Source organism: Amphiprion ocellaris, chromosome 5 (assembly GCF_022539595.1).
Source record: "Amphiprion ocellaris isolate individual 3 ecotype Okinawa chromosome 5, ASM2253959v1, whole genome shotgun sequence".
Classification (NCBI taxonomy): Eukaryota; Metazoa; Chordata; class Actinopteri; family Pomacentridae; genus Amphiprion; species Amphiprion ocellaris.
In genome coordinates, this window is record NC_072770.1 from 18,786,211 (window position 1) to 18,930,389 (window position 144,179).

The 144,179-nt window shown below is 41.1% G+C and overlaps 1 protein-coding gene across 5 annotated transcripts; it reads right to left on the reverse strand.

Annotated features, from left to right (window-relative positions):
• Positions 1–8,222: 8,222 nt before the first annotated feature.
• Positions 8,223–111,601, reverse strand: LOC111588780 (chemokine-like protein TAFA-1). 5 transcript variants are annotated; one of them, XR_004846542.2, is made up of 6 exons: positions 110,937–111,579; positions 108,540–108,676; positions 29,002–29,142; positions 15,860–15,984; positions 14,587–14,678; positions 8,223–9,582 (listed from the first exon to the last, which is right to left on the reverse strand). XR_004846542.2 is itself a non-coding variant. In XM_023299345.3 (5 exons), exons 2-5 carry the CDS (start codon positions 108,661–108,663, stop codon positions 9,565–9,567), a joined length of 408 nt encoding a protein of 135 aa, XP_023155113.1. In that variant the 5' UTR covers positions 108,664–108,676; positions 110,937–111,583; the 3' UTR covers positions 8,223–9,564. The 5 variants fall into 5 exon arrangements, 1 of the variants encoding a protein (XP_023155113.1); XR_004846543.2 differs by lacking the exon at positions 8,223–9,582 and adding an exon at positions 12,278–13,446 and having other exon boundaries at positions 110,937–111,580; XR_008601804.1 differs by having other exon boundaries at positions 14,587–15,984; positions 110,937–111,601.
• Positions 111,602–144,179: the final 32,578 nt, after the last annotated feature.

Genomic DNA, 144,179 nt, shown 5'->3' on the forward strand with positions numbered 1-144,179 from the left:
ACCATAAAGACGGGTGCTTGTATAGCCCAACAGGTTAGGTGGGTGACCCATGTAGAGGGGCTTGTCCCCCGATGCAGCTGCCCAGGTTCGATTCCTGTTTGCTGCATGTCTTTGACCGACTCTTCTCCCTCCTTGTCTGTCTCCACTCTGCATCTATCAATAAAAGCTAAAAGGCCAAAAAAAGACCATAAAGACTTATACAGCACAGAGCAGCAACAATCCTCTAAAGTCTATTTGATATTAAACACACAGATATGAGAGCATACTGCATAATATTAAGCATAGATGTAGACAAATGAATCATTTTATAAGGGGCAGGTTATGCACTGATCTGCTGAACCATGTTTTAGTTGCATAGATTATTTTCAGGAAGATATTGTGTCACTGAGTCAGCCACATGTTCCAGCACGACGTTTTGTGTAGTCTATCTGGTTGCACTCATCAGTGCGGTGTGACAAATGAAATGCATTGCGCTGATGGCTCAGGCTGTAGCATCTCACTTCCAATGTGGATCAATGGCCATCGCCTTGAGACGCAGACACCATTCTATTTGGGATGATAGCTTGGGGGAAAAACATGGTGGGGAAGGTAATACAAAATAGAAAATACCCTGGACAGTCATACCCAGGCACCGTCGTGGGAATAACATCTAAATTGATTTTTGTTCCATCCTCATGTTAACATTCCAATCTAGTAGCAGGGTTTGCTATACCGGCTACTTAGATAAAGGAATGTGTTCTGCCCTTTTGTGTGCCTGTGTGTTTGTATGCTTGTTGCTAGGTTATGGTGATTTGCTAAACAACGTAGGCTCAGGCTGCTGTGAGTTGGATGCTTTGAGGGCCAAGATAGCACATTATGGTAATTCACACAAAAATTCTGGTTTGCTAGCCTCGACAAAATTTGCAAAATGGCTTCAGGTCACACGCACGATTGTCTCTTCAAGGAGTGTCTGCTCATGTTCTTGATACAGTATAGAGTGCAAGCATGGCACCTGGATTTCACCTGCCTGAGGGAAATGGTCGTGTTGAATTTCAATGAGGCATGCTCGGCCCTCCAGGGTAGCTTTGTCTCCTCCTGGTCCAAAGACTGTGTCCTTCACAATCCTTGCTTGCCCTTGTGTCTCTCATTTACATACCAGAGAAAGAGGCAGCTCATTGGCCAAGAGTGGAATTGGGATAAGCGGTTCCATCCTGCACCCATTAGACAATCACCTTTGCCATTAACCCAGACTAAAGACTCTGCCGAGACTCTGCTCTCTGCCCTTGCAAGTTGTGTCTGACAAAGGTGAGAAAAACAACAACACATTGCACTGTTTATTACTTCAGCTTGCCAAATTTCACCATATTTTTTTATTTAAAACAGTGTTTCTGTTGTTATGCTTTTTGCATTCTATTAATTTTTTTCCATGGGATTGCAGTGTTCTCATGATAATTTGTTGTGGTGATGATTTCATGGCATGTTTTAATGATACAGGACAGTGACTCAGTCAGAAATTGAACAGAATGAAAGCTTTTTCAAGACTTTTTTGAGAAGTCCTTGAGGCATGGTGTAATGTAGAGGAGACTGAGCCAGGTAATAAATGAACTGATATTAATCTTGGCAATTTTTATGTGGAAAAAGATGAGATTAAATTCATTAAGTTGTCCCTTAATAGAATAGTAAGAGCTCAGTGGGTAGTTTTAAATTTTTTCCAAATGTAAGACAGTTTAGAAAGTCTTTCGTTATTAATGAATGTAAAATCTGTTTGTCATTTGCTTTATCATGGCCACTGAACAAAGCCTAACACATGAATTTAGTTGACATTCATGGTGCACCTCTGTGACACAGCTGGAATATTTGTTTTGTTATTTTCTTCACACTCTTTTGTGACTCAACCCAGCTGAAATGGCAGAGGGTTGGTGGCTCATTGGTGCCATCCCATAACAATAGGGGCCTGAGTTTAAACTGGGTCCATTTATAGGTAGAGTTTGGCTGTCCTCCCAGTTTCTGTGTGGGGTTTCTGTCCAAGGTGTCCTCCTGTAGTACACATACATTCAGGTTAGGTGATGTCTAAATTCTAGATTGCCTTTAGAAGTCTTTTTGTTTTTACCCCATAATTCTCGAGCGCCCTGCCCTGCTCTCAGCCTCTTAGCTCCGGCTCCTGAAGTCCCAAAAAGGATAAGCAGTGTATGAACAGAGCTTTTCCTGGCTTAGAACAGGCCACTGGGGGGTGACTATGCACAACAGTAAGCATGATTGGTCCACAGACAGAGAAAGGCAATGAGCCTGTGGTTACTTGTTTGACAGAAATTCATGTCCTGTTGGCTTGACTGGCGGACTACAAACCAATGTTACGGTCGCATGCCTCCACCCACTGTTCTGTTAGTTACGTGGAAACGCTGGAGGAGGCGGCGGCTAAGATGGTTAAACAGCCCAAAGAGCTGAACAGCCTGATCTGGACAGTAAAACTGAGATCTCGTTAGTGCTAGTTTCACGGTGGAGCATTCAAGCCCTGTCAAAACAACAGCTTCTCTGGCTCATCTGTAAAATACACTGGATGAGTGGGACGTTAACAGCTGGAAGTCAAGAACATCATATTTAAGTTTATGTTCTGCTTGTTCAACAGTTGTTTGATGAAACTGCTATCAAACATATTCAGTGAGAATTTGAACTGATCATTTTTTATCTCAATTCTACTCCTTTTGGCCGGTGATTTTCATTTGCCGCTGACTCTCTTTGGGGGTGGCGAAAATTCTTCTTTCATGGACAAATCCTGTATGAAGATTCTCAATAATCAAGAACAAGGGTTCTGATGTTCTGCCTGAAGGGGAAATGGACCTGGTATTTCAGTAGTGAGGATGTCCACGTATCATACATGCTATGACTGTTGATGAGTCACTGAAACTGCTTTGGCTTTGTGAGTTGTGAGGCCACGTGAGCTGTAAGTCATGTGGAAGCCATATGAGTTCTCAGACTCTCATAAAATAGTCCTGAATTGTTGATACAGACCAGTGAAACCTTTTATAATTTACAGCTTGATATTTTTCCATCACGCTATTTATTAGAAATGTACTCGCATTCACAGAATGAAATCAATCGATTAAGGAACTCAGGTAACTCGACGGAAAGTGAGAGAGGAATAGAAATTGAATGAACCCGATGACATGGCAAAACTTTTCAGGCAGTGTGTAGGCAAGACAAGTGCTCTAGTTTTCCTTTCCATCATCCAAACTTTAGATAAGTTCACTGCAGCATACTGTGTGTGTGGGCAGGTTTGGACTGACGGCACAGTGCTTTGTCTCTGGCAGGCAGCCTGAAGGCCAGGCTACTGTTGTGAACTCTCCATACAAGCTTGGACAAACATCATGAAATTGTATCTGACCTCTGCTGCAGAAATGCCAAGGTACAATCTGATCCTAGTTATTATAGGCATTATACACTCACTGACCACACTGTTAAGCACATCTTGCTAGTATCGTGTTAGACTCAGGTTTGTCTTTAGAACGGTTTAATTCTTCATAGTGTGGATCCTTAATGGGTTAGAAACATTCTTTTAACATTTTGGTGTATTTTGACATGATAGCGTCGAGTTTGGATCAGATTTGTAGGCAGCACCTCACTGGTGCAAATCTTCTGATTCCCAACATCCATAAAATACTCTACGGGATTAAGATCTGTAGACTGCAGAGAAATTCAAGTAAGTTGGAGCTATTATAGTGACTGAGTATTCTACAGATTATTCTACTGACTGACTGAGTAACTGGATAAATATCATTATCTTTATTTTACGAACAACTGTAAATATATAATGAACAAATAATAATTTATTTTTTTGGAAAATCTAAAGTTTTGTTTAAATTACATATCACACTAATGTAATTGTCAAAACTAAACACATTTAGTGCATTTAAGTGGCCTAATAGATTCTGAATTCTGAAATGCATAAAACAAATAACTAAACATTACTCACACTTACTATGTACAAGCTAACACTAAAGCATCAATAGTAATAATAATGATACAGAATTATTGCACACTTAAGTTATGTCACTTCACTTTGACAACTAGAACTTTCAGCTTAACTACATTAGCATTTGCTGTCTTCTTGGAAAGCTTTGTAGGAGGCACAAATGAGTGGGCAGGAAGGTTGGAGCAAGAGTCCAGAAATATAATTTCATCACGTTTTTCATCTGAATGCCTTTAGAAAGCCAACATCGGATGAAATCTAGTCATGAGAAACACACCTCTAAATAATGTATTTCTCATGAGGAGTACATGTTACTTGTCTGTGTTACTATAATGATAATAACATAAATGAAACTCAGGCTTTCACAAACTGACAGCTGCATTTTATTTAAATCTTCATTAGTGCTCTTATTTGTCCATCATGATTAATTTACGTTCTTTACTTCACAGCTAGTAGTCATATTGATTCATGTTACATTTTAGCGGTATCTTGAATCTGGTTGCCCCTGTGCACTCATCACATGCATAGACTGAATGTTTTGTGCTGATATGGTGACGCATTGCCATGGGCTGTTGTTTTTGTCTAGGTGAGTTTTATAACAGACACTATACACAGTTTTTCAGTTATATAGTTTCCAGTTTGAAATGATCCTAAACTTTTGAAACTTTGTCATTTTCTGCGGCCTGTCTCCTCTCTGTCTGTTTTGCAATCTGTGCCGTCAATTTAAGTTTTGTTCACGTCACGTATTCACAGCTTGGGCACATTCTGCGACTGTAATAATCATTAGTGCAAAACACTGAGCTCTTTATAATATTATGGATTAATCGAAACTTAATTGCAAAGAATTTGCACTGATGATTTTTAGTAATCAAGTTTTTCGAGGAACTGTTTCAACGCTACAGTTGTATTTCTGTCAGCTTGAACCACACCAGCTGGTCTTCTTTTACCTCTGCCATCAACTAAGCATTATCGCCTGCTCACAGGATGCTTCTGCTTTCACTCATCACTGTCTTTAAACTCTAGTAATGATTGTGTGTAAAAATCCCAGCGGATCAGCTGATTCTGAAACACTCAAACCAGCTAGTGCTGCATTCAAAGTCAGTTAAAACACATTTCCTTCCCAACTCTGATGTTCAGTATGAACTTTAACAGTTTCTCTCAACCATGTTAGCATGCCTAAAGGCAATGTGTTTCTGACATGTTACTGGCTGATAAGGTATTCCAGATGTACCTAATAAAGTGGCCACTGAGTGCATATAACATTTTTTTTATACTAACTGTCCAAATATATCATTTTCTAGTATTTCAAGATTGAACAAGGGCACATTTTACAATTTTTTTTGAAAGAATAAAATCGTACTTATTAATGAATAGAAAAAATAATTTACAAAATACACTCTAACAAGAAAAAACTAAATAGAATGCTTGATATGATGTAATGCAAGGCAACACAAGGACACAATTGTGTTTTTAATAAGCTGAATTGCATTGCACTGAGGTTTCTGCATTCTGGTCAGTCTGTGCAAAAACACACCTGTCTTGGTTTTCACATATGAAACAGAAAATTTCACAGGTGAGTTATTTTGAGCCTTCCAGCTGTGCAGTGTGTCCTCATCCTGTTGGATGATGCTTCCAGTCTGACAACAGCAAACTGTGGTGACCAGAGGCCCCTGCATCCTGTATGCTTCATTAAAAGGTCATGACATTTTCTTATACATTTCTCTGCATTACTGTCCAATTCTGTGCTGTGAAATGCAAAAGTGGAAGCCAGGATAAGTCTGTGTGACTTTATTAATACACATAGTATTCTTGTCTACTCTCACACGTGGAGCACTGTATTACCTTGTCAGTCTTTTTCAAATCCAGCTCTTGGTCATTCACTCCCAAGTGACTAACAATTGAGAAGCCGTGTGTTGACAGCTGTCCGGCCATGTGGAGTCACTGCTATGAAAAATGCTCTCTGTTTAATGGGAAAGTGTGAAGTATAAAATCTCCCGGGAAGGCCGCTGTGTGAACCCGGAGCCCCTGGTGGCGGCGGGCATGTCGTGTTCGACACTCAGCCATTCATGTATAACAAGATGGATTTCAAGTTGCTGTGTTTTGGGTTGCAACCTGAGAGGACAAGAAGTGAACAAAACTGTAAAGCAGCAGAGAAATAAATTATCATTATGGCACCTGCTGACAATCACAGGATGGCAAGTCATTTGGCTGACAAGTGTATTTGTGGTTGGCGGGTATGGCACAGTGGCATGGGACTAGGACGGTGATGAATTGCGTAGCCTTCAGAGCATGTGCTCGTTTGTAACAGACAATGCAGCAGAGCACTGGTGTGTTTCACTCCACAGCGTGATGTTTGTTGTTTCGACTTTGTTTAGCTCCACAAACTTAAACTCTTGCACAGTTGTAACTGCAGGCTGCTCTGTATCACCTCAGAGTTTCACCATCACAGCAAGGTCAGCTGAAAAATAAGATCTTCCTCATTAACTTGTTAGTTATGACGGTGCTGACACGGTTCCCATTTCTTATGTCTAATGATTAAAAGGATTAATTCAACTCCAACATAATACTGTCTGATACTGTATCATTACTTTTCATAGAAAATGGGCCTCCGGTAATAATGCTTGAAGTCACAGAATGGCTATCATCGAGGCCAAGTTTTAGTGTCATGAATGATTTTGGAACGCTCTTAGCTGTCCAGCTCCAGTGGATGTTCATTGTAAAGCTGTTATTCACAGTGACTCATGCCCATAATGACTATAATTATAGGCTGCAAAGCCCCCACAGGTAAGGAGTGTGCCCTTTCCACAAATTATAGGTTGCTATTCAAAATGATTAAAGATTATGAATGTGATAAAGTGCAAAGACAGAGGTGCTGTCAGAGAGGAGTGGGGGCTCCTTTTTTTAAAGCTCCCAGCAGCAACCAAACATTTAACTTCAATGCACGGCAAAATTTGTTTGCCACTTGAGATACCCTTGGAAGTTACTAATGCAACTTTTATAAACAACACTGTCCAGCATCTTGTGCACACGTCTTGGCTGTATGAAAACGGTTGTCCTTGCTGTCAGGCGTTGATTAGCCGTCCAGCGTGATGTGGACATGGCTGTCTCCCCGTCTCAGTGGGAGGTCGGCAGGACTTGATGGATGTCTCTCTTTTGAGATTGCCTCGTACCGCCGAGAGGGAGGAGGACCTGGCTCCTGTTATCTATTCATGCTGTGTTCCTTTCTGCTGGTCTAAAATGGAGCAGGACCTCCCTCCACAGCACGACTCCATCATTTCTGGAGAGAGCTAAGCAGTGCATAAAAGAGACTAAGAAAAAGCACGTCTTCCTTTTCTGATCCCCAAGCACCTTTTAAGCAAAAATCCACTTAGAACTTGCAAAAGCGAGGAGGGGGAAATCTCTTGATTTCCTGCACGAGCAGTGAATTTGAGGATAATCTTCACAGTATGTCGTGGCGGGATGTCTGTCTCACAGTACCCTTTCTAAAAATACACACTGAGGCCTGGTTAAACAGAAAAATGCACACATGCGTTCACATATTCATTACAGCAAAGAAAAAAAGCACCCAGAGACACTTCCATACGCCAATCCCCTCACTGACTCATTTTGTTTAGCACAAGCTCAATAAGACTGCAGGACAGTGAATCCTATTAGATGTGAGAAAACAAAGACGGAAACGACCAGTTCTCTCGCTCCCTCTCCCTTTCCGTATTCCTTCATGATTCTGGCAACACCACAGGGAGATTGATGTGTCTGTCTTTTTCATACCTTCTGTGACTGCTCAGCGAGGCACCAGGCTCCACGAAACTAGCCAAATTCCTAAATGATGAATGTACACTTGTGCGTCCACTGGGACAAGAGACGAATCTAATATCAGCCAAGAGAGGAGGTTGATATTGAAAATCATCTGGAATTTCGCCTGGCCTGATATTGGAAATCTATATTCTAATTGCATGAATGAATTGAATGTTCTGTTCTGATAAATCCACTCTGCCACCAAGGGAATTGTATAAATGAAGCATCTCAGATTCGTTTGTGGTAACTGCATGTGTGTGAGTGTGTTTGTTTGTGTCCCCGTAAGTCATTTTCATACTCGTCTTGTGCCATTGTTGATTGCTTGTTTACTCTAGCAAAAACTCTGTTCACAACGTTAACATATGATATAAATGAAACTCTGACAAGATCTTCCACCCACATATTACAACATATCAAATAGTCAAAAGAGGAACATTTTTCAAAATATCAGTCACCATATGGAGGAATGGGAGACAGCATATCAGTATAGAAAACCATTTTTATTACTCATAAGGCTGTCCTGTAATGTACTTATATCTACTGGGGGATAACTATGTTTCTCCATTTTGACGAATACTTTCTCACTGCCATTTTGAATAAATCCTCTCTCTCTGGTGTGTGAGAGGGAGACCTACATGACAAACATCCCTGCCCATGACCACTCTCCACAGCAGAAAGTGACACTGTCTGATTCTGAGGTTTTCTGTTGCTCTTCTGAGTCCCTACCATATCTGAGTGGAAAGGGCGAGGGTTGGAGTTAGTGCTGCTTTCTTTTGTGAGGCTGTTCTATACAGTGTTTTTCCTCATGTTTACAGAAACTACAAGCATTTTTCTGGCTTAACCAACAACATTGCTGAATGACAAAAGTGACCAGAACTTATTTGAATGACTTTAGTTGTCTTTTTCCAATGCAAGCACACACTGCAAAGCAGTCCTATACACACCGTATTGGGACAACAGCCTCCGGATTGTGCTCAAGGGCTGATCAGTATTCCACCATTGGGCTCCTAGTAGAGTCTTAAATATATCTATCAGCTTCTTGGAGCTGTCATCTTATATGTAATGTATTTATATATGTGTATTTACACAAAGTATCTTACAAAGAAAAGAAGTGCTCATAAATTTACATTGGGCATGCCCACCAAGAAATGCCAAAACGTCCATCATGTGGAGGATGAAGCAGAGGCCACGAGGGCGAAGCCTAGAGCCTCTCAAAGATTCTTCATCATCTTATTATAGGCTGCTGTTGGTTGCAGTTACTGAAAATCCAGTGTTTTTCCGGCTAAATCTCCTCCGTGTAGTCACAGCAAAGCCATTCAGCTCAGGTAGAGAGTCAAATACGAACACCTCCCACACAGAAATAGAAGGATATCAAGGTAATTTCCCTCTGTTGTGCCCTCAGTTCTGTGGGTCCCATGTTCAGGTCTATATAAGCTCCTCAACCGCTTCACCTTCAGGCAGGCTTGGAGAATGTCTTCAAATAATGTTTTAACAACCCCTAAATAACCCCTGCTAAGCTGTTTCAGTTTTTGAGGTGGGAGACGGTGTGAGGGAAACAGAGAGTAGGTCGGAAACTGGCCACAGCTGTGCGGAAGAGGAGAGTCACCAACATGGGGCTCATTGATCAAACAGGGGATTAGTCTGGTTTCAAATCCTCGGCACCACGCAAGCAAAGCTGTTTTATCTGGGTGGATATCCTTTCTGTGGTCCCAGGTAATCCAGTCAGTAGCCGTGGATGTAATAGTTTTAGTCCATTCGGTGGGAAGAGAAAGGGTACATGAGGGGAAGAGCCTGGCGCTCAGCCCTGCAATGGGAGCTCTCTGTTAGGTCCTCGGATGAATCTGCAACACAGAGGAGGAAGAGGAGAGGAGAGAAAACACACATACACTTAGATAGAACAAAAGCATACAAGTGTGCGAGGATTAGACCCCGAGGAATTGCTTCGTTCGCGTGTTTGAAAAAACAAGGGAAGTCTTTTGAACTGCGGAGGCTTTGTACAGCCCCGTCTCACCTCCTGCTTCATGCCGCTACTAAAAACAGACAGCTTATATGTGTGGAAACCTCGCTGAACATGGCGTTTGGCATTTATAGGTGTTCCGGGATATATCAGTAAAAGTCTTCGTACAAAAAAATCTGGTGTGTTTCCATGCTGTGTATGTCTGCTTCATAAATTGAAACTCTGGCATATTTCTGATTTGATCTCAGACTGTTTTAGCAGTTCTCCATGTGAGTCTGGTCCACCACCTTCATTTAGACCTTCACACTCAGCCAGCCAATCACAGCTGAGGATTTTCCTCCAGCCTGATAAAATGACTTGGCTTTACTAAATGGCATCAGGGCCTCCGCTGTGGAGTCTGAGCTGTCTCTCCGTGACTCTGGTCCAGGGACTCTTATTCAGCATCAGTTGCAGACATGGACACATTTCAATAGTGCATTGTACAGCGCTGAGACGACTATTGAATGTCCTGCTTTTCAGCATCCTGCACAACCTGAAACTCAATAAAAACTGTCTGTGATGTCTGCAGCAGTTAAAGCCGTTGAGTTCCTCGCCCTCTTTTAACTGTGTAAGCAACAAAAGCATGTAAGTGTTTCATCACATTTTCCAGATATTATACTACTCTAAGATTTTACGGCGAATAAATCTGAACTTCCTCGCACACTGTGGGGCCAATTAGAAATCCCATAATCCTGCTCAACAAAGAAATACAGCCATGGCATTTGCAGCAGGCTTGGCAGGTGGTAGCCAGGTGTGCAGACTTGATTGCAGAGGGTGCTGCACGGGACTCTGTAAGCTGTAGCACAAAGTCTCAGAGGCCTGGTATGTTGGACATGTTCATAATCATGCCAAAAGATTTTCGATTTAATAATTATGCCTGCTGGTAGAGTGCTGTGCACCTGTATTCGTACTGTGTGTTATTTTGAGATTATGCTTCTAATAATCTACCTTTAACATTGAGTGGGTCTGAAAATGTAACATATAGTATTTGTTTTGACAGAAAAAAAATGCTGCACTGCAAAAGTAATAATTTTCTAATGTCATTTATTTAATTTTAAAGTCATAAACCCATTTCTCTGCCAACACTCGGTTGACAAGAGTTCACCGATTTTTATTGAAAATCAGCTTATTTAAAGAACTCTCGAGAGTCAAATGTCATTTGCAGCTGTCTTCTTCTGTATCTCAGCAACCTGCTTAAGGATTTCAAACACTATTGGTTTTTCTGCAAATGCATGAACAGGTTGTTGGATTTTCATGTATATTTTTTAAGGGTCGTAATTTTAGTTCTATAGGGTTAGTCAGCTTAATCTCCATAATTCAAAAAATAATAATGCTGTAGGGTCTTTCCTTCAATAGTTATTATAGTTGTACTTTATGAGCATTTCATAAAGTTTTGCTAAGTTTTAATCCTTCATATTTAAACTACTCAGGAAAATTCACATCATAAAATGCACTGTCAGGTCTTAACTTCAATATTTAAACTTGCTAGGCTAATTTGTAAAGTCAATCTTATTTTTCTACTGGAAAGCTCTTTGGTGCAGGGGCTATTGCTTTAATTGTACGATATGAATATTAGTGGCCTGACCAGTGAACATACATCAAGGACAGATGTTTGAGCAAACTGGAGTCCAGGGTTTGAGTCTGGAAGTGTACGATTTTCACTATTGTAAAACATCTGTCCTCTATAATACCAATTACACAAGGTAATAACATACAATTTATATTATTAACTTTTTTGGATAAGGGGAAGTGCATGTCACTTCAAGACATAAAATGTATTTTAGGCAGATGCTATGTAAATTCTCTGACAGAGGCTTGTGAAGGAAAACCAGTGCGGATGTACTCACATTACTCACTACATCATAGTGGTTTAAGAAGCTGCAGCTGTTGTTCTGCAGGCTTTAAATAGCTGCTTAGTGTTAACCTTTTTCCTCTAGGTTTGTCACAGCATCTTTCTCTGGGAAGATTTGTTCTTTTCTTCTGTGATCCCTAAACACAGTAATCCTCTGGGCTCATCTGTCCAGCATTTGCATCTGTATCATCTCTACTGTCTGGCGACATATCCAAATTACCTCTGCCAGAACAAGAGCTGTAACAGGTTGGACATTGAGGATCACTCTTTATCTCGGACACAGTTCACCAGAGGTTTGTTAGCGGGAGAAGAGGGGTTGTATGCAAATGTTGTCATTTCAACCCACATATATGTGAGTGTGACAAAAACTGTCCCCTGTTCTTTTTTGTCCGCTTCAAATGAACAGTGTAGCAGGTAGCAGCGAATTGCTCAAGGATTTCCTGTCTCCCTGGAAACTTAGCTGTCTGCATTCTAATTTGTTGGCAGCATTAAATTGCAATTTACTCAGACTTCAGTTAGCAAAAAGACCCAAGGACAATTGCCTTAGCAAAAGAATTTAGTGCAAACATAGCCTAGCCTTTCCCCCTTTCTTGTTTAGTGCTGAACAAATCAATCATGCCTGCTGAGAAACCTCTTCAAACAGCACTAAAGAGCACCCTCTAAAAACAGAAGACTCCAAACAACAAAATACATCAAGATTCATTTAATGTGACATTGACAATGGAAAAAGAAAAGAAAAAGAGTATAAATTAATCAGTGGCACTTGGAATGAACTCCTTCCCCCTAAACCTGTATAAATATGTCATAAGGATGACAATTTGGGCACTTCAGGCAGTCTGGACGGCATCTTTCAGCCTACAGTCTCATGCCTTTATAGAAAGACCTTTAATATTTATCTCAGGTATTACACTGTTTATCATTTGTGGAAACTGTTCAGTTTGTCACCATGATGGCATTATACAGGGTTGGAGGAGAAGGAGAGGTGTTGTTGGTACAGATGTAGACAGATCATTCCAGGTGAAGCTCAGTTGTATGTAAGCTCATGGCGGCCGCTTGGAGTTCATTTTGATCAACTGCAGAGTGTGGTCTCTCGATTTGACAAATTAGATGGTGATAGATCTGCTGGCAGGTCACTTTTGCTCTCAGACTGTCTCACAGATGGGCTACATCCTGTCACAGTGTGTTATTTTGCTTGAAAAAGTGCCCTGTGCCCCTTTTAATAAGGGACATGTGGCTCTCTGAACAGCAAGTAAATCATGTCAGACTAACTGGAGAGGAAACACTGTAGAGTGTGAAAGACGGTGGTGCAAAAGGGCTGATTCACTTAAAGTGAATTCTTTGCACTCGCTAATTTGAAGAATTACACACTCAGTAGTGGCGTTGCTGTGATCGTATACAGCTAAAACAACTACTGTACATGAATAAATGGTTATGCGGCAGTGTGAAATTACTAAAAAGCCATTAATATTCATGGAATACCTGACAAGATTTTGATTAGGTATTTATCACATCCCTGCTTTGATTCTGTCACCATATTAACATTCACTCAAATGCACTAACAGGGAAGTTATCAAATGAACATATTTGTTTCACTATCGTCAAAAGGGGAGGGCAATGAGTAAGAGCAGAGATGTTTTTATTACAGTCTCTCATTCTGCCTGTCTCTCCTAAGGTGTATAATTGTTTGGAGGGAGCAGAAATGGATGGATCTATTTAGCCAGTGGAGCGGGTAATGCAGATATATGGTGGGCGAGTATTTTGGAAGGTGCTCCCCAGCCTCGCTCTCACTGGGAGTTCCACAAACAAAAGGGCCTGCCTTGTCTGCTGATACAGAACAGGCAATGAAGGGCTCCCCCTCTGAAAGACATAAAGAAAGAAAAGAAGAAACACGGGTGTCAGGAACTGGCTTTGCTTGGCTTCTTACTTTTTCATGCCAATTTTTGTCAACGATGCTGATGAAGTCTGTATGTGACTGATCATGTATGCTTGCCTGCCTCATTACATTTCACTGACACTTTTCAGAGCAAAATAAAAACCTGCAGGTGACATAAAATGGCTGACTTTTTTTTTTTTTTTTTTTTTTTTTAAAGTATGTACTGTGTTGTGGGTTTTCTGGCTTGTGACAGAACAAATACAAATGAGGCAATTTGGCCTGAGAGGCAGGTGAATGAGGAATGTTGATTAAAAAGAGAGCATAGTGCAGGATAAAAGGCCTTTCATGTAGCCTGTGGGCTATGCTGTGTGCTGATAGCTGCTTCAACAAGACCCTCAGAGGGGGGATCAGGATATCAAGTGGCCTCTGATAAGAAGCCACACAACGAGTAGGGAAGAGGTCGGCCCAGCAGTCGCACTTGTCCACACATGAGTGTATCCGTACAAACACAGACATATCAAACACGTGCATACACAACTATGAGCACACACAGGCAGGAGCAAGTAGCATGTCACAGATTAGTGCCTAATGGGATTGGCAGACTGGTGCAGGGCACTGTAATCAAACCCACACAGTGGCCGATAGCAAAAAAACAGGACATGGAACAAAGGAGGCAATGAAAGGCAGAGGGACTCATCTTGCCATTACACACTGATCACAGACTGCAGGGTTCTGCTGAGGGGCTTTGTGTGTGTGTTCCTACAGTAGTCCGTGAATGCGCAGCTATCATATGTTTACCCTACACATTTCAGTGATACATGTGCCGCCATTTCTATGAAAAGCTGCAGCAATGTACTGATTATTTATGCGTGCGCTGCCTGTGCGATGTGATAAATATTTACAGTGGGTGGCGGTGCGATCAGTATTTGTGTCACGCCTGCCTAATCATGCACAGCATGTAAACACACACTTGATTATTTCGCACAGAGTATTTGGGTTAATGGGAAGTCATTGAACATGAGTCGGTCCCACTCCTACTGGCCGACACTCAAACGCATACAATGGTGTGTGTGAGAGAGAGACGGGAAAACAAAAAGAAAGAACAGCTTAAGAAAAAGACTAACCTTTACAGAAGCAAGAATGCAGCTCAATTTCTGTTGACGCATCCTCTGCATTTTGCTTCCGGAAGCTAAAAAGGGGAGTATGGCTGGGTGTTCTGCAAAGAGAGGGTCAAGAAAAAAGGACACGTGTGTATTGGGTAGAAAAGCAGCTTCAGGCCAGACCTTTTGGCCCTGTTGGTTTCGATGTTAGACCAAAGTCATTTTACCGTATTGCTTCTTCTCTATTTGTGTGCAGAAATTTACAATCTTGATCTTAAGAGAATAAAAAAGTACCTGAAGCTGCATAAGACAATCATCACTTCAAGTTATTTCAAATTGTGCAAATGGCTGAAGTGAACCAAACACTGCATCTTACCTTGACAGGCTTTGCAACACCCCATTCCATCAGCTTCTTTGGGAAATTTTTTAAGCCTGTGGTGGCTGTGAGGGCCCCAGTGAAAGCTTTATGCCTATCTGCCGGCATATAAATCTACAGAACAACCTTGGGAAGCCCCATGCGGTCTAACCTTCACTGACAGCTCCCTGTTTCCCTGCCATCACATTAGTCTCTGCTTGTATTCAAAGTCATTGTCACCAAGCACTAGAGGCAAAGGAGGGGGTCAATTAAGTGAATACAAATCAGGTGATCAACCTGTCACACAGTGCTGGACTGCAGGCTTCCAGGACTTAACTCCCTTCATTATTTTTGCATGCTGCATTCGGAGTCGGTTTACAGAGCCGAAAGGCAGTGGAGAAACAGAGTGGCCGTTAACTTTATATCTGAGAGGAGTGTGGCCTGAGGCAGAGCCCACCTGTTTGCTTACTGCCGGTCTTATTTTTTTCTTTACCACTATGGGAACCTTACATTGGTTCGCTTACACCGAACAGAATTTGTCAATACAGAGGGCACGCATGGCTTCTGATTAATCTCTGTACAGTGTGGTGTGTGTGCACACCCTTTTTACATACAGGGTTGACAGTGCGTGTGCTTCATTATTCAACGACAGCAGAAGAATTTCTCTTTTGGTATTTGTAGCGATTAACTTACTTCAAGTCAAAGGAAAAATGGTTAAAATGTAGCATGAAGTCTGGTCTGGTATATTGGGAATAAACTGTTGTGGTAGTGCTCATGTGGATATGTATGTGTGAGCATGTCTGAGTTAAAAGGTGCGCAAGCAGTACATACACAACAAGCATATGCACGTGTTGTATATGCACAAGTGCATTTATGTATTGTGGCTGCAGATGTGTGCATGCAGATAAATGCGTTTGCGCTCAAGTGTGTGCAGAGTCTCACCCTTGTGGTCTTGATTTTGTTCCCGGAGGAGCACATCCATCCAGAGTTGTCAGGCAGAGTCTTGCACTCTTCTCCCTCCAGACATGGTTCCATCTCACACCACCATTTCCCAATTACAATGGACGCTGCAGGAAGGCGAGCACAGATTCATAACAAAGCAGATTAGTGTAAAACACACAGCTATATAAGTGTGCACACGCCTCAAATGCCAAGTGGAAGGTGAAGACTGCATTGAAAACCATCAAATTCAGTAGATAAAAATGGAACAAAAAACAATGTTAATGGGCTCAATTAAATGAAACGAATATGTAAAATAAATAATAATGACATACAGTGCAAAAACATAAACAGTAGGGTTTAGAATGTAGGCAGAATGGCACATGCAGAAACCTCCCACACAAACATGTTCTGTCCATATATACTCAGGCACACTTGTGTATGAGCGCACATAGACAAGCACCCACACATTATAATACGAACATCTCCAGAGGGACACCCAGCCACGTCTCTAAATGAATGTTTTTCCTCCTCTTCAGCCCTCAGAGCAACTGTAGCGTTACTGCATGGGTACTTTTGCCGTTGACAATAATGTCTTATACCAACAGAAATTAATCATTATTTTGTTTTGATATAGCTACATTGCATGTAGGGGAGCAATCTCAGTTTTAATCAAAACTAATTGCCTCTCATTAACATCGACTAAATTCTACCTCCAGCTATTTGACAAAAACAAATATGTTCTCATCTTCTCATCAAGGTCTCTCTCTCCCTCCCTCTTCCTCTCATTATTCGTGTCTCTGGGTGTGTGTCTGTATGTGCATGTATGTGTGTTCTTAGAGAAAAGTAAAAAAAAAAAAAATGTTTGAGAGATGTTGAAGGATAGCAGAAAACACCTTTGATGATATGTGAGTTGGCCCTTTAGAAATATTCTCTGCATCATACAGAAGGAAATTAAATAAATATACTTCGTTTTCCCTGAGTATTTTTGTAATTTATTTACCACAGTCCATATGTATTTTACAGAGGAAAATCACTCTCCATTTCTTGTTGTGTGGATCATCGGTCCTTATTTGTCTGGTAATATTCCATTTATACTATGGCCACTTGCCAAAAAAAAAATGCCAAATGGAATAAAAAAAAAAAAAAGCACTTACTGCATAGTTGATTTTCATCCATGTTTTCTATTTTAAACACCGTAAAATGCAGTTTTCTTTGCATCATTCAGAGTCATATAGGTTATTCTCTTCATGTTTAAAACCAAAATAAAATTTTATGTATTCAGTTTTTACACTTTTTGTTGGAAGTTACACAAATAGCTCTTGTTCGAAGCTCTTTAGCTGACTTTATCCAAATTGTAGCACTGATACATTAATTTAAAACATGTTATTGATATCTGGCTACTAAAAGTTAATCAACACATTCCAAACAATCAGAAATTATAAATTTAGTTAATCACATGTGCTTCCCTGAGCTTTTATATTCATACAGTTACAGATGCTATGATATTTTTTAATTGTATTTTTACTACTTGTAACTGTATTTGTTTTGAATTAGTAAAAAACAAATCCTTGTAAAATGTTTTTTTAAAAAAAATAATTTTATGTATTTTTATTTGTTATTATTATTTTTTAAATCCAGATGCCTTGGAGTAAGAACCTCTTTATGGCATGAATCTAAACCATTCCTTCAAGGTCAAGTTCTGATTCATTTATTAGCCATGATGTTTGGAAAACTTTTTGTTTTTTTACTCTCCTCTATTTGAGCTTTCTGACAGCAAACGCACAAAGTTCAAAGCAGTCTTTCAGATCATAAGTCATCTCTTCCCCCAGCTGCAGAGAGTTTTTTTCAGTGTCTAGTACATCCTCTTCTATTTGTTGTTAAAATCTGCAAAGAGCATCTTTCTTTTTATCATACGGATATAAAGAGGAGGTGAAGGTCAAATTAATGTGTGAAGACAATGAGTTAAACTACTATCATTTCATTTTCTGAACCACCTTTTCTGAACCGTTTGGAAAATATTTTTACCCTCCTGCATGTGTTGCCAAGGTTACCGACCAACAACCAATCAGTTGTGAACATGGACAACATGCCGGCTCTTACTGATGGAAGAAGACTGTTAAAGTGCAGTCTGTCACAGCACACAGTGTGCTTCAGTTTGGTGTGAAAAAACACACACAAACGCACACATATATGTATATACACCAGAGGAAGACTGGACCACCGCTAAACCTCATCGCTGTTCAGTGGAGTTGCTGTGTTTCGATACATCCTCCTTCCCTTTCCTCTCCATGAGCCCCAAGGATGCTGAACGCCAGACTAAGAGCTTCCACTAACCAGCTGTGAACCTGCCCTTTGGCCTCCTCCATGGCTGTTTTCCTTATCCCCTAATTACATGTTGGTCCATCTTCCACTGTCTATCCTGCTTTCTCTCCGTGTCCTCATCCGTGGCCTAAATATGCATTTCCCTTCTTTAATCATGCTTACACCGAGCTGTGTCTTAGATGCAACAGCATAACTATGCATGAAGTCCTTGTTAAGTGGAAAATTATGACTAGGCTTGAGGAGATGCGTTTAATCAGCTCTACTGAGTGATGATGTGTTGTGCTGCTGCCATTCTGTTTAGCTCCTTCCTCTGACTATAGAAAGTGAGGCGGGGAACCAAGAAGTTGTTTTTCATTATACCACCAACTAAGCAGGATTTATATCCAACAATGGGAATGCTGAAATCACTTGAAATTGAAAAATGGCAAAGTAGTACCTGCAAAACAAAAATCATTTCCTTCAAATGGAACCAGAAAGAATGGAAGGAAAAGAGAGAAAAGAAAGCAAAAATGAGGCAGAAGATTAAAATGCTGCCTCATATGAGAGGCACTATGTATGAAAGTTGAATGATATTTACTCTACTGAATTCTCCCTAGTCTTTCTGCTCTGAAATATGTGCACATGAAGCAAACGCCATTAATACCAGCGAAGTCTAAATAAAGGCTGTATTAACGGGGCCTGGGAAGTTATGGGCAGAATTATTTATTCTTCACTTTTTATTTCTTTGATGACTAATATTACACGGAGTGTTTATAATTAGGGATGAACTAGAATACCAGCTGGTTCTTCACTGGTCCAGTTCTCGATCTTGATTATTGGATTCTGTTTGTTTTGAGTGATAAAAATCATTCTGCGGTTTGTTTTGGCAGATAAAATGTGTTGAAGTGCATTTTTACCACTGCTAGAAGTGCTCTAATGTCTCTGTCTTTTATATAAAGCAATAGCTCAAGAGGGCAGCATGGTTGCTCAGTGGTTAGTGCTAATAACAGTGTGTTGTTGGATCAAATCAGATAAAAAAAATGCTCATTTGAACAAACGAACACTGAATCACCTCAGGGCTGTGTGTTTCTACACACATACTTTTTTAAAATTCATTTTTTGCCCTCTCTTTCCACCTTCTGTTTGTTTGTGTACGTTTGTTTGTTTCATTGTATGGTATTTCAGAGCTTCCCCCAAGCGTTTTGTTTTTATCCTGAAATTTGAGGTTTTTCATTCAAGCTCTCTGCTGTATTTCAAACCTGTGGAGTAAGTGCCCTCATTCACTTATTCATTTTACAGAAAACTTATTGAGAATTCACATCACACCCCCTGAGTGTGCATATTGAGTGAGGACATCAGATCTATATTGTTGCACTTAAAGCCCCCTTCCATTATGTCTTTGTCATGTTTTTACTTCAAAAGCATCGTTCTGCACAGTAAATGTCCAGTTTAACACTAACTATGCAGAATGATATTTTTGCAGAGGTTTAAAACTTCAGTTTTCATCTGCTGAATGTGATGAGTATGATGTGGAAACCTGAAGCTTTGAGTGCACAACGACTGGATAGTAACTCTTTATAATAAGGTGTGTTCATAAAATATTACCAAATGGTTAGTTGGAGATTTACAGGCCTTTACATAACATTATATAACATCAGTATATACAACTTTATGAGATATATAAAAAAAAACCTACATAAAAACGTACTGGTCATTATTCACAAAGATAATGAATGATGTATAACACAGTAAGATGATGAACTTATTCAGCTTGTATGCCTCTTTCATCAGTTTATTGAGTTTTTTTTAAAGCTTTTCAATATAAAATGAGGACTATTTAATTGTTAAGTTTATAAATGATGAGTACACATCAACTGCTGATGAATATTTACACAGTGCAATGTACAAGATATGCGAATTGAATTTTCTTCATTATCAAATACACTGGATGCAAAACCACACCTTTCTAACATAAGATTTAAAAACACTTTATGATATCATGCCTGTAAACGCATTTTTTGTATATGACGTATAAAATATTTTATTCATTCTACTGAATATCTTTCATCTATAACTGAAATTGAACATCACACAAAACTGCTCCACTGTTAAAAGGAAGAGAAATGCATAAACTACACATTAAAGAGTGAAACAAGTAGCCTATTAAAAACTGACAAAAGAAAAACTAATTCCATTGTTTCATTGTTTAGAGGCATACACGTGTGAAGTAATACCATACTATTGCATAGCTCATTATCACCTGTGAAGTTTTTTCCTCCATCAAAAGAAACTCACACCATGTCACCATTTTAAGAAAATAATATAATATACTTTGTAATGTCAGTGCTATGGCCATAGCTTTCAAGTTGCTACGTAGTGCAGTTCCCTAAGGGTTTGTTTGTATGTTTTAGCAATATTAAGTAGCCTGCCAAGGGGACTGTAGTGGTGCCACTCATTTCATTCAATAATGTAGAGGTACTCATGAAGCAAGCGTTCTTTTTGATCTCCTTGTAGCCTCCAGAGCTGTTTCTCAGAAGTCCACCAGGTCCTCTAAATGCAGTGTGTTGTGACCTGTGTGAGGATCCAGTTTCCACCTGCTGTGGTTGTGACCGATTGCAGGTAGCATACGATACGTACGTCAGTCACCACTAGTTGTGGAGCTAAATTCACATGATGAGCAATCAATGGGATGAGACTCTATCTGATTCATCTCTTGAGTCTGGTGTATTAACACAATTACAAACTATGTGTAAGTAATGTACTATACGTGTATACAAAAGGTGGATGTAGTCTCCCGGAAAACTGCCAGTCTGGAAGAGCCTTATACCCAGCCAGCAGGGGGCGACTCCTCTGGTTGCCAAAAGGCATCAGACTGTATATATCATGATAAATAACCTGAATTGTCCCTTAAATTATCACCTCTGGAAACATTTATCCAGTGAGTTTATGGTCTCAATTGTCAGTATTCGGTATCTATTATTCAATAGGACATGATGTTTTCTTTCTAAATTATAGTCTTGTTTAGAGTAAAATAGATGGTAAAGCAAGCTATGTTTTAGGGCCGGGCTACCGTGTGATTGACAGGTCACTGCTGTAATACTTTACATAGTCTCAGATCCACAGCTCATTTGTTATGTTTTTAAAGACTTGATGGCCAAACACCAAACTTGAGGCTTCTCAAAGATAGTCCACAAAGCCATGGGTGACATCATGGTTGTTACATTTGTCTTTTATAGAAATTCTACCGTGTTTTATAAAAGTTTTGAATGTTGGATTCATGTGGTTGTGCTTAAGTAGTCTTCAAAATTCCTTAGCTTAACCATGAAAGATCCAGCCAGAGAGAGTGTTAACTTCTTATTATCTGCATATTATGCAGATGGGTTACCAGAAATAACTGCAGTGTGTAAGCAAGAAATGTCAGCATTCAGAAATTGTATACTAGAGCATAGCTGCAGGGGTGTGTAAAAAAATATATTTCTGTAGTTCTGCCACAGCACAGACCAGCTGATGTGGAAAATCTTTTCAAAAGGCACTTCATCACAACTCTAATTAATATCTTGACAGCTACACATCTTGTACTAAGAGTAAAACTTTAATGAGCAATGAGTATGAAACACATCTTATTATTATCTCATTAAATATTCATGCTCAAATTTGATCTATGTCTTAAATCTTTTTTTCCATTCTACACAGAAGACATCAGGTTCACTTAAGAAAATCTGACAGTACACTGTGAATGACGTGTCCTTTCTGGTGGTCACAAGGAGAAAAACCAGACAGAGTCGTGCCTAATGGGAACACAGACACTTCATGTCTGTGGCTGTACCCGGGCCAGGACATCTGGCTTTGACCTTGACCACTGGAGAAGAGCCATTTCTGGGCCAGGATCCATGCATCACTCTCTGGTGACCACTGACCTCCAACAGTCATTTTACTTAACTACTCCCTGTGTAATCGTCAGCATAGAGGATGTAACCTTTGTTCCAACATCAGCAAACTTTACTCCTCCTCTGTGCCTGCTGGATGTGAAGGGGGAGGGGGACTTACACTGGACCACTGTCCTAAGTCCCCCTTCAGGCCAACTATTAATTTTCTGATCCATCTGTTTGCAAGATGCAGGCCTTCAGTGTGATTTAAAGCACCAACAACAATTAACAAAATCTGCGCATGTTACCATCAAATAGCTGCTGCAGACTGTCAGATATGACAGATGGGCTTGGAATAATCAGCAAACAAGGACTGGAAGGATGTTTGAATCAGAATGTTAGCCATGCATGTAGCAGGCTGGAGTCTTTAGCTTTGATGGACAAACAACTGAGAGTGGGACTTGAATTGATTGAAAAACACGAAACGATGGACCTTTTTACAAGTGCATCTGTCAGATCAGTGGTGAGCGGCTTCTGTGATGGATTGAACTCGCTGACACGTCCCTGCCAGGTAGCAGAATGTTTGAACACCTTGATGAATGAGGAAGAGAATTGATTTCTGTCTGTGTCAAAATGCGAATACGTTTCTGCGGGCTCAATGAATAGTTAATGTTTTTTAAGGCCGCGCAGGGTTCGGCAGACTTTAAATTAATCACAGTAAGACGATAGCTTTCCAATGATGTCAGCTGTTGTGTCCGCTGATGAGTCACTTAAATCACCTTCAGTCAAGATCCAGAGCAGAAAGCAATCAGGCTTTACATTCTCATACCGTTTTGTTGGCTTAAATTTACAGTATGGGGTGCAGAATCAATAACAGTAAATAACAAGTTTCTCTTTTCTTATACTGACTCTTTCAGGATTTTGTACATTTTTTTCTCCTTTAACTGATCATTTTACATCCATTCCCTACAAGTGTAAAAAATATACAGTTATTGAAAAAACAAATTCCAAGCAGTCATCCATTCCTATAATCATGCAAGTAAGCAAACAGTCTATCGAGTGATCTCCCTCTCACCTTACTGCAAAAGTTACAGTGAAATAGCTGATTTATAAAGAAAACTGTTTCCAACTTAATGAGATGGAGGTGTGAGTGCAAGCACTGTGCAGCAGTGGTAAAGTATTGGAAGGGTCACAGGAGCATGGAGCAAATGAAGCAAGTGTATAATTACAGGAGGATTGAGACTTGGACCCCTGAACCAGGGTCAGCTTCAGAGAGTCATTATTCTGCATTAATCTTTGCCCCTTTTCAGAAAAGAGAGAGCCAGGGTTTGATTAGCTATTCAGAAAATATTGTTTGGCTTTCTAATCACACAGCTTTTTTTCCCCAGGAAATTCAGAATTTGTAATGGACACCCTGACACCTGCAGATGTGCCAGACAGTTCCTGTGTTTTCATTTGATTATTGTCGGTTTGGTTTATGAATTCAAATTAATTCACAAAAATATCACAATAGAGTTACTATATGTGACCTCAGATTCAGTCAGGTACAAGGTGAATACACAGTTATGCATATAAATGTGAGCAAAATGTATCAGGAACAACACAGAAATACTGGTATAGTGGTATTCACTGTTAATATTATTGCAATGCAAACTACACTATCTAAATGTGTCACACCAGACATAGATCTGCTGCATGTTTCTATACTTCTCTCTGAGCTAACTGCTGACTTGTTACTCACATAATAAAAGCAAAAAGGAGATGTGATGTTGCTTAAAACTGCAGAGAGAGGGAGTTATAGGAGAAACAAAACTAAAGAGACCTTTGAACCTCCACTGAGGGTCAGATCTTGTCTCGGTTAAAGACACTCTAACCACATCATCAATGCTGTGAGAGCTCAGTGGAATGTGACAAAGATGGAACAGAAAACCTACTTCACAGTCAGCATCTTCAACTTCTCCAAAGCCACAGTAAAAAAAATTTTTTGACCCAGGAGGATTACAGTGTTTGTCTGTCTCGCCTTATGTCTGGCCCGTATGTGTGTTCATCAGTTAGAGAAAAGAGTTATTGTTTTCCACTGCACAGTATAATTCTCTTCTTCTGTCCATCTCCTCAGGCAGAATTTGCAGCAGGTTTGCATCTTGCTAACCACACACAGTAGCAGACAGACTGTGGGACTGAACTGTGGGGGATTCTGCAAAAAGAAGGATGTGGTGTACACTTGACTGTTCCTAGGTGTCATCAGCTTGTACTTTCAATTAATGTAGGCAAGTACAGTAGTGAGTAAACTTTTACTGATTTGATATGTTCTTATTCACAAAATCTTCCTTTCAGTTTTCAAATATTGCTTTATCAAACTGTGCATGTTCATGATATTCAGACTCCATTCATAACTTCTGATCAGTAAGGTATGTGGAAGAGCTGGAGCGCTCCTTGCACCTCCCCTTGAATACGCTGCGTATCCCCCCGTGGATGTATCTCAAATGTACCATGACAACCTGTCATGCTCTACTATACGCGCCTGCAGCCAAACAGAAGGGTTCATTCCCCATCACTGATCTGGAGTAAGCGGGCATCTGCGTGTCTCTTGTTGAAGGAGTTTACTGCTACAGCCGCTACATGACAACACAAAGTTGTAGCATGTGTGCGTATTAAGGCATCGTCATGCATGTGTTGAGTAAATTAGTGCATATGTATGTGTGTGTGTCCATACTGTGGCCAAGGGCTTACATGGCTCATACACTGGGATAAAGGCAGTGGTGCAGTGATGAGCGCCTAATCTGAGTGTACGTGATTGGTCCGCCGAGGCTAGAGAGATATGAGCGTTTGACTTGTTAAAAGGGATGTTCTTCACTTGGAGCCTCGTTGGCCCTGACATAACTGGGACATAATTCTCCTTGTCAAAGCTAATAATCAATTCCCACTATGAGGATAATCTGACAGCAGACCCCCACTGAGCATGATGCCTCACAACGCAAGCTGTCGTCACATCCCCATATACTAATAACAGCCCAAACTGTTACCACTAGCAACTAAAAAAAAAAAAAAAAAAAAAAAACTCGTGGTCTTCACAAGTCAGTAAACACTTGACAATGGGACTGATCTTCACTGTGCTCTTTGATGTTGGAGTTTGATGCTAATGACCAATAATACAGCATTTCAGGGAGACTGCCTGTGTCTGCAAATTTGGCGAAAGATAAAGGAGAGTTCATTCCTCCCGGCTCTGTGTTTGTGTCCAAACCAAATGACCTCCAAAGAGCCACTTTGATTTGTTACAGTAGAACACCAGCTATTTCATACATACACTGGTAGCTACAATATTAAAACCACCGACAGAAGCAGTAAATAACATTGTATATGTAATAAAAATGGCACATGTTGAGTTGTGGGATATACTTGGCAGTTCTTGAAGTTGTTGTGTTGAAAGTGGGAAAGGTGGAGTGAGAGGACGTGAGTGACTTTTGCACATTGTGATGACTAGATGACTGGCTCAGGGCATCTCCAAAACAGCAGCTCTTGGAGTGTGTTCCTGGAATGAAGTAGTTCGTAGCTAGAAAAGTGGTTCAAGAAAGGACAACTAGCTACAGAGTTATGAACACTCAGGGCTTATTGATGCGTATGGGAAGTGAAGGCTGGAAAGGTGATAGAAAGGTGTCAGAACACACAGGATATCGTTGCTTTCTTAGACAAAAGCACTGGTATTTGGCATGTACGCATAAGAACTGGACCATAGAGCAATGGAAGAAGGTGTCCCGGCCTAATGAATCAGAATTTCTTTCACATTATGTAGATGGCCAGGTATGTGCGTTGTTTACCTGAGGGAGAGATGGTAGAAGGATACACTATGGGAAGAAAGCAAACCAGTGGAGGCAGTGTGATGCTCTGGGCAATGTTCTGCTGGAAAGCTTTGTTTCCTGGCATTTATATCCTTGTTACTTTGACAAGCTAAATATTGTTGCAGATCAAGTGCACCTCATCATGGCAACAATATTCCCTGATCACAGTGACCTCTTTCAGCTGGATAATACTGCTTGCCACACTGCGAACATTGTTGAAGAATATTTTGAAGAAAATGAAAAAGAATTCAAAGTGTTTACTGGGCCTCCAATTTCCCCAGATTTTTATTAAATATATATATATTGAGAATCTCTTGCATATGCATGAAGAACAAGTCTTGTTCCATCAAGGCCATATCTTGCAACTTGCAAGGTTGCTCTGAACATCTTGGTTCCTGACATCAAAAGACACCTTCAGATCTCTTGTGGAGTCCAGGCCTCAATGTGTCGGTGCTGTTTTGGTGACACACGGGGGACCTTAGTGGAAAAGGTCACTGCAAATCAATACAAAGTTGTTTTGAGGGATCACCTTTATCCTGGGATGAAACATTTCTGTCCTGATGGGAATCATATACGCGCTCACACCATAGACCAGATCTCAGGCCAGTGGAACACCTATGGGACATTTTGGACAGTGCATTTTTTTATTGTGGGTACATAACCTGTGTATGGCATCAGGTGTCCCCCAGGGGGTGGTGAGATGAGCTGGGCTGTGGCATCGTTCCTCATCTGGACGGAACATTAATAACGCGGGGACCTGGGGAGAAAGCTCCATCTGGGCCAGGCTCGTGCACTGCTGAGGGTACAGACCACTGACTCCACAAGTCTATAATCCCTCACATCGTGCTATGGCAGCCCGTGGGGGTCAGTTGACAAACATGCAACTTTCAGATGTTGCTTTTTCCTAGACAACCCAAAAACCCTTGAACAAAATGGCCCCTTTCTCTCCTGTGTCCATTTACTCTTGCACTTACAGAAAAGATCCCTTAATTAAATGGTGTGTGTTTGAACACCTGACACTTCTGACTACAAATGAGCTCTTATGAATAATCACATAATTATTTCGTATGCCCTTCAGCCTGTATCCTGTGGTGGGTGTTAAATAAATAACAAACAGCCTGATTCACTTTCAAGCAGGTGAAAATTACCCAAGTAAGGAGGTAAACGGCTCAACTAAGGGCAATAAAATTATTAAGGGGTCAGATCACCATAGTTCAGAAGGAGCAGTGGTGCTCAATATTGTAGTGGTGGTGCTCAGTGACTTGTCATTTCCATTTTTATCACCACCACTTCGATGAGTGCGCGTTAATCAATACACTAACAACTTGGATTCTCTCACTGCAGGAGCTTGAAGCATAGAGGGATGAAGTGTTTACACCAGCCCTTGCTTCTCCACCTCCATGCTGCAGTCTGCAGTTTTGTTGATTTATATATCCTTGTCCAATTTCTTCTTACAACTTCTCTAGATTTCCCTATTTCTTTGTTGAAAAATACATCCAGCTATATTCACCTTTTGTCTTTCAGCTAACATTTTTCATCTGAGGGTTGGTGGCGAAATTTCAAGTTTTGAGCAAGAAAATGTCTCAGTCTGATGTTAAAGTTTTCAGGTGTTTTACAGAGCCTTAGTCATGTACATGAAAAAGGGACAATCTGTGTGAAGAGTCCAAAGTCTCTTGTCTGTTCGGTGCTGCAGAGTAGTGGCTCTAATTCATATTCTAGGATCTTCTTGAGTGTCAGCTGTGGCTAACCAACCTTGTGAAACCCACCGAACAGCCCTGTCTGGCCCCTCACGTAACATGGCTGGTAATGAAGATACTTTGGTGTCATTTCTGTAGGCAGTCAGAGGCGATTTTGATCTTGGTTCGAGGTGGAGGTGAAAAGATCGAGATTGAGGAGCAATAAATGAGCTCTGTAGTGTGAGGGAGCATCACAGTTCTGTCTCAGTAGACTTGTGACTTCCTGTCAGCCTTTTTTCTCTCCCTTTTTTCCCCCTCTGATTGTTTTTCTCAGCTGAGGTAATTCAGGTGCACTAGCCTGGAGCTTCCCTGACTTGTGTTTATTAGTTATTCATTTCCATCAGCCTCAGATGCCTTGGGCGATGTGAACTGCAACGTGCTCCCTGTTCAGGTGTTCAGCAACCCAAATGGATCATCCTCTATCTCCCATGATGCCCAGCAGCAAAGCACCACTGGGTTTTCAATGGTTGAATGTATCTGTGTTGTAAGAAACATCACAGAGATAGTAGGAAGACTTGCTGTAAGATTTGATCTGACGTGTTTATTAAAGCCTGTGAAGAATTTTTGAAATAATTCAGTCTTTTCTTTCAGATATCTAAGTATTGGTATAATGCTTTAATATGTACACCTTTGAAGTGGTTTAATCTATAGCAATGCATCATTTTATATACTCACCGCATGTCTGTCAAAATCAGTAACTAGTGGATAATACATTTTTGTAATGGAGTAGAAAGTACAGTATTTCTCTCTAACGTGGTGTGAGTGGAAACTGGAAATAAATACTGTAAAAGTATCTGAGTGCAGTGATGAGAAGAGGCCTCTCAGCTTTGATTCTTTATTTCCATTTTATAGTTAAAGAGATCCTGCAAAAATCTCAAAAAATAATGTCTGTTTTTTTATTTCAATATTTTAATAGTTATATTGACAAAGTTTTGTAATATCCCAGTTTGACTATGCTATTCTAAAAATAATTTGATATAGATGCCATTCTTTCTCTCCTTTTTTAAAAAATAAGTGAATGTGTAATTACTAAACAGTGGCAGAAGCAAATCATTTGCTTGGAAAAATGTAAACACTGGTTAATTTTGCAAAACCTTGGATTATGTTAAATTGCTCTTAATTTTTCATTTTTATGTCATATGCCAGCATCTTTAATTCAAAATTCTCTCTCAACTACATCTGCACATGGCAACTACAAGCCCCATGCCTTTAGGTCGCTACTCTCTAAATGCAGAGCATATTACTTTGTGCGAAGGCAGTGCATGTTGCCACTTGATGTAATTTGCACATGATTCCAAGGTTAGACCAGGTATCAAAAAGACAGGCATTTTTTCTCTCATAGAAGAATTCAATACTAAACAGTCAGCAGCAGTGCCATGTTAAAACACATTAGATGTACTCACCATCCACACAGGAGGGTTTGTTGCGTGTCGTCCCGGCCACTTTCCCTGGTAAACAGGAGCACTTGACTGTCTGAGAGCGCTCCTCAATACGATTCTTGTTACAGCATCGGTGGGCGGCTATCACCTCACATGTGCCGCCCTCTGCACAGACAGAAATGGACACAGGTCAGGAAATGTGAGAAACAAGTTATGTAGAATTAATTGAAGCAACCCTTGACGTATCCGGTCCTGTAAGTTTTCATTAACCTGCTGGACGCGTTTTTTACAAAAAAATTTAGCAGAGCAACAATACTGTGAATGAAAGATGAGCTTTGGGAACCTCGACTGATGCACATCATGTCATGTGAAGCAAGCTGCAGTAGAATCACTGGGCACTTACACTGTAAGTATGTGTAACAAATTGGCCCTCGAGGCATCTCAATTATATCATCTAATTGCCTCACACTCAGTGCTGACTGTCCTCGCTCCATACCAATCAGCCCATGATGCCTATCATGGAGAACATCACACTCTCAGTATGAACTAATGTGCCTGTTTTTGCATCTTTAAGTCTTCATTATATGTTGTCCGTATGATTAAAAGGGATGATTCTTTTGTCTCGGCTTCTCCAGTGACAACCTGGCAGCCATGAGGGCTTTGATAGCTGACACACTGGGCTCTGCCAATACAATGTTTGGCTATACTACACTAAAGCATTAACTCCAAAGCATAGGTGACATCAGTCAGAGCAAAAGCGGTACAATAGGTCCCTGTGTGACAAAAGAGGATGTCAAAAAAATTCAGTGAAAAGAGAAGCCGACGGCGGCAATGGGTCAAAATAACAATAGGGAGGATTGCCCAGGGGAGGGCGAGGGGGTGATAGAGCTGAGGGACATCCTGAAATGAGTGAGACAGGCAGGGAGAGAGAGCTAGAGGACAAGGTGTGTCTGGCTGCCAGGGACTGGCCATGCCAGTGAGTAATGAGGGAGCCACTGGAAGTGCCCCCTTCACACAATTATAAAGCGTGGGGCTAATGCAGCCAGCGGAGCTGGAGGAGAGAGGCCCTCCATCACTGTTCTCCCCTTTTCTTATGCCCCAGGAAAAACTCTTTATCTTCCCTTGACAGCCACCGCAACAGACACCAGCATCCAACAATTAAACTGGAGCTCATCCCAGGACAGGGGAGAGGAGAGGAAAGGAGAGTTCAACTTGTTCTCTCCAATATACACAATGGATAGAGTGCAAAAAGAAGGGGAGACAACCAAATGCCACCTTTCATCTTGTCTGTGCATTATGTTACTTGGCTGTACCACGTTTTAAAGAGCACATCCTGCTCCGGTGAGAAGATGCATTTGCGTCCACTGGCATGACAACAACCTGTGTGTGTTTCTCTGGCTGAGTTGGTTGTGCAAATGTTTGAAATGGCTCGGGTCATGAATTACGGAACTGAGCTCCCAGCAGCCTAGACAAGTTTGGCAACAGTTTTCTTCTCCCATTGCCATCAATGTCTGCCTTGGCCAGACCAAAGGCCGACGAGTTCTGGATTAAAAGGCAAACATTTGCAGTCCTGCTGGACCGTGCTGTCGTGCAGTATTAATGTCACTCTCTCAGCCCTTGTTGTTAGATATTTGTGGGCAGGAGGAGGCACACTATAAAAGTGAGGAGAAAAATCCCTTGAGTGTGCTAAAACCCGAAACCCCACGATGTGTTGGCTTGTTGAATATTTTACTGACAGCTTCCTGACCTGCAGACTTACTTTCAAGTCAAAACAGATCACTAAATAAGTGAGCACTATGTTGCGTCACAGAATACCGAACATTGAATCCTCTCAGCAAGCCTCAAAGCCTCATCTGGAGGTTAGCACTACAGATCTCTAACCAGTAAACATCTGACAAGGGTCAACAAAAAGCAAACCCTATCATATTCATATTTCTAGTCTGAATATGATGTGACTTGTCCAGATCTGTGACTTTTGGATTTCGTCCCTCAGTGGAGTTAAAGCTAAATATGCAAATGTATGTATTATTAAAATTCTATGTTGCCCTATTTCATTAAATCACGGCAAATAAGTAAAAAAGAAATGGAACACTTATAACAAAAGCCTATAAAGTTTATTTTAGTGAACAAGTCTCTGTTCTTTGAGGGAGTTCTCAAAAATTCTGGGCAGCAACAAGGAGGGATAAACAATCCCCTGAACAGAGTACAGAGTCAAGGATGGCTGTGAACATACAGAAACAGTGCAGCTTAGCAAGTCAGCAGTACCAAAGCTTCAGTCTTATAAGGAGGCTGCAGAGGCCTCTGAGTACACAAATACACTTTTATGTTGCTGGTTCATTGAAAAGATGAAGCATTGAGCCAATAATTTTGGGCAAAGATAAAGCAACTGAGGCTGAATATTTGAATTACATGAAACTTCAGTTTCTGAACTAATACAAATCCAAACTAAATCTTGTCGTAAAAGCTGTTTGACATCATTGAAGACTTGCAGTTGCAATTATTTATCCAAGTCAGCTTTATTATCGTAGACTTTATTTCAACTTATTATCAAAGAAAAGTCCATATTGTATCATTTAGATTGGTACAGATAAGTGTTCGGAAGAATCACCTTCACATTTATTTCACCATAAGGTCAGGCTGTATTTAGAATATTTGCTGAACCTAAATGCTGAATTATTTTAAACTGACAACTGCATAATCACAAATCTACATGCCTTTTAAAGTTATATTAACTCTAAAACCCATACTATGCCATGCGTGTGTTTAGTTTGCCAGTTGATGCACCTTTGCTGAAAGAAAGGCACATTCTGCTACTGTAATTCCTCTGTGAACAAACATGGTACAATAAGCAAAGTTATCATCATGGAAGATAAAGAATGAACAACTTGTCAGAATAAAGCTTGTAAAAACTGATGCTTCAGTGAAATACAGCTGCGTTGCTTGTGTTATATTTTATATTTTTGAGTGAATACAATTAATTTAGATATGGCATATTAAGTTTTTATGATCATTCTAACACTTACCATCCTTATTACCATCAGACTTGAAGAATTTGCCGAACACACACACCAGCACACATTGGTGTCATCAATGGGGTGAGGTCCAGCCATCAGCGAGTTGGACATTAGGTGTGATCACTATAAACCATCTGGTATGTGGAGGAGAGAGCAGTGTAAATGGCTTCATGATGACTCTACTGGGCCAGTCACTAGAGCCACTTAGACGATAAATGGCCACTTGGACTAGACATAATCCTATTCAGGTAGCTTGGAGCTCAGGATGAGGTAAATGACCATCTATTATCTGCATATAAATTTGTTGGTGTGTGTATTTATGCATATGACAATATGTCATGGTATTTCCATAATAGATTTTTTCCACTAAAGTGCACAGTAGCAACTGTGTGTGCAGTCTGGGATCACAACAACTTGAGACATGGCTGCGGTCTTGATGGATGTAGTGCTTGGAGCCTGTCAGGCAGCTAAAGGGGTTAAACCAACCCGCTAAGATGGAGTGGGTGGCTGTGCACTCTAGCCTTTGGTGAGGGAAGGTGAAGGGCATCGATGGGACCATTGACTGGTCATTTTTCTCTCGGCAGCCTACAGTGACAACAGCCATTAAAAGACTGGATGAGGTGATTATGTTTAAGGAAATCGATGCCTCATTGTTTTCAGCTTAGCCCAATGGCCAATTAGGAGCTGTTAATGAGGGCAGGTTGTGAAATGTGGAGATAGATAGGGGGGAGAAGGAATGGGAACGCAAGATAACAAGTCTCAAATTACAGTGTTTTCTGCAGATCATAGAGCTTAGATTTGAGAACATGGGCAAAGTTCCATTAATTTAGAAAAAATGCAAAGTTGCACATACAACTAACTTTTAACACATATATAAATGCACCTCACTGACAAATCAGATTGTCTTTGCACCCAGAACTACAAGAAGCAATGCATGACTATATTATTGCTGGGTATATACTCAAGGTCACAGCATCATGACAGTTTATTCTGCATCCACAACAGACTTCAAGCTCACAGGAATCAAAGTGACAGTTTCTTTTCATCCTCTGAGTGACGAAGAACGCTGGAAACTGATTGCCTTTTGATCTCACTGCATTGGAAATTTTCTGCCGGGGAAAAATGCAGGTGCTCGTGACAATGTCACCACACCATGAAAAAACAAACTCTTTCCACTACACCTTGGCTCAGCTTGAGCGTCAACAACTATAATCTATGCAGAGTGGCCAAGAGCAGTAATCACTGGCTCACCATCAGCAAGCATTTCTGTCACCTCCTCTCTCTCTAACTCCCTTTATCTCTCTCTCTAACACTCTCGCTGCTACAGTTATTAAGTAATGACATATGGTCGAGGGAAGGGACACAGTTGGGAAAACTTAAGCCTCTCAAGGACTCGTCATAACAAGTTAATCAGTGCACACTTGCCTTTTTCCGCCTGCTGAAGGGCCTGTTTTGTTTTGCCAAGCAGGCAGGCTCTGCATCAACCACAGTCCATCTTTCCTAACAATACCTCTTTCTCTGTAGGCTCATTGTTATTTCCCAGTGCTTCTGTGTAACTGACAGGTATCTACTGTATACAACTTCTAATTGTCAATTTACACGGCAGGTTGCAGCAGAAATTATGGTCCCCATTGTCACTAAATAAATATAGACATGTGTAGAGCCAAGAAATGTAAATTTTACACTCGGAGTGAGAGCTGCATTTCAAATTACTGCTGAAAATGATGCACATTTGGAAGACAAACTGAGACTCTCACAGTTGTCAAATGCCTCTTTTTTTTAACAACTGAACAAAGTTACTTTATACTGTGTGCCAGAGAAGTCAGTTTAAACCCTCACAAAGTTTTATTAAGCAGCAGATTGTTTATTGAGCTGATTTCTCTCTGTCAATTTTTCTTTCTGTAAAATCATGCATAATGGAAAACAACCCTTTTTTTATTACTTCTGATACACAGTTTTCAATCAGATGCATTTCATTATTCTAAAAGTTGTCAGATATGTTTAAAATTTTAAAAAGCTCTGCACTGTTTCTTCCGATTAGTTTTATGTTTTTCAGATTGGAGGAAAGGAAGAAAAAAAGAGGATATTAATGATTTGTTTCAAGAGGCAAAGGCATCAAAGTGACTGTGGGCCAGCTGTCCCGCTGCATATATGTTTAATGACGCTCATCAGAATTTAGCTTTTCATTACTTAAACATCAAGTTGGAACTTAATGAACACTCCCCCTGGTAACTTAGGATAATGTTTAAACACGCTACAAAGCACCGTCAAGTGGATTCCAAATGGATGCCTTAGAGGCAGTGCCAGGGAACAACTTTTCATGTCCTTCCTTTTTGGCAGCAGATAAGGTTTACATATTTTATCAAAAATTACACAACCCTCATTTGCTGCCTCTGCCTTTCCAACAGTAACAGTTAAAATGAATAGTGTGTGTGTAAAGAAATCCCTGAGAAGAGTCGGATTAAAAAATCACGGGTATATTTCATGATGAACTATATCATTTCTGTGATGCAAATACTGTCTGAATTACACCTCATGGAGTATGGAAGGGGGCTGCACAGTGGCATAGTGGTTAGCACTTTCGCCCTGCAGCGAGAAGATCCCTGGTTCGCGTCCCGGCTTTCCCGGGATCTTTCTGCATGGAGTTTGCATGTTCTCCCTGTGCATGCGTGGGTTTTCTCCGGGTACTCCGGCTTCCTCCCACAGTCCAAAAATATGCTGAGGTTAATTGATTATTCTAAATTGCCCGTAGGTGTGAATGTGAGAGTGATTGTTTGTCTTTGTATGTGGCCCTGCGACAGACTGGCGACCTGTCTAGGGTGTCCCCTGCCTTTGCCTGAGTCAGCTGGGATAGACTCCAGCCCCCCCGCGACAAAACTCAAAGAGTATTGCTCTCACTCACAACAAAGCCCTGTTCTTCCACCATCCTCATAACACTGACTTTGAGGTTCCTTCAAACTGGAAGTCTTTCCTACTCAGTCTGAAACTCTTTCCCAGAGAGCCAAAGACTCTTGCCAATGAATAATAAAAGGTAGCCTTAAGGTGCAGGCTACCAGATCAGCTTGTACCATTCATCACTAAACACATTTAAAGTGTTGGGAGGAATGCAAGCTTTGGGACCTTCTGTGGCACACAGTTCTTCTAAGAATAACCAATTAATATCAGGCATTGTTAGTCATTGTTTATCCAGTCTAAAAACCTATTGACCCATGTGTCAGTGGCGCATCAAGAACTGGAACTGTTTCACCATTTATCAAGTGCCCATCAGCGTCCCGCTGCAATGATCCGTACGGTTTCTCTGACCTCGGCCAGTGTGAAGGCTCTGGGCTGGTTTCTCACTCAACCATCTGCGGCCTGGATTTCACTTTTCTCCTGAGGCAGCATCACGCACAATAATGGGATAGACAAACAAGTGGACACAGCAGCTATAGTAGCGCCCGGAGCTACCACAAACCTGAGGCAGGGAGGAGGAAAGAGAGGGGAGAAAGACGTTCCAGAGCTCAAGCTGACTGACAGAAACCACTGACCCAGCTATACTGGAGTCACACGAATGAATGTTGTTTTTTCCCCTCTGCTGGTGTGGCTTACTTCTGAATCTAGCAACACTCACAGAATACAGAATACCGCTCTACCACAGGTTCATTTCACACCTACTACTATTGATGGTGTTTGATAAATGAGGAGAAAACCAGCAGAAGGCAGGTATAAAAAGAAAACTCTAAAGCACGGTTGCCAGACATTCCTCTTCGCATGAAGACATGGAAATAAGCTCCAGTTTACTGAATAGGAAAAGCGTAGTGCAGCAATTGCACCATTGGTGGTAATAGTCTTGACATCTTTAACAGGTAATTCCATTAGTACGAATAAGAGGTGCATGCTGGCCACGGCCCTGGTCGATTCTTAATCACCTGTATGGGTTTCCTCTCATGGGCCTGTATGACTCCAATGCTCACATCTTTATGGTTATTAAAGTTAACGATTGCTGCGTGCCTCATTTACCAAGGCTCTATCAATACCAGTTCAGTACCATGAAATTACCCCACTCCAGAGGGAGCAGTGTGACAAACTGGATTAAGAAGGGCTCTGTAATACCCTGGCATATATAACTCCCCGTGTCATGGACCGCCGCAAGAAGACCCACTGCCAAGCCAGAGCCCAGCGAAAGGGAGGGGCACTACAAGGATGACAACCACTGTAGTTTAAATGTCAATTCAGAAAAATGTTGAAATCTAATATGTATATATATATATATATATATATATATATATATATATATATATAAACAAAAGCAAAAAACAGCTTTGAAGAAAACACATTAAAAGTTTTCAGATGTTACAGATTGATGGAAAAAGAGGGAGTGATTATGGTAAATATATGCAGGATGTAACCTACTTCTGTGGTCTTTCAGGTGTGAGCATAACTTTGCTGGATACTCTTTTATAAAGATGGCACTTATATTTTGAATGGAGAAGGGCGTCACTGCATTTTAAATATGGTATCAAAATAAAAGCCTGCAGTAAGGACAGAGATTGCTTGTATCTTTTCACTTAACATCCTCCTTATCTTATTCCTGTGACAGGAGGGTGAAGCCAGAAATAGTGTAGAGCAGTGCCAGAAACACTATTGCACAGAATCTATTGTACACCGTCGCACTACTATAAAGAGATGCATTAGATAAACTCGGCAAACTTCTATTTATCACCTCTTGTTCCTCACTTTATTCCTCTCATCTGCTGTGTGTCTGTGCGTGCCTGAACTTACATCAGTCCAAGCCAATGCAACCTCTGAGTGCAAGCCTGCAGGTGCAGCTGTACCTCTCTGTGTTTTACTGCACCCTGCAGCACTGTTAGCAGAGCCTGACCTCTATTCAGTGTCCATATGACACAGGTCACTGCTCGCTCTAAATGAGAGTCGGATGGTGAAATGAGCAACTAAATTGTCCATTCAAAATCACAAAACTGCCTTTTTGAACAGCACCATAGAGCGGCCTTCAAAAAGTGACATTATGTGGAGAAAACAATTGGACGCTGTGAGCCCTGCAAAACGGCCTGAATACAGACTGTGAGTTTCAGTTCACCTTTCCTAAAACAGGAAAAGAAAAACTGAAAATAGCTAAAAGCAAAGTTACAAAATTCTATGCAGCATTGTTTAGCACAGCACAAAGTGTCTAGTCAGAGGTCTGTTTTGAATATTGTGTGAGAGACAATGACACAGTGGAGGTGGTATGATCCAGAGAGCCTGGTGACTGTCTCTAACGGTGATCACGCCATTCTGGGACTTCTGCGTGTGGGGTCTCAAATGACATGTGGCTCTGGGTTCAGGCAAGGTCTGCCATGAATTACACACAATGCATTATCTAATCTGCATAATGCATCAGCAGGCACTTAACATCGAATTACAGATGCATGCAAAAATTCCCAGAGCAGTGTATGCAGAGAAAGGGCACTTCGCTGTGCAAATAATCTGCCCACTTTCTGTAAAGCCGAGCAATCAGGGCTTTGCATGATTTTGCACATGGAATATATGTTAATAAACTCATAACCCTCTCACTGGCATGTCTGCATGTTTTAATGCTGCCTTTATTTATTTATTTATTTAACTGTAAACACTTGCAGACACAAACAGCCTTGCGAATGCACTAACACGAGAGCTTCACAAACACATGACTCCTGGCTGTTGTGCAAACGAGGCTAGATAACTGTGAAAAGTGACCCTCTGTTGTTGTGCTACTGGTAGATGTTCACTTAAGCCAAAGCAGTCTGGCCTCAATCATTTATGCTTTGTCTCAATGACTACACATTTCCCAGATGTGTCCGTCTATTAACAAACACTCACAGCTCTCGCACATGTTCGATGATTCTGTGCCTGCAGTGTGTGTTCAGGCCTGACTTATACATGACAAAGTGTTTTCCACTATGCGCCTTATTAAAGCTGATATTGGCTTTTAAATTATGCATTCGAGGGATGATAATTGTATGGCAGAGCACTGATCACTTCCAAACGACAAACTTCTACGTGGCAATCAATCTAAGTAAGAATAAAAAAGAAGAAGAAGAAGAAAATCAATGCGCTAACCACTTTTCTCCTGTTTGACAATGCAGAGTAACGATGTCAAATTTAGCATTTAGAGGCATGACCTTGTACTTGGTGGCAGCAAGGACAAGAGGCTGTTACGAACTGCAAACAAAAAATAGGACAGGAGCACGAAGCTGTCAGAAACAGCTATAATCTGTCACGACAGAAGAAATTTTCTTTAAGCTTATTAGGCAACAACCATTTTTTCCCAAACTGCTTGTTTGATGATTGGTCGTCTAAAGATATGCTAGAATCCCATTTGTTATCATTACATTAATCAGTGAAACAAAGGACATAGATTGCATTTGATGATGAATTCACAGCAGTTTGTCATTTGGTTCATGCAATTTTACTGGTGGCTAGAAATCTGCAGCTGTTACATTTTTGTTTCATATACAATATATACGTCTAACTATGGGATTTAGCAGCGTGATTATAAAAACTGTGAGCTCATGTGAATTTGTCAAACAGCAGACATTTTTCTAAAAGGTCTGGGTAGCCATACCTCTGATATCTGTGCTTATAATAGATTATTAGGGGCAATATTGCTATTTCATGGCAATAATTGATTTTTAGATGATAGTATGATCAATATAAGAATCTCAACTTTACTAGATTAAGCAAAAATAGACATCTGACTATGGTATTTGTTAACCTTCCATTGATTTTACATTAATTAGTGCTCTGAAAATTTGGCCTTCAAACTGACTCTTATTTAGAAAAATCATTGCATGTTATTCCCCCACCCCCACCCACCCGCGATGGCAAGCATTTCCCGTCTACCTTTTAGTGTGGTCATTTGTAACACCTATAAAAACCTTTGCCTTCTGACACTGTTAAACAGCACAACACATTTATATTTTTCAGCACCATAAGAACCCAGAAAAAGAGGCATAATAAAGAGAGAGCCCTTTCCATACATTTCCCACAGCACTGAATAAATGTAATTGTGTGGAAATTATCTGGTGAATGGGGTCCTCATTGTTAATACTCTGTGGTGTTTCTTCATGGTAGGAGCTAATTATCCTCCTCATAACAGCTTTCCAGGTATGTTACAGACTTGCTCTCAGTCCCGTCACAGAGCAGAATGGAGACTATTGAAAATGCAGCACAGTATACAACATACAGCGGATTAACTGCAGGCCTAACAGACATCGGACAATGATAATCTATTTTTGTGTCACAGAGCGCTAAAATGGGTTTTCAACCTATTTCTCTACCTGTGGGAAAGAATCATTGCTATGACAAATGACTATAAGCGAGATGAGAGATCGGTGGGGGTTGGGATGGGGGTTAAGAATTACAGGAGAATGGGAGTGTAGTTATTTGCAGACTCTAAAACTGGAACAATATAAAATCTGAAACACAATTTGGTATCAGATTACTCACAGCGATATCCATCAAAACACACAATTCAGTCACTCAATATCATTACTGTCAGCTTGATAAGCTTTTAAGCTGGAGATACCATCTTGATGTGGTAATACAAGGGGGAGAAGAGCCTCAGTGTCATCTATTCCTATTGTTGATGCCACAACAGAGGAAAATAAACCATGTACCAGAGCAATGAGTGAGAAGATTCATTACAAAAATGATTGATGAGTTTATCAGTCACAAACCGCCATCTCTACTTCCCACAGAGATGACGACAAAAACAAACTTTCCCCCACTCTTAACATCTTATTGAATCAATACTTTCATATGCTGGAAGTACTTATTGAGAGAGATTTTTATAGGAATCACGTGTTTTATCTACATGCGGAGATAATATTGCAATCAAATGTTTTCAGCTTCTTGTGGCTCCTTATCAAACATCACGACATTAGGAAGACACTCAATTGACTCGCTGAATGATGGAAGCCAGTAAAAAAAAGGCCCTAACTTTCACGCTCTTCTTTCCTGAGTGAGAGTGATTACTTCATCTTCCGAAGCAATCCTCTGCAGAGAGGAATCAATCATGAATTGAAATATGCTTTGATTCAGTCACAGAAACTATCGCCCATCTACGAGATTAAATATCAGTCGTAATGAATGACACCGGCTCTTGTATCCATTAATTATAAAGATTAGAATCCTGACTTTATTTTGAACTCGGGCCCACGTGGATTCTCAAGGTCATTCACTCTTAAAAGAGGTCTTCTTGTATAACAAACAGTAACAGACGGAATTAAATGTTAAAAAACAGATCTCTGTGCATTGTTTGACCTCTAAACTTGCTTTTGCAAAGTTTTTGTGCCAAATGGTTGAATTTTTAGCGCCTTGTATCAACATTAAGACATAATGTTCACATACAGTGCTTGTACCTTGGGCACTATATTGCATTGTAACTGTGAAAGCCTTAAGTAGAGATGAAATGAAAACCTGAGTCTCCTCATCAGTCTTGCCTCTACATACCTGTAAATTTGATCTGTGCCACCAGGGTGGACTGTGAAATCATGCGGCTGCACATCAAATTGTGACTGAACTCAGTGTGCATACTAATGCCAGCGCAGTGCATGCACTGAGCTCTGTGATGTAGAGCGAGAGTGAGGGAAGAAGAAGAAGGAGAGGGAGAGCAAGAAAGCAAGCAGGGAAAATCGCTCTTCAAAGAAAAAATAAATATATTGGAAAAACTGAATTGTGTTGACATTTAGTGAATATTTTATCCAGGGAGAGAAATAAGGTTAAACATAATTTTCAGGTACATAAAGGTCTACCTTAACTACTTTTCCACACTGGTAGCTACCTTTCATCCCTTGACTGGACAAGTTATTGGAAGAGATATGGCTGGAGTGGTGCCAAAAGCAGCAGTGTGCATCCTCTTTATCCATCATGTCTGCTACATCATTTCCCTGGTCATTGCCTGTGTACTGGTGGTGCTTGAAGTCGTGACTGTGGGATCTGAGCAAGAAGATAAGTGATTGTCTCCCGGCAGACAGACGCTGTCTTGACAGGCAATGAAGAAAGGAGCTTCTGCACTGCACTTCAGCAGAAACTGTCCCTATTTCTCTCTGTTCTGTCTCTTCCCATCCATCCATCCATCCATCCATCCATCCATCCATCCATCCTCCATCCGTCGCTCTCCAAGGTAGGTCAAAAGAAAGATCCCGCTTGGCAGCTCATTCCTCACTCTGATGAAGCCGCTTGTTAGAGACTCATCAGCTCCTCTCCGTCTCTCTCATGGACACACACACATGAAATGCAGTGCTATCTTTCATTGCAATACTTTTCTCAGAATGTCTCCATTTCACTTTATTCACTGCCTTCTCATGTCTCAGGTCTTCTCATTAAAGACACCTCCCACAGTGCGTTGTACAGTTAGGTGTAGCATCTGCCCGGACTGAACTGTGACGTGATGGAAGAGGGGAGATCACACCATGCATGGGCTCTCATAACTCCAGGTCACTGACCGGAGTCATTGAGGTTTATTGGGCTGTCTGGCCAGCCGCAGTTGCAATAAAAAATGCATCATGAGATTAAAAAAAGATGCGCTGGGTAGAGACATAATGGGGAACATTAAGAGAGGGGACAAAACGTGTGTGCGCTATGGGTGCACATCCACGAACACAAGGATTAGACTTTGAAAATTACTCTTAGATGTGGTAATTATTGCAATTAAAGCTCGAGCCTGTCATACAAAAGAGGCATTCAGTACAACATAAGTAAATGTCCTTAGATGGCAACTAATGGAATCGTGCAGGTTGTCTTTGTGCTTGACACTGTTGCAAAGAAGTGTGTCTTTGATTAATTTCATCATCGGGTAATTTGTACATTAATTTTCGCATTATTGCTCTGATCTGTCAACACCTACCCACTCTAAATGGAAGAAAATGCAATAACGATATTTGCCAGCTGTTTCTTGCACACAAATCAAATTAGAGTGCAGCTCTCAAGGCTCAGCAACAGATGGTTGATCACAACAAGAGGCGAGTAAATCCCCAATAGTTACTGTACTATGACACTTCTCCGTTTATCTCCATGGACACTCTGGAAGAGCTTTATTATTTACTCATTTCCTCAACTGATGGGATTTTGTAACAGTAAACTGCTATACATTTTTAAAAAAGGCAGATTCATTCGGCTGCTTGGCTCCATACAACAGCAGCTTGTTTAAAGCTGTGTTTAAAATGCCTGCTATCTTTCTTTCTCAGAGTTGCTGCAGCTGGAGCAGTTGCCAATTCTTTTCAAAATACAAATGTCTTCAGACCCGCCTGCTCTCTTTGGAATTTAATTAATCACCTTCAAAATTGGCGTGTGGCCTTCTAAGAATGGTGCCGCTTCTTTGCTGACGTCACAAATGGAACTTGGCACGCCCTGTCTGGCCTGCACACCTCTGTTGGCATCAGCTGGAGCGTTATGATAAGAAGAAATAACAGGGTGAGACATAGACTGTGGTGTATTCTTCATTTCTAACACCCACACTGGATGTACAGCACGCAATCTCAAAGCACATCTTACAGAGGAATCTATAGCTGGACGGAACCAGGCGATAAATTCTTCTGCATGAGAGGAAATTCCAGTTTCATACTACCGCTGCTCCTATTTGTTGTAGATTTGCCCAATAATTTCTGTGCTTTCCTTCTCGCTAGCAGCTGCACTTCGCCACAGCAGCACTTCAATCTAAATGCTAACAGTGTCATGCTGACCTGCTAACAGTGACAATGTTCACACGCTGAGTATAATTTTCACCATATTCACCGTCTTCATTCAACATGTGTATGGTGTAATTGCTGATTAGCACAACAAATAATGTTTTTGTAAAGGATCCCAGTCAGATAAATGTATTAAACTAATCCCACAAAGGTAATTGCTCATAAACTGAAGTATTGGGCACATTAAGCAATGGGTCTCATGGTGATAGATTAAAGTGAAAAGCGATTATAATTCATTTTGATGGGAAGATGAATATCTGTACCAAACTCAATGGCAGTTCTTGAAATCGTTGTGGAGCTATTTCACTAAAAATACAATAATGTCAACCAAATGCTGTATTAGATGAAAGGTCAAGGGATCAACAGAGTCTGTAGACTTCATCTTCTGGTGACCAAGAATGTCTGCACAAGATTACAAGGCAATCTGACAAATAGGAGACCAACTGACCAACTGATATGGTTGAAAACTACAGTCATTTCCTGGCTGGAGCAATTTAAGTGTGGAGATGGTTTTCAGAGTTTCATACTGCTTCACTGAGTAAAAAAAAAAAAAAAAAACCCAAAACATTTAAAAACCACATTTTAGATCTGCTATCAGAATAAATTTGTCTTTTTTAATTTATGTGCTAAGTTTATGAAACACTAAGTGATTTTTTGATCAATCCTAAAAACAATCAATAAATGAATTGATGATGAAAATAACCCTCAGCTGCAGCTTTGTTCGAGTGGCAGATGAAAAGGATGAAAAGAGGCAGAGGAATAGGCAGTTGGATAAAAAGACAGATGGAACAGGTTGCCAGCCAGCAAGCTCACCATACTGTTGTGTCTCCTCGTATAACTCATCACAAGCCACATCCTTTTTTTCTCCTCTCTTCATCAAGACTAGGTCTCTCATCGACCTTGACACAACTTTAACTAAAACTTTTCTTCGAGGACACAGTTTAACAAAACTTTTCCACTGTGTTTATTTGCTTCTTCCTTTAGGAGATAAACGGGACTGCGAATATGGGTCAGTCCTGCTGGAATACTAAAGACTTTCAATCGCAGAACTATTGATGCACAATCTGGCTGCTGTAAAACCCTTTAATCAAAATCACTACCTCAGATCAAAACCAGGAAACCATTAAATTTTTCTCACTAATATAATTAAATACGAAGGAGTTACAGTTATTTTTATTTGTCCTTTCTGGCAAAAGCTTTCTGCAACATTGACATAACAGACAATACAAGACGCAAAAAGCCAACAAGGAGGAATAAAAAACATTTAACATGAGCTATTATGAAATCATCTGTCAAATTTTTCTTTAAAAACGTCACTCCTGTCATGCACTTTAGTAACACTGGAGCCTTGGAAATGCCGCCGTTTTCTCATGAAGAGACACACAAATCTTGAGGGACACAGAAAATTGAACACATTGGTATTTCTTTACTCAGTCAAGCAAAACTTCAAACTATCGATCAGTGCATACAACGTACTCTGCTGTAAAAGGCATCTATAACTGGTGTGAAACCAGGAGAACTTCTTTGGTTCTCTGAACTTTATTTTGCATTATCTCAGAGCAGAAGTGCCATTAAATCAGAACGCCTTGTCATATTAGAAGACATTTGCCATTATGTTGGAAGGCACATGGACGAACTAATTAGGATGGCTCTATTCTTCGCCACAGAGTGATGGCTCCAGGCTCGGGGCCACAGATTACGCCGGCCAGGTAATGAGCTGAGTTAGCGACAGAGAAGCCTCTGCATGCCGCTACAGGGGACGACCCAGCTCAGACCTCCATACTGGAGATGTGTTCTTTCAACACGTACAGTGGCGTGCAGCAAGGTACGCCACACTGCCCCACAGCAAAGCACTGTTCACTCGGTGTTAATGAATCAATCAATTTCTCCCAGATAAATCACAGTGAACGCCTCACAACGGCCGACTGTCACCATGATGAATTCCTTCATTTCATGTAATAAGCTAGCTGGGAAGTGATTTATCCCTGTTGCGCAGGCAGCTATATACAGCAGTGGACAGAGGCGAGAGATATAAAATGAAGTGTAATATGTCATTGAAATATTTCTCATGCAGTCAGTGAATAAGGTTGAGCCGCAGGAAAAACACTTAAGTCCAAAATCTAGTCGATATCATAAGACTGCACTCAATTTCTGGCTGCAGCAGCCAGTTGGGGTATTTGGGTGAATGCCTGGACTTGTGCTTCACCAAGAGTCAAGCATACAAAGCCACATTTCAGGACATCAAACTTACAGCTTGCTGACATTTGGCTTGCACTGAGCTTGTCAAGACTCCTGTTCTCTTTTTGCCCTATATTTTAGAATGAAACAAAGATCAGTGGGAGTAAGAAGTACATTCTAATGCTATTGATTTTCTTTGCTCTGCCTTTGTTCAGGGCCAAGATTAAGAGCTATTGTGTGTGTTTTTTTAAAAAAATGCAGACCTCTTCTCTGGCTAAGTAGGAGACTCTGTGTGCTAATCAATTTAAACCACTGCCGAGCTCAAAGCATCACGCAGAACAATCCCTGTCCAGTTTGTGTAAAAGGATTCAAGTGAGTGTTACGGGTTTGTGCTGATCCTAGTGAAGTGATGCTATTACCGGACCGCAGTCCATCTGCCATTTGACCTGCAAAACTTAAACTACTACATGAATAGTGGGTCAACTAGCACAAATCAGTATGTATTATTATCACTGTACAGATGTTTCAGTGTTGTCATCATCCCTGTTTGTCACATTTGTTTGGAAAAAAAGCTTTGCACGACCCGACTTAGGATTTGAAAAATAATAGAAGGTAATAGAAGGGAAATGAAATGAATTAAAGTGAATTAAAGGAACCCTATCAAACTAGGGAATAATTCTGTTTGAATAAAAAAACGCCTCCATCCATTGTCATTACTCATATTTATATTAACATTGTTAAAAGATTTATACTGACCAAACTCCGTTGATAATTCCATTTGTTGGAATTGGAAAAGGCTCACAGCTCTTCTCTTCTTGTTCCACATATCAAAATATCCTCCACTTTAAATTACAACTCATTAGGAATCTATAAAAATGAAAGTAATAATAGTATTTCTCAGTTTTCTGCAGTGTGAGATAACTGGAAGTGAGACATTAGGTAGCAAGTGGTCAGTAAATGAAAATAATATTACTCCGTGAGCACTTTCAAAAGATGGTCTTACCATGACTAATCTGTTTCAATTAAGCTGTAATGCGAGGATACTTTGCCCGTGTGATCATTGGATTAAACTAAATTCTCTGTCCACATGTTACCAGAAATAGTGCATTTTAAATAGACGTCCTCTTTATTAGAGTAACACACAGAGTAACAACTTTCTTGATTCCTCTTCACCTAAAAAGTCAAAGTTCGCAGATGAAGCCCCCCTGAATTATCCCCCGAAGAACTGTCTAACGCTCTTTCTTGTCATTACCGCCACCTTTATGGTGCTATCTGATAATTAATTAAAAGTAAATGAGATATTCCCTGAAATTATGGGCTGAAGAAATCGAAAGGTGATGTAGAAGGCTGTGCTTTAACGACTTATACAGGGTGATAATTAAGAAGCTGTCACTGTTTGTTACCTCGTCATTGTGTGTGCGTGGGAGTGAGTGTGTGTACCTGCTTGTGTGAGCATGTATGTGAATGGATCCAAGTCTCCTAATCTCTTAATATGCGTCTGAGGTCTCATTTGGGTTCAAAGGTCACCATTTAATTATACTGCGGCAAACACTTAATTTTCAATTATGATGGCGCCAGGGAGCTCACCTTGAAAAAGGACGACTGGCAGACAGGCAGACAGGGCCCCCCTCTAACCTTTTCAGAAATCGTTTTTATTTTTTTGAAACACGAGAGATTGTCAGTGTGCTTGATTTGCATGGGGCTGTGGCATAATGAAGGTCTCGTGCTCGTGACCCTTTTTAGTTCTGACTTCGGGGTCACGTTGCAAGGATGAGCTCTAGCTGTGAAGGAATCCCTCTTTCACAGGGGCAATTAGTGCACACACAAATTCAGTCACACACACAAATGTTTCCTCTCACACAAATGGATTAAATCGAATGCTACTCCTCCCTGCAGACGAATGTACAGCGACCAAAGAGAATAAAAATTTGGAGCAAGACACAAGAGAAGGATCAGGGTCATGACACACTTGGGAACCCAATGTTTCAGTCATTATTCAGAACAAAATTTTCACTACAGAAAGTCACCCACAGTGGTAAAACTGCTTTTTTGTTTTAATTAAAACGTCCCCTGTTTGAGTTAAAGTCAAAAACAGTGACTGGAACTGAAACACTGTCAAGTCGCAGGTTTGACTTTTAACTGCAGCTCAGTCCAGAGGCGCTGAGCCACAATAGCGAGAAACATTAACATCCAAAAGGCTGAAAGTGGCAGTTTTTTCTTCAGGGTCTGAGTTCAATATAGACCCGAGAAGTTTAGAAAATTTCTCCAGCAGAAATGAGGTTAGCATTATGCAAAATTGCCCATTTTATGTTTCTTCCAATCTTCTCAGAGTGGCAGCCAATAGACTGCACTCGGCAGGACGCTTTCCTTCGAGCAGTTGGCATCGCTGAGCCTGAGCAGTGGGACAGTCTCACAAGACAATGAGTGATGAAATGGTTCCTAAACCAAGCTCGCTGCCTAGCTCACTTTCCCTCTTCCTCCCCCTCTGTTTCTCTCTCACTCTCTCTTTCTCTTGAATACTCCACTTCAAGTGAAAGGTTCCCTTGTTCTCAGCATGGAAGAGCGGATGCAGGATGAAAGACATTTCTTTTTTTTCTTCATCTCAGTGAGAAAATGAGCCTGTTTCTGGCATCGGTAGGGGTACGGCTTTTACAGCTTTCTTCTTTTGAGAGCAGGTACAGTGTGTGAGTGCCAGTTCTCAACATTTCCATTTAGCCAGACATAAAGATGCCCCTCCATGCTCTTTTCACACCACCAGACACTGTCACCTATCCTACTTAACTTTTACACGCAAAGAAAGACGAGCATAAAAGAACTGCGAGTGGAAAGAAGAGAAGGATGAGGAAATTTTTTGCTGTTGAATGTGGTTTCTTCGGCTCTGTTTGTCCGATTCAAATGCTGCTCATTTATCAGGCAAAACTACCTGCTAAACAGGAGAGAATATACACAGTAACAAAATCCCCACAGAGCTACAAAGAAAGGACGAGCAGGAAGAGGAGGAGGAGGAGGAGGAGGAGGAGGTGGAAGGAAGGAAGGCAGCAACCAGCCCCATTTCCGTTTGCTGACTCACTTTTGTCACAACTGAACCCTGTCCACAACTCTCTCACTCTGTTTCCTCTCCATCTCCTCAATAACACCTACACTTGAACACCTACACTCATTCTAAGGTGACATCCGTTTGCATCACGAATGCAACCTGCACAGGAACAGAAAAATTGCTGCGGTCATTGATGCAGAGTAAGATTTTGTATATACAGGTTCTGAAAATAACAGCCAGCACAACGTGGGTGTACAGCCTGTCCTTTGTTATTTATCAGCCTTGAGGAATAAAGCGGTCTGCCACAATATAAAAACCACCTCCCCCAAATTGTATTGTGTAACTAAAGGGGTACAACCCATCAGGACATGCACCAGGATTTTAAGCACCGATCCTTTGGGTCATAGGTTCTATAAATCGAGCTTGTTCTCCCACTGGGTCAATGCCTTGAACTCTTTGTCATGTTCCTCTAGCCAATTTGAGGTGTGGAAGGGTGCATCATCCTGTTGGATGAGACTACTGCTGTTGGGGAAGCATCTACATGATTGCAGCAACCCAAGGTTTCCCAGCAGCAACACTGCAGTGTAATGAGTTAATCAATCAGTTGTAATGTTTTGCCTTATTGGTGTAGGTTCAGATATTTTCAAGTCTTAACATAATTTTCTCATGTCTCCTGATACTAAAATTACAGTCACTGTAATCATTTCTCCTCTACAGTGGCTGCGAGCCAAACTCATCTATTGCCAGGATTTTTCCTATGCCAGGATAAAACAAACAAACAAACAAACAAAAAAATATGGATTTTTTTGCATTGTATTGATTCATTTAACAGTTAATATATTCTGTAAATCTTGTGTGTCTATATGATGGTTTAAATTACACTTCCAAGAAAATAATCTAGTATTGTTTTCAGCCCCGACAGGTGACTTTTTCAGTAAAAAAAACACAAAAAAACCTCCATAATAAACCCAAAATATAAATCACTATACTCTATATGAGATGCAGCAAATAGGACTGATGCAAGGTTGTGATGAGTTAGTAACTAGTTGGTAAACAAAGTGGAATATTTAGCAGCTAAAGAGCGACTCGAGTTAGTGCACAGAAAAAAAAACTGAGCTCAAGAGAATGAACATTCAAACTTACATTCACCAGGTGATCTGAAACATGAATGTAAATGTGTCTGCTGCATCTATTAAAAGCAAACTATTAACTGCTAACACATTAACCACAACTTGTAAAAGGAATTGACAAAATTTCTGATTTCAGTGCGTCTAAAAGTATAAAACTCACAAAAATGCATTGTTTTGTAGAAGCATTATAGGGCTATTTGTTTTAGTGGAGTGATGTATACCCAGAATAATCCTATGTGAACCTACCGAGATGTATGTCTTGCATTATAAAGTGATCACTCCATGGCCCATTTGAAAAGTAGAAATGATTGCAGCGAACAATAAATTCTTCAGCATGCAGTCCATATGGCATATGACTATTGCAGACAGATTTAAAAATCCACACCATTTCTTCCACATTTGAGTGAATTTCAGCTGCCAGCACTATTTCTACTTTGTCCTTACCCTCAGTTCTGACTGAAGATGTGCACCAGTTCTCATTCAGAACACATTTTCACTGGAAGAAGAGCTCAGCTACGTACACCAGCTGCCACTTTACCAGACAGTTTCAAGTATGTATAATATATTCCCTGTTTTGCTTCACTTTGTTCAAAATTGTGTTTTTAGGCAACAATTTGGAGAATGTGTGTATTCTTCTGGGACACGGCGATTGTCAATGCGTGTTTGTCACTGAGCAGACTGTTACTAATTTCCTTTTTTCTGTTTTCACCTGCTCCCTTTCTTTATCACACAGGAGACCTTGAGGCTCTGCCTTCTCTCCAGCACTGAGGAGCCTTTAGACAACCAAACAGCACCTGGACTGCATGCTAAAATGTGTGGCAGCTGTCTGTGATATTTAAAAAAAATGCAGAGGAGGCAGCAAGGAGGAGGGGACTGGAGAAAAGTCATGTACTGAATCGTAGCTACTGTTCAGCATTTACCAAAACCATCAGGGGATTTTTACGTACATTGCATACCAAAACGATGTAGCTTCTTCCTACTCATGCGTGGAAACCTGCAGGGGTGTGAAATTTAAAGAGGTAGGGGGTCTGACAGGGTCTCAGCTGGACTGCAAATTGAAATGCACTATTTAATACAATCAAAGCAAATAGTTGGACTCTGGGAGAGAAGCGTGGCAGATGACGGAGAAGGCTACGTGGGTGGGGGTTCTTGTTAGTTTCCCACAGAGGTTTATCACTGGGTGTTCTGAGCATCCCAGGATGCTCCCTTTTTCTCCCGTAATTAGAGATTTAACAGCATTGGAGAAGATGAGGGAGTGTAGTTGAAGGGCCGATGTGGTATAAGATAGAGGGTGTTAGTGAGCAGAGGAGCTCTTTGTGCTTGTTTTTGAGGCACAATTTGCAAGGCCTTGTTTGTACTGGATTAATCAGCAATTGTCCTACAATTGAGAGTCAGAATATTTATTCTGCAGACATGCTGATAGCACTAATGATGATAATAATAACAACAATAACAACAGTTGAGCCTCTTGGGAGAGCCTTTTCTGTGGGCATTTCTTCAATAATTACATGATGCATACCCATAATTCAGCACTAATGTGTTTAGAAAAATAGCGGGGGCTGAGAGGTAGGTTACACAACTGAGGGAGGCTGAAGTCTGAAAATAAACCAGGCAGAACTAACATCAGGCTAGTGGATGACTCTGTGTATTTGAGAGATAAAACAGCAGAGCGGCAAAAATGAAAATCCCACTGAGACATGGGTGGTCCCTGAAAATGCAAATGATGTCAATTCTGTGCATCCCCCGGTGGAATCGAGCGTCCGTGACGCCCATGCCGCCCCTGAGGTGAGCCCAAATTGCTCTGACAAGGGCGCTTGTTTTTATCTTGTGCTTGGCTTCTCCAAGTCTGTGATTGATGCAAGTCTTCCCAAAGCAGCAGCACTCATTGTTTGAAGACCACATACCTGAGTTATGAATGTTTCATTCAGGACACTAAATATGAACTGTCTGGGTGAGAGCAAGAGCACCGAGAAATGGAAGACTCATGCATGCTAATAATGGCCTTAGAGAGCATGGGAGATGGAAAGAAGGTAATAGCGCCAGAGAGAGAGAGAGAAGAGAAAGCGAATGCATCAAATCAATCAGTGAATTCAGTGTTACCTTCTCATACCTTCTGTATGTTTCTGCTCTATGTCAATCACTCCCAGCAACAAAAAAAAAATCTGCAGCAGAGGTTCTAAAAACAGAAAAAAAAAAAATCACACGAATGGTTTTGACTAAACCAGCACAGCAATAGATCCATCTTGTTGACTTGGGAGACGTGGGGAATAGTTTTTGCTGCAGTGACACGTTGGCCTGTCGCATCTGAATTCGGGCGAAATTTATCAATATAACATGGGCTGCAGTGGTGGCTGACAAGTCCTGCTGTGCCCCACAGTGAGGTCTGCATAGGAGGAGGTGGGGTTGACCGTGGAATGTGGAGGTGGAATAAAACCACAGAATCAGTAAGTCACACCACCCCACCTTGCTTGGTTCAAGAGTACACGCACATCCCACGCTAGGAGTTCGGAATGGAAAAGATTGGAAAAGCAGTCATCCATGTGCCAAGAAATGTCACGTCTGCCATGAGATTGTGATAGCGCTACATGTTTGGTGCAAGAGGTGACATATGTGAAGTTTGCGCTGGTTGCCTGGCAATGTTGGGACAGCAGTTGACGGGTGGTAGGTGTGACATGTAAATAATTCAGCTCAACTATCTCCACGTCTAAGACACGCGCTATCCTTTAAACTCAATGTGACTCTGACGTCAAGTCCCATCCACGCGGAATAGTTCTCTCAACATGAGCAGATTATGATTTGTGGTGAACTGAGGCACACTAGCTGCTTAATGGAGTTGAACAGGATGGAGGAGTCTCATTCTCATCTGCCAGTAAGAGACATACGCATACACAGAGAGACTGATTGAAAGAAAAGGAACAGAGAAAGAGGGGGGAGGATAGACAGAAAGGATGCGAAGGGAGGGATCCACTGGGATGTGTCAAATGTTGCATGAATCACTAAATGCTTCCTGCTCTAATTGGCTCTATTGAGTGCATCAGCATTCCCTGTGGTGGGGGCCAAATGCCTCCCATTGCATGTGTGTGCGTGTCTTACATCCAACACTCAAAGTGATGGGGATCAAAGGATTGCCACTGTGCATACAGTGAGTCATGAGGTGATATTGTCAGCTCCACTAAAGCTCAGATCCTTGTGTGCAAACGTATGGTAGAGCTCAGGGCTACTGTGCAAGGGATCTACAGCGTTTTATTCCAGCAGATGAAAGGCTGCCATCAGTATTGAATAGACATTCAAAATGATCAGTAAGACCCTTGTCCATGTCCACTGCATAGAATGAATAGAGCACTTAAGGATTCCTGACACAAACACAGACAATCAAACATAAATCGACACACTTTCTGTATGTGCTACTGAAGCACAATAAGACGAATAAGAATGTGACCAAAAAGATGAATTAAAACAAAAAAGAAAAAGAGAAGCTTCAGGTTTAAGTATCCTAACTAATAGCTTTCAGTGGCTTACATCACTATTACATCATTTTTACCAGACGCTTATTAAGTATTCATGGATTCTCCAATCCCTACATTGTTAAAGTAACCATAATCTCCCTGTTGTTTGTGCAACAATTGAAAGCGACAGACAAAAATGCTAAAACACACTGCGTCTAACTCTAGCATTAATATTTTAGGGAACACAGGATTAAAATGACAGTATCTATGATATATCGTAATCAAATAACATCGTTAGGCATACACGCCTTCATCATTTATGAAGTATACTCATGAATACATAACAAATGTCATATTCAATGACTTTTGCAGTAATGGCCTGTGTATTGAGTTGGACAGTGGTTACTAATGCACATTTAAACACGCAGAATACAAGTAACAAATAATAATTGGCTTTATGGCTTGTATTCAGTTCTCCTTGCTGCCACCATGGTTCAACTGCTGTGTGCATTTAAGCTTACTCACTGATCTCACATGACTTTTACAATGTATAATATGGCTAAAACATGCATGTAATCTCACTCTCTCCCCCTCTCTCTGTGTACTTATCCTAGCAACATTATGCCTTCTTAAAGTATAAGTCTTGTAATATTCTATAGTTTTCCTTCTGTCAGCGACAGAATCAGTTGATCACGATGCTATCAGCCAAAATCTGATATAAGGGCTTCCCTTGTGCTTAAAAATATTGGGTTTACCCCACTGTTGCACTGGGTTCCTTCATTGTGATGAATCTCTGCACTGGATTTAGATTTTAGTCGATACATACTCCAACCTGCCACAGACACTCATATACAGTAGGCGTCAAATGTGTAGTAACACTAAAAGTAGCCTCCAGTGTTGTACTTTTTATTTTTAGTTTGCCTAACAATGACAAAACTGACCTTCTGCTTTAGGAGCCTTACAAAATGCAACTATATTTGGGACTGACTGTTAAAGTTTTGTTTTCTTAATTTGCATTTTTGGTAGGAATTAAAACACATATGGGAAAAAGCCACATACAAGCTGGGGAATTAGAAAAGACAGACTCGGGTATCCTTGGTTTTGTGTTTCTTACTGGATTTGTTGACAATAGCAGAATAATATAGAGTACCTTCAGCCTTATCCTTTAAAAATATGTACACCTGTAGGCAGCAGCTTACCGCGCTGTGTGGGCAGCCGACACACGGCGAATGGCTGTTTTCAAATCAACATGCAGCACGATCAGCCGCCGCTCCTCTGCTGGTGGGCAACTGCACATCTGGGATGTAGTGCGGTGGTCATGAACAGGGTCAGTGTGTGTGTGTGTGTGTGTGTGTGTGTGTGTGTGTGTGTGTGTGTGTGTGTGTGTGTGTGTGTGTGTGTGTGTGTGTGTGTGTGTGTGTGTGTGTGTGTGTGTGTGTGTGTGTGTGTGTGGGTGGAGGATTGGAGGCCACCACAACCGCATAGATATGATCGGCAGGCCTTCGTGCTGCAGACACGCCGACAGGCGTGTGGGCAGAGCTCACACACAAAGCGAGCTGACCATGGGTGAGTCGAATTTACAAGTGTACAGACCGAAGCAGCTTGATACACGACATCTGTTACCCACCACACAAACTGTTCACGGAATTTATTTGACCTACAAATATGTATGACAATCAGGAAAGAACCTGAATATGTTAAATAATAGAATATTTAATATCACAGTGGTAGGAATAACACTGAAAAATACTGAATACCTACTGAGCATGGGAGGATAAATTTAGCTTTGGATTCGTTGACTCTTGAAGAAGATTATTGGTCTTTGTTAGAGAAAATGACGACAGTTTCTGAAGAACGTGACCGAATACTGAAGGAAGCAAAGTGTGGACTGTTTTACTGATGTTTAAGTAGAGCTTAGCTTTTCTCTGCCATCAAGGTACAAATGGAGCAGGACACAGGATTTGTTGCTTTTGGAAGCCTGTTTGCAACATAAGAGATATTTCCAAGATAGTGTGCTGCTGTGTCTCTTTGTGACACATTTCTCCTGTGTTTCCTTTTTCTCTTTGTCTCCTGTGCTAGTAAACCAAGCTTTTAGCAGCAGAAGAAAAGGGGGAATGGGAAACACGTGATGTGCTATCTGTGGCAGAAACCAGCAGTCACATGTTCACTGCAAAAGCTCCATATCTAGTACTAAAAGAGAAAAATCCTCTCTAGGTGTAAATGACTAAAGCACCCGGTTACTACTGTTGGCAAAGTTTTTCTTCTTAGTTTCCCAGCTTTATATTAATTTTGTTTCACTTAAAATGAGTATAGTGATGAAATGAGAAAAAAAAATCTATTAAGTCAGCAACTAATATTATTGCTGAGATAAAAAACACATTATGACTGATAACTGAAACCATGACTGTTCCCAACTTCTTTTTACAAGACAGATTTGCTTTTGTGAGTGCTATGAAAACCGAAACTACATTCAAATTTATGTAACACATTCCATATGTCTGCATATGGCACATGGATCGGAATATTTATAGAACACAGATGATGAAATACTCTCATTGCTGATTAACAATATACTAAAACTAGTGAAAAATTCAAACAGCTGAGCTACAGAGGCTGACAAAAAGACCTTATGTGCTGTAAGACATACAGTAGAAAGAGGTAAGGAGGAGGGATGCTTGTAGAAACATCTTTTTCTCTGACAAACCTTGGAAACTATTAGTAATTCTCAACACTCTGACCTCAACCCTCTCTTTCTTGCACCTCTTGAGGCTGCTGAAAATAAACCTAGATGACTTGTGGTGTACCCTGACCACTCTGTCTTAGCTAAAACTGCCAGGCCTCACCCCAGGAGAGCCCTGATATCCTCAGATGTACAAAAACTCAACCCTCCAGGCATTTGGCTCTCCTTTACCTATCTGAAAGCCCATATAGTCATCACACACATTCACTAAAAACAGCAATCTAGAGGATAAACACCCATAGCTGCTGTAAACACTGCCAAACCACATGTGTACACGGTAACCGTATTTTGTGGCCATCCACCTCTAAAACTCCATTTAGTCTAACTTTGCTAACTCAACTTGACTTCCCTCAAGCCATAAAGCTGGCAATGATCAGAGTGCAGTCATTAAAGGAATAACACCCGGGGAACATCAATAAATGCCCGGAAGACTTTTGGTTCAGGTCAATCATTCTAGTCAGTTAACGGTCTCCAAACAACAGGGCAAATTCATCATAGGGACTAATCACATCGGGCAAGTCCACACTACGCCTCAGAACAATATCCGCTAACGACATTAGCGAAGGGCTAGTAATATGATGTGATTTCCTGCCGTCACACAGAGGTGCTGATCGATGGTAGGGATGAGTGGAGCATAATTCAGGGAAGCCCAATGTTCCTACACAAATGTGTGCTGTACACACACACAGAATGGTGGGTGGTGTTGCACGCAGAAAGTCCAGGATCTTTTTGTGTGTCTGTGTGCAGTATGGGATTAAAAAGCAGGACACCTGAGTGTGTGATAAATTTAGAAACGGCTTGTACCTTGGTTTGCTAACTTTTGAAGTCTAAGGCAACAGTAAATGCCACTGTGGTATGACTGGAAAATGTTGGTATATTGCTTTGAGTTTGTCTATTTTTGCTCTTTGCTACAAGTGAAACTAATATGTTTTTTTCCTCAAAAGAAAGAGAAGTATTTCTGGGGTCAACAGATTCGATTAACCTTTAAGAAGAAAAGCGTCAGCCAAAAAAAAAAGAAGCATCAAAGAAACTCTTCAGTGAACCCAAGGATGCACTCACGCAGTATACAGTATCAGCTCCCAGTGAATTGAGCCCAGTCAGTGTTTACCTCCAAAGACAGACTCCTTCCTGAGTCCTACTGGGTGTACATCACTTGTAGCAATAACTGCCTGGTTTGCAGTTGGATTCTTGGAAGCTGAGATCAACTACCGATCCTAGACATCCTCAATTTGCTCAGTACAGAAAAAAGCTCTAATAACATTCACAAAGAATTTCTCACATTATCCATAAAGGCTATAACCAAAGCTACGGCGGTGAGACATGAATTATGATTTTGCCGTCTTTGTTAAAACCCACATCATCAGCCATGAACCTTTTCAACAGTCATTTTGACGACTTGAACGAATCAAAGGCCAAAATTATCCATTTTCAAAAGGAAAATGAATCATTAGCATGATGTTCCTTTCTGCCTTAGAATAGTAACTGTAACCAACAGCCTAGTGATTTCGATGAGCAAAGTATTTAATATTACAAATATTCAGTGTGAAGAATTTAAATTTGACCTGTGGTGTGTATAACAAGACACTAACTAAACCAGACTTTATGACAGTGTTGTGAGTTTTGAAATAAGTGGTGGGTCTATTCATTTATTGTCTCCTGTATTAGCTACACTTCACTCTGCTGAGCTGCTGGGCCAAGCCACGTCTCAGATGTGTTGTCCTGCGCTGAGCAGTCACTGAGCAATAACGCTTTTGGATGTTCCATGGTGTTTAAGCGTTTCTGGGTTCTTGAGCAGGAAGAACTCGGCACAGAAGTGGTCTGTCTGCTCTGCCACCTCGATGACAGGTGAGCAATGGTCCCTGGATTCAGGCCTCCATGGCTTCCTTCCTTCTCCTTCTCCCACCTACACCTACACCACACACAGCCGCCTGCTCCTTGTCATATCCACCTCCCTAAGCTTCCACTGCTGCCCAGCTTCATTGTCACTCAGCTGGGGATGGGTGACCAGGCAAGTTAGGAAAGGGCCAGGGCCTGAATAATGGCTACTCTATCTCCTACCAAGAGAGATCAGTGGCCCGTTTAGAGGCAATCTTACTGTGCCTATGAGCACAGCCTGCTGAGAGAGACACACACAATAAAAGTGTGAAAACAACAGGGGGAGAGAAAAAAATTAAATGGCACAAAAGCAAGGCAGCTGAGAGCTGACAAAGGAAACAAAGGAAAATGTGTTGCTCCTCTAACAATCTGCACAACTGTTATTATCTGTGGCTCCATGCAATTACCACATCATATAAGTTATCCAGCAAAATGGGGCGCGCAACTCAACAGTAAACTACACTGCCACAACACAGACACTAACACTGCTGCACCTGAACACATTACAGCCACAATTTTGTGACAATGCAGCACAAACAGGTACTTCAAAACAAACAACAGCGACAACAAAAACAGTATGTAGGATTTGTTCCTGCTCTGGATATCTGAAGCAGTGAGCAGCGTGGTGCAGGACATCTCTGCAGCTCTTGTCTGAGCCCTGCTGCCCTCTGATGGTGATCCCATGCTGACTGGGGAGTGTTACTGGCCAGGCTCCCTTGACAGACTTGGATCAATCACGTCAGCTCATTATCCAGCGTCCTCCCTGTGGACGATGGTAGGCAATGAGGTACCACCTTGGAGTCACCTTAGCTACTCTCTCTCTCTCTCTCTCTCTCTCTCTCTCTCTCTCTCTCTCTCTCTCTCTCTATCTATCTATCTCTATATCTACATCTATATATATATGCCAGCCTGCTTCTACAGCTTGCACTGCAAGATTTTGTAGGCAGGTTTCATTTTACTCACAATCTGCTTAGTCATTGGGGTGAGGCTTGTTTTCCTAGTACCAGAAGGCTCCTGGAATCTCTCTTCCTCCTAATCCAGCTTTGTGCCTGGGCCAGGTAGCTGTCAGCTTTAGATTGGTCAGCTGGTGGGCCGGCAGCTTGCAGCACCGTGGCAGAGAGGGCCCACTGTAGTTCACCTGGGCACTGGGGCTCACACCCATCCATCTTGAGCGGCGAGTTGTGAGGCCGAGGTGTGACAGAGGACCTGTCACACCTCTGGTGGAAGGGCAGCCTTGATGGAAGGTGCGCTGCGGCAGATGCACCGGGAAGATGGGCAAGGTTAATGTGCCTGACTAGGGTTCATCGCCGTTTCAAAAGTTAACAGAGGACAGCTCAATTGAGGCTCAGAGCAACCACGATATGGACAGGCTTGTGAATTTGGAATTAAAGTGCAAACTCTGCTAAGCTTTATAAACGTTTGTTTCGTATATGTTTGTTTCTTTGCCATCTCCTCTGCTGATATGCATGCAACATCCTGAGCAAGTAAAACTTATAGATCTAGCAAATTTTAATGGCATAAACTTGATTGTTATGCAACATGAGCAACAGGTTTGGTTCGGTTGGTTAGACATAAATGTGACTTGGGTAGAAAAATCATGGTTTCAGATGAAATAAGCACTTAGTCACAGGATAAAACTTAATTGGTGAACTGTTTGGATGTAAGATTGTTGCACCACTGCTTCACAGTGGTATGAAAACTGCAGCAGCCCTAACTGGAACAGTCTGGGGAAAACTTCAGGTATCTGTCTGCAGTTGTTACGACCAGGAAAATAGATTATATTGGCCCGTTTTCAATAGGGACGCTGTAAATCCTTGTTTAAAGAGTGTCTTTACAACGGTGTGTTTAACTGAGAGGATGCTGGGGATTAATTGTGACATTGACGAGTTTAACGAGTTCACCGGGGGTTCTCTCAAGAGAGCAAGAGGAGGTTTTCATGCGAGGTTGAGGAATATTAAACGCACTGTAAGAATTAGGAGCCAGAGAGTTGATGAGATGGATGCACGCGAAAATAAATCTTATAGGTTTGAATATTTCAAATGACTACAAAAAGGTCCTTATTTCGTAATAACAATGGAAAAGTACTTGGTTTCCTGCATTCTCAAAAGCTTGCATGATACTTAACCAAGATGTTTTCACCAGAGAGTTGATGCTTGCCCCTTTTTTTCCACTTCCATTCTAATCATTTTGTCATTCTGCTCTATTCTTGTCCTGTCGATCTGCTAATGCATGTATCAGCCTGTTTATTAATATAGCTGTCAAAGCTGGAGCCATGGGTTAGCAGTTTTACATGAAACACTGTCACATTCTCTACAGGTCTCCTTGGGACATTCAGAGCAAAACATTAGAAGAGCGCTCCATTTCCAGAGAATTCCTCTAGAGAGTGGCTGGTGCTAACATCATTTTCATTATGCAGACATGTACGGTTGTAAATTAACATGGCCACAAGAATAAAAGATTTATATGGAGACGTTGATGACGTCCAAGAATATATTTTCTTCATGCCCAGAAAATGCTTTATACGTCACAGGACTGAAATGGGAGACAAACGCTGGAAAAGGTGTATTTTACACCGTGTGATGGAATAAAATGGTAAATATTGCAGCACCAAGTCAATGAAATGGATGTCACAGTGGGACTTGTGTGTCCACGGCTGTAGCCTGAAGGTACAACAGCGGAGTTCAACACCAAACGGAATTCACTCTCTCGCTCTCTCCACTCTGAAGTCCAGTCTGCTCTATATAAAGCACCATGTCAGTGAAATTCACTTGGACAGCTACACGTTTTTCTATTTTTTTTTCCTAGGGCTGTATCATACTCTCAGATCATTTATAAATGAGTTGGCGGGATGTCTGCATCACAAGACGTGCCTGAGCATTGCGAGAGCACGATAATAGACACACCAGCTCTGGCTGGGCATCGTTTTTTTTTCTCCAGTGAAGTGGGTTATGTTGAGCGTTATTATGTAGAATCACACTACCAGTCATGTAAATTTCTCTCCTCATGTTGAGCTTCTGTGCCAATTGTCGTGAAACCCACGAAGAAATAATAGGTTGCTAGGAAAGATGCTTCCACAGTCACACACATACTAGCACACACTTACTGCATATGCTCACAAACAGCAACCATTTTGAAAGCAAAACCATGTCTGACTAATTCTGGCAGTTAGTGAGGAAGCGAGATGGTGAGAAGAGAAATGTCACTGTAAGAGCAGGTCAATATAATGACTTCCAGGCAGTGAGGTACAGTGAGATTGCCGAGGGTAAACTGTATACTCATATACAGAACTGTGTGAAGGTTTAAGGCACTAAAAGCAAAGTGAGGATACTTTCAGACATAATGCCTGAATGTTTGGATTATCAATTAACTTTATAGAAAAATGCAAAAAAACAAAACAAAACTGAAACATTCTTTTAAAAAAAATTACTGTCCTTTACTTTTGAAACATCACCAATTCTCCTTGGGACAGTCACAGAGTTTTACAAGATACTTGACAGGCAGATTGTTTCTAAGTCCTTCAACAGCTTGACAGTTATTTTTTGAATTTCAGCTGTCTGACTTTCTTCTGTCTCTCCATGTAGATTGAGATGGAGTTGATGATTTTGAAATGAGGACCCTGTGGGGTCCACACTGTTCCTGACACTAAAGATTATTATGACTCTCGCTGAGTGTGGGTTAATGGACAGTTAACAATTGTCTCCCTGATGGTATAGCATGATGGATGAAAATCTAAACATAAAGCCTTTTGCAAAGTTCTATATGTGTGGTTCACTGTAAGATTTAAGTTGCACTAAATTGCACACATGTGGCTCTAAAATGATTCTGATTGTGTGTGGGATGACAAAACCAGCTACCTGAACATTTAAGATGTCCAGGTATAAGTCATACTGCCCCCAAATGCTTAGGGGTTTCGGTCAGAACCCCAAACTCCTGCAGTACTGTACAGGATACCACGATTGCTGACATATCAGAGAGCTTCCACTTTCTGCAGTCAAGGTCATTTGGTCTGCAGGGGTTGGAGGGGGGAATCAGTAAAGAAAAATGTCTTGGGCAACATGGGGAAATATGTTGAGTTTGCTCAAAGACCCTGCTTGTCAGCAGTTTGCTACACAGAGGAGGGGTAAGTGCATCTGGATGTGGATAAGCCAATGATCACGAGGGGAACAGTGAAGGGCACATGGTTCATCATAGGAACACAGTTCCCAACCTTTGACAGTCATGTCACAGAACTGAGGACTGAGAGCAAACACCTTTTCAGAATGGAGAAATGAGCATTCCCAGACTGAGTAACTTCAAGATCATGAGCTTTTTCAGGTGCTACATTGTGGTAAATCAAGGTTTAATTAAATCATGCCTAACTATTGACATTTTAAAATTGGCTCCTCATGGCAAAACAAATGTTTCCAACTTAAAATGGTGCTTTTGGTGCCTTTCTACAGCTGTGTAATAGTTCAATAGAATACAGTGGTAGAAGTGAAACAGTTACGTAACAATTGATCAACCCACTCATTGTAAATGGCTGAGCACTGCTGTCTTGCCAAATTTAACTGGAGGCTTGGGATGGGAGTTGTGGGTGGACGTAAGACCTCTGCTTCCCCATGGCTCTGACAGGGGCCTGTGGGCTGCCCAGGGCCACTTGAGAACATTTCTAGCCCAAGTTCCCTTTCATTTCCATTATTTATAGACTTAGAGCAGAGGAACAATCTCCCTTGCGGCAGCTCATTGGGCTTATTACCCCCTCCATCCCATTGCACAGAACCTTTATTTACACAGACATCACTGGTTAAGCACTGGCCTCACAGGGACAGAGCTGTAAGCCTTCCTTCTTTGCCTTCTGTGTAAAATATTACAATAGGAGGGAGAGGGAACAGGGAATTAGCGTTTGAGCTATTCATTGTGAGCAGCAAGAGAATTTATCACGTTTTGAGATACCACTCTTTGTGTGCTGCATCCTTGCAGTAACTCTCAGCTAGATGTCATCATCTTGCAACATCCTCATGTTTTCAAAGTCTATTATCCTTAAGGGAGGGCAAAATCAACTCTAAAAGAATAACTTCAGACCTAAACTAACTGTGCTACGATTTCATTTGAAATGTCCATCTGTCACATATAGGTACCACAAACAAAAAGGAAAACTTTAAACAAGAAAAAATATACATTGAAGAAAACTCCTGGGATGAAGAACTGGGTGGAGAAGGGGGAAGTACTGAGGATGGAGTTTCCAAGTCACTTGGAAACACTTTACACAACATAGTCTTTAAAGTAAAAAAAAAAAAGTATAATGGCAAGGGAAAGGAGGTAAACAGAGTGAGGAAGAAAAATGCCAGTGTGTGTATTGTGCATCCTAGATTATCTCCCTCTGAAATATCAAAGGGTGATGTTTGGTGCTTTTGTCATCCCGATTTTAATACACAGCAGCTCAATGGCTTTTTAGGACAGCAGGAAGACACAGTTGGCCCCCTCAGGGTGACGCATTCATAACTAGCCCATCAATCTCCAGACCCGGTGCGTCTCGATGTGCTGTTTGGGAATTCGGTGTGAATGCCAACACTGATGAAACCTGATGCCAGACAATTTTACTTTTCCACTTTGTATAATCAGGTAAAACTGTGTGATGTATTGCATGCCAACTTAATTCCATATGATTGTGTATGTGTCTGCATGAGTGCCTCAGTCTGTGTACATACTGTATGTGTCAGTGGCACTGTGTGTTAAACCATGTATGAAAGTAATTACATCCCTGGAATGAACCAGTGTAAAAACTTGAGGATGCAATTATGCTCCCATTGAATAACTCATCCTCCCTGGCAAGAGCTAATTGCATTAAAATGGATTGTGTATAGTCCTCTAGCATGAGGCATTAAGATTAACGCCAGGAGAGTTAATAGTGTGTCATCTCCAAGCAGCTACTACCCCCCTACCCTACATCCTCCTCCCCACATCTCTAATATAAGATTAGAAGCAGGGAGAAAAAGAGAGTGCAGGAGGATAGAAAAACATGTTCTGTTTCTCCTCTCAGCATCTGCTCTCCCAGCTGGGAAAAGACCCGAGCTATTCATCAGGATCTACATTGCTGTCTACATATATTCAACTCACTCAAAGGTCACACCGTTAAAACACCAAACTGAAATCTTCTGGTCTGTTTTAAGAGCTTCGTACCCTTTCAAACAGACCAAAGCTTTAGTCTAAACTTATTCATATACAGCACACAGGGGTGTAGGTAAATATATGCATTTCTACATCATTTATCAACTTCTTTTTTTCCTGTATGTTTGGTGGCCTGGGGTCCTGCTGACAATATGTCTTCTGCCGTTTATTGTAATTTAATACTACATGCATTATGATAATTAGTTTCACATTTTCGGTGTGAAGACTTGCGAAGATGTGTGCTAGATGCTAATGCTGCTGAAGTCGGGCGTGTTTGCCAAAGCGTTGGAGTACTTCTGAGCTATCTGTTCTCTCTGAGGTGTTAAGGTATGTGATCTGGGTGGTAGCTTACACTCACATGCACACTTGGGGTCCAAGAAAATGTGTGCATTCAGTTGTAACACTCCCAAATGGCTCAACACGCTGTGTCATAGTTCCCTGTCAGGCCTTCAGCGCTCCACCAGGCAGCTAATGCCTTGAAGAAATGGGCTCCCGAGCTCAGCATTAATCCCTACAGCATTTCTGTCCTCACTTCCCTCCTTCCTTGCTGTCAGAGCAAATTTAATGTGACACATATTCACAAGAACACAGGCCCTTGTAATTGTTCGAGCTCAAGTCGTGATAACGGTGGTTAGCCATTTGGGTGTAATGCTGACATACCAAAACTTCCAGCAAGTGGGGGCAAATCCTCACTAATGGTTGCTGAGATATGTTAAAAGAGAAACACAATTTCTCAGTTAAATGATGTGTAAAGCAGAGCCCACTTATGGGATGTTCCCCTGTGTTTTTCCCCCCTCTCTCTTCTAAGAAGGGCCATCTTAGAAACTCTTGGCACATATCCACAAAGCGTCTTCTCACCCATAAATACTGTATATAAATATAAAATATCTATTCTGCATAGTGTTACATTGAGGAACTGAAGCCTTCTGTGATGTCGCGCACACTGTGAGCAAATTTTTAACACGTAGTTGTAATTGTAAAGAGTGGAACTGACACAGATAATGTAACCATGGGGGTGTGAGTGTTTCACACACTGACACAGAGACTGAAATGATAAAAAGTGTCGTCAGGAGACAATTTTTCTGGGTTGCAAGTGTCACACATTCAGTGATATCAGTTTAAGAACTGAGCTGTTACTTATAATAATAATAGTAATAATATTAATCATCATCAACAACATTTAGCAAAATGCAGATTATTATAAATATCATGTAAAACCAAGCCTGGTCTCATCTGAATTAATTACTATGAATTATTGAAGTCTCATACTAATATTGATTTAAATCAAGTTTACAAATTACCAACTGTCTAAAACTGAGCAGTGGGATAATTCATTTGATTAATCAAAATGAGTAATGTTATCAGATAACTGTCAGTCTAAGAAATCTCAACTCCTTTGTCTAAACAGATATTTGTGTCTGTTGTGTAAACCAATAATAAGTTGAAAAGTAGATATTAATCTATATTTTTCACTGCTGCAAATATTAATAGGTTCTAAGAGCGACCTGAGCACATGCATCAACCAGTACAGTGTATCGAACATATAATAACACTATTATCTCCCTACTTTACTCTAATGTATAATCAAGGACCTTTGACAAGGCTTTGAGTGTTCAGATAAGCAGGCAGCTGTCTAGTCAGTAGTGGTGGATATCTTTGGGGATCTCGCAATTTGATTCAGCTTCTCCGTCTAGTGATTTCATTAGGAATTTATTCTTCATTCTCTCCTTAAATGATGAGAGAAATGACGCTAAATTTAGACTCTTTCTTATCTGAGGTACTAGTTACAATTCATTAAGGGACCATATGTGTGTGTGTGTGTGTGTGTGTGTGTGTGTGTGCGTGCGTGCGTGCGTTTGTGTGTGCGTGCATGCGTCTATGTGCATGTGCATGTATGTGTGTGTATCCGTTTATCCATGAATAAATTCCGGCAACAGTAACAGAGGTTACCATAACAATCATTTGGCAGCAAATGTGTTTTTGTTGTTGTATTGCAAAAATAGAATGCAAATGTACTTGACAAATTCACCATTAAAAAGGCGTTATTTTTAACATAAATGTGTGATGGTCAAGAGGGCTACAGGAGAGGAACCAAAACTCAACCTTCAGTGAAGTGGTTGATGTTATTTATATGTGTTATTTATCTAGTAGAGTCACAAGGCTCTGCTCAAATAGTCTGGTGAAAAAATGAGGCACAGTAGCACTGGTTTACACTGGAACAGAGAAGTTCAACTGTCTTTAAAAAAAGGTCCAATATCTTTGTTGGATATCCAGATTTGGCCCAAGTTACTTTTTTAAAAGTTAAATTATGTTCCCAGCAGTGGTAAAGATGTGGCAGGTTTTGTATCAGGGAGACCCAACGTAGCTTCCAGTGCTTGTACCTCATAGATCTTCCAAAACAAAGACAAACACTTCACCTACACAGAGTTGAAAAACATATATGAAGTATTTATAAATGTATTTATTTATTTGTCATCTTGCAAAGTTAATTATTACTCTTCATAGATTTGATGTGGGCGCCTGGTTGTTGCATTGTGCAAACTGAGTTGAGTGAAGCTGTTTTCTCTTCCGTCAATGTGATGTTATTAAGGATGTACAAGAATCAGTCAAAGCTATCATGTGTTAAGGCAACACACACTGCTGCTACAGCTATGTATTATGAATATGTTTATGTCCCAACAAAATACTCCGATGTATGATTCATTGCTTCTGCATCCATGTTCAGATTGGTTTGACTGTTTGCTGTTTGCTCTCGACTAAGACTGACTTCTGACCGCTCGAGCTGTTAGGTGAAGGAAACACCAGTCGGAGGCATTAAGGTTTTGTGGTGCTACAACCAACCATGTGCTTTGTTTTACTGGCTTCTATAGGGGAGCCATCTATACTTGTTTAACATCTCCTGGTCTGCTGATTGATGCGGACAGCATGCGTCTTTGAAGTCTGAGGGTGTATGTGCATGCAGTACCAATAGGCGGGCATTCACTTCTTAACAGAGAAAACAGTAATGGACAGGGAGATTGCACTGTAGCTTTTGTAAAATGTAGCAGTAAAAATTAGATTTGAAAATTGTGGGTGAGTGAAAATATTAATGAAGGCTTTTCAGACATTGCATTTTCAGTGTGCAAGAACAACCTAGGGAAGAGGCAAATTGTAAAATGCTGTTATCGCCTGACTACTAGAACCACTTTAACAAATTCAAGTTGTGGTAGGTCTGTGGTACAAATCAGTCTTAAAGGTTGTGTAAAAAATGAACCACTGGAAATCGAGTAGAAATCAATCATCAGCTTTCCAAGCTGCATGCATATTTTGTTCGCTGAATCTCATTTTATACCGCCATCTATACTGAGCTGTAAAACTTTAGTCGGTCCTCTAATTCCTGAATAGCTATGAGAGAGGTTGTATAATGCTGCCCATGCCTTATTTAAAGCTATTGTGACTGTATGATGGATTTGATAGATTGTCCTCAGAGGTTCTTGACTCATTGTGCTGTGGGTCTAAGCACACTCTCCATTCTACAGGAACATAGAGTTAACATGCAGATAACTAAAAGAGTTATTTTCGACAGCATCAGCAGAGTAACCACACATCCTAAGTGCATTTGAGTTCACTGTGAGTCACTCAAAGCTCAGTCAAACTTCATCCAGCTAACTGAGTCTCCAGCATATTTGGATGAAGCCATCCCACTCATTTACAGTCATTGAAAAAAAAGCAGATTTTGCAAGATGGTGGTCAAACTACAAGGCGTAAACACTTGCTTTCCATTCCAAAAAAAACCCCTGCATGCTACCCAATAAAATATCACCAGCTCAGCAAATTAAATAAACAGCTAATCTGTGGTGAGGAGAAGCGCAGGGAAAAGAGCTGTTTTTTCCTTGTGCTGATTTGAATGACCTGACAGCAATCACGCCCAAACAGACACTGTGAGACAACAGCTGTAGTTTTGGGCAAGCATACCGACTGACGTAATGAGTTTGCAGAGACGACATTTGCAGCCCACGGCGTGTCACTTCCATGTCGCTGAGGCGGAGGTGCGAGTGAATGGACCGCCGTGAGCCAGTTTTTATGTGATTAAGAAGCTCTCGCAGCCAGTGCAGGGAGAATACATGGTCTCACTATTGATTTGGCCCTGGGTTCCCCTGCTGTGTTTGTTTATTGGCCCTTGACTTCGCTTTTGTGCTGAGGAGACACCTGCCGAGTCTGGACTGCCAGCTGACAGACCAGATTCCTGAACTCATGGCTGGATGTCGGCCCACCCAATAAAGCCCACAGGAGCAGCACATGCTCTGAGAAAGTGTTAAAACTGCATGTGTGTGCACGTGTTTCCAACCGTCTCTCTGTCTGTGTGGAGAGACATAGTTGTGATATGACTGCGTGCAGACGTGTGTGTATGTGTGTGTGCTGAATTCATATTGACTGACAATGGTGTGATGAGAGTTAAATCTAAGCAGCCCAAGGAAGTGTGGATTAATCGAAGGAGCTGGCAGACAGTCCCTCCACGGCTGCAGACAGCACCAGTCAGACAGCCAGCCAGTCAATGCAGCTTTTTCAATACACATCTGTGTGTGTTTAATCAGGTATTGAAAACACCCTCTCCCTCATACCATTCATCCCCATGCACCGTGGGGGTGTAATGTCAGGGTTTCAGGACAGTTCAGGCACTCTTACTCTGAATAAATAATGCAGCCAAAATGTGCCTATTAGTTTGATGTGCCTCACTGAACTTATATAGCACTTTTCTACCTTTGGGAGTACTCAAAGCACTTCACAATGTTTCTTATTCACCCATTAAAACACTCACACCCAAATATGTGCATGGAGCAACCTGAGCCACAGCTGCCAATTAGGTGAGACCAATATTTAAATCCAACACTTATCCATAAATACTGCATTCTGCCACCTGATTAGGAATTCCGGCTATAAAACCAATGCATATGTTTTTATATCACTTCACTGCATATTGCACTTCGATAGATTAGGTGAAAATGGCAGCATTTATCTTTAGACAGGGTCACAAATTTTGATAGCTGTGTGGCAACATTAAGGATAAACAGTTTAATTGCACATCACATAGACTGAAATGTTCCTGGCAGCTGATTTAACCCCAAAAATACCTCATCACTGTACATCTAAGTTACAAAGTTATTTCCATGACAATGATCCCTTCGTGACTTGGATTTAACTGCTGGATGTACATAATCCCCGAGTAACACTGTAAAACTATTTTTTCCTACAAAATTTTAAGTTGTAATATTTATCTATACATGTTTAAACTGGAAACTAATTCAGAAGAATTTGTAGAGACTACAGTTTCATGGTGAAAATGTGCAGCCATGCTGTTAACTGCATATTTCACTCATGATTTGTCTTCTTGCTTGTAAAATACATTATATGGACACATTAACAAGGTAAAAAAACAACAACTTGATTTTCATTGGAGGGGTTACTCCAAGCAAAGTCCATGCAGCTTTTTTAAACATGCTGAGGCAGGAGGCTCCTGTCTCACAGAGGAAAGCCCAGGTTGTTTTTACCTCAGAAAATAAAGGAAAGTAAATTCCTTCCCTTCCCTCACATGCTGCCTTTTAGAAAAGAACCCCATTAGGCCTGGGACAAATGGCTGATGGGACAGGAAGAACTCAATAATTCAGCAACCATTGTTTCCTCTGATGTGCTCCACACTCTCAATTGACCTCTGCTCCTCTGTTGTTTTTCCTCTACGGGCTTGATGGATCTCCTCACTATGAAACAACTTCAGGAAGACTCCAAAGACCTTAAGAGTATAAATAAAAGCATAGCTACGGGCAGCAACTGTAGTGACTGCATTATGTATAAACACACACACACACACACACACACACACACACACACACACACACACACACACACACACACACACACACACACACACACACACATGCATGTCAGCCAAAATAAAAAGAATCAGACAGAGAAACACACACAGATAAGCGCACATGCCCTGGACTTCTACATAAATCAACTCCTATCTGTTTATCAACAACGGGGCGAGCTTCTGCCCCACAGCTTAACTGTCACTCAATGATAAATTAATTACTTGAGCACTGCTAGTCTCTCCTCTATAGCCACAGGCTTATCTGCGCCATACGATGAATTTGGCGTGCAGGCATACGTGAAGACACAGAGGTCCAAAGCGCTGGAAACTCAGTTGGAAAGTCTTAATCAAATTGCTTTCTTGGCCATTATTAAACTGTGAAATTTGTTGGTTGCTGTTGATTTCATCGGTTTAATAAACACTTCAGAATAAACAGAACTCCGGGTGTGCGTTTGTGTGCTGAACTAAAATACTACTGAGGGGACAATTAATATGCACGTCAGTCCAACAGCTCACCTCAGGTGTGCACTTTTAGGGGCCACGATGATGTGGCAAGACATTTAGAAATTACTCACATTTTTTAACTCAGTTATCCGAAAGCCATAGCTGCCTGCTGACAACTTTGACCAAATTAAGGGCTGCCGTACAGGATCAAGCTCTAATTACTGGGTGGATGGTTTGTGCTTCTAACATTTGGCCCTGGGCAGTCAGGGGAAACATCAACTTCTACAGAGCAATTGGAAAACTAGAGGCAATGTCTGAAGTGTAGCGTTTTGTCCAGGTAGTTTCCTTTCAGCGACCTGAAATCAAATGTTTATGGTGGATTTAATTCAGAATTGTGGGTTAACCAAGACTTTATAAGCTCCATTAACCTGCCACATATTGTTTCTTAAGGGCTGATAGATTCAGAAAGCAGAGATGACCTGTGAAGTTCTCGACTCGTCCTTCAAGTTGCATGTTATTCACTTCAGCACTTTGACAATGAAATCTTATCAAGCAGCTGAGTGCAATTCAGCATGGGGCTGGTGTAATTATTGCTTTGAGTAATTATTTTTTTTCTCCAGTAGGCAAAGACTAATCCATCATATTGATAGTCCACATAGATCCCTATGGGCAGTGCACGTTGACTGAATATTTATATGCTGTGAGGTGAGCCACGTTCTACTGAGTCATTCATTCAAACTGTGCAAACTGATACTCTTTTCTTCTGCACCTCTGCGAAGACTTCTTTGACAGCAGCCTGAAACAGAATGTTTTTCCCCATGATTTATAGCTCATTGATGGGTTTTTGGCTGTGAACTGAGGGTGTCACAAAACCTACCACTTGAACAAAGTGGAATAACTGCTTCACTTTTACTGTTCAAACTTCTTCTTTTTTTCTGTTTTGTTACCTTCCTCCCACTGTTGGGAACAATGCATTTTGGAAAGATTTCAGGGATTATTCAAGACTCTTAATAAGCCAGTACTTTCACTGAAAGAGCACTATCCCACACAAACCAAAAGTTACAATCATTGAAGTTCAGAGCTCAAAGAGACATGCTTCTGCTCCTGTCTAGCCGTGGCCAATTGGATTAGTTGAACAAATGATAAACCAGAAAAGTGAAAGTCTTTCTCTCTGTAGCACCAGCATGCGTTAGGCAGATTAAAAGCCCTCTCCTCTTCACAGAAATGCAAAAGGCAAACAAGTTAGACAGAAGGAGAAAAAAAATCCTTTTAGTAAGAGAGGCACTGGCTGTTCCTTTAGTGACAATAAGCCTGCATAAGACCACTTGGCTCAAAATACATAATGTAAAACTAGCTGGCTGTGGAAGCAATGCTGTCTTCGAAAGGTGATGCATGATGGATGGAGATGCTGCTCTGCCTTCAAAGACTGAATAAGGAGGAAGCTGCTAAGCCCTGCAGACAGCATCTTAAGTTCCATCTACCACAGCGCTATTGGCTAATGATTTCTTCCTGCGTTCCTGTGGGAACTATCAGCTACCTACAGGACGAGGTCAAATTCTGTGTCAATGTTTCCCCAACTCTTTAATGTGCACACGAATAAAACCTATTATGACTGAAGCTAGAGGAGATTGAGCAGAGTGCTCTAACTGCACAATGCCAGTCAGCTCCATATGCTTCATCACACACTCTGAATGTCTGCTGAATATTCAGTCATTTCACTGCGTTGCACACAGTGAAAAGAGCGTGAAAAAGCTGAATTGTGCTCATAGAATCCTGATTAACTTTAAGACTAAAGCCTCATGGCTTGAGAACAAAATGTACATCTTTACAACCAGCATATGAATATTTGCATGTATTTAAATGAAGAGCATAATCATCTATCATGATGTAAGGATTTACATCACTGTTTTATATAACACGTAAATACAGATACAGATATAGCACCAACCACACAGACACACACCTACACCACCTCGTTCACACACACACACACACACCCAGCCAGTGTGTGTTTCCATTACACACTTTTGTTCCCATCTCCTGTTTTGTTCTCTGCTGTAATTGGAAAGCCAGTGGAGGCATTCAGGGAAACATGACCATGTAGTCAGGGGAAAGCATCCAGGCAGAAGATATTAAAATGTATAAGTTTCACCTTTTTTTTTTTTTTCTTTGCCATGGCAGTTCAGAGTAGGGTGGGGCTGCACCAGAGCAGAGGGGACACTCATCTTCTCACATAGCCCTCCGGAGTCTTCCCACGTCTGTCCAGGACGGTCATCTCGTGGGCATGCAAAAGTTTAACGCTGATGAAACCTGACTGACATCATGAGAAATTAATGTTACACGTCAGCGAGAGTGCTCCTGCTGCTCAGGGTGGAGGAATTTGGATCTTTTACTTCCTTTGGGGGTAGTAGATGGTTGGCTGACTGTTGTGTGTTTGTGTGTACAGGAAGGTAGTGGATGCTATTGTGGGCTATTTGTGGATATGGAAGGTCAAAGATCTCAGGAATGCCCTTGTTTTATGTATAAAGTATATGAATTCCTACTTTTTATTCAAGTATGGCACATTATATCAGCATTTTCCATTTGATAATATGCATTCTTCTGATAATGCATGAACTCATTAGCAACATTGGCCACAACCATGCCAATGGTCTCTGCAGATTAATTAGTGCATAGACATCTCCACCTTCAGACTACCACCTAACTTTGTTCTTGTTATGTGCCAAGTCTTTAATTAGCCAGGAGGCTTTCTGTTCTATGCTATTTTTACTACTAAACATTTCTGTTGTCTTATCTTCTCTTTATGCAGTGTCAGCCGACACAGAAGTCACAAAAACGGTTCAAACTGCAAAGTATCTGCTAAAGATATGTCTGAGACCCTAATGTGTGTTGCTTTTTTTTTTTTTTTTTTTTTAAAAAGAGATCTCATTTCATAGAGAATTAAAAGTTTTTTTGCTGCACACCTTAAACACAGGGCTTAACTGCTGCTGCAGCCAAACTGCCCATCGTCAGCATTCAGCAACAGAGATCAGAGAGTTGACTTCTTTGTTCTTCTGGCTAATTAGTATGTATATATAACAGAGGTGGAAAACAAGTGTTGTAAAAGTCATTATCAGGAGGAGTATAAATCTCTGAATATATGATTATTTTACACAGAGCTCCAGTCTACACCACCCTAATGTCTTAATTTCACTACGACAGTTGCAGATCTCTATCTGCATACACATAACTATTTGCATCACTTTGTGTCTAGCTGTCAGTTCTGCCTTCTTCAGTTCAGCCCTTTGAAATCACACATTTAAAGAAATGGTTGTAAGCCTCTTTTTTCCTTATTAATTCATGCCCTGTTTTCTGGTGTGGCAGCTGGTGAGACAAGTGGGGCTCCCATCTCCTCTGCTCATTGTGTAGTTGTCTGTGTATTACTTTGTAATCTGTTGGTTTTTTCATGCCATCTAGAGCAGGGTGGGGTAGTAGTGTAGGGGGAAGCATGGGGGCGGCGGGTTGGATGAAAGCTGGTGGGACAATTTATCATTCTGTTTCTCCCCTGTCAAGTCAAAACCCAAGACTGTTCTTCTCTAAGCCAAAGAGCAGTGGTAACAATAGGCAAACAGTAGAGCCATTTCTAACATCTGTATTTCACACACAATCCCCTGCTGACTGGGGTTTGAACATTCCCCCTACAGCCCTTGACACAGCAAGCTGCCTGCCTCCTTATTTTGGCAGTTGCAGCGTACAAACATACACAGAGACACACGCCAGGAGCTTGCACATACCCCAGCAGAGATGCAGATAAACAGTTGAATAGATAAGGAGCCAACAAGATGAAATGTAAAAACAATTTGACTTGACATACTGAGCGTGTGCATACACTCCTACTCCTCCCTCTCCCCTCCATCCCTGCAATAAGAGCATCATCTCTGTTGTTGTCTTTGTCAGGCTGTGGTGGTGCTGCGAATAGATGCTTTTAGAAATTAGGTGAGTGATCACAAATAATTAAGAGGGAAGACGCTGACAGGCAAGAGCTGCATTCCTTTATGGCTACATAGACCAAAAAAACAACAACAACCCACAATTCTCTAAGTGGTAGGAGATCTCGAGAATCATGCAGGAGTGAAAACATGTTCAAAGACACGAACATCACTATGGATTAAGTGTCAGACAGGCACCCAGGACCCACCACAGGAAGAAAAACACAACTTTGGCGGGATTTAAGTGTAATTTTTGCTGCGCTATGCAACTATATTGTTTCCTGTGGGCATCATTTTATCATTCACCTCACAAAATATGCCGGGAGACATTTTTTTCTCCCACAAGTTTCTTTCTGTGCTGGAATTTCTAGCACTGAAAGTCTGGATGTTTGTGGCAACTTACCCAAGTCAAAAAATTGTACTTGAAGAGAAAAAAAATCTCACTTAAGATTGTGATCCAACATTTTATTGAGAGCCTGGCATTTGTAAAAAATAAAAAAATACAGTGTGTTCTGCAATGGGGAATAGCAACATAGTCCAAGACGGGAGTCTGAATAACATTTTGTTCTTATTCTTTTGTACCATTGACATCTTTAGATAGATAGATAAAACTTTATACATGCAATACACCCTATAATCTTTTATATTTGCTGCAATGAAATAAATATCTGAGAATAATAGAATTCATTTGATGAGAATAATAGACTTTAAAGTGATGTGCAGGACCTACTGTATACACTACCAATCAAAAGTTTGGACACACCTTCTCATTCAGTGCCTTTTTCTTATTTGTATTATTTTCTACATTGCAGATTAATACTGAAGATTAACACTTTTTTGTTTACAACAGATTCCATATGCATTCTTTTATAGTTTTGATGTCTTCATTGTTAATCTACAATGTATAAAAATAATTACATGAAAACCACTGAATGAGAAGGTGTGTCCAAACATTTGACTGATAGTGTACATGAGTTATAATTTCTTGATGAAAAGCAGTCTGGCACACATCTACCAGTATAATTCCATTTCTATTATATTATACATTGTTCACTTACGGTAAATACCATCATATTTGTATTCATTAATTCAGACTCATTGCATCATGCTGGGACTGCACTGTGGCTTGGTGGTTAGCACGTTTGCCTTACAGCTAGAAGATCCCCGGTTTGCATGGAGTTTACATGTTCTCCCTGTGCATTGTGAGTTTTCTCCAGGTACTCCGGCTTCCTCCCACAGTCCAAAAACATGCTCAAGTTAATTAGTGATTCTAAATTATCCATGGGTGTGAATGCAAATGTGATTGTTTTTTGTATATGTAGCCCTAGACTGGTGACCTGTCCAGGGTGTCCCCTGCTTTCGCCTTAAGTCAGCTGGGATAGACTACAGCCCCCCGCGACCCGGTGTATAGATAATGGATTGATGGATGCATCATGATGGAATAGCCAAACCAAAAATGTAACTGTGAATCAATTTCTTGTTTCTTGCACCACATCACCAGACACATAAATAACAGAACCTGATTTAGAATAAGTCAGACTCTTCAAGTGCTGATAATTAATTTGACAGAAAACCTATGCTTAGCTATAAGACCCAAATAAGAAAAAAGATGAAGCAGCCTTGGTGCCATTGCTACAGCGTAAGTAAAGATTTTTACTTGAGTGCTTGTAGTCAAGCACAGGTTGAAAGTACTTGTACATTTCTAGAGTTTGTCCATTTTGCACATCTTTATGCCTTTGTTTCCTGATATTTCAAAGGGGAAACTCTATTTTTACTCCACAGTGTTTTTGTAAGAGTTTAAGTTTTAAGGGCTTCATTGATAGAGTTCAATAACACAACAGTGTTATGAATCCATAGCTTCAAACTAATCAGTAACTAGTATTAGATGCTACATATCTGCTAATGATGTCCAGTACTGTATGACTGATCAACATAAAACTGAATTGTGCCATTTTACAGAATAAGTACTTTTACTTTAAGACCCTTATGCACTATCTGTACTGTAAAATTCTAAATGCATGCATCAATATTGTGTACTGTATTACTGCTACCTTAACTTAACCCTCATCGCCCAGGACTGTATTGTCATTAAAACACAACACATTGCCTTTGTTTTTAGAAATTTGCAGAATGCAGTAATTTAAGGTAGATATTACCGAATTATGATGAAAATGGATGTAGGAATTGTTGGTAGAATTGCAACTGAGGATTTATAGAACAAAAGTCTGCATTTAGTCACTCACTATTATAGGGATGTTTTTACTCTCATGCAGTTCTAATAAGGAAAAATGAAAAACTTATTGTCGTTCAGATTTTTTCAAGTGTTTCTCATCCAAAAGTCTACTGAGGTCATTGTGCCATGACAGTTGTGGAGGTGTTACTAACTGAAATTGTGGATGTTTTGGTGGTGAGCACTGAAAAAATGATCAGCCTGTAAGGGGTTAAGTGAAAAGTACTTCTTCCACTTGTGGTCAAAATCAGCAAATCAGCAAAAAGGGGAGAAATGGAGCAAAGCCAGTCCTGGGTCACATAGTCCCCAAGCAGTATGTGACCCAGGTCTGAACTGACTGAGTCATGGTTTATTACACCTTTGCCTCATCTCTTTGCAATTAACACACTTTTGTTTACGTTAAAATGCTACTTTAAGACAACCCAAAGCACATTGGCTCAACGTTATTATAGAACAACAAAGCAGAGATTCTGTGGTGGTTTTCCTTTATGTAGGCCCCATCAGCCAGATTTCTTGGCTACATATTCCCTCTTTAGAGGTATAAAGAGAAGTGATGGCGACAGCACAGGTGCAGTTAGTGGGAGCAGATCTGATCCATTAAAAAGCTACTGACTCCTCTACCTCTCTATCTGCAAGCTAACTCCATTTTTCTGTCCTCTTTCACCCTGCCAAATCCTGCCAATAGCAGACAGACACTCCCCTTATTGTATTCTCTTCCCCGTCACACTATTCTCGAGCTACTTCTTTATTTATATTTATTGCATTATATATTTATCATTTCCTCACAGTATCCAGACTATGCAAACACTTTTCACTACCTCAGGCAGTTTGGCTGAAGATTGTCTTCTTTCCCTGAAGTGAATAGGCTATACAGTATAAGTATTTGGAGTTTTTGTCAAAACTGCAGCATGAATTATTTACACACTGATGACTTAAGTAAGTATCCTCCACCCATAAACAATGAGGGCCAGCAGACTTTATAATAACTGTTCAAGTTGGATCATTTGTAGTTTTGTTCATATTCTCATCACAAAGACAGTTTTTACCCAGCAGGAGGTATTATTACCATTTTAATTTAGACTCAAGTTGTATTCTCTTTGACTTTTCACATACCATTGCACTATTAACTTCATAAATATGCATCGTCAAATCAAAATACTCTCTCAAACTTCCGTCTGTCTCGTCTCTCTCACTTTCATATATTTCAGTTTCCACTACAATGCATTATCCTGAAGTCGAATAAACAAGCAGAAACCTCCAGTTAGCTTTGTGAAGTTGTCCCATCAGTTGAGCAGGCTGTCTCTGCCAAATAGATGAACAACGCAAATGGTACAAGTTTCTGCCAATTTGCATGATGAGAAAATGATATGCTGGGCACCGGCCCTGGTGTTGATGAAAAGAAATATGGAAAATGGTTTCTATATTTAGCGTCCCCATGAGCATTCGGTTGGGGGTGGCTCTGGCTCAAACACGTGTTGCTTTCTGTGAGCACTAGCATGAAACACTGGTAGTGGCTGTTTTTAAACACCATCATTTGACAGGCATGGTAATCTACATTTCCAAGAATCGCTTCCTTGTCCTGAGGTGACACTGAATCAAACGCCACAGATTTCTCAGGGTGTAAAATGAACAAAGGAGGTGCATGAAGCACGTAATACATCAGTTTTCATTTTCATGATGGATGTGGCCGGGGGATGTAAAATATGTCCAGCACTGGAGTTTAGGGGCCCAGGAGCTGAGCCTTAAGTAGGCCCCTTTAGTGCCATCAGGTAGTGATAACCACTCAGGACATCATCAGTGCCATTTGTTGCCTGGACCAGCCCTCTCTTCTACTCACCCTAGGAGAGAGCCAAGCAGCCTGACTATAACCTATACAAGTGCTGTGTGTGTGTGTGTGTGTGTGTGCGCGTGTGTGTGTGTGTGTGTGTGTGTGTGTGTGTGTGTGTGTGTGTGTGTGTGTGTGTGTGTGTGTGTGTGTGTGTGTGTGTGTGTGTGTGTGTGTGTGTTTAGACAGATTATAGTGTATACTCTACAGGAATACTGCTGTAGCCTCCACCTCTGATTAACTCAGTGGGGGTAAAATGAATGTGAGGGCTGCATGGGGACTGGGATGAAGAGGGCTCGGAAAGGAAAATAATAGTACAGAGAAGAAGTGGGGCTGGCTGGGGGAGTGGGTGGACAATTTGATGAGATTGTCGCTTCAGTGTGTGCAACTGCACTCTTCTAATGTGTGAATAAATGGGATTAATCATTTGTCTTGCAAAAAGAACAAACTTAAATTAAAAAAATGAAAGTAAAAAATAATTTAAATGCAACTGATTCTTCCTAATCTGGAGCTTGTTTCCCTTTGCTAATTCTTGTAATGTATTTGTAAAAGAATTCAAGTGCATTTTAGCAGATAATGGTAATTTTTTTTTTTTTAAAAACTCGTACATTTGTTCCATTACAGTGTTCTCTCAGAGGCAGATCATGATGGAGTGACTCGAACTTTATAAATATTTTCTGTTGCTCCGGCTGTGTGAAACCATCATTGCAGAACTTGGCATTTTCCATTACAGCTTGACAAGTTCTCTCTGAAGTTTGAAAACATCGCCTCATATTTTTCTCAAGCCCTTTGGTCCTCAGCCGCAAAACCATGCCAGGAAAATCCAAGGCAATAAGTTGAACTTAATAGCCAATTAGCTTTTCAATAAACTCTTCTCACTGTGATTACTGGACTACATTAGGGTGTGATTCTTGGGAAGAAATGGTTGCAAGCTAGTTAATCATGGCCATGTTTTAAAGTAATTAAAGTTTTGGTTCTGCCAGAAGTATTTTGCATGCCAGGTTGTAGCGTATATCTTTGGATTATGCACCTGTATGCACAGAAAAAAAAAACAAAAAACAAAAAATCCAAGAAGAGAATTGTGTATAGTGAATTTCTTCTTCTTCTTTTTTTTTAGTTTACCACTAGACCAAGAACACAGCATTTCTCCAGAGGTGCTCGGTTCAGGTTCACTTCACACATTTCGTTTTGTCTCTACACAACACTCGCTGACATGGCCATTCCTGCTCTCATTTGGACAGACTTCATAGTGCGTGCCTCCACTCCTCAGTGTCCCTGGCCTCTCCTTGGCCCCCATCTCTTCCTGTTTCCTTGCATCAGCTCCATTTTTGCCACAGAGTGTCTGTGAGAGCTCTAGTCGTTCTCCCGCACTAGGCTGAGTTGAAGAATCGATGAGTGACCGGGCCTCTTACTGTAATCACTGACCCATTCCCCAGCCACCATTTGGCCCCTGACCTCCTTTTCCTCAGCTCGGAGAACAGAGCTTTATTTCTGTAGAGCTGGGTCCAAGAGGTCGTAATGATTCCAGTTCACTTGGGTTACACCCTCTGAGCTGACTCACAATCCAGAAGCTGTGACAGATTTTTCTCCCACCACTATCTATAAAGCGTTGACATAACTATGCCAGGTTAGCTAGTTGAACATACGGTTCACTGCTGGCATGATATCACTTTCATCTCAATCCCTTGACACCAAAAATATCTCATAAGGCCAACTTTTAAACTGCTGTTATGCATGTGACAGATTCACAATCCATTCCTGACTGTCCAGACTGTTTTGTGTAACGGAGGAATTGCTTCCTCTGAGATTCTCAAGTATCTAGGCTACATACCTAAGGGTGCTCTGATAAATCATAGCTTAGGTAGTCCAGACATCTGTCTCCATGGCAACCCCTCAACTCTTGTGCATAGAATCCGCAGCACTGCATAGCATTGTAAGCTTCTCCGTATCAAAGGGCAACAATTATAACACACTTCCTCTGACAATCTGACAATAGGGAGTCATTTTCTTATTCTCCCATTCTCCTTGTGTGTCACAGGACCTTGCTCTGTCTGTAGTTTGGCAAATCAAGAGGTGAAGACCCCTTCTGGTGCGGATGATGCTCCTCTGTAAATGTTTACTGCTCAAGAGCTGCTGAAATCAGAGAGAGAAAAGATAGCAGTAAATTAATTGTTGGGCTATAAGGACAGAGCTGTCAGATGAAGCTTCACTTCTGGCAAAACGTTGAATAACAACACCGCCCTCACAGTAGTGTTTAAAAAACAGGCTATGCATATAATGCAAAAGGTTGATATGATCATTATTTACAACAACAGCACTCTCCATGAAATGCTAAATACTTGACCTATCATGTGTGAATCATCGAGACAGAATGATTTACTCCTCTGTGCCGGTAGCTGCAGGTCCTCTACAGCGACAGCTGACAGCGATCACGAAAAAACCTGCTGGCTTCAGAACACACATTTATAAAGGCATGTTGGTAACTCTGCTCAACATGCACAGTGAATCATTAAATTATCGTGTGACATGAAAGGAGTCCGCCACAGATAATCATATGTGCAAATCCCTCGCGTGTGCCCTCATCTAGTCTGAATGTGCGGGGCTCGGCGGTGAATGAGTATTGTGTGTGTGCGTTTTTCACACAGTCTGACTCACCGCTTGTTGCATATGACTTAATTCAGCTGAATCTTCAAACAGACTTGGAAATATGAGCTGAGAGAGCATTGATTGAGTTAAAAGGCTTCACTTGACTTTACTGATTGCAAAGTCAGAAAGCAAAGTTTGCTTCACCTCAAAAGACACTGTTTAGCTCAGTGCTCTGCTGCTGTTTAATTCTGGAGTTTTACTTAGTATTTTTCATCATATTCCTCACTTATTTATATTCTACTGTGCAATACGAAAATCTAATTGTCTTAACTGACTTGAGATGGCCAATGGAACATCTAATATTTCAAAATTTCTAAAAACACATTTATCATGTTGACATCCCTATAATCACATTAAAAAAAGACTCATTATTTGCTCACTGAAAGGTTTGCAAGAATAACTTCAATATCTCTGCTAGGATAGGTTTAAAAATGTTAAACCATATTCATTACTAATGTATGATGTGCTATAGTGCATGTGGCATTGAAATGAGAGTGCCTTCTTTATGAAAGCATGAAAATAATCCTTTTTTTCAGTTGTGCGAAGGGGAAGCCCTGTTTAGCTCCCAATAGCTGATGGGCTCTTATGTCCCACAACATTAGCATCACCCTGTGTCCATCATCTCTCACCCATAGGTGCTTTGGAGAAAAAGCTGTCATTTGTCACGATGGTGCCAACACTCAGATGTTTAGTTTTTTTTCCCTCCATTTTTCATGCCTTCCATCTACCTTCTTCCAATACCTCTCTTCCGCTCACATTCTTATGAATATTGCAAGCAGCAGAGAATGTTCTTTGCTTTGCCGCACGTACGTTTTTTAACATTTCTGGCTTAAAGAGCAGCAAACAGCAAACACAATGGGAAGGAAATGCAGAGACTGGATGCAGAAATGGAGGGCTAAAACCAGCCATTGTTTACTCTCTGAGGAGCCTAGCTTAGAGGTTGCATTAGGTGCTTAAAAAAGATTGTGTTTATCCTGGTGTATAGTCGGTAAATCATAAATAATGAATTAATTGATTCCTTTCTTCAGGGGTCCTTTGCTTTGAAGCAGGGTGGGCTTTGAAAACTTTGGCATCAGAGGGAATGTTGCCAGGTAGCTGCTTAATTAAACTTCCAAGGCCTGGCTGTCTGGTAGATTTTAGTTTTTAACTATCACAAAAGCTGCAGTTTGCCCTCTGAGGCACAGATGTCCTTTTCAAAACCATTGCTGGGATTAACAGCACGTTTGTTTGCCAAAGTATTATTTTTAACTGATCCCATGATTACAGAAGCAAAGTAAAGTCAGAGCAGCACAAAAGGTGACATATTGTCATTACTTAACCTAGCGTACGGGTAAAGTTTAGATGCTGACATTTTATAGCGTTGATGTGGAATGCACAGAGGATCAAAAGCACGTTGCAGAGGGATTAACGTTTAAATTCAGATCTGGCGCTAACTTTCATGTGACTCAGGCAAGGGAACATTTTATCAATATCAGTAACAGTTGTTCAGAAAATGTATAGACCTCATGCTCTTGAATCTGCATCCTTCATTTTCCCCCGGCCTTTCTCTCTTTTAGCAATTTTCTGTTTTACCCTGATATCCAATAATAATTCACTCTTATAATTTGCTCCACTCATTCAAAAACCACATTACACTTGAGCTTCCTTGTCTCCAACAGGACTCATCTTTGGCATAATGGAATCTGAAAATTCATAGTATCCTCTGTGGGTAATAAAAGAGTTATTTGTGCATTTTTGAGTGGGAGGATTGTCAGTGTGACTACCAGACTGACTAATAAATTGTGACATTCAGGCACAGTGGCTGGGTGTCTTACCAGATATGTATCTCAATAAGTACTCATCAGGCTGCCCTTGAGAGGAGAAAGTCTCTATGAAACATCACCAATTATGACTAACTGTATGTAACATTATGTCAAGGCATGTGGCTTCTACAAGTACAGGCAGGAAGACAGTTATCGGGGTTTGCCTATATTTCGAATGATAACGAGGAGCATGAGGCTCAAATACAATGACGGTAATGTGACAATAATCTGCTATAATTACATGTGCACGAGTCATTATTTGTGTGTTTGCTCAGCTCTTAGATAACGGTACTTGTGAGGCAAAAGAGAGCATCATGTTTAATGAGCTGGGAGGCGCAGACAGACAGTATCACAGACTGAATGAGAACAGGGTTCTAGAGGTTGGGGAGAAGCTGCACATATGTGTTGCAGCTACTAAGGACGTGCATCAGGATGCAAAAACGTTTAACATGAATATGCATCTGTGCACAGGCGCAACCATATTCCGACAGACACGCAGCATCACATGAGACAGCGCAGCAGCAAGTCCACTTGCAAGTAAATGAACCAGAAAATAACTCAGCATGTCCGCATCAGTGTTAAGTGTCTTTCTTCAACAGACAAACTTAAGTTACACCTCCTGCCTGTTGTAAAATGTGAGCGATTGCAGCATCACTAAGCTGAGTGTGAGCAATGGCAGAGACAAAAGAAAAAATTAAACGACATGTGCATTTCACAATGGCGCCAGACATTCCATTAACGCTAACAAGCATTCTTGACTTTCTCTTGACATTGGCCAGTTCTCCTGTCTGAGTCATGCTAATGTGAGTGATTGTGAGTACATCAGTGTGGGCGTGTTTAATGCGCCAGCAGTTAAGACTAGTAGTGTAAACAGGCAGCCTAACACCATCTGTTTCTTTATGATTCCTGATTTGATTGTGTCTAAGTCACTATCTCCTTTTGCTTCCTTCTTAATGACAGCCCTCCAGAGGCAGTTCTGAAACCGAGGCCTTACTTTTAAAGAAACACATCCACTGTACTATAAACGCTTAAACTGTCTCCCATTATAACCAACCTGGCTTGTAGGTTCATGACTTTTATGCTGTAGCTGATTAACATAAAGACCACATGTGCTGAAGCATCGTATTTAACATTAGGGCACATTTGTGTGTCTAAACCTGCATTATTTAGAGTTTCTGTATGGAATGAGTTGTTTTGACGTTCATACTGTATTTCCTATTCCTGCTTGTCTCTCTCTCTCTCTCAATAACACACACATTATCTGTCTCGGATTCTGATTTCACTCACGCATGTCTCGAATCTTCCCACCACCTCCCGCTTTTCCACCAAGAGTCTTCTTGTTTAATCTATCATTTAAGAGTATTAGTTAGAGAAGGGCCTATGAAAACGAAGAAGTAGAAAAACAAAACAAAACAAAAACCACACATACCCCGTCCGATCTTCTTTCTGCCAAGTGTGTTTTTTTTTTTTACTGGCTGGGATAAAAGTCTGCTGCAATCTCTCACCCTTTTCCGGAGGTGCTGGGTTAAATAGGTTAGCAATGATTTGGCATTGTAGAGTGCAGAAACAGGAGACATTAAAAGCCATCACTAGTATGCTACATATTACGATTAGATTCCTTTAGAGTGAGGCTTATAGTGAACGACCAAAGGAGCGGGGAAGAACATGTGGAAGTACTGTAGAGCTGTGGAAGAGGAGCTGCCTATCAGGGTGCTGCTGATTATCCTGTTGTTCTGTTCGGATTTCTCATATCAAATGGATTTGCAGCTTACAAGCTCTGATAGCTCTGTTGCTCATAATATGGGTGAACAAGCGTGACTGCATATGTGAATGTGTGCTCGGGTGACAGTGTGCAGTTTGCATACGTGTGTGCGGCCGACTGCGTGTCAGTAATATCTTTGCTTTCATCTCTGAGGGGCCTTAACAGCTCGTGTGTCTTCGCCATGACGGACGAGGTCCAAGTGGTTTTCCCAGCGTGCTGCTGATCCCGTCACATCAGCGTGAAATGTTGATAGTGCAGCAATCGGGAAGTCGAAGGCTGTTTGGTTGGGTGCTCCTTACAGGCAGCTCCGCTCATTGATTTGTGCCTTGGTTTTTAAGGGTTTGGATTTCCTAACGATTCACCTGCGGTTCTTTTCCTCTTTGACCAGAAAGAGTGTACTCTTGGGATGTTACTGTATGCTATATTGGTCTTTCTGTTTGGCCTATCTCTGCTGCAGTGAGGTCCAGACACTCCTGGACACTGTAAAAAAAACTGATCCGTCTACACAAAGCATCAGCCCAGTGTCCTACAGGGTATCATTGCCATTTTATATCAAACAATGAAAAAGATCCGTGTTGCAAAAGTGGCAGCTGAACGTGTCGAGAAAGGAAACTAATTCTGAATTCATGCCAATCACTTTTGTTGTTCACAACTGTTCTGGATATAAATGCAACGAAAAAATATGCAATTACCTTCTATTTTCTAGCCCTTTGCAAACTTAGAGGTCTTCAGCAGTCACATGAATTTTAGCGGCCTGAACTGAGAAGCGTGACTACCTTTCATGAAAGGCAGCTGTTGTGTTTTAATAGTGACAGGTATGACGTCCAAGTTGAAAGAGGAATTAGGTTTCTGGGAGACGGGAGACTGATTGACACAGCAGCGAGAGGCGTCTGATAATTGCATCTGACTCCTTCAACAAACACAAAGAAGACAAGGTGTCGAGTGGGAGGATAATAGTAGAGGACATCAAAGCATTAGTGGCAGCTCTGCAACTTTGTATACAGAGTGCCGTGCTATTGCTGTTATTAAAGTGTTGTGTTGCTCACAAAAACCACGCCCATTAGCGACAATCATGCTCTAAGTAATGCTCTGAATTGAGGTGTGGATTATTGACTTCTAAGTAAACGCAGTGGAATACTTTTTTTTTCAAAAAATCATCCACAGAGTAATCATCCTGTAGCACATAATAGCCAAATAGCCCTGTTTAGCTGACATGACCTCTGAGACCGAAGACATTCTTTTTCTTCTTCATGCTATTAGCCGAGCAAAAAGGAGTCTGATATAAGTCTGTCTGGTTTTGTAATGACTTGTCGCCACAGGGACATGGGTTTCTTCATTGGAAATCTTAAACAAAGCACAAGGTCTTTTAGCCCTGTCTGATTTGGCAGTGGAGAGAGTTGGATTGGCTATTATCTCGCAGGGCCTGCTGCCGAGGAGCTTCGGGAGGCTGCAACCAGACCTCAGGTGCACCGTCGTACACAGAGGAAATTGAGCAAACAGGAGATAAGTGAGATGGAGGGCTGTCTCTGTCTGTAGGGCCACGTCACGGAACTATTCCTCACTATTAGGTTTAAACTCCTCTCTGCTCCTTGCCTCTCATTCTCACTCTCCTCTCCTCTCCCTTCCTCTTCTCTGCTACCTTAAACATGAGGTAAAACATCAGGCCAGACTAAGTGTTTGGCGGTGAAGGACGTCTTCGGAGACTGTTTCTATACATAGCATCAAAGTGCATTACCCCGAGACATCAACCTAATCGCAAACCTAGCACTTGCTGTTATGCTGTGCAGGGCATACTCTAAATATGACATGCAGACGTGGTTGGAGGTGGGAGGCAGCGACAGGAGTGGTAGGGAAGGAGTTCACAGTCTATGCAGCAGCTTGTGCCGGAACACCCCGAGGCGAGTGAATAAACAGACAATGCTCAGACAATGCTCAGACAATGCTCAGTCAATGCCTGCGTTGGCAGTACAGAAGTGTTGCAGACAGGCGAGTCAGAGTGTAAGCCCACAAGTCGCATTATGGTGGTCTACCCCGGCACGCAAGCGAAGTGAACGCTTGGTGTCAGCGCTTGCCTAAACATGATCCTCGTCAGCTGGTGGAGATGTACCGGCACCTATCTGGAGGGAGATGGCAGCGACAGAGACATGGGACGAGGGGCGGCCTGTGGTGGTCGTCACTGCAGTGCACAATCCGACTGGAACAGAGTGGTAGTGGCAGGCTCCAGATGTGGCAAGAGCCCATGGGCCTCGATCGCACATCTGCATCATACCCTCAGACTCAGTGGAAAGGGAGATAGTTTTCCCTCTAAAGTATTGTGGATGACTATGACAAATAAAGACGGAAAATGTGTGGGCCGTTTATGGCTCCAGTTGTACGCCTGAGAGTACATGATCTCATGTTTCTTTGCATGGAAGTTATAAAAAGAATCACTTGTTTAAAAGAAAAGTTTGGTGAGTGTTTAACTCAATAATACATAGAACTGTACCTTTTGTATTCAGAAATGGCTTGCATGAGGACAGTTGATAAAAATGTCACCATGTTGCATCATTCTGGTAGCCGGCCAACCATCACTTTTGTCCCACTGATAAAAAAAATTAAAAAAAAGCTTTGTCTCTGCAAGCTATCTCTTCTCTTTCTTTCCCAAATTCTCTTTGAGCCTCATTAAAAATAATTAAAATGAAATAAATTTAAAAAGGCAATACTATACAACTAAAGGAAATGGCTTACTGCGTCCAGCCTCATGCATGTCCAAAGCCCTGGAGAGAATCTTAACTTTCCTTATTCAGCTGTGCTAAATGCACCAAGAAAGTAATTGAATGCTACACACCCAGTAGTTATCATTACTACTGGTTTCTGTCCATGGCAGTGTTGTTAACTTGTCTCACTTCTGCGTGGGTGACATTATCATGAAAACTATGAACAAATGGGAGGCTTTTCGGCGTGCACTGACGTGTGTAGTGTGATGACTGGTGACATGCTCATTATAGTGACTGCATGTGTGTGCATGCTACATCCGCATACCAGCCTATGTCAATACTTCCTTCAATTCTTTTCTTTGTGAAATTTTGCTTATCTAATGCTGAAGCAACTACCATTGTAATCTCGCCTCATACAGAACTCTAGTCATGGTCCCCATTGACCCTTGTATTTTCATGCTTTTCCATGAAAATAAAATCTGCGTCTGGAGGAAGGCAGCTCTTTTCCCCTACTTTCACCCTTTTTTTAAATTACTTTTTCTGTCCAACTCTTGGTCCCTTTGTCTCTGTCTGTCTGTACAACACCACTGGCAGGATTTATTAGCTCCTGGAAGTTGTTATGCCCATGATATACTATATCAATCTTCATTAGTCATTGGTCAGCGTGGGTTCAGGAAAAAAAAGAGGCTCCTGTCACTAGTAAAGATATCTAGGGCCAGTGGTTTCAATAAATTCTCAAAGGAACTGACCTTTGCTGCTGTCAGTAAGGTTTGTGGGGGTGATTGAGGAGCTGCTTGGCCCTGGCTTATTGGGTGATTCTTGATAAATCTTTGGGGTGATTGTTCACTTGCTCTCTTTTTTTTTTCAGAAATCAAAATCAGATGCTGAATTTGAAAGAATCTTCTGTATATTCAGGATACAGAAGTTCAAGTTGCAGTCTAGCGTGTGAGTGATTGATGTAATATTCAGTATATTCTCTATTCATGAGCAATATAAGATGGAAAGATGGAATTCCAGCTGTACTGATAATTCCTGATGAATCCTTGTGAGCGTGACTGAACATACACGTGTACGACTTTATACAGTGCTTATGTCCTTGTATCTTATCTATGTAGGGCTGCTCAGTTTTGCAAGTCAAATCCACCCATTTTCTTCTGTTGAATTTATGTTTGTTTGATTCCTCTACTTCTGCAATGGCAACCCACCTGCTACAAAAGCCTTAGCAGCTTATCCCTCATTACATGTGTGTGTGTAATGAGGAAGATTATGACAAAGCTCATCTAAAGCACAAATGTATGCTCTCACTGTGTGTAGACATGGTACCATACTACAGCCAATCAGCTCTGTGAGGTACACTAAGACAGGCAAATAAATAGAGCTCGTTGCTTTATTACTTCACTTATTATTGCAAACAGACATCCAGCTGGTGCTGCAGACGAGGCGCTTATGTGAAGGAGAGAGTTAAAGGTAGAGTAAGGTGGTGAGAAAGAACATCTAATGCAGCCAATTTCTTCCCGCTGTAAATTCTCACCCCATCCTAATATTAATGTTCCCATCTTATAAAGTGCTATTGAATGAAAAGAGGCCAAGGTGTCGGGTGGGGGGATTTAGAAAGCAGCAGATAAAGAAGTCATAGAGTGAGAAGCTCATTTTCTTTTCATTTAGTCCCAAGTGGTGACTTCGCGGCTCCGATCGATGCCGGGTGATAAATAAATAAAACAAACATAATGTGAATCTGGTTCTCTCAGATTAGCACACATTAGAATGAGGTTTTGCCATATCACATCGTGAGAAGAGAGAGAAAGAAAAAAATCTTTGGACTTTTCTCCTGATAATAGAGAGTTTATTACGGTAAATAATGCAATCTCTTGATTCCCGTCTGCTAAAGCTGATGCTTTGTAAGGTGTCACCGGCAGTCTACAGCAGTGTTTCTGGCAGAACCACACAGCACATTTCAGCCTTGGTGAGAATGCTAAAAAACACATTCCCTGTGAGGGCATTTGTTCATGAATACTATTTACTGACATTATGATCCCTCAGCACTTGCATGCTGCAAGCTGAAATGTGTGACGAGGGAGGAAAACTTGATTTTCATCTTATGCTCCACATTCCACTCCACACTTGTCTCTCGCTCAATCTTTTTTTTTTTTTCCCTTAACCAAGCCAAGAGGAGAGGCAGAGTGCAAGTATCGGAATACAATTTATGAATCATTAAGAGAAGGGGCACATTAATATTTAATGGACCTCCAACAAGTGTTGGAGTGGATTCAGTAAACAGGCATATGCTGCCTCACACACATGTGCATGCACCGCAGCAATGTCCTCGGCTGCATTTATGCAGCACTGGATGAAATCGTGCAACAACCGCACCCTGCACCATAAGGCAAGCACACATATGCGTAGCTTCACACACACATACATGCATACATATACAATAAACACAGGCAAGAACTCTCTGGAGAATTTTTAATTGCTGTCTACGGGGGGTGATGTAGTGAGGTATCTGAAATCAACCCCCCAGCAAAGTCTTCCTCACCCTCCTCCTCCCACCTTTCACTGGCTTCTACTCCAAAATGCTCACTCCTCTCCCTCCTCAACCCTTGAGCATAATTACTCCTCTATCTACAGACAGAGTATTGGTTTCCTCTAACTAAAGAGCAGCAGGCTCCTGCTTCCTCCTATCACTCTAGACCTTAGCTAGGTCGCCTCTCCTAATCATCCACTAAAAGCCTGGAACTATATCAAAGGGGATTTGTGTGTGTCTGAGTGTGTGTGTGTGTGTGTGTGTGTGTGTGTGTGTGTGTTCGCTTTAGTGTGTCTAGAGGTATATGTGTTTGGATGAGCATTTTAGGGTGAGCCGTGCACTCATTTGTGTACGGGTGTGTGTGCGTCTATGCACGATTTCCCCCCTCACACGCTGGGTATTGTGCGTTAGATCAAAGCCATAAACCCCTCTGGGCTTGACACACTCTAGCAAGGCTGCTGCAGTGTTGAATCCGAGCTGCAGTAATTCTGCTGATACTGTATGCTGCTATTAAAAAAAAAGTTGAGTGGGGGAGTGAGCTTTTTTTTTTTGTACAATGGGGATCACAGAATTCTCTCATTGTTCTGTGGAGGTGGTGTGTATATGAGTGTGTGTGTGTTGATGGGAAAGGAGATATAGCAGGGCCGTCTGGGGAGGAGAAAGTGATATGTGTTCAGTTATAGATCTCACCTCTTATGCTCCTTTCCTGAAACATTCCCCTGGGTAGCGAGGGACGTCAGGATTTTCTAGAAAGGCTGGAGGATAACGCAGGCCACTGTTCGCTGAGAGCTTTTCTGTTGGCCATTGCTGAGCCCATGCCAACACGGAAAAAAAATAAATAAAACAAGCGGGAACAGCTACAGCATATATGCTCCGCAGGGAATACAATACAGAATGCTGAACAGAATGTACAACAAGGGCCCCAGACGTACATAGATTTCACAGGGAAAGCGTGAATTTGTTCTTTTTTTTTCCCCAACTCCAGCTTTGGGGATGGGGGAAAAAAAATTTCTTTCCGCCCTTTTATTTCTTTTGCAGTGGAAAACGGATACATGCTTTTCTAAAAAGGGTGAGATGACCAGATGACTGGCAAAGCTGCTGCAAGAGATGGGGGAAGGAATGAGCACTTCAGGTGAGTCTGGATCAAATAAATATTCTCTTTAATCCTGACAACTCTCTTCTCTTGACCAGTGGTTGAGGGTCTTGATGTGAACTGGTGCTGGGACACATCAAGGTGGTTTTGTATTTAGGTGTCATATTTGGGGGAGATGAAGGGCGTCTTTCTGTTCTGGCGGCCTCACAGGAGGAATGGGTAAACCAAGAGAAGGGGTTTTTGAGCCAGTGGGTCAGACCACACAAGAAGGATGTGCTCTTGCTTTCTTTTTTTGCCTCTCCTTCATTCATTTTGCCTCCATCCTTTGTTTCTTATCCACAGGAGAGCCGTGGCTTTTGGAGTAGTGAAGGAGGACTTTTGGCAGGGGTCTCTGTGGAAGTACATGCATAGAAAGAGGGGTGCCTTTCTAAGTCAATCTCACGATCTCGCTCTCTCCTTCTCTTTTCTTTCTTGACACTCCCCAGGTTTAGCATGGGAGCCTGATGAATAATGGAATGATCTGTGACCTTTGCAGTGTGGGTTCAGGCCTGACTCTGGCATCCTTCTGATCTGATGATCGCCTTTGATCCAACCCACACTGGAGCGCTGAGAGACCTAGAGAAATAAAAAAGCCTCTGATAGGCTATAGTGTATGAAATTTGCTACTCTGATCCCCCAAAATGACAGTGTTTACCTCCAAGTAGACCTACCGAAAAGCTAAAATCTCAATAACTACTTCAGGGAAAAGGAAATGCAGGAGTGTACCAAGGAGTTTCAGCTCAAACTGCCTTATAATATTTTTGTTGGTTGAGTTGGAGCAAAATTTGTTTGTTTTTTGTTGCACTTCTGAGTTGTTGGCAAGGAGCTAATATGACAGCATTGCACATCTAAGTGAGATCTTGTGGCACTGCGTGAACATAAACCAAAATATTACACTTGTGTCTGTACTTTAGCACTTTAAGTCATATGCCTTTGTTCACGGGTGTCAAAGTCTCCGGGAGGGAATATAGCAGAATGACAAATACATCCACAGGGGTAAAAAGGTGTAATTTATATTGTAATGATTTATATTTCCATAAAGGATGTGCTCACGAATGCTCGGTTAATGCGCATTGCCCTGGCCTTATACTCCACTCTGCATCCCGTATCCGACCTCTTCATCAAAGTTCTCTTTTTTCTCTCACACATGCCCTTTCTCTACCTTTTGACCTGGGGAGATGTCCCACAGGCGTAACATTCTCACACTTCAGGCAAAAAGAAACGGTGCAAGGCAGAAGGTGATAGAAGGAAGGTGGAAAGAAGAAGCCACACCTGTCTGAGCAACCCCAAGTGGGGAGATGATATTCCGATTAAAACGTGATGTAGAGCCTGAAAACATTGATCACACAAAACACTCTTCACCTCGGCCACGGAGTCCCAAGATGTGGTAGATATTAAAAAATCATGAAGACTTGTTCTCCTCGGTTATGTCAGGACTGCAGAAAGTGAAGGTGTGACAGAGAGGAGAGAGTGAGTATGCCGATGGATGGGGAGAAGACTTTAAGTGTTTCTGCCAAGCGGAGCGTGAAGTAAGGTCAGGAGAGCCGCATGCAAGAGTGCAGTAAAAAGGAGAGGTGAGGAGAGGAGAGGAGTCCCTCATTCCATTTCAGATCAGAGCTCACCGATCCCATTTGATTTTCAACACAGTCGCTGGGACAAATATGGCGAATAAAAATTGGGATTAGGTCTACTAACAGGCTGACATTACGATAATATCTAAAAGTGCAGCTTAACATTTTCAAATACTAGAGGAGATGTTTTCTTCTGGAAAAAAAAACCAACCTTGTTGTGCTTGTTTGTGAAAGGAAGTCCAGTCTGGATTTTGTTGCATGTTGTCTGATAACTGGTGATATTGTAGCAGTAGTAGCTGAGGGGCTGTTTGTGGTCTCTGATTGTTAGAAAAGGACTGATGAGTCATTTTGGTGCAGATGGGTTCATTCACTCCCACTCTCCTTTCCATTTAAAATGCACACAGGGAAGCAAAAGAGACAAAGTGAGACTGTCTGCCACCTGTGTTACCCTTCTTCCCAAATTGTACTAAGTAATCAGTTGGAGCGAAGGGGTGATAATTTGACAGCTGGGGAGAGAGCACACAAACCAAGCTGTGAAACAAAAAAGAGACACTGTAGGGGCGAAAGAGTTAAAGGTGTGTTTGCCAGGAAATGTCTACAGTAAATTCTCCTGTTTAAAAGCTCTGATGTTATGCACTTTTCAAAAGAATCCCAGTCTCTTTGTGAGAAATACAATTTATTTGCGGCCGTGTATCATGCCCATACGCACATACATAAACACACAGCATTCACAAATGGGATCAAAGGCCTGATGGAGTTGACAGAGTGCCCACTAAGTGTTGCTGACCCTGAGTAAATGAGTGACAATTTACCGGGGTTGTTGTTGTTGCTGCCGTTGAGCCCCGTGAGCTTTGTGATGTTGAAATGCAGGGAAATGGAGGGAGCAAATGGATTTTAGGAGAAAGGATGCCTCTCAGATCTCCACCACAACACTCACAGCTGAAGCCACTGGCCGCTGCTCTATGACAGACGCTCATTGCTATTGAATTGTGCCTCTGTAATTTTAGCTGCAGCTGCATGTACGCTGAATACATGCGCAGCGGCGTTCAGCTGAATAGCCACTGATGCACGTACACCCACATCTGTGCAGCTCACCGAGCCGTGATTATAATGCAAAATGTGACAATTGCACAGGTTCAAATTCGGAGTGCAGTGCCGACACACCTTTCTCGAGCATCTCAGGCTTGAAGAAAAATGTCACACTGTTAATGTGGAAAACTAATTGCCGCCACTTGTTAGATTTAACTTTGTTGTTCACACTTGAATTCAAGACTTTCTGCAGAGGGAATGTTTGATTTCCAAGCCAATAATTTTTCAGAACTAACCGGAGTGGCTTTCTTTTCTGAGATAAAGAAATCACAATTCTTAAATTGAATACAAACCTTTGATGTTCTTACATGTTAATGATCAATGCTGCAGTCGTGGCCTTTTCATTCCATGCACCATATGTTTCCACTCTATTCCTGCTTAGTCCATCCACTCCTTGAGTTAAGATCCTAGAGAGACAATTTGTGCAGTCCATTAAGGGCTGATGAATTGGATTTAGACCAGCAAACTGGTGTGAATGTACGGTCTAAACACACAGTCTGACAGCCCCGACTCCCCACCCGTTTGTGCAGCTCTGTGAATAATGTTGGCTCAGTGTTGGCTCCCGACTCAAACACACATACAGTGCCACAGTCTCGAGCTCACGGCTGTATTCACAAAAGACTCGCAATGGAAACTTGGCTGTGTATTGAGTGACATCTAGTCTACATTGTAGAAAGACTTGTGAAGGAAAAATTTTGTTTGTTAAAGAGAGAAAACACACTTTAATCCCATCAACATGCTCCTGAATGATGGGGTCTCAAAGAAGCTCGCACGACAAAACTCGAGCTGTGCCGTTAATATGATGTCGTACATCCAGCGAGCAGCTTTTAATCTAAAATCAGGAATGAGAAACAGCTTGACATTTTCATGCTTTTGCTACATCAGTGCTGCTCTGAGCTTTAATATAGCAAGGGAGTGAAAAGTGCTAGGAAAAAATGAGAATCAACAAAATAATTAAACCACATATCCACGTACGGTCTCATGCAAAACGTTCACGTCCTGAGCTAAAAGACATATCAAATTTAAAAACCATGAGCTGATATATTCAACTGGACATTTTAGTTCAGACTACCCCAGATCATACGGTGGCAATTTAATAATAAGGTTAAGTTCTTGATGCTAAAATTCAGATCTAAAATTGAATTATGATCCACTTATAAAGTGCTAGATGCTAATGAATAAGACACGTGTGATGAATGCTAAGTGTTAAGTAAATTCCCTCCTGGCTCTGAAAAGTGCAGTCCTGTCTGTGTAACATTTTAAAAAGACTGAACGATAGATGCACATGTTTAAATACCGAGGATGTGTTTTTTTTGCAGCTGCAATTATTGGGTTGTGAATACATTTTTTAAAAAGCTGTTGGTGGAAAACTGCCAGCAGTGTCCATGTGGTTTTCTACTAATCGATAACTAGTAATTTCAAACAACTAAAAGGGAGTCTGTTTTAAAGCAGCTTTCACATATGTTTATTCTCTGGTTCATTGGCAACATTTCCTACAAGCATATCCCTTCTTTAAGTAATCACATTTAAAACTGTGAAAATGGCAGTTCGATTAAAAGCAGGCCCACAAGTGGTGGTTTCATGACTAAGTGTCTAATTTTGCAACCAGCCAATTAGCACAATACCTGTCCTTTAAAACTACAGACCTGCAAGTGTGAATACTATATGCTCTGGAAGTAAATACTGTATTTGCATTCATGGGTGTGAAAGGAAACCGCACAAAAAATGTGAAATGGGAAAAGCACTCAAGGAATTTTGAATATAAATGTATTTGAAATTGCAGATAAGCCGGTTCTTGCATAAACAATAGTCAAAAGAGTTAGTGAGAGACTGTCAAACCTCCTGCAAGTTTGATGCAGTCACCCAGGAAGTGTCAGTAGCACTCTGCCAGAGGTATCAAATATTAATTTCTCCACTTAGGATCTACTGATTCAGAGAGAGTGTGGAAACCACAGGGCACTTAATGGGATACTTATCACGCTTACTCTGATAGGCGTAGTGCTTATCTTGCTATTTAACGCTTGCTACTTGAAATCACGCTGTATAGTTTTTCATCGACATCAGACTGAAACATCTGCTTTGGGTCTGTGTGTGCGAGGAGGGGGTTCAAGCACATGTTCACGCATCGGTGTTTATTTGTCCTGACTTAAGCGCAGGGAAAGTGCGAAAACAAGTGCGTGGGTGAGTACATCTGTGCGTGGTTTAGTGCCTAACCAAAGCTGGAATTTTTACAATGGCCTGTTAAAAGGCAAATATCAAAAGTTAGGCACGCTGAGCTGTCAGCCACGCGGTAGGCATACGACTAATATCTCACATGGACTGCGGATTAGTTCTGTCTGTTGCTCAGGGTGAAATGTGTAATCTCATATCTGAGAGGTGGGAGGGGGAAAGGGGGAGGAGGAGAAAAGAGGGGATTCTTGCTATTAATGTCTATCCTTTTAAAAATGGATTTGCAAGTGTGACAAGATAAGGGGCCGAATGGGATCCTGAAAATACTTCCGCTCTGTGACAAGTAACAGAGAAAAAAAAAAACAAGAGACGACAAGCACAGGCTTTATAGTAGAATTAAACACACTGTGCTTAAGATGTCGCCTTTCATCTCATCACAGCATAACACAGAACAAAGTAGCAACTATAGGTGCTGCAAAGAAAAGTGCATGTTTTAAAGTGCATATTGTTTATTAATAGAGATGTTTCCCTGAAAGTGTGTGTGGTGAAGTGTGGTGGGTTAGTGCTGTGAAATACTGAAAACCAGCTTGTTTTGTGCAGTTACCCAACATTTACATCTTTTTGTTTATTTATTTTTTGACAGAAAATTGAATTGTGAAATAGATTTATCAATGTAAACTGTAACTATATGGACAAATGTCAGTATAAATGCAGTGTTGATTTAGGTGGCATAAAGGTTTTTGTGTAAAAATAATAAAAATGAACACTGGAATCAGCCTTTCAGTGTGGACAGACATACAGGCATGTCCATCTGAAACAATGATGAATACACACTTGGAGCTCTGAGAAAACGATCTGGGACCTCAGGCAACACATCCATGAAACTATATAGAAGGAGACAGTAAGCTTTTAAAAGGTTAAAGTTTTCACAGTCTGCTAGACCGAGAGCATGGGCTGCTCATGAAGATGCAATAACAGCCTCTCTTAGCTGCTCCTGGCCCACAATTACAGCATTTCCTTGATCAAATGGATGCCATCTGTCTGGCTGGGAATCAGCAACAGCACCACAGCAAGCTGGTTGGCTGGCTCAGCCAGACACATCCTATCTTGTTCTTTTGCATACACATAAGCCCATTCTCTTATCCCACTCTTTCTGTCTCACAAACACACACACAGAGACACACACAGGTGAATCCAGCCAGACATGCAAATGGCCGCAGGAAAACGTTTCGAGATGGCAACTAGGATCTTGCTGTGAATGAGATGTAACGGCTAAATGATGATCGATGGTAGTCTAGTCATTGGCCAGGGACATGAGATTGATCGGCCAAATTTTCTCACTGTTCAAACACATCGCTGCCTCCTCCAACTGGCAGAGAGGCTAGAACAAGATCCACACATCTACAGAAAACAGGAATTTAGCTGTCACTCTTGTATTCAGCCTCAAAGCATAGGCATAAGCATTCTGCCTGGCAAACAAAAACTCATTGCCTTGTGGTTCTTATATGTTTTACACTATTATCAATGTTGAACCTCCAATTTATTTCTGTTTTGTTGTTTTGTATCTTTCACAGAGCTACATTGCTACTTTAACATTGCATAATCCCGTCTTGCTCGTGAAAAAGAATATGAGGCTGTTTTATCGCCGCTGTCCCATGTGTAAGACATCTATTACAAGCGTCCTTGCACTTGGAGCTGTGGCTCCTAGACGGGACTTACGAGATCTGTACTCGTCCCTTTTCCAATTCTCCTCAGGATGAGATGGTGTGTTCACGAGAGCCTGTAAGACCTTACAAGGAGCTCGTATTCACCTGCCAATATTGCCAATAGTACTAACATTAGCACAGCACACCTCTGACTAGAGAGCGAGAAAGTGGTCCCCTCCTCTCCAGGGCTGCCGTTGGATAACATCTGTTAGGCACAACTGTAGGGCTTTCATCTCTTCCAGCTGCACAAAATCTCTCCTCATTGATTCAGTGCTGAAGTGGTACTCAAGGTAATTCCTGGTGGATTCTACCTACTCTGGCAGCAGTAGGTGAAACAATTATCAAATAAACTGTTGATTTTTTGATCTGGCAAGCAACAGGACACATACTATTAACCAATTATAAAGCTTATAATTTCTTAGTAATGAAATACAAAATACACATGGTTATATTTTATTACAAAATGTAAAATGTTATACTGTATAGTTGTTTTGTAACTTTGCTTTTTTGACAAAAATAAAAAACGCAATTTATATTGAAACTACAACATATAATGCTTTACACTGTATTGCATTTTAATCCAAAATACAAATGTTGTCGCATTGATTTAAAATATAGCATTTTGTATTTTAAATCTAAGATTTTGTATTTTAGATTAAATATATGAAATATTGTCTCTTCTAATATTATTTCATGACCAAACACAAAACTGCACCAGCGTTAAACAATTCCAATTCGAACTTGGAATGAAAACTGGTATACTATATACTACATACGACTTCTTAACCTCATTACTCTGGTTATAACATAGTTAGAAAAATAAACTCATCAATCTAAATTACATGCATATTTATATTTCTTCTCATTTTTACATCTGTAATTTTAATATTATTAATTCTTGTGTAAGTTTTGGCTCCAACAACTAATTTATCGGCTCTGAAATTTCATATCAGTCTATCTTTCAATAACCCTTCTCAACATGCTGCCATAAACGTAATCACCACATCTCTTTATCTTTTTTTAAGGCATCTGTGTGAGCCAGAACAGCAATTAACTTCAAGATTGACTTGTCATTGTAAAGTTCATCCTGTAAAGCAGCAGTACCATAAGCAAGTTGAAATAACAACACAGCACTGTAAAATCACACACAAATAGCAGTAAATGGTGCATAATGATGCCGTTTTTCTACAAGTAAAGTGGGCGAGGTGGAGCATGTCTCACAGTATTTGGTGGAACCGGAAGCTGTGTCACATGAAACACCAAGTAATCAAAAGGCTAAAGTGACACTGAACAGCAGGTTCAAGGTCGAGAATGTGATAACACTGTTGGACCTCAGTGGGCTCCAGTGGAAATGATACCTCTTCTATTTGCACATCTCAGCCCAAGTAATAGTGTGGTGGTACACAAGCAGCTACAGCTGTGTAAATGTTGGCAGGGTGGATGCCACAATGTCGAGCAGAAAGCAACTTTCTATCCCCTAATGAGCTTTGTTCAGGGGCTTCCCTCTTCTTTGCTGCTCTTCCCCTCCCTTACTGTCTTTTACTAGTTAAAAATTACTTTACCAGCCCCCTTCTTAGCATTCATTCCTCTTCCCTCCACCGCCAACCACATTACACCAGTGGAACAAATAGTCATAGCTCTTTGAATTTGTACCCCCTGAAGCCTGCCCCATCTGCAGCTGTGGGTGACATTTCTCATTTGCTGAAGAGCTGAGAGAAAAAGAAAGAAAAAAAAGATGTCTGCCCTCTCATGTGAATCATCCAAAATTGTAATAACATCACTACAGCAACATTCTGCTGCACAGACACCCGGTGTGGTGTGACTGCCCTGACAGCATGCGCACAGCTTCTCAACATCCCAACAAACTGCGAGAAGCAGCGACGTCTGCTAAAGCCATGTTTTCTGTTGAGGTGATTCTCCGTCATGTATGAAGAAATGTCGTGGTAACAGGATGTGAGCATGTCCAAGATGCAACCAAGCAGTAGATAAATGTGCAGAAGAGTGGCATAAGTAGCTAAGATAGTGATTGAATAATACTGGTGGCTGTGACTAATATGAGCACTGAGACAGAGCCAGCTTCATCCCTCTCTGCCAGCTCTCTGCCTGACATGCATTGTGCAAAAAAAAAAAAAAAAAAAGTAGAAGAAGAGCAAAATGTAGCATCAAGCCAGACAGAAGTGTGGCTCACTCCATTGAATGTATCACAAAACATTTCTGTTGTATTTTATTCATAGTTAAATCAAAGGCTGATGCTTTGATTGCACCCAAGAGAAGAGGGGGAGTTGTTTTGAGATGTGAGCACAGCTCTATGCAAGCCTTGTACTCAGCAAAAACAGGGGAAGAGGTGGAATGTAATACGAAAAGCTAATATACAGTAAGTGAGCCAGAGGTTCTACTTCTCTCTTCAGCGAAACATCACACTGTTACTGTGCTTCTTTGGATCTGCTGAGAGTGTAACTAAAACCCTTGTTCCCAACGAGAGCAGAGCACATTGGCTCAGCGAGTAGACTTTTCATTACACGCTTATGCCAAGTCAAGCACGCGAATGTAGGCCATCAATGGGGGGAGAAATACAAAATGGCCTGTAAAAACTAAAGCTGCATTTAGTTTTTTTGTCTAAGGGAATCATTTTTTTACAGCATGAAACTGGTTAAATATTAAACAGTATCTGAAGATTAAACCCAAATGCACAATGATATAACTTCAACGTTCCCTGTGGAATGAAAGAGTGACCTGCACAGTTTGCTTTTGGCCACAGATGCTCAGCGTGCTCCTTTTATGTGGATGCGAGCGATAAAACAACTTTGCACTCTGACTTAGCTTGAATATCCTACAAATGCAAAAAGGCAGCTGCAACATAAAAAAAGTGATGTTTTTGTTCGTCTTTCACAAAGGTACTGAAGCTCACCGGCCTTGATGCGATCTCCGCAAGGACGTGGAGAAAAATAAAATATTATGATAAAAGACGAGGTGAGGGATGCGGTTATGCATCAGTACAGTTCCGGCACTCTTTACTTAGCATGCATGTGTGCCTCGCAGTTTATGCCTTCGAGAGGGCTGAAATCCACAAGGATGAGTAAAAGATGTTATGATCAAAGACGGCATGCAGAAAGGTATTCAGCTCCATCAGCTCAGCTCCACTAGCGCTCTTATTCCATGCACACCGATGGCATCCTCACACATTTGTTGATGCCTTTGGGGAAAGGGTTGAAAAAGTTCCTTAAAGCAGACATTAATCCTCACGTAAACTCCGCTCACAAATTTTACAGAAAGGAGGTCAAAAGGTCTTCATGTTGGAAAAGCTCAGTACCTCATACCACTTAAACCTCTGGGATGTGAGATGAGGGAGAGAAATCCTACATAGTCTGTCTGGCTACATGAGTTTCTAAATTATATTTCCTTGAAAATACAGACTGCAAATTGTACTTTTTGGCAATGCTACAAAAGAAACAAATGTATTAGAAGAACAAGATTGGGATGAAACCTAAAGGCAGACGACCTGTACAGCTAACAGACAAACGAGATATCTGGAGAACGACAAAGACAAAGAGCATGAAAGAGAGGAAGGAGACACTGTGTGAGAGACGAAGCTCCTCTGGGTCATTAGGCTACAGACAGACACATGCAGGTGCCACCTCATCCTTCATCCTCTCACTCTTCTGGCCAACAGGCACCAGGGCATTGAGCCATGTTCACTGAACCTGACATGTGCTGGAGATACTGTGGCAAATGAAGACACACTGCAGGGCATGAGGATACTAATTGTCCTCCCACATTTTCAACAGACTGTCACTATTCTCGCTGGGTACAGTATGAGTGACTGGCATATTTAATACGAAATACACAATAGAGAGAAAACTCCTCAACATGGTGACCGAAGCAGATTATAATAAGATTCCCTGTCAGTTTATTCGGGCATTTGGCCGTGTCCATCTCATATGTCGGATTCTGTACAGCTGTGATAAACAGTTAGCTGTGACATCTCAACCTAACTTCCATTATTAGAGCGTCTGCTGTCAGATAAAGCTGTGATAAGACAATACGGTGCTGCCTCGGCACAGCAGCTGCATAGATTCATCCAGACACATCAGACAAGACAAATAGACCTCGGCTAATGCTGACGGCGCACCCCGGGTGGAAAATTTAGACAGACTTTCAATCATTTGTTTGACAAGTGGGGACATATTCTAGCAAAAGGATTTCTGTTTCCATAATTCCAAACCCCATAATCCATTTTTGTCCCCTGTCAGTGCCCGAATGAGTGATTCACTGGACTGAACTGAGTCACCTTGGCAACAAATTGAATACATGCATCTGAAATTTCATGTTATTAGGGAGTGTGAAAACTGTTTTAACACACAGCAGGTGTAAATGTGAAGTATTTTTTCACCAGTCTGTGAGTGCATGTAACTAATGTGTATAGAGGTCCAATGTAATAGCTTCTATTTGGAGTCCTGATTGTGTTCACTGGATAAATGCACATCCAATCAATCAATCAAAGTTTATTTCTATAGCCCTTTACAATAGGCCAAAGGGTGACCAAAGTGCTTCACAGTGAAAAGCAAGAGAATAAGTTGAATAATCATTTTCTCTGCATACCCATTTAGGTTTCCTTTGATTCCTGAGGGAAATTTTTACTTCTTTAGCTGTCTGGTCTACCACTATGTTCACTAGCTGCTAGTAAACACTGTTTCTTTGCTTTCAGCTGCTGGGCAGATACATTGTAGGGCCTCGATCTTACCATGTAAAGTGCCCCAAAATTACTTTTGTTGTGAATTGCTGCTGTACAAATAAAACTGAACTGAAGTGAATTGAACTCAATAGCGTACAGTGGGTAGCCTGTCGACTGCCGCCACTGAAACAACACAATGATAAACCTCAGACTGAACCAAAACAGTAAATCTGCAATCTGGAAAACCAGGAAAAATAGTCTGAATGACACTTCAAAGCTCTGTTAAACAGAGGGATACAGCAGAGTCAGAGAAAAACACTCTTTCATGGTTTGCTTTAAAGGAGAAATACAGATTTTGCCTATAAATATTTAAGAGGCTAAAATGTCAATCAACAAAAAACTGATCAATTCAGACCACAGACAAAAGCTGCAATTCTTTTTCTTCCCTTTTTTCCCCCATCTGTGTCCATTACAACATATCAGAAATAAACCTAAAGAAATAACCAGCTGCTGTTGAGGTTTTTAGCTGTAGCAGGATCCAAATGTTTTCTTTGCATTCTTCTGGCTGTCTCTTCACATTTCCTTAACTGTGACAAAAAATCCATACTCAAAACAACGTATGTTTTATATCTCCCACTAAAGTGCCGTACGGAAAGTAATTTAGTGGTATGGTTAAGACAACCTAATTTGACTGCCACTGGGTAAATAACTTGCTTGGGCAAAGTGAGTCCTCTGCAAACAAAATATTGAATGAGTAACATTTGTCCCCCGCAGTGGTTTTAAATGATGCCACGGAGTAGCTCTTTTGCATCACAATTACCTGGCAGTGTGGCTCTTTGCTCCATTAACATAAGCAAGCTATTTCACTTCACAGAGATTCCACTGAAGGGCTCGGGGAGTCTGGAGGTGATAGAGAAGCTGCATAAAATATTGTATGACTAAGGATGGCAATGATGTATGATACAGTAACTTTTCATTTAGTATAAATAGAATAGATGTGCTGCATGTGGCTGGAATAAATACAATCTGACAGCAAAGGTACACATCGAGGACTTTAGAAGACACACTTTGCCGCTTGAAGACACTTTGCACCGTGTTTGTCTATTTTAGTACTCGGCGCAATATTCAGAATAATTGGAGGAATGCGTCACTTGTGTTCAATAGCACCTGTACACTGTGATGCAGTTATCTGACATGAGAGAAGAACAGGATCTAATCTACCATCTAATCACTCAAGGAGGGAGAGAATGCACCTGAGCACCTGCAGTTTAAGGCTTAAGACAAGAAAGACCGCTGGGTAAATAAATACTAATGACAACAATATTGCCATGGGAGAACCAGAATCTGTTTGGCACAGCAGAATATGAGAGAGTGAACAGTGATGGGCTTATTTCTAGGTGTAAGTGGCATTTGAAAGACAACACAGCTGGTTACAGATGTATCAGTAGATAATGAGTAGGTACAGCAGTTATATGACGGCTTGACAGGCAACAGTAACACACAATCACTGCAAATGGCAACATATTGAAGAAGTGGTAACTCAAGAAGAGATACTCAAATTATTTTCCAGTCTAGACACATCACTGGCGCTCACCTTTAAGCGAATATCTGACTATGTGTGGAGGCAAAAAAGTCAAGAAATGGTACACAGGCCATAGAAAGTGCCAATTCAACCCCCAGTCCTTTCTCCCCTTTTGCCGGCCATAAAACGCAGTGTAATAGGATTCCTAAGCTTTTCCAGTGACTGCTTCCACTATCACACAGACATTTAAGTGCACTAATCCATGACAAATTGTCTCATCTGATCCATGACAAATCGTCTGAGGGGCCGATAGAGACGAGGAGATGAAGGTGGGTTGGATGGAGGGGGGCAAGAGGATGAAGAGTCGGGGGGGGAAGAGGCTTGGTGAGGAGAGAGTGCGCTGCTCGGCACCTGAATGATCAGGCAGTTATCGCCTAGATTTTAGAAAGGTTGCTTTCATTACCTTGAAGGGCATGCTGTGTGATAAAGAGTGAGAGATCACATAGCGGTGATGAGCTCTCTACCTAAGCCCACAGTTTTCAAAGCAATTATAATCCCATGTGGAGGTAGATTATAGGATTTCAGCTCCTCCGTTGGCAAGAGGGAGGATTTGTAGATGTCATGTTCACAGAATGAATGTTTCTAATTAAATTTGCGTCATATATAATTTAGGATCTCGATCCCCGGGTAGTTTAATTTAGCTTTTAAATAGGTGGTTTTACATGATACATGCACCGGTGAATATTCATTCAAATAAAATAGCATGGATAAAAACACTCCACTCTCACAGAAGGTTATTCCACAACCTTGGACAGTAATGATTTGAATGCGTGTAAACATGTGCATGCTTTTTATACTGTACACTGCTGTATTTCCACATGAGCATATGCTGCCAACCAGATCAAACAATTTCTTTTCATCCACTTTACAAAAATACGATTAAGGCATCATCCATTCAAGTGACTGTAATTTAATTGAATTTTCTTTCACCATCAATTCCCACACTAATTAGTCCCCACAGTTTAATGAGGATGTAAATAATGCTGATTTAATGGCAAAACAAAAAACACTTTGAGAGGCTATGTGGAAAAACGCTCCTGCTGGTACTATGGATAGAGTCTCTCACACCTCCACAGAAGCAGCAAGCGGGAAGATTACCACTTTGAAGATGGCTGTGAAGAGAAAGTACATGTTCGCTACGATGTTACGGCTGCTAACACTGAGCTACTGTAATGAGGAGTTTGACAACTATGAAAATGAGTTGAAAACTGTGTGCATTTGGTTTGTGAGTCAGTGAAGATAATTTCTTAGCATTCCCAAACACTGCCAGAAAAATCATAAATCTTCGGAACCATCCAGGCGTTGGCAATAGAAAGAAAGAAAGAAAGAAAGAAAAATCGATTCATATTGTGTTTATGTATAGCTTTCAGACTTCTCCCTTATCCTCATTTACCAAAAAAAGACAACCATCTTAAATCAAATTTGGGGTTTAGGTTCAACACCCTGTTTCCTGTCAGATTTTTCTCTTCCAAGGAAACCTCCATCCTTAGTTCTCACTGGAGCTTTAATAGAAACATAAAGTTCAGCGCTCTGGTAATTTGACAAGATGTGTTCGTAAAGCTGAAGATACATTTCTTAATTTACCAAATACATCCTTGCTCATGATCACACTGCTGCTCTTATTCGACCATATGATGCATCTTGGCTAATCAAAGTAATTACATGTTTTCTTCCACCTCAAAGAGTTTGCTAACTGATGGAGCATCATGGCACACTGAACAATGAGCTCATTAAAGTGCATACCAATCATGTGAGATTAGACTTTACAAGCCATTTCGAATCAATGGATGAAAGCATAAGAGCAGCACCACTGCATTAGTTATCAGCCTTTTCAGCTATATCATAACCCTTTTTCATGTTGCCATGTCAGACATGTTTTCATGCAAAATCAGCATGTCTGCGACTGCCACTCCCAGTTCAATCACATTTCATTTCAGCCTTTGATTATGATATTCTTTTAGATGAACAGCTGGCAACTTACATAATAAGGGGGTTTAATAATACGTGAAGCGCGGTTCAGTAATAATACACATATACGCTGAGCTGCCTTGTCATCGGGGCTGACAAAAAAAAATAAAAATGGTCGAACGAAACGTCAACAACAGACTGCAATCAAAGCATAACAGGCTAGAGTTAGTTTTACATCTGCACCTGTTTTGTTAGATCTGAGACTCTCTTAAACTGCCCTGTCAGTGTCATAATAAAACAAAGCAGCAGCTAAAGTGTTGTTATATTCAGACTGGCCCTCTGGGTATTGATATATTATGAACTGTAAGCATGCTTCAGTGGAACAAGAGTAAATAAATACAGTACCTGCTAAGTGTAATTTAATGACAAAATGCTCAACACATTAATTTTCATTCAAAGGCACCAGATCTAAATTAACTTCTGCCAGTGATGCACTGACAGTGTGAATTGGTTATACTTTCAGTTACTTGTGATTGAGTCCAGTGCTGTGTGCTGTCAACAGTGGCCTGGTTTGTGCAGCGGCAGTCTTGGCAGCGAGCTCTTGTGCTCACTGTGTTGGCAGGTGGGGAGAGTGCATAGCCAGGCTTGTGTGTGTCATGTCACATTCAGCTCATCTGTCAATGTAGTGGATTATTTCTTGAGAGACCAGAATTGGCTGCCCAGAATCAGGGCGCCATCAATCTTCAGCCGCACGAGCAGGACGCAGGGGGAGACTGTGCGAAGCAGAGGCTCATGGGAAAGAGTGCGGCGCCGCTTCCTGGGCAGGTGACGAAGCAGTCAGGCAACTCGTTACTCAATCTCCGCCTCAGCGGCGACTATGCCGATTTGTCATGGAAACATTCAAAAAAAATAAAAAATAAATGCAATCCGGAAACTTTACCTCTATAGTCACCTTTTTTTTTCTTTCCTGGAGCATGCAGTGTCAGCTTACTGTTGCAGGAGGCAGATAAGCAGATTTCTCAAGCACTTTTAGATGCTTCAACAGGCTGGAGGATAACATGACCTTCACTTCCCTGCCTCAGACACCCACACATCCCCTTCCTTGTGTATTTTTGTCTACGCTGGATGGTTGTTAGTGTTTGTACCACTCGGTCTCTCAGACAACCTGTCGGGCTGCAATCCAAGATCCACAAAAAATTATTTCAGGGCATGATTTCTTACAAGATACCAACCCTCGATTTCACCTCTAACTTAGCTCATGACTGTCCGGAAAACAACACACAGCATGACACAGTCCAATCACAGGAAAGCGGCACCATCCTACTATTTTGTCATCAATGAATTTCAAAGATAATGAATTAAGGCACGACACGTGTGAGTCTGAGATGAAGCAGTATTTCTATTAATCATTTTGTCAGCACAAAATATGCTTTACATTCTGCATTTCACATGCTTCATTAACAAATGTATTCTGCAACTTAATTTACAGTACGGCAGGCAGCTGATCGCATCATTCTTTAGGAACGCAGAAGCATTATTTGATTACAGAAAACAGCAAAGCATGAAAGTCAATGGATTTTTTTTCAAGGGAAGACATCTCCTTTTTTTTTTTACCACGTCCTACATAGCCATATCTATTTATATCTGAGGGTTCTGGCCTCAATGAAACCAGAGAGCTTCTCAAATTATAAAATCAATTCTAATTCAAATATTCATCATAGCATTTCAATTCTGAGAGAGCAGTTCTGGTTAGATCGGTTAACGCCACTCCACGGCTGAGTAAGATTGATGTCGGTTTAATCCTCTTAAATAAACATGATATACAGTAAATTGTACAGTTGCAGAGCAGCGGAAGCAAAAAAAAAATGAAAGAAAAAGAAATATGTTGTCTCTATCTGAGTGTGCAGTTGTGATAGACCATTACCCCGAAGCCTGCTGATTAGAGCAGTAAAATATCATAACATAGCTTTAGATTATGATTGTCAGCAGCAATTATGGCTGCCCTCCATCACCATTTGTTAACTTTAAAAGTTTTCCACACAGCACTCACTGTGTGTGCTGTAAAACATCCCTGTTTTCATTACCTCCTGGTGACGTTATTCAAAATTGAGTGGCTCGCCTTGAGAAATCTGAGACTTTAACAGGTCAAATCAACAGAGAGTGTGTTTGTCATCCATCTGTGCAGTGTAAGCTTGCATCCTCTCAGACCTGATGCTCTCCAGTATCCCCGGAGGACCCATGAAAATGCCACGCCATAATGGCCTCGGTGAGAAAATGGCGTGTAAATGTGCAAGCGTGTACATGTCTGTAGCCTCATGTGCAGTAAGAGTGTGAGTTGATTTGTCTGACAGGGAACCCTCCAGAAGTCTTACCCGTCACCGTCTTTTGGTTGGATGACTCCTCTAGACACACAACAGGAGGGGGTGGGGTTGGGCTGGGGGGCAACAACTATTTTCTTCCATTCTTCCCCCTTTGGGACCGCTGCATTATTCAAAAAAGACACTTACTGAGTCTTGCACTTCCTTGTATATCTTTGGCACCAAGCTTGACTTGCCAACCAGTTAAACCAAAAAAAGAAGAAGGGGGTTGTGGGGGAAAGGAAACTGGAAGCCAGCCTTTAAAAATTCATTCTCAGCTCATCCCTTTACCCTTTTGCTCCAATTAATGGGGCCAGGGTACTTTGAGAACTTTCTAGCTATCATAGCTGGGATTTTCATGTGTCAGCTGTTTCTCAGCAAAAAGTAAGCCAATTCTCTGACACGCTGCTTAAAGTCACCAACGTTCAACACGAGCATAGAGAATTCAACGCCGGATCTTTTCTCCTCTTGCTGTGCTTCAATTACTGTCTTTTTGCTTGGCAATGCAACACACACACACAGAAAGGGAACCAAGAGAAGATAACATCAATGTTTAACAGCCGCCTGGCATCCGGAGAAAGCCCCACTCTGAACGAGGGTTCAGCATGGAAGTCACACTCATTGTTAGAAGCTTAAGGAAAGCATTTGCTTTGCTCTAAAAAACCTTTGCCTTCCCTGTAACACCCCCACATACACCATAAGCAATTCTGGTAAGCTTTTCCATAATAAGAGAATTAGATCCGCCTCTGCGTCTACCCTCCCCTTTTGCCCCTACGGTGCAAAAGGCGTCGGGCCTAATTGCCAAACGTTTCCAGTGCAAAAGAGGGAAACATAATTGTCATTTCTATCTAAGCCACAGTGATCAAAGCTCCCCTGGCTACCAGCACAGTAATAGGGATTTTTGCCTACAGCTTGTCCTACTCGCAACAGTCTGCCAGCAAGATTCAGGGTGCAGTAGTCAAGAATTCCTCGCCACACGTATGAATCATCTCCCTTCTAGCTAACTCGCAATGTTAGAAACTGTTCTAACAGGGCTTCCATGTGGGGATCTAAACAGAAGCATGCAGCTCAGCCACAAAACCAAACTTTAACAACCACGTTTGTTCGATAAATAGCACAAGTCACAAGTTTGCAACATGCAATTACAAGCACAATTAGCAGCTTTCCCCTTCGTTTATCCTGCATGACCGTGAGCGTGGTGAATCATCATGTTACAGTACAGTACAACTCACTCTGACGTACTGCAGCAGAGCTTCTAAACAGCCACAACTGACAACTGCTGCCCCGTGGAGAGGACAACATGTCGCACTGTAACATTTAGCTGTGAAGCTGAAATCTGACAAAAGAGGCACACGTACCCAGGGTGAGGATGTCAGTGCGACCGGGCCGGGCCACATGGTGCTGCTGGATGGTCTGGTAGAGTGTGGCCTGGCACAGCAGCAGGAAGCCGAGGCTAATCCACATGGCCAACAACCAGGACATGGTAAGGCCGAGTCTGCAGGACGGCACACAGCAGGGGGGAAACAACAGGGGCACAGAGTTGTATTACAGCAGGTCTCCATTGTTATTTATGGCACACATTGTGTTTATTTGATGTACTAAACTAGAACAACCCTGATATGAGCTATCTATATTTTTACCAAGCTGTCTACTGCTGTGATTTAGTGGACGGATACTCTCCAATAATACAGCGAATGAAAAGAAAAAGAGGACATAGGGTAAAGGAAGGAAAATCCCTTTAGACAAAAGACTCGAACAAAATGATCAAACACAAACTTAATCTCCTCAATATCTGTCTTGTCCAAACCTGCTGCAGTCTTTTAAAAATAGAGAGATGAAATACAGAAGAAAGGAAATAACCTGCAGCAATCTCTTTGTCAGACTGGAAGAATTTTATAATGAGCACTGTCATCTCTTTTTGAGAAAACGACCATAATTAACAAGCAGCAGCAAGAATTCAGCTCTGCATATTTGAAAATTTCACAAAAGGCTGCATTTCCAAGCATCATCAACCCCCTTTTTTTTTTTTTTTTTGCAGATTTGCTGAGCTACCGCCTAATGGCTGGTGAGGGCCAGCATATGGAGACATGCCTTGGCCCTTATTGAATAATGAGATTCTCCTCCTTTCCAGGTGTTATTAGCGCTTCTCTCCATTCAGAACCCTGCAGTGGGAAGTTTATAAAGCATCACTCCACCTCCTCTAAAACAAACTGTAGCCTGGGTGTGTTGTGGCTCCCTGCCTCAGACTTATAGCACTGCATCCTACATCCTAATCAGGGAGAATTTTTCTGACTGTTGGGCAAATATAATAAACCTGATATCACAAATACATTGAGGTGGTGACTTCCTGAGTGAATCCAAAGCTCTAATGTGAATTTCTTTCACCTTAAATGTTTGACCCTACAGTATCTTTATACAATGAGGAGTCTGTTCAATATAAACTTCAAATATGAGAAATGTAATGCTTGAAAACTAAGTCTGTGATGCTATAAATGTTTCATATGTTTAAGTTGTTTTCAGAGTGCAGTTATGATCCAGTAAGTTATTTCCAGAGAGCAGCCAGAGCCACTGCTTGCTTGCTCAAACTGAAGCACTTTGTGTTTTCATGTGCATCTGAGATTAAAGCCATTAGGCTCCTAAATGTTAGGCGGGTGTTCTCTACCCTCACTGACACTGAGGCTGCTCAATATTCGGCGAAAATTAAGCGTAATTATTAACAGCACTTTGTAAATCCCCACCCCTGCGCTAAATCCAACATAATCCGCGGGTTTTGAGGAAATGTGAACTGGTCCCATGGGTTTGTTTTCCTTCTTCGTTTTTATTTATTTGTTCCCCCATAGCCACAGACTGCTCCCCTCGCCAGGCTGGATTTATATATTCCAAAGAGCCGTTGCGCTTGCACGGTTAACTGCGTCGACTCGGAGCTTCTCCCGGCAATAGGAGAGCGTCCTCAACGAAAAATGAAAATGTGGTAACCAGCAGCCCTTCTTTTCTTTCTTTTTAACCAGAAGCGAGAGCGCACGGAAGACTCTAAATAAAGCTAGTAAGCGATCATGACTTGAGAGGAAAAGAAATCAGCCCAACTCCAGGCGCGGTTGGAGCCTGATTTTCTTTCCTATATATCCATCTAGTTGTTTTTTTTTTTGTTTGTTTGTTTGTTTTTTTTAAAAGTGTTTTTGTTTGTTTTATTTTGTTTTGATTTCCACGAGAGAAACAAAGACATATTCAGTTTTTTTGGAACAGTAACGAGACACGACAGCTCGTGTGTGCGTAACTGGTGAGTCCAGTGTGAGATAGTAGCACAGCAGGAACACCTGCAGGCGCATTAACTACTGATGCACCTGCGCGCAACTATGATTAAACTAAATAGGACGCGTTTTGGCTCAGCCCAGACTGCACGTCGTTCTGCTGTGGAAACAACTCCAGCCACGAGTCCCAGAAACGTACCTGTCTGACTGTCATACAACAGGAGGAAATCACTCCTGTCTTACAGCTGCATGCATCTTTTAGCATACTTCAACATGTCCACTGTTAGACCTGCTCCATTTATAGACATGTTTAAACTTAGACAACATATTATTTTATAAAATGCAGGATTATTTTAGAAGAAGCTGTTTTTACAGTATGTAATGTCATCTTTTCTCAACTCAGATATACTTTTAAATGTGCAGTATTTCTTACATGGTTGTAAATAATCCCTTCCGCCTCACCCATCCTATCTCCAAAACACCAGAGGCATACCTCAAAAGTCTTACCTGAGCAGTGTGTTCAGTAGGAAAGGAGTTCAGTCAGAATCACTGTCTGCCTGCCCGCCCAGCAGACTCACTCCTCTGTCTTAAATCCATCCATGCTTGGAAGCCAGGGATTTCCGCCTGAAATTCCACTACCACCAGACACAAAAAGGTGCTGTTGCTGTTCTGTGTTTTGTTTTTCTTTCCCTCCACCTCTTTAATATTCCCTTCTCTGGACCTCCTGCTGGTGCTGCTCAGGTCCTCTTGAAATCCTTCAAACAGTCACCAGAAAACAAAAACACCCAGGGGTCTGTGTCACAAACTGGCCAAGGGTTTGAAGGGATGGACGGCTGATCATGTCACTGCTGTATCAGCCACATTTGTGCGGATCTCCCCTCCTTCCTTCACTGTCTCTTCTCCGTCAGTGAAACTCCTTTGCTGTGATGACAGGGAGCTAATTTACCCTCCTCACTTGTCGTCTCCTTCGTGCAGCGGAAGGCTCCAGTGGAATGACTGCTCTGTCTGCTCTTGGCTGCATCCCCCCATTGAGAAGCTGTGCTGATAGTGTGAGCCTCAGTCCTCTCTCCAGCGCTCTAAGTAGAGAGTCTGTGTCAGACAGGCAGAGCGAGTGTGAGTGAGCGTGCATGTGTGTGTGTATTACAATGTAGCCCAGCTGGAAATGGAGAGAGAGAGAGAGAGAGAGAGAGAGCTGAGAGAGTCAGATCACATGTCTTAAAGCAAGACTACCCACTTCTGCATCAAGACTTCATCAGCAAATGAAGCACGCTTTATTAACCCACCTCCTCTTTACATCCCAACCTCCCATCTACAGCATCAGGAGACATGGGAGTGTAGCACCTCAGCTCGCTCTCAGTGTGTCTGTATCCATGTGGAGCCCACTGAATGAGTTGGAGAGAGTGCGTGCCTCTTTTTTAGTCATTGCCCTCCAGCATTTCAGGGGTGAAAGTGAAATGCTCCAAGCGCAGCACTTTTAATAGAAGGCAGAGCGCCTCATCAGAGCTCTGCAATCACCATATTATCCATTACAAGCCAGCTTTGCTCTTTCCACCTATTTCTGTGCTGGTGAGAGAGAGGCTTTGTTTTTAGCCCCTGAGAGGATGTTCCCATCGGAACAAACTTGTTGCAACCTTTAAAAAAAAAAGCCTGTGACCATTCTCCTGTCATCTGCTCAAAAACACCTAAATCTGCTTCTCTGAAAGAAAGACATCCACTGCTTTTTCTGTTTCCACCCTTCCTGAACCACACAGGCAGCCAATGGCAACCATTCTTGTTTGGAAGGAGCCTAACATATTTTCTTCCATATGGAGGAGCTTCCCTTTAACTCATTATACAGTTAACCAGAGATTTACTGTATATGCCAATCCCACACACCTGCCACAGCTGACTCATGTCTGACATTTCACAGAAAATGAGCCCTTTGCTGCTCACAACAATACACAGGTAAGGGGTTAAACAAACCGGCAGACAGTGAGAATATAATGTTGGTAATATGGGGGAGTAAATACAGATGAACTTGATGATGAATGTGTGGATAAATCTTTGCCTCAGAGCTGTGCTGCACTATGCTTTGTACAAAGTGTGTGAATATAGTCAATTCGTATATATCTCTGTATGAGAGCTGTGGTGTAAAATTCTCCACCTCCTGCTTAGATGTCATGATGCTCTTATCTAGTGGGTGGTGTATTTGAGATGGTTAACAAGCCCTTCAGCTGCTGGTCACTGTGCCATGATACAGGACATCCTTAGCCTGACTCAGGAGACTCCAAGTATAGGCCTGCCATTTCTGCAATGTTTTGGCTTTCTCCTGCTGATGCTCTTTCTAAAATACTCCGCACTACAGGAAACAAGAAGAACGACCTCTGGTCAGCAAACTATATGCTAAAAATGGCAAGTTTTGACAATGACTTTTATCAACTCAAACATTTTAATGACAGTTCTCTTGTCCCTGCATGCAAATGTTCCACAAAAACAGTGTTTTTCAAAGTGTGGGGTCGGCGCAGAGACATAGCAGAAGGAGCGCCAGCAACTGGGAGGAAAGCATCTGTCTATGCGGAACTAATTAGCTGAACTACTGTTTTAATGTTGGCCTGTTATATATATATATAGATAGAGATATAGATATAGATATATGCACACATACACTGCACCCAAACATTCCCCTTGTCACTACTTTGAGGGGGCATCATCACTGCATCCTGGGCTTATCAGCCACCCACTATGACTGTGATTGGTTTAAAGCAATACAACAAGCCAGGTGCAGGCAGACCATTCCCTAGCACTGACAGAGTGCTGTGAAGATAGATCTTGCTATATGAGATGAGGCCATCTTGGACCATCTTTTCTAGTGGTGTCACTTAAGCTGGTTCTTTACATGCTATAGTGTGATTTGACAGCCAGATGCACAAAGGCCCACAAGAGTTAGGTTAGTGTGGTGTTTTCTGTGTCTGTGAGTATGTGATGGTTCATGCAATGTAAATGAGTGCACAAGACTCCATGTGGAGCTCTGTTTCAGTAGACATCTGTGTGCCCAAAATTTGCATTGACAACTACGGTATAGGGACAATAGTGTGTATGCTTGGAACGACATACTGCGGATGCATGGAACTGAGTCCTTTTAGCAGACTTTCGTGGACAAGAAAAAGACGTGTCCATAGTCTACATGCAGCTGCCTGGAAACTGGAGCACCAGGCGTCATTTGACCCCATTCAACCAGCATCTTTAAACCCAGAACCTCCTTGCTGTGAGGTGACAGTGTTCACCGCTTCACCACTGCGCCAACCCTGTTGAAAAACACAATGTAACCCAACTAAGGGACTGAAGAGATTTGTGTGTGCACTTTGAGCATGACTGAGTTGGGGTTTATGCCTTCTGTTGGATAAGAAAAAGTGTGATGTGAGTAGCGGTAAAACTGTTAATCGGTGAAAACTGGGAAAGAAGTAAGAGGGTGTGATGTGTGCGATGGTTCCAGGATGTATTGTGTGCTTGTTCCCTTTGGACCATCCTCCTATTGTATTCACACAATTCTGTAATAATCCAGTGAGAGGGCAGTTAGGAATAGTGAAGTTGCCATCTGGGTCTCTGTTGGGTAAAACACATCACATATTAAGTGACCGGATTCACATTAAGCAGAAACTGCAGAGTGATTAGCACATTGATTAGTGTTCCTACACTGTCAAGACATATTTGCACAAAATGCCCTGATTACCAGTAAATAGGCTTATTTGTATTTGTGTGTATTAGTTGACACGTTGTTTTGTAAGGTGCGTTGATAGTGTGCACGCTTGAATTTCATTTTGTCTTCAGCGCTTAATGTCTTTATGATCTATCCCATTTGACTAAGATGACGGCGTGAAATGAAACAGGCCCCCAAACAAGCCTCAGAGGAGAACTTAAGATTGAAGGCATCCAATTATTACACATTCCTTTCAGCGATGTGCAGTAACAACACAAGTCTCCCATTTGTATCCTTATTTTTTTTTGTTTTGTTGATTTGTTTCCGTCTCCTATTTTTTATTCTGCGTCATTCGGAGCTGTGTTGGGAGAATGGTCAGGGACAACAGAATTTCACAGTAATTCTGGATTGTTGTTGCGGTGTCGCTCTTCTCTGTCTCCCTTCTCAGGGGTTTCCATCATTTCCAAACAGCTGTCGCTGTAGCCTATGCCAAGACCTAACCGCAATCCCAATCACTGGCCAACTCCCTGTTTGGATCTGGGCAGTCCTGTTAAACAGCAGCATTTGCCAAATATTGCTCTCTTGCTCTCCTTTTTTCCTTCTCCTACGGTCATTCTTGTTCGTTTCCTTTTCTGCTTCTCCCCCTGGCTAATAAAAATCCTTCTTCCAGGGAAGCAAACAAGCTTCAATATGCACCCACTAGCTGTGGAACAATAAAAAGCTAAGCCCCTACCTTCAACGCCTCCCACCAAGCAGCATTTTGTTTTCCTTAAAAAAATAAAACCCTTTGTCCACTTTAATTCTCACATACTTTTCAACATATCTCATTGGAACAAAAACAATTTCTTCAACTCATCAAGTTGGCTGTTAGTAAACCTATTCCTAGTTATTCTAGAGTGACACAGAGAGAGAAAGAGAGAAAAAAAGGCGAAGAAAGACAGAAAGATTAAGGCAAGCAGGGAAAATTCATTTGGAAGAAGTATGCAGCGGTACTCTTGCTCAATGGTGGATGGTGAAGGGAAGAAGATGATTAATGAAATGAAGGACCCTGATCTATAGTAATAATTTATTTCACATTTATCAAAGCGTCCTTTCTCAGCTTTTGCTCGCAGGCGTTCCTTAATGTAACAGTGAAGTGTAAAAAGGTGAGGTTAGTGGATACCCAGCTCTCTGCACGTCCTCGGAATTAGCTTCAGTTTCTCTCTTCTGTCAGCAGGCAAACATGTCAGTGTGAACTCTAAAAGGAAGTGAGACACAGCTCCAGAAACTGTCGTTCCATAGCCATAAAGATGAACGGCTTTCACCGTCACGTCCTCTGATTACTTTCTCATTTTGATCAAGGGGAAAATTTAAGTCCGTTAGTCATTGACACATTTTACTCCTCTGTAATTAGACTATTTTTCATTCATTGGTATTTATGTTCAATAGCAAAGAAGTAGTGCAATATTGTGCCGCTGTATAGACTTAGGGAGGCGGTTGGATTAGGGTAAATATGTGAGTGACTCTGTGGTAAATTGCAGTTTGTATACCAACTCTTACCTCTTATCATCATGTGTCACAGGCATTTCTTTGCATATGTTCCCACTATGTATACTTCCGTCATTCTCTGCCTGTATGTTGTGTTAGTGTTCAAGTCTTAGTTGTATCGTTTTTGAGCCCATTGTGCTTATTTCAGCCTTTCTGATTTGTTTGCCTGTTCTTACTGCCTTTGCAGTGCCATCTGTAAGCCTGCTTTTCAACAAGGGGCTGCTTTTAACTACCCCTGCTCTGCCTCTTGATTCTCCTTTTTGTTTGCAGCTGTTGTCAGCTCTTATAGCTGGTCTCTCAATGCACCATGTATCCTACTTATTCCAGTGTTATCTTTAGAAAAATAAATCTGGGCTTGCACTGTACATCTTCACCAATCATTCTGCGTTTTGTAATGTTCCAAATCTCTGAGAACAAATGGGGTTAAACCTTGGGTCATCTGGCTTAAGTCTTTCAACAGACACAATCATCATGTGCAACTTCCTCATTTGGAATAAAATCAACCCCAGTGTCTCTCCTTTTTGCCACCCGATTATAACAACCAGCATGAACGCTCTGCAGACCAACAAAATCTCTATAAACCACCTCTATGAGTACAGATCAGCTCTCCATCCCTGCCTCTGCTACCAGCTGCTGATATTTGTCCAATTTTCTTTCATATTTGGGCCTCCTCAATCTTCACAGGGTATGCTCAGCTAAAACATGAAGCCCTGCTTTGAGCCTCTTCGCAGCAGGGGTTTGGATATAAACGTGTGCGGCCTGCTCAGGTCCTCACACAGCTGCTTTTCAGCTGCTGTACTGAATAGGCCTGTTGGCTACTTTAACTGATGCTCACCTGCTGGCATCAAAGCATTATGCTTGGTAGGTGGGTGGAGATACTTGCTTTTGTTGACAGCTGATGGGATGTGCTCTGTCACTGCCTCCAGCGCTGGGTTGTGGTGACAGCACCACCCACTTTCTTTCAAGCCTTTTGGACAGCTGCTCATGATGTGTGCTGAGTTTCTTCAACCAGGGCATAGTGGACACTCTGGTGCCTCAGTCTTGCTGTAGGCTTAAAGGTTGGGTGCACAACACATACTGTAAAACATAGCCTCCGTGCTGCTGTCTACTTATCATCCTGGTGATCCGTGTCTCTTTGATGACAGCTCACAGCTCCTCCTGGACTAAATACTGTCTGCCTCCGACCTTTTAACTAGAAATAAGACAAACTGATCAGGTGAGTCAACATGAGTGAATTTAGCTTCTAGGCTAATTCACTAATGATCTCCTCTTTGGTACTGATGCTAGTGAGGGGCCTTTTTAAATTACTACTTGACCTGAGGCTTAACAACTCTCTCAGTGATCGATTTCCTATCTCCAATAAAGTGACTCTGAACTTTGGAGTTCCTCTTGGTTCCGAAGTAGGCATGCTATGGTTTTTGTATTTGTTGCCTGCTATTTGCCAATAATGCACAGTCAAATTTCCTCACACTGCAACAATGACCACGATCACATTTTCTTTTCAGTGAAATTAGATATTGTTAATTGTACCTGTGAAGACTAACAGAGATTTTAAAATATTAGAAATTTTTAACCGTCTTACACTTATTAAAGGTTTATGTAATGTGGAACACCTACACTGCGGCAAAACATCGTAATGTAGAGTTCAAACTGAACACACAACATCTAAAGTCAACACCACACCAAAGATCAAACTTCTCATCCTGTCTAGATCATTTATCATATCAAAAACAGCCATCATACACATCATCATGAATAAAATACACCTTTCAGCCTCAAAAATCCCTCAAAATACACTTCGCAATGAAACATCACATGGAAAAACTTTGTCACCCATCCTTAAAATCTGTAAATACACTCCCACACAAGTGTCACAATTTCTTTGACGTGTATTGCACAACTTTTAGTATTGTCTGCTCTTGCACTTCTATGCTGTTTTCTAACTAAACTTACAATTAAACGCTTCCTTATCATTGCTTGACATTTGGGATATTTATGCTGATGAGCATATGACTAGCACTATAAATCTTGGCACACATAGTTAAAAAAAAACAAACCCATGGCTTTATTGTAAGAAACTGTCACTCTCCGTATATACCCAGCAGCCTCTAGTAAGCTGTGAGAAGCCGAGCTTTTACATCAACAGAGAACATTCACAATTGTTGCACTGAGCAATTTATTTTTGACATTGCCGATATGTCATTCGGAAAATCAATTGTAAGTTACGAGCCCAGTCTCACTCTCAACTTATCACAAACTGCCCCTCGTCGTGATCACTTGGTGTCGCAACTGAACCCACTGGGCTCCCTTTAACATCCTTTTATTAATGCGCAGGATAATCTAATAGACCTTTATAAATCTGTGAACATCAGAAATAGATGCCAGGAAGTCATAGTCAACAGTTGTCTGCTGGTGTCGTTATTGTTCTCCTATTCAGGAAAAACAATGACTTTTTACCCAAATCATGATGTTTTTCCTGACTTTGTAACCAAGTAGTTCTGGTGACTAAATGTAGCCAAACAGTGAGCAAAAATAAAAGCAAAGAATGAAGAAAAATGAGCAAAACATAAAAAATGAAACAAAATTAAGAGAAAAAATAATGGTCTGACACAGGACATTAACATGGAAGTTTGAGGACTCTGCTGCTCCGACTTCATAATGATGCCCTTTAACTGCACTTAACACTGCCAAAACCTGAACTGTGCAATATCAAATGTCTTGTATGTATAGTGTGTTTTTTCTTTTCCCTTTTAGCATCTTTCCTTCTCTTTAAAAAAGGGTTTTTTTTTTTATATAGTTTGAAGCATTTTTCTTTTTATGTTATTTTTTGGCCTTTGTGGCTTTATTTGATAGGTCAGTGAAGAGACAGACAGGAAAGTGGAGAAGAATGGGGGGAAGACATGCAGTAAAGGGCCGTAAGTGGGAATGGAACCCAGGCCACTGCATCGGGAACTGTAGCCCCTGTTCATGGGTCACCCACTCAACCGGTTGAGCTATCTGGGCACCCAGAAGCATTTTTCTTTTGTTTATTTTATTCATGTCCCTCTGACTGGATGCACTTTACTGTTTTGCACTTGACTAGGTTTGCATTCAGTTTCATTGTACATGTACAATGACAAATTGCCTTTTATTCTATATTCTGTTCTATTAAACTAAAAAACTCCTATACATCTATTAGTGTTGAATATTGATGCAGGTGGCATCTCCAAAGGACACTTTGTGAAAGTCTCTCGATTGACAAAGGTTTTAACAAATTTGTAGCATTTTGACACCCTGTGAATGCAAATGGGTTACAATGATTAACTGTCTGACTTTGAGTACAATTAAGCAGAATTCAAGTACTACATTTGTTTCCATTAGGTTATAATTACTATACACTATCCTTTTAGGAACTAAAACTAAGTCATTTTGATACAAACCACATACTCCTATATATTGTTGGGAAACACAAGACTAAATAGCCAAATCCAAAAAGAAAAATCTCAATCTGGCCATAGATTCAGTATTTTTGTATGTTTAAGCACTTTTGGGGGCCACCCCATTTTGTAAAGCGCTGTGCAAATTATAATTATTACTGTTATTGAATTGACTCTCACTTTGAGATAATTTACTACTTATGGCATCCTGGAGCTCCATTTTATTAAAATTGCTTTGAATTCTTTTTTGATATGTTGTATGGAAAAGTATGCTATTAAAGATTCTCCATGCTAGTGCCTCTCTACCCAAACTCCTAGGGAATATGTCTCCCCACATATTCGATCTTACACTGTAGGTAAGAGTGAAGATAAGTTGTGGGATTCTTGTGTTTGAAGTAGGTCAGAAATTCTGTGCTGGTAATGTGCTGGGAATCGTCATGTCTCAGCAGGGAACATTTTCCTTCTCTTGCCGGTTCAGGATGGAGGAGTAATTGAGCGCTAGATGACTGTACTCCTGGAGACGATGGCAGCCATGGAAATGTCCCCTCACAGACCAATAAAAATGTCCTCTCCTTCTTGCTGTAATTGGACAGGGGACAGTGGGGTTGGGCTGTGGCCCGAGGAGACCACCTGTGGAAATGCTTTGCTCAATACGTCGCTATTAAACTGATGAGACAGGGGACTCGCTGGGAGAAAAAAGCGCGATAAAAAGAATGATGCTGATGAAAACAAGATGAAAAAAACCTGCAACCAAACTGGAGAGGTTACAGATATGTAATTGCTCAAGGCTTCCTCAGACTGACAGCTGTCAATATTCCCTCAGCACTGTTTAATGGATATTAAAATGAATCTAGGAGTGAGAAAAGTGACTGATATATGTAACTTCTAATACAGATTGGAACTGAGCAGTGACAGGAGCTGTGATCAAATTTCAAGCTTAATGAAATATGAAAAACACTTAGACGCTGCAAATAAAACAGATTTTTTAAAGAAAAATTCTCCCTTAATCTATTATAAATATCCTTAACAGATTCCTTAACAACAAAATGCATTTTCACAATCACCCACTTGTATTGATGTTTCAAACCACTACTAACTGATTTTCCTGCCATCTGTTGGCAAAGCAAATAGCTGTAAACAAGACATTGACATATTAGTGCTTCATAAAGTTAGCAGCTAGTTTCCCTGCTTACACATCCAGCTGACATGGAGCAGCATCACAATTTAGCTGAAAATTCTCTTTGCTGTTCAGCTTCCAGTAAATCCTGAGGAATATATTTGGTTTGTTTGCAAAGAAATGCACCCACTCGGTTCTTCTGCTAGTTACTAACTCTGTCTGATGTTTGGTGCTGGGCAGATTTTGTACCGTTGGTTGTTTTTCACTGGAAACAACTGTTTGCTGTGTCTGGAAACAACCCTGATGAGAGCTGCCAGAGTGGAGGTAAAAAAAACTGCGAAAGGTAAAATAAATATGCTTGCCCATAAAGGTGAAGACAATCCATAAAAGACATGTAACTAGCCTGACTTGACAGTATCGGCCTGTTCAACACCTACCAATGCATTTTCTATTCAGATAAGTTTTACTTTTTATCCTGACGCTTTCTCATTTGCCTTTGACAAAAACATTGTGCTCATTTTTCTCTTACCTAACTTTAGTTGCCGAAACCAAACCACAAATGCACTGGGTAGGTGTTTAGGTGCTAGATACTCCACTATAGCATGTTTGCCAGCTAACAGTCTGACTCACTGGATGTAGACTTTGTGTAAATAGAGGCAGGTGCGGTGTTCAGTGTTGATTAATGGGCTACAAAAAAATGTTCCGCTGCAAAACCTTGAGTACTGCCATTCATGTGGAGGCTACTTTGACATGTAACATCCACCTAAACAGAGTTCAAGGCCATTCGCATACATCCATGGCAACAACACTCCCTTACGTCTGCAGTCTCCTCCAGCAGAACAATTACCTGTGGAAATGGCTCAGTAACAGCGCAACACAACAGAAAACCCAAGGTGTTGACTCAGCCTCCAAACTATCCACATCCCAATTCATCCACAGGATGTACAAACCCAAAGTTGCACAATTCAAGCAGCATTCTCCTTCCTTTCAACTACCTCCAAGTTACTGTTTCAAATTCCATCTATGCGAGCAACCCACACAGTGAAAATGGTAACCTTTGCTGGAGATTTGAGTTAAGCAATGAGACAGGCCTGTTTCCTTCTTTTGGAGAATTAGTCATTTTAATGAAAGCGCTTACCAAATGTTCCACCAAATTATCCCCCCATTGCTATTTTGCAGGGACACCATTGCTGCATCCTGGGCTTAGCACCACCCAAGACTGTTGTAAATGTTTTAAAGAAATATAAACAAGCTTCCACCTATACCTGAATGATAATGAGGTGCAGCCAGACCATTCTCCCATTTTTTCCAGAGTTTTTTCACTGGAAATATTGTTTGGCTGTTTAATAAAAATATTGGTGAGAGTGAACCGAAATAATTACCCAGAAGAAATACAATTGTGGGTAAAAACAAAACAAAACAACAAGCTTAAAAGTGCTAAAACAAGAGTCAAATTTTCCCATTGCATAAGGTTTGCATAAAAATTTTGATTAATGCAGCTTTAGAGCATCAAAATTAGTCACCAAGTCTTCGCAGTTTCTTATTAGTCAGTGTTCGCAATTTTAGAGTTTTAGCATTTTTGCCTTATATTAGGTAGATGGTAAAGAGAGGCAAGGATCACTGGGATTCAAACCAGGGACTTGCTGCTGATGTGAGCCACATGGCATCTACCTTAACAACCGGGCTATTGGGTGACACCAGGACTCGTCATTTATAAATGTATTGCAAAACTATAACAGATGTAAGTGCATCGCATGAACATTTTGTCAACATTTTCCCTCTATTCATCATCGCACAATGCTCAAGCAGAAAAGGTTTGACCCAGTGCCAACCTGTATGAAAGGGCACGATCCCTTTCAGCTCGACTCACTCAGGTCATCTTAAAGACACAGTGATCATAGACAGGAGATGGATTTAAGGCTGTTGAATGTGTGGAAGAACAGATTGAGATAAAAGTAACAGAGAGAGAAGCAAGATATACAGGATAGAGAGAAGCTGGCGGCAGATAGAGTGGAAAAGGGAAGGCATTCACACTCAAAACCCATTTAAACATTCATCTGGCTTCTCTCTTCTGCTGCATTCATGCTGCACAGCCAATTCCGGGGCGATAAGCCAGCTGTGTGCTTCTCAAGGTAAGAGAGTGAATAGAGCAGTACAATCTGTGGCTGATGCTGAGGAGGGACAGAGTCTACACGCTGACCTTCCTTACACCAGCTTTACTTCAGCAGGAGACAAGGGTTTCATAAACGGATTATTTCGCTCAGTCACCTTTAACCTGTCTGGCTGCCTTCCATAACGGCTCAAGCTGCCTGTCCATCACTCAAAGAGAAGCGCAAAGAGAGCAAGATAAGAGAGGAGATGGTTTCAACCTGTGGGAAGGGATTAAACCCTCTGTTGCTTTACTGTGGAGAGATGAGTTAGAAAAGAAGGGAGCAATGGACAACTGAGTTGTCAGAAACTGCAGCTGCCACCGTCTGTGACTGAGTAGGTCAGGGTAATATGGAGGAACTGAAGTGACCTTATTCATCAACTGTGAGACAAGAGTGTTCAACATTTTCCCTCTGCTGAGAATTATGATCTGTCAAAAGTGGCGGTGAAGCCCTGATGAGAGCCGCTGAATGCCAAACACCCAGAGTTCTACCCACAGAGGATTGCATTTTCCAAAGCAATTCACTGATGCTGGAAAGGAACTTCCAAGTCTTCATTGAAAGGTACTAGGAATGACTCAGTCATATCTGAAAGCATCATTATAGAGTACACATCTGGTGAGTGACTCATCAAAACGGCTGCAATTTATACGCAGGACCCGAGCAGAGCCCAGAGAAGCTTGAAACTGCAGAGATATATCTTCTCATTCCATAAATGGGAACAATGAAAATCATTGTTGAAAATCATCTATGATATGTCACGATCAAATCATTATGTTATATCACAAGCGCATATGCTGAATGGTGATGGAAGGATGTCTGCTGTCCTGAATGCTTTGAATTCTGAAGGCCATAGCTGGCTGTGACTGACAGTGGATGTTTTCAACGACAGTGAGCCAGTGAGCAGTAACAACTCACTCCAGCAAAACAAAATCTCCTACAAGTCTCAAAGGAAAGCTCTGTGAGGGAGGCATCCAATTCCACCTTCCTTTCAGCAATCATCCGGCAGGCACACAGGAATGAAAGGAGCAGGACTGAGAGGGCAAGAAAGCAAAGGAGATTGAGACGCACAGAGGAGAGATGGGAGGAGGCACGAGAAGGAAGCAGGCCTGAATGAATGCATGAAGTATTGTAAGCAGGGAGCAGCAAGAGAAAGAAAGGTTGTAAGAGTACAGGAGATTTTCTCCTCTCCAACTCCTCTCCACTCTCTCCCCCTGGCGATCTAGTAGTTATTTACTGCCGCCTCTCCTCTCCTGGTGGAAAGGGAAGGAAATGGGCTCTTAACTGGGTTTCCATACATCACCTGCTGACACTGATGCTTGTAGTTTTGAAATGCCTACATCTGATGTTTTTTAAAATCTATTATTTACAGAGTATCTTCAGTGTCTCACAATTCATCACAGCTAATTGCAGCGCATCACCTATGTCATCGATCATGTCAGCACCATCGTGTTCTTTTTCAGCTTTGAGTTAAATGTCAGACAGGTAGTGAATGTTTCTGATGGTGTCAGCCGCGAAATGGTAGAAAATGAGACAAGCAATTTAGCTTTCATCAGCCTCAACCCCATTAGCCATAAAAATAATCTATCATTAGTATCTTAGACTGCAGTCATAGACTTTGGCTTTACATTGTTTGTGCAGTGACAATGCAATTTAGCAAGAACAGTCCTGCCAATAAACTATTATTAGCTAAACTGACTGAACTGAATTGAATTAAAAGGTGAAAAGGCGAAAGGTGAAAATTGTTGTAATCTTAATTTTAATCTTTAATATTAACTCGCACAGACTCCTCCTGAATCCGTATGCACCTTTAACTCACAGGATGGATTTAGATTCTATTTGTGCATTTAGTGTGAGAATATGTATTGCATTGGTCAGTTTGGTCACTGAAGATCACTTACAATTAAAATGCAACAAAAACAACATTTTTTAAAAAAACTTTCAAATGTAACCATTTATGCAGTCTGTGTTTCTACATCCCAAACAGTGGGTGAAATGAGTGTATGTTGGCTGTATCTAGCAAGTAACGAACAAAACCGAAGTGTGTGCAGAGTGTATTTGTGTAACACCTCTCTTACAGTTTTTCTCTTGATAAGTCACTGTTCCTGAAAAACAGCACACATTTCCCAAAACACTGCACCCTATTTTCTTTATTAGGACACAATTCGCAAAGCACTGCACACAAAAGCGCACTTTATTGTCAAAATTTGAACTTTGTTTTCAAAATTAGCACACACAAAGCAAAAGTAGGACACTGCACTGCTAAACACAAAACGCTCTTCTCTCACTGTGTTTTCACATGGAGTATAAACAAAATGATACAGTCCTCAAAAATGACAACTTAAACACAAATGCATCCTATAAATGAATCAGAGAGGGGCCATTGCAGTGACTGACTGTACATTACAAAATAAAAATAATGTTAGACAAAAAAATACAGCACTGTATTGTACACAGTACAGTATGCAACAGTGTTCGAATGAGCAAAAAACGTGTTCAGTCTTTTGCAAAAAGAGTGCAAGAGTTTTGGAAACTGCATGCAAACCATGAATAGTGTTCAAGGTTTTGACAGCAGAGTCCTGTTTTTCAGAAATGTGTGCAGTCAGTTGGTGGCTGTGTGCAGTGAATGGAATTTAGTGTCTTATCAATAGAGAAGAACTGTAATGCTCGCAGAACTAACCAAGAACTTTAGTTCTGTTATTTTTGGTTAGTGAAGCAAAGACAAAAAGCCTCAACACAATCACAATTGACTTTTTATTAGGGCTGCAATGGTATATATTCATCTTAAACTGTTCGGTACGTGACATTAGGTATGGTATAAAAACTCTTTGGTTCAGTGAGCCAAATGAGCCAAACAACAACTATCACTATCATCTGTTTATGTCAACATACTACAGCTCCTTGAACAAAAATTCTAGAGCCAATCTCAACATGGAATGTTAAGCAGTTCACCATCTGCTGTCTATCAGCTATAGCGTTCTAGAAGGATGAGCCTTGAAAGCTGCAAAGACACTATGTTAGTTTTATTAAAATATGTTTGCTGTGTTAGCCCACACTACATGCTGAGTTGGAGCTCTGAGGTAGTTATACAGGCACCCAGTCATGTTAGTAACAAACACCTTTTTAGTCCAATTGTTCACAATTTCAGTCCATTCAACCCACTAATCACGTTTTAGAAGCGAGGTAGATGTTCATTCATTCTGCCTGCTCTGTGCTCACCACATTGCTCCTACACCAGCCTCCACAGATCTCCAAATCATCTCTTTCACCTCCCCCGCCTCCTCTTTTGAAAGTTCCTTTATCACACATCATCAGATTGTGTATTTCTACTTTCAGCTTCACACATTGCTCAGTTCACCACAGCTATAATACTGCTTGTTTAGCTCTGCTCCAAATGAGCTGTTTCGGTATCTGCAGCTTTATATCCAACTGAGCTGCCTCTGCCCACAGCTCTTTCTGGAAGAAGGCTGCAAGCACACCTCTCTGCATCTACTCTGCTCAGTGAGTGGCAGAGAGGTGGAAGACGAGGAGCCAGCTGGAAGCAGATCATATCCTGCTGCAACATCTCAACTGGTCGCACACCTGAACTGCTCTTTCTTCTCATCTATGGAGGAAGGAAGGAATCAAGGGAGTGGTTGCTTCTCATATTTGGTGGGACTCTTAGGAGATTCATAATTATGTTCTTAAACAATGAAAAAATTGATTTTGTACAATATGACTCCTCTGAAGCTGGTTTATGATTGATTCCTTGTTTTCATTGTTCAGCTGTGTTCATTTAAACATTGTGAATCTCAGGCTCTGCTGGGGGGATTGAGATATCAGGGACTGTCTGCTTGCTCAGATTGTTTCAGAGCATCACTCTTTACAAATACATGGTTCTTGTGACAAAGTCAAGTCTGAAATCAGTCTTCCTGCAGCAAGAATGTGTGACATCTCTGCCTCAACGATGGTAAATCAACCAGATACCGCTGACTCACACCTAACATTAGTACAGGGGTGAGCGTGGACGTTGGTCCAACTCTATCTCAGTGGTACTACTCCACCTCCTGCACCAGCTCTGGTTTCTTCCCAGGTGAGGGGTGACATGCCACATCCCTAGAAACAGTCTATGATGCCAGGGGTCACCATGCCCAGTTACAAACCCTTCCATACAGCTTACAGTGCACCTAACACCAGCACGTATCCCTGCAGGTGGTGGGTCCACTGGATGGGGGCTCCATGTTGCTTTTTCAGACTGTGCCCCACCAAGTTCCATGTGTCAAGGCTCAGCCACCAGATGCTCACTGGTGACTCTTTAACTAAATCTGGTTCCAGAAGGGAGATCTGGTTTTCCTGTTCCAGTTGAGTTGCTGCGGCTCCTTGTTGGTAGATTAACTGGGGTTTTGAAAGGGGACCCTACCATGGGCCAAGATCATAAGGGCGGACAAATTCCTCCACTGCGCTATAATGAGGATTCTATGGCCACATTTAAAATCTGTTTCTTGTTTAACCTGATCACACCTTTATGAAGGAGGATTCAGTAACAGTGGGGGTTTCAATATTTGTGACAGCAGAAACTATTGTCCCACAGTAGTACCATGTTCTTTTAAAGCTATGACCGTGATCTTTCAGGAACCTTATCCAAATTGTTGATGAGTGAACTTATTACCTACCCACAGGGCCATAAGATAAGAAAACACACATATGGGTTGTTTTGAAAGGCAGTAAGATATCACACATTTTGCTCTTTAGGTATGATGACTTATTGCAAACAAAGTCCCATAGCATGTTATCAGAAAGACACCACAGCTGGCTCCTCTCTTTATGTCTTGTGTAATGCATGGCATACCTTAATGAGGCTCATTAAGAAGTCCTATCTTTTTAAAGAAATTCGGTGCACCTGTAGCCGACAGGGTGGATCAAGTTGTCACCCAGTGTGGAAATATGTTTAATTTTTTTCCTCGTTCTGTCTGCCCCCCAGCAAGAGCTTTCACAGTCTGATTGCTTTTACATGAAGCTAATGAAATATGATTGCATTATGAGCCAATTCAATAAATACATTAACCTTTACAAATCAAAACATGCCATCTCCTCCTAGCTGTTGCTGTTTGCTGAAAATGGTTGGATTGAACAAAAACATAATTATCCGTTTTCATTTTTACTGAGCTGCCCAGTGTTTATGGAATCAGTGGACCTGTTACTCTCTCTGGAATGGAAACACTCATGTAAAATTTTCTGTTTATCTCCCCATTATCAGGGAAAGGATGTTGTTTTTTATTTTTTTTTAATTTGCAGTGCCACAGATGCACTCATCAAGCACAAACACTCAAACATGAATCTCTCAAAAGCAATGTTTTTTCACGGTTTGTATTGATATGAGGTGATGAATTTTGCATGTACAGGACCTTCTCTGCACTTATGTCACTGGAACCATGTGAAGTTCATGTCTTTATGTTTGGACAGATCGAGAAACAGCTAACAGGAAAGCGAGAGGTGGGGCTAAAAGGTTGTAAAAGTAGGAAATGGGGAGTAAGAGCAAGGTGAATGATGGCAAGATGATCAGGGTGAACAAAGTGAAGACAGCAGCAAAAGATGGGGAAAGCATGAGGAGAGGAGAGAGAGGCCTGATTGACAATTTGCATCCTCTTCAGTGGGTATCAGGGGACATGATTGAATCCAGTCAGGCTGAACCCATTAGGGGCCGCTCTGCTGTCGGAGGCCGAGCAGAAAGCCATTCTCTGGCAGCCGGTCCCTGCTCTTCACCAGTCTCCATTTATATTCATGTCGAGGTTGAGTTATTGAGGGAGAAGAGAGACACAGAGAGAGAGAGAAAGAGGGACTGAAGCTGGCCTCGTCCAGTCATCCATTTGTTATTTGTAAGCCATAAAGTTCCTACCTGCTGCCAAGATCGCTCACTTAACCTGGGCACGACTGATCCCATTTGCATGTGATTTTCATGGGTCAATATGTCTATAAATTGAATTCAAATTGTAGTCATGCAACATCTCAAACCACTTAAAAGCGGTGGGAAGAACCATTTAAAGACTCTGGGGAGAATGCAAAGGATATTTGCATTTTAAGCAGTTTAATACGTCTCTTTTCATTAGCCCGTCTTGACAATATTGTCACAACTGAAACCTATCTGGTGCATTTTCTTGGGAGACAGCCATGTGGAACATCTTGGTTGAGCTGAGGCAATCATTTTCTCTGAAGGTTCTTTCTTTGTACTTCTCAGTAGATCCCTGGGCGTGATGAGAGCAGCAGAGATATAACACACTTGAGGGTGCGATAAGCCACAGTGGCCGGAAGCCGCTGGGAACAGTTCCAGACAGCCGTCCCACCGCTCTTGTCTCCATTCACCTCAGCCAGACAGCTGATCCAGCGCAGCCTCGGAGTTTGAATTGGTGACAAAGGAGGTGGAGTGTTGTGGAGAGTCTTCCACGTGTTGCCATTTATCTCACAAACACAGCACGCACGCCCAAAGCTACAGTATTACAGCAGCCTGGGTTTGTTACAGCCAGCTGTCAGAGCGGAGACAGAACCGTGCCGACAGACTTTCTCTTTCTTCTCCGGAGTGTAAATCAGGAGTTAATGGAGAAGATTTCATCCTTTGTTTGCGACTGCTTTGAGTGGACCTTTTGTTATATTCTGCAGTTGTGTGTGACTCAGTACCAAGTAGCAAAAAAAAACAGGGACACTGTGGCATTTGGGAACAATGGTATTCATATTTTAGTGAGTACCTTAGAAGTGCACTCAGGATGCCAAATTGCCTATTAGGCTATTTTCATAGAAACTGCCATGGCGCCAGTAATCCAGTTTTTATACATTTGCTCCTCGCTTTGATTTAATTATCAAAACACAAATTTGATAAGCCCATTCAGAGCATTTTAAGAATCCAGCAGCATTGTGGCTGAAATATATTTAAAGTTATGAAGTCACCAGATAGCGGTCATTTGAAAGAGACGTCTTTAGATGGATACTGTGGAGAGGACCGGCTATAGAGGCATAGCCACTTTTCCTCTTACAGCACATGCAGCAATGCATCTGTTCCTAATGTGCCTGTCTGTTTTTACTTCTTTGTCTTCTTCGTCTCTCTCTCTCTCTCTCTCTCTGTCTGACTGTCTCTTGTTCCCCCTCTCCTGCCTCTCCCTCGCTGTCCCTGAGGTTTAAAATAGTCACAGAGGGATCATGTTCGAGTTATGAATGTCCCAATTAGCAGGAGGTAGAGCGAGAGGGTCTTGAAAGTGGTACTCAAGTGACTGGTGCAAAAACATTGTCGGGCCATAGTTTTTATTTAGGCAGGCTTAATGCAGGCTATTGACTTCTCAGTGAGGAGCAGGATTAGGTCAAATATACTTCACTCACTAATGCATGCCTAATGGTTCTACTATAGATTAGCCATAAAAGTGGATGATCATAAATATTGCTGGATTTTAAAACATTTATGAGTGAAATCCAATGCCCGACTTCCAAAATTACGAGTCACTAAGCAGCAGCACTGGGGGCAGATATATGCTTCATGGTGTAAAAATAAAAGTAGAGGAAAATATTTGGACTCAGCACAACTACATCAATTTTGGTATCGTTCAGTATCGCTCTACATGATGTGTTGTTGTTTTGGTTGTCTACTGCGTTGCATTCTCTCCAGCTGGCATATCTGTAGCGGAGTAATGAAAGAGGAGGAACAGTGTGTCTCCAGGCTTCCACAGTTGACAAGTTCACACCGGATTGCCATGGTTACTTGTGCGTCTGCGGCACGGCTGTTGACAACTGCCTGCTTCACCTGTCACAAGCTCATCTGTCACCTTTGACCCCTGGCAGAAATTTAAGTGGAGGGGGGGCTGCTGAAATATCTCTGAAATCCCAAACACAAATAGCACTGTCAGGGCTGCGTGATATGATTTCAGAGCGAAAGCAAGAATGAAAACCTCACGACAAGACGGAGATGCAGTCAACAAGAACTTCCTACAAGTCAAGGTTTGACAAATGTCTCCGCTGGTGGGACTGAAGATAAATTACATTCTGTTGCATTTGATCCTTTGGCACGCTTCATTCGATCTCTGCAGGTGTTCATACTTGCACTAACAACTTTTCCAACACTGAATCTTTAAAATGAACTATCTTGAACAAGCATTGTCGTTGAACTAATCAGTGGCTCTTAGCGGTGGAGCTCCTCTCACTGGTGCACCATTGTCAGCTCAGCCATAACTCACAGGACATTACTTCCTCATTAAAAGCCTATTAAAAGACCATGAAAGCCATAGAAATAATCATAATATAGCTCAGTTGTTAATAATAGGTTGCTGAGCTATTAACCTTATGTGCAGTGCTGGTGTAGGACAGTTTTATACTTAAGTGAATGTTACAACCTGCACTAACAACACACTGGAGCGTACTTCTGAATGTAAGGTTGTCGCCTTACACGATCGATGATTTAATCTACTGATGTACATATAGAGGGTGTGCTTAAACAGTGACACAACCACTGCCATTATTACATTGCAAGTGATTCAAAAAATGTGGAAACTGTCGAACTTTGGTGGAAACTAAACTACCGCCCACATGGGAATGTCTCAGTGTGGCCCTCATTTTAATTTTATTTTGCATCGAAAAGCTTCTTGCATAGTAGAAACACCTACATGTGTCTGCACCCATGAGTTATTTTTCATGACACATTTACAAGTCAAATAAAGTTTAAACAGATCGTGTGTTGTATTTGTGTGTATCACTGAGTTGCCACACAGTAACTTGCCATCTGAACTTCAGAAATTTGCTCAGTGGGCTGTTCTTTTTATCCAAACCTTTGCAATAATAGCCTATATGCTGATATAAAGATATTCTAAAGGTCATCTTGACTGTAGCAGCACGGCTGGTGAAATCCATAACAGCAGGTGGAAGCTGCCATCACAACTCTATCTGGCACTCAGGCAATTAGCATCCAACGCTTGCTAATAGTGTCCAGCTTGTTGCCTAAACATTAAATCGAAAGAGAAAACCTGTGACTGGTGATGCAGAGAAGGTGCAGCAAACAAAGAAAAAGGTTTTGGTGGCTAATGCTGCACAGTGTACTTTACCGTATTTGTTTAAGCAGTCTGTCGGTGGTGATTGGGACAGCGGTAACAAGGCAAACGCACGAGGGAGGGATGAGCAAGGAGCAGCGGCTTTGTCATGCGTACATTCTCTATGCTGTGAACTTACTGAAGGAACCAATTAAACATTTTGTTAACCTTGAGATTTCAATGCTGGTTTGACTATGTACAAGGATCAACTGTCAGATTCAGTGCAACAGCAATTATAGGAAGTTTCTTTAAAAGCGTTTTTATAAAATCGACTTCTTCATCAACAAATTGTCAATTTTGACTGAAAATGGCTAAAATAAGCATACAAATTTGATAATTTTCTTTAAAGCTTCTCATCAGTTCTTTGTTGCATTATCACCTATATGGCTGTTAATAGCCCAGCAATTAAACTGATTTGTTAAATGCTCTACAATCTCAACAAACAGGCAACCATGCCTCTGAACAAGCAAGGGAAAGAACTGAGGAGGGAGCAGAAACCAAGACAGACCCAATTCAAGGTGCACTATTGTGTGACTATAAGGCAAATTAGAGCACAACACATCTTTCATATGATCAGATTCGATTACATCATTCAAGTTCTTTATTGTTGCATTGCAATAATAAAATGAATGGTTAGTATGTTCCAAAATTTCAACATTTCTATTAAGTTAAATTGTGATCATTACATCAATCCATATTTGAATTTTTATTGTTTTGTTTTTTTGAAAACTTGGAAAAGTATTTATATTATTGTACCAAGCATGGTTGGGAAACAAGGCAAATGAGGAGATGGTGTTTTTGTTTTCTTAAATTTAGGATTCCTTGATTGCCAAACATGTAAATTTGTTGCACCAAATTGGGGTTTTCTTTTTGTTCCCAGTTTGCTGCTGCTTTTCGTTCCAACAGGAACTCAGGGTGGGTGTGAGATGGCACAGAAGTTTACAGGAGTGGCCCCTTATTCAGCTATTCCAGCCTTTCAGTTTCCATTGCTGTGTAGAATCTGACAGTTTTGACAATGATGTTAACTCTGAGTCTGCAAAACAATGATAGAAAGTAGTTACCGGACATAACTCCAGTACTAAGAACGTGTAGGAAATAAAACAGTATAACAGGTTTTCCTTTGTTAGCAGGTATAATGAATCTTATGTTGTTGATGGTGAAGAGAAGACTAACACAAGATATCGAGAGGGCGGGAAAAAACTAGAAACTGGATTCTCAGAGTTCAACCAATCAGCGTTGAGCCCTGCATGGCATATTTTTAGGGCCATTCAGAAGTGTCTACCCTAAATTAGTACTTTTTTCTCTGCCCAAAACCAGTCCTGAAAGAGGTTCAGCAGTAGAACACAACTCCATTGTAATTATAAGTCTCTTTTAATTGGGTCTTTGACAAGCTGGCAAACTGTCCAATCAACATGTAGCAGCTTGTAAAATGACTTTATGTTCACCTCGCTTGTTTACTTAGTAAAGTCAGCATAAGAATAAGCAGGAAAAGGTCTTTAAGTCAATAACGGATCATTTTTCCCTTAGCATACACCATCTGAAACAAACCAAGTGTGTAAAATGTTGTTTTAGCTCTATGTCCGTTTCATCTTGTGCAAGTGATTCTGCAACTGGTTAAGATAAAAGGCAGCAGCTGTCTATCTATCATCAGAGTATTAGACAAGCTCATTGCATATTTTCTCCTTTTTATAGAGTCATGAATCAATTGCTGACTTATACTAAGCACATTCCGCAACCAACATCAATCTCCTCTCTCACTTTCTGCTGCTGTTCTCATCTTCCTGTTCCTCGTCCTGCACATTATCCATGCAGCAGATAAATACATCTCCCTGTCTCTTCCCCACTTTCCTTCTCACCATCTCTGCTTTATACACACAAACACAGTGGACAGAAACAAACAGTTTGCTTAAACAAGTGCTGCTCTTTTGTTCCCCGCCGTGAGCCGGGTCAGGAGGAGGTTGGCAGCAGATAGTGTGTGTCCAATGGATCGCTGCTCTCAAGTCAATTAACTAGGGTCTGTGCAAATGAACAGAACAAAGGCATAATCAGCTCCAATCTCCCGCTAAGTCCTGCCTCCTGACTCATCTATTAAAGCATGCTGGTAAATTGACTGCTCCAGACTTTAGTAGGATGAATCTTAAGTGGTGGAGGTTGGAGACTGTTAAGGAGCACGGTCCGGTGTTTTTAGAAGCGGGAGATCATAACGCCAAGAAAGATGTGGAGGAAAGAGGAGCAGGCCCCGACTACGCCGGTCTAATGAAATGAGTTTCTGGACATGGTCTGTTCCGATAACCTCCTCCTTCACTACATTGCATCAGCATAAGCATTATGAGACGGAGCAGGGGTGCGTTACAAGCGTTTTTAATTAATTACCTTCCCGTGGCCACAAACACAGCTTCAGTCACTCCGCACCACCGCCCCCAAACACTAATCCAGGAAATCCATGCTGACAATCCTCTCAAGGCTGTCCTCTTCTCTTAACATTGCTTCAACCCCCTTCCCTATTTTACATGTGGAAATCCACTGGCGACATTTTAGGTCAAAGATGATTTCCCATATGTGGTTTAGCTGCTACGTGTGAGCAGACCAGTGAGTTCAAGGCAATGCTATCATGGGAGGTGATGAAATGTATTTGGTTTAATAACAGACTCACACATTTTCTCTTTGTACGTTTATGTATAACTAACATACTTGACTATACTAATATTGTCGTGACACTGAGCAAGGCTGGATATCATCAGCTGCTCTATAATAATACTTGTATATTTACACAACATGAGATCTGAATAACTGTCTCAAAGCACATATATTTAGAGTCAACTTTTAAACCAATACCTCCAGTACAGTAAGTAAACGCATCATCTGTGCATTATTAGCATCTTGTCTTTTCTTTTCAAGACAATCTACATTTATCAGCATCCTTTAAACATCACACTGCCCACTTCCTCCATAAAATACAGTATTTTAACAGCCTTAGTAAAAAGGGAGCTTAAAAACTAGAACAATGAAAGCCCAACCTTACACTGTGTACCAGCTGTGGCATTAAAAGTGAGTAAAACTTTCAAATAAAATATGTCTGCCTTGTTCCTCCTATATTTCATTTCAGTGGTGTTCTGTTCAGTGAACAGTGCAATAAAAGTTTGAATCATTTTTAAAGGCCTGTAAATCGAATCTGTGGATTGGACACAATGGGGAAAAGGGAAAGAAAGGGCACAGTCATCAGCAGACTGTGAGGCATTAGAAGCTCTTCTTATAGGAACGCCCGAGGCTTCAGTCAGTGTCAGCTGGCACAATGGAGCTGGATGTGGGCTGGAGAACATGTCGGTTATATCATTGTTATTTGGTTCAGCCTATGTTCTTTGTCTTCAATGGCTAACATCCCCAAAGAAATAGAAGTTGCAGCTTTGTTGCTGTTGACTTTCCTGTGGTGTGTCAATTTATTGACTTCTGGAAAAAAAATACTAGTATCCATTTCATGTATTGCACTTTCTGAAATTCCATAATGCAACACATTATGGAATTTCTGTAGTCATTTGTACATTAGTCATTTCTGTACAGTAAGTCATACAGAAATGACGACTGTACAATTTAACAGCTGGTGCTGCTGATGCAAACCAATGATGAAAAATCTTAATCTACCTCTCACTGTTGACTGCCTCTTAGGGAGAAGGGAAAGAACGAATAAGGCAGTGATTTCAGAAGTAAACTTCTTTAAGGTTCTACCTGTCAAGCACCGATCAGAATGTACGTACAGTGCTGTGAAAAGTATTTGCTATTTTTTTTTGCATATTTCTCACGCTTAAATGTTCCAGATCCTCAAACTAATATTTATAATTACTTAATATTAGACAAAGATATCCCAGAAAACACAAAATGCAGTATTTAAATAATGACTTTTTTGAATATTTATTGAAAACCTATATCACTCTTATCAAAAAGTAATTGCCTCCCTAAACATAACACCTGCTGCGGACACCCTTGGCAGCAACAACTGCAGCCAATTGTTTGTTACAGCTTGGGATCAGTGTTTAACATCGCCATGGAGCAATTTTAGTCCGCTTTTCCCTGCAGAATAGTTTTAATTAGGTAGTTTTGGAGCACAAACCGCCCTTCTAAGGTCTTGCCACAGCATCTCAACTGGATTGAAGTCCGGGCTTTGACTCTGCCACTCCAAAACCTTAATTTTATTCTTTTTGAGCCACTCAGAGGTGGACATGTGCTTTGGGTCATTGTCATGCTACAAAATCCATCTGTGCTTGAGCTTTAGGTTATGAACTGATGGACGGATATTCTCCAGGAGGATTTTTGGGTAGAGAGCAGAATTCATGGCTCCATCAAAGTCATCCAGGTCCTGTGGAAGCAAAGCAGCCCCAAACCATCACTGGCAGCTGGTGAAACTGAATTGCCAAATGAATTTGGTAGATTGGTAGGTAAGGGGGCAATTATTTTTTCACATAGGACAAGGTGGGGCTGGACAGCATTTTTCCATTAATGAGTGAAATCATGATTTAAAAAATGCATTTTGTATTTTCTTGGGTTAGCTTTACCTTATATGAAAATTAGTTTGATGATCTGAAACATTTACATGTGAAAAATATACAAAAATATAACATATCTATAAGGGGCCAAATACTTCTTCACAGCACTGTAGGAGGAACTGTTTTCTGTGTCACTTCATTGCTTTCTGACCAAGCATGAAGGAGCTGATTGTGTAAAAGTACTTATCAGACATATGAATGCAGAAACAAACAAGTAAACTACATGTTGTGATTCATTTTAGGATTACCATTCACAGGCCTATATGAACATCACTTGCAAGTCCACTAGAATCTTAAAGATGAACCAGCTTAACCTGCTCCTCTTTGAATCTTTGTTAAAAGTAGGAGAAAGGCGCTCACTTGGTTTTCAGGATATGCACAAACTTTAAAGTCAGAGCAGGTACTGGATGAAGCAACAGCCCTGTTTACTTTTCCACCTGGAAAACTCTTGGTCCCAGGGCTCACCAACTAATCAATTATGCTAATTCTGGGGTGCTGTGAGCTGCACATATTGCACAAGCATTGCATGTATCTCTCCACTGTCTTGTCCCTTTAGCAGAAGCTTGTCTGAGCAGAAAGGCCACGGCAAATTTGGGAGCAGCATAAAAGAGAACAGAAGGGCAGGGAAAAGGTGATCTGGATGCAGAAAAATAGCAGAAAACAGAAAAAGATAAAATAAAGAGAGAAAGCATCAGAAGAAAATGTGAGAACATTTTATTTTGAATTTGTTGCATAATAGTGTTAATACTATTATTATTAATTATAATAATATTAATATATAATATTATTACTAATATTACTATAAATAGTGTTGTGAACTTTATTGTCAGTTTAGGTTAAAGTATCTGAAGAGCATTTGATTTGACAAAATAATTGCCTTTATTTCACTGAATTGTTGTTTCCTCAAGTTTTATAAATTCCCTCTCTAATCAATATGTTAGTGTTGTGTATTTAAACAAAGTGAGACAGGTTTTTTTTGGCTCAGAAGATAAAAAACTACTATTTCTAAGCAAAGAAGAAAAAGAAGTTTTTTCTCCAAACTCTTCAAACCATTTTTTAAAATAGGATCGGATTTTTGATGTTATACACACGGAGTACCTTCGAGATGAGTGCTGTTTTAACAAATAAAAGAGAACTTTGCCGTATCAATGTTGCTATCTCTATATCTCAAAACCACTCAGAATGCAAATAGAATTTCCTAATTCCAAGTCAGAAATTATTCACATGAAATATATCATCTCATTGAAGCATGGATATGTGGATAAGTTTAGTGTGCGTTCATCGCCGTTTACACGCAGGAAAGTCTTGTCAAACAATAACTAAAGCAACACTGCAGAAACATCCAGACCTATTGCGCTTGTCCGTGTCAGACTGGTGTACGTGAACCCCACAGGATCCATCTACCTGTTACTCCGCTCCCTGATGAGCCGTGCATCTCCGACCCAGTAAAAAACTCATGCAACTCCGTTGACAGCTCTGCGCTGCGGAGGGCTCTGATCAAAAAGAGCTACAGCCATTCTAATAGCCACATCTCATTGCATTATATTTCACGCAGTAAATACGGCATCAACCTGTCAAGGCCTGGTGAAATTTAGGACACTGAGCTGGCAGCCTTTTTTCCCCCATCCTAACAGGAGCTTTTCCATGTAAAATTGAGACAAAATGATAGATTTAAATTCAACTTGTAGAGAAATTTTCAGCAGCAGCTTCATGATATTGGCATTCTTTATTGGCCTGCTACATCAGGCATTCACATAAACACTCTCAGTACATATGAAATTGTAAATTTTAGCCATAGTTGTAAAATCTACAGCTGGCACACGGTATTGAAGAGTGTATATATGTATTTTTTTGCTGTCGCCTTTCAGCAGTAAGTACCCTTGATTTGACAGAATTTACATTTACTATTTGGCTGTTGCTCCACAGCAGCATGAATATCTGCTTTATTTTGAGTGCCATCATCATTTCAGTTTTTCTTCCTTTAGTCAGACATAGCAGATATCAAGGGCATAAGCAGATAACCAGATAATCCCACTTCAAGCTTCATTCTAGTGAGGTAGCACACAAAATGTTCAATTGTCTTCAAGAGATTCGGCTCAGAGGGAATCCAGCTGCTCGTCTGACAGCTCGGCTGACACAGCTCTCTTGTCTGAGAAGGGTGTTGCTACGGTTCATTTATTGTTTGGGGCTTTACATCAAGAGATGATGCTCCTTGCAGAAACCTTAGGCAGGTCTACAGTTATCTACACTTACATGTAACTTACTGCGTAAGGGTATAAGTGTTTCCTGCGGACCTGTAAATGCTATAAAAGAGATCTGTATTAGTTGAGTAACAAGATCGGAATGGCAGAGAAAATATGCAAAGCCATATTTGGAGCTGAAAGAGTTGTATGATTGATATATCATAAGTTGCTCTGATCTTTGTCATGCTGTTAAAATGTTTAAAGATGCAATTAAGCTTTTGAGAGTTCTATAATTAGACTTTTCCACATTTCCTTTTAATTTTTTTCTTACATGTTTGACTTCCAAGCCAACTTTTATGCTTTAAAACGTGATTCTTCTTGGAGAAATTTTCTGCGCTTTTTACATTTTAAACTTGTGCACGATGGAGCCAAGTGTGGAACGTGAAATGCCTTGGAAATCTCAACTAATGTCTTTTTAGATATATTTTTAACCCCATCTGATTCTATTTTTAGACAGTTCTTATATCTTTACCATGTTTGCTACAGCAGCATATGTAGACTTTTGTCTCGACCACAGCTGATGCAAATGCAGCTTGTAGAGTTTTGTGAGTCTACCTACTTGAGTGATGAGACTAAACTGGATCTGTTTAACGGTATATCTGATGTGAAAAGAGCAAAATTTCTATGACAGTAGCAACAGCCTAGAAGGAAGCATTTAAGATGAGAGCATCTTGTTATGTATTTAGCTACTGCAGGTATTTTAAGAAGCCATCCAGGTGATTTTATGTAAGAATGTAAAACCTTATTTCATAAATTGATCATTGTAATTTTCAGCAAAACAATGATCCTAAATATCCAATATGCCCAAGTCAACCAAACTAGAAATTCTGGAAGTTAAGAAATTGTTCCTGGCATTGTCATATGAGTTCCCAGATTTAAATTCCATTTAAAATCTTATGTGGGATTTAAAGAAAACAGTGGCAGCATGGAATATTAGTGAGATGAGGGCTTTGTATCTCAGGAACAGGCTAGAATTCCCTAAAGAGAGCTGTCAGAAGCTTATAGGAAACTGCCAGAAACATTTGCAAAAGGTCAAAGGATTTTATCAATAAAAAATGAACATGGAGTTGAATAATTTTGCTTCGAGGAGAAAACCTTATCCTACTAGTAGAATGTGTCCTGTGTCTCTGTTCGGTTAGGTGTGGAGTGCTGCATGCAGGAGGCAGGATCTGATGCACATCAGCACACACATCCCACAGGATAATGTCTGTTTAATGTCCGGTCTGACCGATTCAGACATTTCCGTTCTCACATACACCTCCTCTGGGGAACGTCCAGAAAAGTTCAGGGCTGCAGCGCTTGTGTGAAAACTGTTTCGCTAAACTGGACTTTGTGTTTCAAAAGTAGCTCAATTGCACTATTAAACTTTCTATAATTGTTTACCAAGGCCTCAGCTGATAAATTCTCATTAAATTCTATCCACACCACTAGAAGTTAAGGGGCTGGAATAATGTTAATGGCAACTGTAACAGGGGATCAGTTTTCATAATACGATCCGTTTCACTTTCCTACATGTTTTAGGTATTCTAAAACTGCACTTGTGAAAAATTCTTCTCAGGACATATTGAAACTCTGGCAGTCAGGATCTAATATTTTCTAAATTGAGCTGAAATCAGGTGATGTTATCCTTTAATGGCAGTTGTGAGGAAAGCATTTCTCTAATGAGGCAGGAAAAGGGAATGATGGAGAGATCAGTCAGGTGTACCGAACTTTGTGGGAGTCTGGTTATAAGTAGTGCTTTGAATATCAGCTTGTATGGAAATAAACAAGACTGTAAAATATGAGGCTGATGGATTTCTGGGGGGTGAAATGGTAGAAACACCTCATTAATTAGGCAATTGCTGGAGCCTCTATCTAATCTTAGTCTTTGTGATACTTGTTTGATTCATAACAACAATCAATTAAAATTAAATTTGAACTTTTTCATCCTCTTCGCCGGCCCTGCTTTACATTAAACAAGTGTGATGTTTTTCCTCTGTTGAGCTAAAACTGTGCTGAGCTAGGACTAAAGGAAGCAGATGGGTTTCATTACTTACAAAAAAAAAAAAGAAAAAAGATAGCTGGTCAAGGAAATGGCACTTGGAATCCCGCAGGTGCCACGTGTTCCACCACCACATGCCCTGCACATTTAATGGGATCTCTGTGCTTCTGGTTTCCATATCAGTGGAGCTGAAATGTCAGAGGAGTAATATGGACATCCCCTCCTGACACTGCACACTTAATTAAAGATCTGGGACACACCTCAGAAACATAGGAGTCAAAATATTGGTTTGATGAGGAGGTTTTGCTTCTATGATGTTAGCATGTTCTGTTATCCAACATGGTGGTTGCTCACATAACATTATGTATAAATAATAACTCAGTGTCTTCTGTATTGTGTCACTAATGATGTCTCGGACATGAAGGTCATGAGTTTTGTTGCTTCTCTCAGTTTCAAAGGAGAAAATGCAATGCGCAGTACATTATATACCATGCATGTGTCTCTCCATGTCTGTAAACACCAGGCTGTGGATCACATTGTGGCTCTAGGCTTCAGAATATAATTTCCAGACTCATCCAGTATCACGCAATTCAATCATATCCTTTGTGTGTGTGTTTTTCAAAGCTCAAGGCTGGGAGGGATGGAGCAGCAGCAGAGGGTTTAGGTTAATGTTATATTTTAGCATGCATCAGGCACAGAGATAATGTTGAAATGATTTTCAGATTTAGACATTTCTGATTCTTTTGCCTTGATGTAATCATTTGGAGTAAGCTCTGACTGAGGTACTGCCTTGTTGTTAAATAGCACCTTTAAAGAATGAATAAAGTCTGCTCACCTCTGAAATATGCATGCTGGCTCTCTTTTGCTTTTTCTGTGAGCCTGGGTTCAGTATTAGACAGCTGCTGGACACTGCTGCAAACACCCAAACATTTGTATACCCAAAGTGCCAGCTGATGAATTTGCAGCTAAATTGATATTCTTGTACTCACTCCCACCAGTATACTGGAGCACCTTTCAGCATATGGTGGGAGACCAGGAATAGTTCTGACCTAGTTGGAGCTTCTGTATTTTACCATCCAACTTCTCTCTCGCTGTAGATTCTGGGTTTCCATGTCCTGGGTACCAGAGCCAAATAACTTCCCCAACTTCACTCTGCAAGTTCTTTTAGGGGGTTTCTCTTCAAAAAACACATCTTTCATTAGTTTTAGTGAAGCTAATCAAAGCAGGACATTGTAAACAACTGCACTGAAGGCCACACATCAACCACAGAGACGCAGGTTTATTATGGTTAGATTATCAATAATTGAAGCATACTATCATATTGCTTGTCATTCATCTTTTAGTAATGTAAAGTTGATGATAATTTAATACAGATTTCACAGCTACTGCCCAATCCTCCCTTGATCTTAATGAGAAAGAAGTGCACGTTGCAATGATTATTATTTGTATTATATAAAGGCCTTGAATAACACAGCTGTTTACTTCATGCACACCACAATATACCTGAAGCCAATGCACCTAACTGTGTTTTTCATTACTTTCTGATGTGGATCGAAATATCCCCATGCAGTTCTGACTATTGATTGACAAGCCGGGAGTTCTGAGAGCTTTGACAAACAGATACAAGTGGAAATAATCCATTGGCCACATTAGGGGTAGTGTCCATTTATATACATGAAGGTCAGCCAATCGATGGTTAGTATTAAAACAAGAAACACAAGGTGATGCTTTGTCAGATCAATGCACCGGCAGTCTATTCCTGTAACTCCACCAAGTTCTGACCTTTTCCGTTAAATTCAAAATTTCCTCAGATCACTCAGTGTGTTTAATGCCATATTTTTAGTCCTAGTTGTGACATTGATTTAAAATTAGACTGAATGCATAAAATATTCGATGGGAGTATATTTAACATGCTTGAATATTCACACTGAAGCGTGCAGATCACAATTCAGATGAACTTAGGTTAAAACAAAGGAGATTAAATATTCATGACTCCTCCGTGTGGCTGTTTTTTTATGAATATGCTATAAAGTGCGGTTCGTGTTGATGTCACACACAAACAAAAAAATGGTTTCAGTCGTCTATTTTATTGCCAGTGAAAATGTTTGGTGCAGCAGTTCAGCACCACGGACAGCGCTCCCTCAGCCACTACGCATGTTGCTGTTTGAGTTCAGCACCATGGACAGCGCTCCCTCCGCCGCTACGCATGTTGCTCTTTGAGTTCAGCACCACGGACAGCGCTCCCTCAGCCACTACGCATGTTGCTCTTTGAGTTCAGCACCATGGACAGCTCCCACTGCTCAGACTCTGACATAAGGAGTGATATACGCTTTCTTTTCTCCGCGGTGCTCTCATGGCCTGTTACATGACCAAACACCATCATCAGAGACCTTGGTGCGGAACTTTAGATTTCAGGTTGTGTACAAGACAAGCTGGAACACTTTGGCCTTGTGCATGGGCTTTTGTATCCGCCAGTAATATAACCTTCCTACTGTGAATGCCACACCTGGTTGATGTGTTGCACCTGAACCCTTTTGAGACAGTCTTGTAAAAATGTTAAATTGACAATTATCTAGTAAATAGATAAAGAATAAAAAATTCGAGAGGATCCTAAGATAAAGAATGAACATAATATGGCCATCCTTGTGTGTAATATGAATACATTCTCCTTCACAGCACTACAGCCTTGTCTGATTCTGATCGAATGTCTGCGATTCACCATGAGTCACACAAACAAGCCCGCTGCAGGTGTCATCACTCCTGGGTAGTTGACGATATTGCAGAAATTCTCTAAATGCACATATTGTAATGCAGTCACTGTGTGCATCTTTGTCTACCTGTGCTGCATAGCAATCCATCAAGTGCACACACCTTTGTAAGGCAGATAGAGGCCAAGGCTCCCTAAGTGCTGCTACATAGTATTCCAAATAGATATTCTAATTTCCTGAGCTCTCAATCAAATGCTAATTAAGCTGTTCTAAAGACCTAAGGCATGTAGTTAAAGACATATTATGCTGCGGAGATCGCATGTAAATAGCCAGTAAGTAGCCTGGAAAGGTGAAAAGAGGTCTTAAAGTTGATGTAGACCCCAGGTGTAATGTCTGCCCGAGCGATAAGGACCTGTTTGTTTTTCCCCCCATACTGCAGCAAGCTAAAAATTGACTGCCACTATCTGAGCCTCTGGCGATTATCTGACGCACCAGAGGGTTCATGCCGCAAAGACTAATTAGTTTCATTAACTTGCACTCAAGATAAAAAACAATTGCTTTCATGTAATTGAAATGCTGATTTTCTTATCCCTCAGCTCTCCCATCACCACCACCTTCTCTGGATGCGATATCTGTATCCTGACCTCCCCCTCCGCCTTTGTACTTCAGGTTGATCTCACCATCACCCCACTTTTAGCCTTTTTTGCTAATTAATTCTGGTACACTCTCACACCTCGTCAGTTTTGTGAGCTCCTGGTGGAAATTGCTCTAGTGTGTGAAGCCTCATTTTGATGGTGTCACATTCTCTTTGATCCTGGCGGCTTAAAAATCCATACTGAAGCTCTATATTAGCATGTAGTACAACTTCCTAAAATAGCCAAAACCTTGATTATAACTGGGGTTGTTTAAAAATCACAGGAAAGATCTGTGTTTCTCACTGGTGCTAACAGAAAATAAAACCTCAGGTGGTCACTTGCATTTTATTGTGGTAAAATAAACCTTTGCTGCTATGATGTTTTTGCTTGGCTCTCTAGAGAAAAAGCTTTGAACTCAAACAGCTTGAATTCCTGCAGCCAGCATTTGGTTCAAGCATTTTTTTACTACACTACTAGTCAAAAGTTCGGACACACCTTCTCATGCAATGTCTTTTCTTTCTTTTTTTTTTTACCACTTTCTACATTGTAGATACATACTGAAGACATCAAAACTATGACGCAAGATATATGGAATTATATAGCAAACAAACAATTGTGAAATAACTCTAAATATATTTTATATTTTTAGATTCCTCAAAGTAGCCATCCGTTGCTTTGATTACTGTTGTGCACACTCTTGGCATTCTCTCAATGAGCTTCAGGA

Coding starts and splice junctions, on each gene's coding strand:
- LOC111588780 (XM_023299345.3), bottom strand. CDS start 108,663: ATGTCCTGGTTGTTGGCCATGTGGATTAGCCTCGGCTTCCTGCTGCTG. Junction 29,143..108,539: donor CACTGACATCCTCACCCTGG/GTACGTGTGCCT, acceptor CTGTCTGTGCAG/AGGGCGGCACATGTGAGGTG. Junction 15,985..29,001: donor CAAACCCTCCTGTGTGGATG/GTGAGTACATCT, acceptor GCCTTCCTGCAG/CGTCCATTGTAATTGGGAAA.